Genomic DNA, 121,896 nt, shown 5'->3' with positions numbered 1-121,896 from the left:
AGGTCGACTCAGCCTCAAATGAGTAACCCGGTGCGATGTGTAAACATCGGCACTGCGGGGTAAGACAAAGGCGGCCGAGCGTGGTGCTGGGCACCCACCCCCTTCGTGCGCCGTGCCGGCCTTCATAGGTGCTACTCGCTAACAGCACTTTCCCCTACAGTCTGTTAAGGCTATACGGGGGATCTTTGCATTTGGAAGGGTAGCGTACTGTATAGCTATTGAGGGAAGCGCTGTCAGCGAGTAGCACTTATGAAGGCCGGAAGGGCACACGAGGAGGTGGGTGGCCAGCACCACCCCCGGCCGCCTTTGTCTCCCCTAGTGGCGATGTTTACTACACACCGCACCAGGTACTCATTTGAGGCTGAGTTGGGAGCGGTTAGCGCGCTGCGTTACGAACCCAGACGGCCCGAGTTCGATTCCCGCTCACGACCAATAACAGTGAAAAATATTAAAAACCGGTCCTGGGTCTCCCCACGGTTGACTCAGCACCCTCTTAATGTTGTCTATAGCCATTAATTTACCAATTAAAACGTTATGTAATACCACGTTATTATTACTGTATTGTTCTTATCACACAGGAAAGCCTCCCTAAGTCTCGGGACACTTGCTGAGGAGGGTCCTGCCACGTGTTCACGGGAGTGATCATTGCCACATGTAATGCGAATTTGGTAATGTGCAGGTAGTTCCCACACCCACCCCCCCTATTCTCTTTCCAACATTGAGGATGTTCCGGCCATACACTCATTTCCATAGTCGTTGTTATTTATTTCTTTTAGTTTTCCAGACTTTTGGTTGAGAAACAGTTGTCCCGTTTGCTGTCAGTGAAGCTTAACGTCTCGGTGCCATCTGTTTTCTCCTAACCTTCTAACCCTGTACGCACCGCTTTTAGCCCTAACCCTAACAAATATTAATGCCACTATGGAAAGCATATTCATCAGGGGATAGAGATATTCACAAAATATTTGTTCCCTGGCGGGGGGAGGGGGTTAACAAAAAATAAAAAATCCCCCAAACATATTTGTGGGAATCGATATCTGTTGACACCCCAGACTCAAAGACATTCCCTTCTTCGCCTCGAGGTGCGACAGGAATGCCCCGTCTGGCTTCTACGCTCTTCCGCGGTCGTTTGTGACCAACGTAGTCCAACAAGCTTTCCGTAATTTCGAATACATTTACGTAATCAAATTAGCTGCATTCACACGGCCGCATTGGACGCTTCGGCAAACTCAGGCACGTCTCAGGCATTTGGAAGGGCACCCCCCCCCCCACCGGCGGCAGCTATCCCTGGGCGGCAACACGGTGACCCAGCGCCGGCTTTGCCAGGGAGAATCAGTCGGCCGGGAGGAGGCGATGGTCACAATGGAGTCAATCTGGCAGGGACGGTTAAACGGTTTTTTTTTTTACCCGGTACAGATACAACGGGAGGCTGATCAAGTGCTTGTGGCTGCTGCCGACAGATTGCTCCCTACCGATCACCTACATTGTTGCGTATCGTGCATGCTGCTCAATCGGTTGGAGTTGGTGACCCTGCTGCTGCTGCTGTGTGGAGCTTGCCGTGAAGAGGCTGGGCCAGACCGTGAGCCACAACAACAACAATAACAACAACAAACCCCCCCCCTACCTGCGCACGAAAGATTTGCGTCGCGGAATCCTGCTACCCATTTAAATTCCCAATGAGTAAACGCGGTGGCGGTTGTGGAAAGGGTGGAGGAATTGCCATACCTGGGGCAGTGCGCTCATGACCAGCGCAGGTTTGGCATTCCGGACAGGGTACTCTGTGTCATGTGCATGTTTGTATGTTGACGTTCTTTCGCATCGTGCATAGCCAACCGTGCTGATCGGGAAGGGCAACAAACTAAGGACAAAAAGCAGTTTAAAAAAAATGCGTTTTCAAACTTGATTATTGACAAGTGCGTCGCTCCCGGTGGCTTCCCAATATCGGAGGGAGGAGCGTTCCAGACGGCCGCAGAAGCGTGCGATGCGGTGGCCATCCTCTTTGTTCGATGGGCAGCCAAAAAGTAATATTAAAACACATTTGTTTTTAAAACACGCTTTCATGAAATGTACCCTACCAGTAATGGCAGAACTCGAGGAAGTGGCCCCGAAGCTTGGCCATAACGTACGGGGCCGTGGCCAATTACAGCCAACGTCAGTTGAGCGTGGACAATTAGACCCAAGGCGAAACATAACATATACAAAATAATGTTTAAAAATATATTTTTTTATGATAGAATATAGTATTGTCATCAGTATGACATACGTATACCAAGTTTGCAGTCGATACCACATTGGGAAGTGGGTTAAAATTGAGTTACAAGATTTGAGGATACAACAACAACAGACAGAGTGAGTTAAATGAAAGCGTGTAATAAAAAATCCGCCGCTGGTGCGCGGATGATGACCTTAGTTGGTCGTGACTGTAAACGATGGCCATCGTGGTTGAACGCTCGTGGGGAATTCGACCCAAGTCACCTGGAATGTGCCCCGGGGGCTTTCGGCCAATCTCGGCAGCAACGCAGGCGGTGGACCCTTGAACAGAGGTTGGATGGGCGACTGCCAGCCTCACGGCATCTCGCTGTGAAGCGACAAACTACGTTGTGACATTCTTCGCTTCCCTTGCTCGCCGGCTCTACCCCATCCAGCAGTGGATTGCGAGTGGGGCTGTAAATAATTACATTATTATTCATTGCTTTTTTTGGGGGGGGGGGAGGGGGGGACGGGAGGGTGGGTGGATGTGTGGGCAGAGGAGAGGAGGAGGGTGGGGGGGGGTGATAGACGCAGCCTGTCACTTACGACCCACGCTGTCTGTGCCCGGCCCATGTGGGAGCAGGGAGCATGGGCGTTGTTAATCTTGGTGTCCCGCCTGCTTCCTGGGGCTTCACAGCGACCTCCAGGGCAACCCGGACTACAGATCCCCATTGTGTCTGCGTGCGTGCGTGCGCGCGTGCGCGTGTGTGTCGGTCTGTCTACACTACCCGGGAGACAAAGGCGGCCGGGCGTGGTGCTGGCCACTGACGCCCGTCGTGTGTCGTGCCCGGCCGTTATCGATGCTCGCTAACGGCACTTGCCCCAAAAGTCTGTTGAGGCTATACGGGGGGGGTGGGCGGGGGTTTCTTTGTCTTTACCAGCAGCAAGTCCTTTACAGTTAAGCACAGAGTTCCGTACAGGCTGGTCCAGATGTCTTGTGACTGACCATTACATTTTGTAAGTTTGAACAAACATTTTTCAAAATAAAATGTATTTCAAATAAACGTGAATGTGAAAACGGCAAAAAATATGTTAGGGGTCAATTAATTGGGGGGGGGGGGGAGGGGGTCACAAGACCGCCCTGTACAGGGCTATAGTGCAGCTGCTACGCAGTCCAACTCCTCCATGGCGTGCTGATGTTACAGGCATGGTGGTACAGAGGCAGTACAATTGGTATTATCCACTTGCCGCATTTACTTTCCTTCTTTTATCCAGGCCCCTTTACAGAGGTCGCCGCATCCACAAACTTCAGCAGTCCTCCCACCCCCCCCCCCCCCCCCCCCCGACGTTGAGCCAACGTTGGCATGTAGTTGCAACCGTTGAACCAACGTTGGCCCAACGTTTCACGTTTACTGGGCCTCCTCTGTTGTTGGCGGCGATCATCATCATCACCGTTGGGTTGATTTTGTTTAACCAGAGTGACTGACCTGGATCACCGTCTGTTTCTGACGTGATCGTTTTATATCCTCGGTCCACATTGTTCTAATTCGTCTTCTGACACCGATGCCATTCAAACTCGCCTTCCCATCGCTCTTGCTGCATTCATGTGCGCTGGAATGCTCCTGACATTTTTGTTGGCGGCGTTTGATGGGCGAACGAATCCACATTTCTCAATGCGGAAAAATGCGGGTAACAGGAAATCTTTTAAGCACTTCCAAGAGACCCACTTGTGGATTAATTCACCAAAGTAAAGAAATGAACACGACCTTCGTCAGTGAACCGAGCAATTTGCCTCCCGAGGAGTGTGATGCCCCCCCCCCCAAAAAAAAAAAACGAGGAACATCTTACGAGTAAACTAGACGTCTCTATCAATCGTCTAAACTACACTCCTGTAGTAAAATTGATTAATACACGTCGGCTAACCTTTTGAGCGAAGTACCTCGTTTCAGAGAAGAAATCAATCGTTAAGCAGGAATATCCATCAAAATGCTCTAAGATGTCACGGAGAATTGGCGAGTCACGGGTAGGGGATCAGATTCGAGGATGTCAACGCACGGGGAAGGCAAAAGAAACGGGAAAAAGATGAGAGAAGAGACAAAGAGTGTGGGACATAAGAGAAAATGGATGGGAAAGGGACAAAAGGCGGCAGCAGAGGGGTCAGGCGCACGATGAGGACAGAATCAGAATGCGGATCATCGATTATCCGGCGCACGAGTATTCGGCTTTCAACATTGCCCGGCGGTCCCCGGCCGATCCGGCGAAACCGTTCCAAAGGCTGTAACCAGTCCGGCGATCGTCAAACACATGGCAGTTGAAACAAGATCGTAGACTGTACGTAGTACATCACCCCATGCTGAGTCTTTGAGATCGGAGTGGTAAGTACGGTGGAGCAAATACGGTAAACTTTTACAGTAGGATATTTTTTGTCTATTTGTATGCTTATTTATGCCAATTTCAGAGAGCAAACACATTTCAAACCCTAAAAACAAACACAGAACGCCTAAAACATGTTATGCAAGAATGTGCAAAAATTTCATAATTAAGTTGACGGATAAACGGAACGCCGGGATTTTATAATAGATGGATGTGCTTACCTTATCATGGTTTATGTGCATGTATTAAGCTGTCCTGTGTTGCCACCGTGTGTGAATGTGTGGTTACTATATCCTCGCAAATATGGTTCTATTCAGCTTTGCTTCTACCGTTTGTTTACTTATCTTTTGTAACACAAAATATATATTTATGATATACGGCCATACACAACGATTACCAACTTCTTTGGTTCCTTCGGTAAAGTCACATAGAATGAGAATAAAATGATAAATTGATAAAATAAAATAACACAATAATATTCTCACGACGTTTCGGCCACAACACAAGCGGCCTTCATCAGGTGAAGGGACGAGACTGTCCCTTCCTCCAGACAGTCTCGTCCCTTCACCTGATGAAGGCCGCTTGTGTTGTGGCCGAAACGTCGTGAGAATATTATTGTGTTATTTTATTTTATCAATTTATCATTTTATTCTCATTCTACGTGACTTTACCGAAAGAACCAAAGAAGATGAATCCTTGCAGTCACGAAAGCTTTAAATCGAAACGATTACCAAATTAAATGTAATATTATGTTGATTTAAAAATATATTTGAAATGGTGGCTCAATCATAATGGTCAACATCAGCTATGAAAAGTCCACTGCTGGATGAAGGCCTCCCCAAGACGTCGCCATCTCTCCGACTAACCTGAGATGTAATAACTTCACCCTCACACCTGTTCTACAAAGGAGCTGATTTAATTGCTTCATCTTCAAGGTGGGCACCCTCTGTGGATCACTGCAGGCCATCTGGAATATAACTTCAATTGCCATTTTAGTTTCTAGTTAAACTAGCAACGCCCACATCATGTGGACGTCACTTTCCGTCCCTTCCTCCAGCCACCAAAACTTAATAAAATATTCAGATGTGTGAAAGTCCACTTCTGCAGGAAATGATCATATGGGCCAGTGGCGCAATGGATAACGCGTCTGACTACGGATCAGAAGATTGTAGGTTCGACTCCTGCCTGGCTCGATGTTATTATTTTATTTTTATTTTATTTTTTCACCTACGTGACTTTACCGAAAGAACAAAAGAATATGGATCCTTGCAGTCACGAAAACTTCAAATCTAGAATCGATGTTATTTTACGCGAAACTATTAGGTAAATACAATCTAGATAAATCGTCGAGCGAGGAAAAGTCATTGAATGATTTGGATTTAGAATTTGCCTTCGCGGTTTCTGCGCATGTGTATCCATCTGTCTTTTGCTGTCACCCAATGTTGATTTGAAGTAATTTTCATTCGGAATTACAGAAACGTTTACATTTATTTGTCTGTGCATGTTCACGTATTTGTAGTGATTTCCATTTAAAATTACAGAAACATTTACATGTAATTGCCTGCACATGTTTATAATGAAATGGCAGTTATGGGTATTATTATGTTTTAGTCCTGTGCTGTAATACGTACCTCGGTTTAAGAAAACAAAAGCTTTGTGTGTGAGTATAGTGCACTCTACTGGATTAAAATAAACATTTCAGCCATTGAAGCAGAATAATGTGGGATCGGGAGTGCATTACCGTATATTATATTTGCACTGTTAAATTCCGAACACTGTTAATGTTATATTCTTGGTGTGAAAACCACGTGATGATGACTGCTTGTGTTGCAGTCGAAACGTCGTGAGAATTTTATTGTTTTATATTTGTATTATTTTATTGTTTCCCTTCTACGTGACTTTACCGAAAGAACCAAGAATATGAATCCCTGCAGTCACGAAAGCTTTAAATCACTGTTCATGTTTGCAATAGTGAAGTTTCGAAAAGCAGTATTTTGTATTGGGTTGAAGCCCAACTTTGCAATTGTATTTGTTAAGCTATGAACTGACCGTTGGTATGACGAGGCCGTTAGAAATTCGGAGATGGTCTCATAGGTACTTAAACAATTATGTAAAAGTGGTTATGATCAAAATGCAAACCTACCCAGCTGGAAAAAAAACACATCAGAATAAATAACTGCATACTTTTCCACCCAGTAAACATAGAACATTGTCACCACCGTTGGGGCAACGTAGCACTGAAGGGCTATTGCCTAAAACGTCGGATATTTTTGTTATTTACTTTTAAAGCCACAATGTTATTGTTGACGAATGTGTTCAGTGATTTGTTAATTGCGAACCACTAATTAGTAAGTTAAATGTTGATGACGGTTGGTATTATATTCAGGACGACGAGTGATGGTTGTACTGTTTGTATCTAGATTTGAAGTTTTCGTGACTGCAGGGATCCATACTCTTTGGTTCTTTCGGTAAAGTCACGTAGTAGGTAGAAAATAAAATAAATCACGACGTTTCGGGCGCAACACAAGCGCTCCACGTGGCAGCACCCCCCACCCCCTACCCCACACCCCTACCCCACACCCCCTACCCCCCCACCCCACACCCTCCTACCACACACCCCAGACCCCCCTACCCCACACCCTCCTACCACACACCCCACACCCCTACCCCACACCCCCCTACCCCACACCCCCCTACCCCACACCCCTACCCCACACCCCCCTACCCCACACCCCCCTACCCCACACCCCTACCCCACACCCCCCTACCCCACACCCCCCTACCCCACACCCCCCTACCCCACACCCCCCTACCACACACCCCCCTACCACACACCCCCCTACCCCACACCCCCCTACCACACACCCCCCTACCCCACACCCCCCTACCACACACCCCCCTATCCCACACCCCCTTACCCCACACCCCCTACCCCCCTACCCCACACCCCCTCTCTATCTCTTCTCCCTAGCTCCTCCCCCCTCTCTTACCTATATGGCCTCTTGCTACAGCAGCTCTTTTGCCCACTTCAGCAATTGTCTCTTGCTGTGGTTGTCTCACCTGATGACGAAACGTCGTGATTTAATTTATTATATTTTATACCTACGTGACTTTACCTGAAAGAACCAAAGAGTATGTACCGTTTGTAATTAAGTGACCGTCATCTAAAGGTGGGGAGCGGTGGTGCAGCGGTTAGCGCGCTGCGCTACAAACCCTACCCAACCCAAGTTTGATTCCCGCTCACGGCCACCAACAACCGGTGACGATTATCTATACCGGTCCTGGCCCTCCCCGAGGTCGACTCAGCCTCGAACGGGTAACCTGGTGCGGTGTGTAACCACCGCCACTGTGGGAGACAAAGGCGGCCGGGCGTGGTGCTGGCTACCCACCCGCCCTCGTATGCCACATTGCCGGCCTTCGTAGAGTGCTACTCGCTCACAGCACTTGCCCCAAAGAGTCTGTTGCAGGCTACACGGGGGATCTTTGTCTTTGTCATCTCCCGCACGGAAACATCACAGTGGCATATCAATTTAACGAAACAGTCGTGCGTTATCGATCTTCGTGGCCCGCGAATGTTAATAAACCGGTATCGATCGATCGACGCTTCGTTGAAACGAATTAATAATAAAATGTAGGCGGGAGTGTTATATTTATTTAAATGTAAAAATATAGAAACCCAAGAATAAAATTAACTTTATTTGTTTTAATAAAAAAATATCGAAACCGAGGAATTTAATGTATCGATTTTATTCATTTATTAAAATTAAAATATCGAAACCCAATAATTCCCTTTATCATTTTATTTAAATCTAAAATAACTAAACCCAAGAGTTTAATTTATCCATTTGATTTATTTTACTTAAAATATCCAAACCCAAGATTTTTATTTATCCATTTTATTTATTTAAACCACAATATCTAAACCCAAAAGTGACATTTATCAATTTAATTTACTTATTTAAATAACAATCTCGAAACCCAAGAGTGGCATTTATTTATTTATTAACGATCGAAACCCGATAATGAACTGTATAAAGTTTAAATTGACTTATTTACCTGTTTACATCTAAAATATCGAAACGCAATCGTTAAATTAACCGAACTTATTTATTAAAATCTAAAAATCGTTGAAACCCAAGAAATCGGCGCGCGCCGCGGTGACGTCACCACCCGGAAGTTGCCGACCCGCCGCCGGCCCCGCACCTGCGGGAGGGGCGACTCCGCGTTAAATAATTAATTAAGAGGAGAATTAAAAGTTTCTATTTATTTTATTTTTTTAAAAAAAACTTTATATCGCGTGAATAAAATAACATCCTCCTCCCCCATCCACCACCACCACACGCACACCCTTCTTCGTAAGCTGGCGATTCGCTCACGTTAAAGTAACAGACGCGATCGACAAAACTTTTTTTTTGTGTTCACAGCACAAGAGGTGAGCGGGGCGGGGGGGATGGGGGGTGGTACAGTGCGCGGGTGTGCACTGTACGCGCAGCTGTTTTTGGTGTACAGTAAAGCCGTACAGTGAGTTATTGCTAAAAGGGACGCGGCTCCCGTCTCTCTTTTTTTTTACACTTGCGACGTGGCGATTTCACGTGGGAACACGGTGCGTAGCCGTTTTACTTACACCATCACCACCACCACCCTGCCCCCGTGTTGTTATTGTTGGTGTTATTGTTGGACGTTAAAACTCGCGCGCGGTTTTCCCCTCAAAACGTTTAAAACACACGCGCGCACACACACACACCAACACACAAAAAAAAGTTGTAACCCTTCCGATCGCGCGCCTCAATTCGATTTTGCAACTCGTCTCGACGGTTCGGCGCCATTTGTGAGGGCAAACAACGCAAACAATTTAATCGATGTCAAGTTGTTGTCAACTTGACGTTCGATCTTGCGACGCCAGCTATACTCGGCGAGGCGCAATCCTGGATCGATCGAGCGATTGGCGGCGCGGATGTTTACGGACGCTCCCGAGCGCGAAGCGGGTTGCAAATCGCTGCCGAAACGTCGGACTCGAATTTGCAACAATAAAAAACCGCGGGGTTTTCATCCGCCAAGCACCACGCAAATTGGCCGTGTCGCAAATTGGCACGCTTTGTTTCTCGAGGCAAAAACCCCCGCTAATTGGCTGCGTCGGGTGGTGGCGGGATTAACGACACATTTATGTGTACGCGATCTAACCCAAAGAGAGAGAGGAAAAAATAATGTTAATTATGCATACATTTGCCTATACTGTAATGTACATTCCTTTGTAAATCCGTTGCTGGGTGGGGGGGGGGTCCTTACAAACCTTACCGCCTGGAGTGGCGGTCGCCCATCCAAGCACAATTCGGTTCGTAGCGTAATAGAATACACAATAGTGGAATACATTTGACATGTATGTGTGTATCATCATCATCAAGTCATAATCTTTCTGTGTCTCACGCATGCTCGCAATGCAACCATCAACTTTCCGTGCTTGGCGAAACTTGTTCCATCATTCCCCATCTCCGCACAGCGGTCGCGGGCGCACTCTCGGATAGATGTTTGTTGTGATCTTTCGTTTAGGCGGATGCATCGATCGATCCCAAATGTTGGTATCGAGAAATCCATCCAAGATGTATGAGAACTCCGCCGCCATTCGGCCAAGCGAACAAACAAACAAAATAAAAGCTACGTCTGAAGCGAGTTGGATTCGCCCGCTCGCGACCGAGAAATATTGGTGAATATTTCGGACCGGTCCCCTGGGTCTCCCTAACCCCTAACCCTTGTAATATTGCGTGACAGAGCCATCAAGATTGCATTATACAGCCCTGGAGAGTTCTGTATCCCTATGTAACTTCAACGTAAACCCTCGCACTTCCGGTTAGGAAACGAAACTAAATGTGAGGAGCGGAAGAGAGGGAGAGAGAGAGGGAGAGTAAAACGTGTTTTGAATATCGACTAAATGGTAATGTTTCCTTCTGACCAAAGCCTACTTTACTTTTCGTAACGGTCACAACATGATGTGTTTTTATTATCTTGTACGTGTGCCTCTAATCCACGTGCTCATCTTTCTCTTAACTGCAATCCCGAGCGCGTAAAAACGTTTTCGTTTTGTTTCAATTGTCAATGTCCGTCCGTGTGTGTTTTTTTTTTAAACCGTGTCATTGCAGGGTCATACGCAGCGTTTAAACAACCCTTTAAGCACATTGGCATAATTGTTCATACATAAGTCCATACAGTATATACTTGGGGGAAGGTGTGCTCATTTGCAGAGCTCACAGATTCCGTAGTTTGAGGTTAGAAATGGTGCCCCTTTTTTATGCTACCTTGTTCACCAAAAAAAAACCCCTCCCAGCGTAACAGGAAGTTATGTAGCGATTAGAATGCAGCGATTAGAATGTACTCTCGGTAAAAGGAAAGCCTGGAGCTGTGTGGCATGGCTCCATTACTCAACCTCGATTGATTATTCAATTATACTTTTCAGCTAAGGGGCCGTCCATAAATGACGTCACGCACCTAGGGGGTGGGGGGCGGAGGGGTCAGACATTTGTGACGATGTGTGACGAGTGGGGGGGGGGGTTTGAGACATTTTGAGCAACTTTAAATAAATATAGACAACACGTTCTACTTAATGAAATATACTTTTTTTAAATAAATGTTTTCTCCTGCAACATCAGAGTGCAGCGCCACATTAAATGCGCACTATGACAATAGTTTAAAGCGATTTGAAGCATTTTTTGGGGGGGGGGGGAGAGAGGGGGTCAGAGCTTTGTGACGTCATATTTGAGGGGGGTCTGACTTTGTGACGAAGGGGGGGGGGTCAAAAATAGTCTAAAATCGCGTGACGTCATTTATGGACGGCCTCTAAGGGTGGCAAGCGTTAATGCCTCGGACGCCACACTGGTGAGACGTTAACTACTTCGCCTGGTATCCCATGAGGTGTGAGTTCGATCCCGACCCTGACGCCTCCTGCTGTATATTTGGAGTTTTGCTTGTGTCTCGAGCTCTCCCCGTGGTCGAGTGGATTTTTTTTCAGTATTTCCGGGTACCTCCGAATTTTTTCCCTCCGCATTTAGAGTCAACGTCACGCGTTTTGAAGTATTTGGCTGCTATACATTCCCAGGTGATGATAACCCACGTCGTTGAGCCATCACTTGTGATAGCCAGGTCGCTTCTAAAATAAATAATATTAAAAAAAAACCTTTTTTTTTAAACACGCTTTAATTAAATGTACCGTACGAGTAATGGAAGAACTCCACGACTCCAGGAAGTGGCCCCCGGTGCTGTGTGTAAACTTCACCACTAGGGAGACAAAGGCGGCCGGGCGCGGTGCTGGCCACTCACCCCCTCGTGTGCCGTTTCGTCCTTCATAAGTGCTCGCTAACAGCACTTGCCCCAACAGTTGGGTAAGGCTATACGGGGAAACTTTGTCTTACGCCTCTATGCAGAATGCTATTTATACGTACGTTTTTTTTGTTATTTTCCAGATTTCTACAACGGAATGAGGATCATTTAACAATGGTGAGTCTTTTCAATGATGTATTTCAGATATGCCTGTTAGTGTGGAATTTGATGCATGTGTAGTGTTCGATTTCACTCGGACAACTTCTGTCTTTCTTCGAACACCGCTTTATTTACAAATTAAGCAACCATTGGAAATATGGTCTAAATCGAACCAAACATTAAACTAATTTTCAATGGTACAGTATATTTTTCAAGTAGTGGTACCCCAAACTTTCGCAGCTCTTAAAAATTCCCTTTTCACACCATCAATAGGTAAACTCCCCCTCCCCCCCCGCGCCAACCGGCATGTCCACCCGCATGTACACCACCTCTACACCGTTCATCATGCTAAGTCGGCCAATCAAATGCTAATTTTTATGCTAATTCCTTTGTCAAGGCACCTTGTTTCCTCGCACACAGCTTAAAGGTCCGCGGTCTGAGCGTGGCTGTGTTTCACTCCAGCGCTGTCCTCGAGACAGCCTGATCCCTTCACCTGATGAAGGCCGCTTGTGTTGTGGCCGAAACGTCGTGATTTTTGTTGTTTTATTTTTTACCTACGTGACTTTACCGAATAGAACCAAAGAGTATGGATCCTTGCAGTCACGAAAGCTTTAAATCTATAACTCTCAGCACGTCCTCCACATTCCACAGTATCCAGGTCGCCACGGCTCGCTCGCCGTGCTTCACTCGACTCGCTCGCCACCTTTGTCTCTCCACTCCCCACGATCACTTCGCTTGCTCCGCACTCAGCGACTCCGCACTCAGCAACTCTGCACTCGGCAATTCCGCACACAGCGTCTTCGCACACAGCGACTTTGCACGCAGCAACTCCGCACACAGCGTCTTCGCACACAGCGACTTTGCACGCAGCAACTCCGCACACAGTGACTTCGCACACAGCGACTTTGCACACAGCTACTTCGCACACAGCGTCTTCAGCTCCGCTATCGTTACGCTCTCTCCACTGCTAGCTGCTTCTCTTCTTCAGCTTAGCTCCACACTCTTGTTTCCAAACTCCGTCTCCAACTCTGTCTCCAAACTCTGTTTCCAATTCTGTCTCCAAACTCTCCTCCAAACTCCACGTCTTGCCTCGTCCAGCTCCCAACTCCAACTCCCACTTCTCTTCTTCAGCTTAGCTATCGTTATGCTCTCCCTACTGCTAGCTGGTCTCTTCTTCAGCTTCGCTCCACACTCTTGTTTCCAAACTCCGTCTCCAACTCTGTCTCCAAACTCTGTTTCCAATTCTGTCTCCAAACTCTTGTTTCCAATTCTGTCTCCAAACTCTCCTCCAAACTCCACGTCTTGCCTCGTCCAGCTCCCAACTCCAACTCCCGCTCCAATTGCCGACCCCCCAATTTATCCCCTGATCCGTACACCTGTTTCTCGCCAGACTTCAAGACGCCTCTCCAGCCCCGGCACCAGCCCCAACCAATCACAGTCGTCCTTGGCTCTCCCAGCTTAATTGCCCCAACGTAACCTGCACTGTATTTGCCTTCGTTACAGGCTAACCCAACATAACCCGCACTGTCTCTGTTTCCATGCAATACGCACCTTTCTACTCCACTACACGTATATCTATGAGTTAGTATTATTCTCTGTCTGTGAGTGTTAATAAATGCATGTCTGAGTACTTTTCAGTATCTACGTCTGTGAGTGTAATTTCGATTTGTAGATATCCGTGTTTCTGTCCATTGGTGTAATTCAATGTACATGTCTATGAGTGAGTGTTATCCTAAGTGTCTTGTTTGGGTGTTGTTTAACATGTCTGTGAGTGTTATCCAGTGTCTGTCTATGAATGTAATTTTACGTGTCTTTCTGTGGGTGTTATTTGATGTGCATGTATGTCAGTCTGTCTTTGCTGTTCAGTGTTTGTGTTTCTGTCCGAGTGTTATTCTCAGTGTCTCTGTGAATGTTGTTAAGTATTTCTCTGTATGCGAGTGCTTCCCCCGCACCTCCGATTAGCACGGTTGGCTACGTACGGTGCGAAAGAAGTTCAACATACATGCAGTGCTATTTGACATGCATGTTTAATGGACGTCATTCCATGCGTTCGGTCTACAATCGTTACTCTGCGCATGTCATTCCCATCTGAACGGTAAGCGTGCTATTTCCACGGCCGCGATTGGCGGCCTTTCACGGACGCGACGGTTTGTGGAAACCTTCATCCAGCATTGGATAGACCATGTTTGGCAGCAGCCCATGGAGTTGTGGAGTGGTATTGCAAACGCCTTTTGTGATACCAATGCCAAGTATGAAACTGGTTGCCTTCGTTGATAGCGCCACCTAAAGGAGGCATTCAGAATCCAGCAATTATCTTCTCCATATATATAAAAGGCAAAGTTGTGAATGTGTGTCCAAAATTTTTAGCGTACATGCAACAAACTTGAAATTTGCCAGTCGGGTATTTTCCAGACTGTACACCATGCAAAAATTATAAAAATACACTTTTTTTTTAGGGGGGGGGGAGCTCAATAATACATATATTTTTTTCACGGCAACTGAGCTGTGACGTCAAATCTGTCACGTGACCCTCGCATGTGGAAGCATAACGCATTGTAGTGTAGCCGTTAGTGCGCCACGCTACGAACCTGGCCACCCGAGTTCCATTCCCGCTCACGGCCACCACCGGTGACGATGATTTGAACCGGTCCTGGGCCTCCCCTAGGTCGACTCAGCCTCAAACGAGTAACTGTTGTGGTGTGTGAACATCGCCACTGGCGAGACAAAGGCGTGGTGAATCCAAGTCCCGGGCGAAGCCAGGTAGTACAGCTAGTTACAGTTATAAAATGGGACCTTTTTGCCAGTATCAAAGTATGAAAAAATAAGGATAGGTTTTACCCTTTCTGGAAATAAAGCTGGTGTTAAGATGTTCAAACACCAAATGGAAAGGTGCATTTTTGTAGCTGATCACCACGAGCTAAAAATGCTCTGATAGTGGCATTGTCTTTGTACCGTTCGCCTTTTGGCGTTCTCTGGTCTGACACTGGTGAGACAAGACCTTCAAGAAGGCTGTCCCTGGTGTAGGCCAATCGGTTTCAAAGACAATGCATTTATTATTATCAGAACATGTTTGTTTTCATGTTCACCGCAAGCACGTGTGTTTAATGCAGAAATTAGTACTATTATGCTTTTTTGCCAAAAAGAGCATCGCTTTGTTTTATGACTTTTTTTCATGAGGGTCCTGCCAAGTCTTTGTTTGCTGTATTGAGCGATGTTTAATATGCATAATCCGAATGGATACATTTGTGGGTAATTATTTTCAAATTTGCCAAAAATTTGCACCGTGATGCCGATACACAATGTACGCTCCGACGGTTTTTGCTCCACACCTTCACCAGCCCATCCCGAAACAGTGTGGTGAAGTATGGTCAAATAACTGTCACGACCCCGTCCGGTGTGGGCAGGCCCTCATCCAGAAGTGCATTGGCAGTTGTGTGCATTTAATGTGTCTCCAAGTCTGAAACACGAAGAATCTAGAGTATTTGGAACTTTCAGAGAGTAGTGCGTTGCGGTGTGTTTGAGAATGGCTGCCATACAGAAGCAGATATCAGAGAACTTCCGTTGAATTGCTGGCTGTGGGTGAGCAGGCGAGGCGGCAGTTATGAATAATTATATTTATAGTGCTTAATGCTTTGTCAATAACTGCACTTAGAAAGGCAGACATCAGAATGACATTGGGTATTAAAGTAGACCCAGACTGACAGTTAATGGTTTTTCATTAATATTATATATTTTCTTAATCCAGAGAAGCAAACTGCTTTTGAACGTTAAATTTCATGAGGTTCTTGTTTAGGATTTTTGCTTAATTTATATTTTTTTAAATATACTTTTGTTGCTGCAAAATTATATGAACATTAGTCGTAGTTTGAAGTAGTTCTGTGTTATTTGCTTCTGTGGACTATTCTCTTTAACATGAAGGGTTGCATTGCTCTGCGAGATATTTCAGTGTCACATGACACTGATAGCACAATCATGATACAATTTGGGAAATGGACAATGTTTGTTTCTCTCATAGTGCTTTTGCCAACAATATCTGGAAAATCGGCAGTAATTATTTAACAAGGCTGACTGCTGATGAGATCCATGAAGTCAAAAACCCGCTCACCGTTATCCTCTTTAAACAAATTTTACTCTAAACAATGCTTCGAAAGAGGTTGATGGAATGGAAAAAATAAAACATTTTATTAAGGTTCTGCGGCGAAACGGAAGGAAGCGGCTCATTTGTTTGTACACGCTGCGGCAAATCATTCTCACGACCCTGCTCTCGCACGCGCACATTGTACGTCGCCGAGTCCTGCCACGGTCTCTCTGGCGTAACCGGGGGGGCGGGGGGAGCCCTACGGTTCAACGCCCTCGCCACTTGAATGCCGTCTCTGTGCGAAGGGGGTTAAAGGGTGTGAGGTCACGGCGTTGAGCCAATAACCCCGGCAACTCGCGGAAGTTTGCCGTGGTGTGAGAAGCAGTGCTCGACTGGTGAATGCCCTTCCACGGTTAGACAGACATGTGCTCGACCAGTGGCTCAGCAAGGCCGTGGGAATTGGTCTGGAACTTTTTTTAGACGCCGTTCTACGATTTAGAGTAAGCTTTAAGTAAAAAAAAAGGAAATGCTATTCGTGTATGTATGTTGAACTTTTTTCGCATCGTATGCAGCCAACCGTGTTTATCGGAGGTGCGGTGGTCGGCGCAAATTTTTTTTGTGGCTTGGCGATGGTGCCATGGGTCCAGAGATTTTTGGAGGGGGCAGGTGGGGGGCGCTGTTTTTTTTTGGGGGGGGGGGGTGGTGCCCGCTGGGTTGGACTGTGAGGCATTGAAGGAAGAAGCAAAAGGTTTACGTGACATTTCTGTTACCGGCCTAGAGCTGGTTGCGTGCATGTGCTGCCCTTTTTCTAATGCGCTGCTGGATGATTAGACACTACAGTTGGCTGGAAGCCAGACTTGGAACCAGAGAAAACCTAGTTAGCTTCCGTGGTCGGGTGCATTCCATATGAATGGCTTGTTGCATCCATAGTAATAATCACAGGTACAGCTGTTGGATTTTTTTATTTTCACAATTTGTGGTGGATTTTTTCAAATTGGCCGTTTCAGCTTCGGTGATTCGCAGACACAGTGCCCTGCTCTTGTAAACATCGCATCACAGGGTTTCTTATGTTCACGGTAATAATTTAATAAGAGCTCACGAATTATATATATATTTTTAATTACCAGCGGCCAGTGTCGGATTTGAACCGGCCACTTTGGCAAATCCTGGCCAGGGAGGCGAAACGCTCTTCCCGCTTGGCCGTTCTTTCCTGCTCCAAAAGACATCGTCTATATTCTGTGCATCAGGCGGAGAGCTATTGATCAATCAATTAACTTGTGTTGCTGAAACACCGGACATGAACCCTCAAAGGTGGGCGGCGCGGTGGGGGTGGGGGGGGGCTCCCGCTGCGTAAGTGTTCTCATTTGTTCATATGCTCTGCGTTCGTACGCTCTGTGTCAAGAGAGAAGGTTTTATTTTAGCTGCTTTCTTGCAGCTGCCGAAGTGGTCTTGTCACGAACGCAGACATTTTGTCCAATGTGTATTTTTCGGGTCGTTTCCACGCGTCGATCGGCTCGTTGCCCGACGTTTCGCTCCGCGTGCTGGCGGGATCTTCAGGGACTGAATGGAGCTGCTCGCATTAGTACTGCTGACGGCTGGTGTGTAGTGGCAATGCACTAGTTATATAGAGTAGTGGTAATTTCAACTTTTGATCTGTGACCATGCACAAAAAGAGACCAAATAAACAAAACATCCCCTGCTATAGCCGTGCATACTGTTGGGGAAAGTGTCGTTAGCAAGCGCCTATTGGGGCCAGAACCGAGTACGATGGGGTCGTGTGGTCAACACTATGCCTGGCCACCAATATCTCTCAGTGCTGATGTTTTACACGTTGCAGCAGGTACTCATTTGTATGCATGTATGTTGAACTTTTTTTTCCCACCGTACGTAGCCAACCAACCGTGCTAAGCGGAGGTGCGATTAACACCTCCGAATTTATCTAGGCGGGAAGGTTCAGTACAGGTGGTGGGTGGCCGGCACCACCACGCCCAGATGCCTTTGTCTCCACAATCCTGATATTCACACATCACACTAGGTATTAACTTAAGGCTGAGGTGACCTAGGGAAGGCCCAGGGCCAGTTCATATATTCGCCAAATACAAAGACAAAAATCCCCCGGTATAGCCTTAACAGGCTGTTGAGGCAAGTGCTGTTAGTGAGCACTTATGAAGGCCGGAACGGCACACGAGCGGGTGGGTGGCCAGTGCCACGCCGGGCCACCTTTGTCCCCCCTGTTTACACAGGTACTCATTTGAGGCTGAGTCGGCCTAGGGGAGGCTCATGACCGGTTCAGATGATTGTCGCTGGTGCTGGCCTTGAACGGGAATCTAATTCGGGTCGCCGGGTTTATAGCGCAGCGCACCAACCGCTCCACTACCGCCACAATAATACAAAGACACACACACACTACCTATCTTATCTATTCATTGCGCATTTAATGAATGCATTTGCAGTGCTATTTTTAAATTCCTCTCCACTCCCCGCACTCGGTTGGCCATAGCACAGTGTTATCGACAGTGCGACACGATGTGAAGGAAGACATCATCCTTTGTGGAACTCTTCCCGCCCGTCGCCCCCCCCCCCGCCGCTCCACCCCCCACCTGCCCCCCCTCCCCACGCAGACCGGGGAGTCTCAAATCACATTGTGCAACAAATGCCGGAAGCGACTAATGTGATTGCCCGCACATATAGATGATTAGATCGAGTGTTCCATTGTCGCGTAACTTGAGTGTTCAACAGTTTTAGGGGGGCTTTTGGTTGGAATGTGACGCGCGTGTGTGTGTTGTGTGGGTCTGTGTGGGTTTGAGCCTCGTGGAGTGTGAGAGAGGGTGGCGTAGATTTACTTGTAATGCTGAGGTGGAGGGTCCGGCCTGAAAGCCATTTAGCGACGCAGGAACATTTCACATTGAGGAGTGAATACTCAATTAAGAGAACAAAAATTATGCAGCCTCATGGATTCTGTGACGCTTTCCCAGTGAGCGTTTTTTGTCCCCTTGGGAGTGTTTTCGTTGGCGATCCTAGCGGTACGAGGTGACAACGCGCAATTTGCGATGTTGATAGACCCCTGGGTGATGATAACAACGGTGAGATTGTCATTTTAATTAATCATTTTGGTTGAAAGCAAGTACAGTATAAGTAGAACTCCGTTCTCTGCCGCCGCATATACTGCACGCACAAATATGTTTTAGTCCGTCAGCCTATCGGCTTTCCAGGCCATTGCTATCAATCAAGCAAACCCTCGACCTGTTTCGACCTTGTGGGTCTCATCACCAGTCAGGATCGTTAAGCAAGTGGCCCTGGATTTCCGGATATTATTGGCGAGAGCACTCCATATAAACTATGGCACCCGCAATTCAACCCAAAAATCAATTCCGTGTACGCGAACTCGTGTTGCCTTGCCGTGGAGCATTGTGAGCAAAAATAAAATACAAAAATACAACGATATTTTAAAGTTCCGTTCTTTCCAGATCCGTATTATTCGGCAGCATTTACTTTCGCGAGCGAACTCCGACCCGGTTTTCAGCGTCTTCAACCTCACCGGCAGAGCCGTCAGCCCATTGACCAAACCATTTGGGTAATGCAATGATGGCGCAAGCTCCGCTCGTCATTTCGCGAGCGGAGGGAGGGCTGCTGCGAGCGATACGAGGCTGCTGGGTCGTGTTTTGTATTTGCTCTGCAGTTGCCCCAGCGCTGTAAGAAACCCTAGCTGCCGGAAGGAAGCATGAGCAGAGTGTAAATATGCCCCCCCCCCCCCCTGGAAGAGAGTGGGGGGGAGCGAGAGAAAGGGAGAGCGAGAGGGAGAGAGAGAGAGCAAGAGAGGGCGAGGACAGTCGGTCAACGTGGCAGCCACTTGCTATTCACTGTGCCGCTGTGAAACGCCGTGGCGAATGTCACAGGCGCACAAGCGAGCATTTGGCAGGCCCTGGTGGGTTTAGCATGCAACAAACGAGGGAGCCGATTAGTGTGTACGTGCGTGCGCGCGCGTGTGTGTGTGTGTGTAGCGGTTGAACGGTAGTGCAGTGGTTGGCAATAACAGTGGTGAATATTTCAACCGGTCCTGGGCCTCTGCTAGATCGACTCAGTCTTAACTGGGTGCATGGCACAGTGTGTAAACATCAGCACTGGGGAGACAAAGGTGGGCGGGTGTCGTGCTGGCCACCCACTGCCTTCGTGCTGGCCACCCACTGCCTTCGTGTGCCGTGTCGGCCTTCATTCGGTGCTCGCTAATGGCACTTGCCCCAAAAGTCCTTTAAAGCTATACGGGGGATCTTTGTCTTTGTGTCTGTGTGTGCATGCAATCGTGTAACACGGGCAGTCACTCAACCGTGAGCATATTTTTGGAATTGCATAATAAAAAAAGTTAATCGTTAATGACGGATGAATGTACACGTGAAAATAATTAGATGTTCTATACTGCGATGTCTTTGATCCAGTGCTGGGTGACGGCCTCCCCTGGGGTTTGTTTGACCATACTTCAGTACACTTGCCAGTACGTGTCGGTGAAGATGCGAGCTAACCACTGCGCCACCTGCTCCGTGCCTTATTATTGATATAAAAAAATGCGATGCTTGGATTGTCATTTCCACTTGTTATTGATGTTAGCCCCGGCTGGGTAATTCAACTAAATTCTCCGGATTTGTAGCGCGGTGCGTACACCTTTTAAGGCACTGCCGCAGCCCCACAAATACATGTGATAAAAAAAAAAACATCGATTCCAACACACGGCATTGCATGCATGTATCCCTTGTTTAAGAATTCCCGATGGTAATCTACGATGGGAAGCTACACTGTATTTTTCAATCAAGAGGTCGCTGGTTAGAGATTTCCCTGCATTGCAGCTGACACAACGGGTGCAAGTTTTCTTAAATCACCGCCTCTGTCCACCCAGCGGTCTCAATGTGTTGATCCATGGGAAGTCGATCAGGAGGTTGCATGCGGTGGGGTAAAGTGTGGGTACTCCCACCTCTTCCCGAGAAGTCTGGCCTGCGTGAAGGAGGAGGTCAAAATGCCCTCTCTCTCTCTCGAGGGGGGGGGGGGCTCCAGAGCCCCCATCTGGTGGAGGCCCTTGTGCCAGCAGTGGCGTGAGCAAGGCACTTTCAGGGCTGCACCTTTACCTTTTGCGAGCCGATGCGCCTTTACATCCTTGTTGTTTGTAACGGTACGATGCAAATGCAGCGGTTGGGGGTCGTGGTGGGTGGGGGGGGGGATGAAGAGAAAAACAGAAAGCTGCGTTGTTCCTAAATAATAATAAAAATCAAGGGACATATGTGCTGAAAAGTAAAAACCGAAGAAAAAAATATATATCACAAATCCACCCCCAGCCCCTTCAATCCCAAAGCAAAGGGGGGGGGGGGGGAACAACCGGCAGAAACACACAGTGCCTTTGTGTCGGCCATGGCGAGAGAACGATGCAGCGGATGTAAAGATTTTGTGAAGAAGGCGGCAGCGGGGTTTGTGCGTGCGGTGCTGGCCCGGGTGGAATGATGGCCGGTGGGTGGAGGGGGGGGGTGGTTGGCGGTGGTGGTGGTGGCCGGGAAAGCTGGGGGGTTGGGCGCGCAGAGGGAGGTGTGAGGGGGGTGGTTGCGTGGGGGGCGGGGTGCAGGTTGGGGTGGCGGCTTCCCATCGTGTTGAACGTTGTTGCGCCGCTGGGAGGGCAGGATGACGGGGAGGCGCGGAGACATCCTGGCCGTCCGTGAACTCGGGTTTTACTTACTCGAGCCGCGGCGGTGGTGGGGGAGGAAACTACTCCTGAATGATCCCATTGTGGTGGATGCAGAGGGCAGGAGTGGAGAAATGGAGGCTGATCCTGGTGCCTACCCGGAAGAGAGAGGTGGTGGCAACTGAGAGTGAGCAACGAAGGTGTTTGGCGGAGAGAGGGGCGAGTGAGCGTGGAGTGGTGCGAGGAGTTGTGGCCAGGGTGGGTGAGGTGGTTGCCGGCTAGGATAGGGTGTGGGGGTTGGGTGGGGGGATTGGTGGGGGGGGAGAAGAGGAGGAGACCCAGGGCTTGGGTTGGGTTTTTTGTCGGAGCGGAGTGCGAGAGGACAGGAGAGGGAGGTGGGGGGGTGAATATTGTGCGAGTCTTTCTCTCAGCGAGTGTGGGCATGCGTGGGCCAAGGGGGAGAGTGAGCGAGTGACGGGAGCGCGAGCGGGCGGGCGGGCGGGCGAGCGTGTGAGATAGACGGAGCGAAAGGGAGAGCAGAAACAAGAACAAGGGCCAGAGGAGGAGCGGCAAACGGAGCTCGAGGGTGGGTGGGGGGAGGAGGCGCTGGGCAAGAGTGCAAAGAAGAGAAAAGCTACAGGGAAGGAGAGAGAGGAGAGGGAGGAGGGAGATTGAGGGAGAGAGAAACCGAGAGAGAGTAAGTGGAAAGCAGCAGAGAGAACGGAAGCAATTTACTCCTTCCATTAAGACCTCTCGGGGACTGTTTCGTGGTACAGCGCTCCTTTAAAAAAAAAACGCATCCGTCGCTCTGGCCTTTATATTTTTTTTTGCGCTCGACTTATTTGCACCCACCGGCTGTGTGGAGCAGCGGAGGAATATTTTTACTCCTCGAAAACACATGGGGTGTTATTGGGACGGCTGCAACAAGAGAGAGAGAGAGATGGGCGAAATAATTCATCATCGTCGTCCATCAAGCCCGCATCAACACGCCGCCGACCACAAAAACGCTGAGTGAGCGCGCGGGAGTTGAATCGAGCTTCTACGCGGAAATTTGCAGGTATCAGGCGGTTTGTAAATCTGAATAATCGTGCAACGGGGTGGGGGGCGGGGGGGAACACAATAGAAACTCTGTTTTGCCGTCTTCTAAGGACTTAGTAAAAGTCGCTCCTTTAAACAGGACGCTCGTTAAAAAAAAAAAATCGGCTGCGTTCAGTGCTTTTCGATTGAAGGCTGTTAGCCGCCCTTGGGAGAGAAAAACTAAACGGGAACACTAATGAAGCGCGATGGCAATTGTTAGGAGAGAAGCGTTGACTTGGGCTGTCCTGCCCAGCTTGACGCGCAACACAGACTCATGCCGGTAAACAAAATAAAAGTACGAATTAGTTTTGTTCCGCCGAGAACGCTTGTAAAAACCCGTAACGTTGGTGGAACATTGAAGCTCTTCCAGTTCCATCAAGTTGAGGAAAATCCATGAAACCTGTCGTTGCACTTCCAAGCGGGGGTACGAAGCTGTAGACCTGGGACTCGGGCCGTCTCGGACCTAGGGACAAATAAGGTGTTTGTGGTTTTCTGTCGAGTAGAACGGTGGGGAAAACGCCAGCAGCGAACATCCGAAGCCAAACAGACCATCCTGGCACGGGACACCGGCAAGGAAATGGCGACCTCCCGACCACCGTCCCGTTTCGCCGGCACGCCCCGCGCTGGATCCGTTCTGAATTCAGGGGCCTTCAGGACATGAGGGCGACCGTCACAGCAATAGCGACGGCGGCAGAGGTGGCGGCGGTGACGGTGCCGGGAGCAACGGTAGCAGCGGTAAAACCCTCGGTCAACGCTCACAGGGCGACCCGCCGGGCGGCATGATCTCCCGACCCAAGTACATGCGCATACGCGAGTCGGACTCGGGTGACGCCTCGCCAGAACCCGCGCCGGAGTATCCGGCGCGCGCCACCGCTGGCAGCCCACCACCGGACGACGCGGACAGGTGGTCGGCGCGATCGTGCGACCGGCTGCTGCCGCCGCCCTCGCCGGCGGAGCTGCCTCCTCCGGCGCCGAGCAGGACCGACTCGGACGGGACCCCGCGATTGCGGAGGCGACAACGTCGGCGCCATCTCTCGGACTCTGACTCGGACTCCCGGCTCGTGTTCGCTGCCACCACGCCGGGCGGCGACACGCCGCCCGGCGCCGTCAGTGGCGGCTTCGGCGACGGAGAGGACGAAGAGGAGGATGACGATGGCAGCGAGGACAACGACCCGGAGGGGGACGAGGACCGAGATGCCGAGAGGCGGCAGGAAGAAGAGGAGGAGACCACGACGCTCTGCGCGTTCCTGCCGCGGATGCGAGGGCTTAGCCGCGGCCGCCTGGGCCTGCGCTCGCTGGTGCGAGAGTTGGCCACCATCTCCCGGATGAGCTGTGAGGGCCCCGCGAGGGACGGCTGCGCGTCGCCGTCGCGCGCGCCCGTGCCTCCGGCCCCTTCCTCGGGCGCCGGCGGTGGCGCCGGCAGCGGCGGTGGATGCGCCAGCAAGGTGACACCCCCCCCCCTTGGCAATGAGAGTCACGCACTGCGCCGAGAGACGTCTAGTAACGTTCCGAGCGCTTTGCAACCGTTTTTTTTAATCGGAATGAGAATGTTTATTTAGACTGGAGGAGGAGGAGGAGTCTGATGAGCCTATGGAAGCTCTTTTTGCACAGATATCCAGTAGGGAGGGACACGGGGTCAGCAAGTTACAAACGATACTACACAACAATAGGAGTGCAAAGTAGAGAGAAAGGTAAGCAATTCACTCTAAATAAGTAAATCACAACAAATAATGTCAATACAAATTGCTTAAGTACATTCATCCCTGCTGATTGTTCTCCACTAATTGCAAGGCCTGGTGGCAAGGCAGCAAAACAACAACAACAGTCCCAGACCACGGCAAGACAATAAGCGTGTTTTGGCCGTTGTGGGATGACATGGTCGTCTTGTGGCCCCACTCACCCTTCGTTGTGAGCTCTCCACACTTCTTTGTATGTTGAACTTCTTTCGCACCGTACGTAGCGAACCGTGCTAATCGGAGGTGCGGGATGTTTTGACGGACAGGCTTGACAAGGTGGTCCCTGGTCGCAACCGGTAAGTGGAGGATTGGGCCTGCAGCCCTCTTTCTTGTCTCCAGCATGTTCTGCCTCCTCGGTTCTAACGCCCACCAGGAAACCGAGAGGCCTTTGGGACCAAACCTCCACTCGGGGTCTTGCACCAGAGACATCTTGTCAAGCCTGTCCATCGAAAGGTTATGCGAGGGCAAACCACGAGGTTGGAAGAGCTCGCAGCAAAGGGTGCAAGGGGTCACACTCGTGCATTACTCCTAGGGCGAGAAGGCACATGTAAAGTTGTCGAAGTTCTTTGTTATTGTACAATTTTGACCGTCTTAAAGGTTAGCTGGTGCGTTGCGTGTTTATTCTCTCAAGCATTTGCAACGCTGCTGCTGCGGGTATCGGCCGGAGCATGACATGGGATTCCTCAACTCCAAACTCCTCACCTCGGCGAAAATAGCGGCGAATTTTTTACACCGTGACGATGTTTGTGCAGCGTCAATTCCAAATTTTACTTAGGCTGCTTAAATTGTATAAGGAACATTTGCGATATTTTATCGCCTCCAGAAAGAGTCCTTCAATGTGAAAATGCAATCAGTGTGCACTGACCTTACATAAAATTGACAGGAAGTGACTAAAGCCATTTTAATGTTCATGGAGTGGTGAGATTTGTTTGTGCGCCTGTACTAGGTGGATTATTGCATTGATTATTACATCTGTCATCTTTCTTGTCATTTCGGTCAGTTGACCCATAACCCCTGAGTGTCTTGTGACTTCCTGCCAGCAGCGAGCCTTCCACACTTCACGTGATGGTGCACAAAGTGCACCTAGCCTGGCACAAGCCATCGTGACATCACGGCTACTTTGTGGCGAATGGGGGCTTTTGTTATTATTACACGGCAGCACCGTTGAGAGTGGATTGATCATAGCTGATGATGATGACAATAAAAATAAAAATGTACTAAAAACCAAATCAAATACACAGGTAATAACCCAACATTCCAACCTAATAAGAGTGGTGTGAAACATTCTTGTGCAGTGCTTTCACCCTTTGACCTGGTAAAGCATGAGCCAACATTAAAAAAAATGTTGGCCCTTGGCATTAAAGCGGCACAGGTCTCCCCACCCCCTTTTTGTGGCCGTGTGGGTTGCCGCCGTCGGCTCCTGAAGACGCCGAGCAGTAGTGCGCGGCGAAAGACGGAGGGAAGAGGTGTGTAGCGGAACCCGGCCATGCTCTCGCCGCACTGCGATTTACAAACGGCCGAGAAAACCTCTTCGATAAATTGTCATCGTGCTCGTTTGAGGAAGCGGCCCACCCTACCTCCCCACTGCTTCCCACGTCCGCGGCGCCTTCCTCTCAACTCGCATTGGAAGTCTGAAAGTGATTGCAAAATGTTTTCAAGCCATTGTCGGCAAAACTACCGACGCTGGCAGGTTTTTGCTGCTGCTGCTACTTGCTGTCCTTGATTTGAGATTTGCGGTCGCTCAGTGGCGTGGCTGTTGAGTGTGCGAGCGGTGTAGCCGCACAAGCGCCCACGGGACCAGAGGGACCCATGCCCAAAATGCTCTACGGCTGAGACAGGTACACTTGCGTAGAGACCCACGGAATCACGCCGAGAGGCCCACGGACTCGCCCAGAGGCCCACATACTCGCGTAGAGACCCATGGTCTCACGTAGAGGCCCGCGGACTCGCGACGAGACCGGCAGATTCGCCTGGAAACCCACGGAATTGCACAGAGACCCACAGTTGAGATGGGTTTTTTTTTCGATGAATAGTTTGCGTTGCTTCATGACACAAAAGAGACTTGTTTAGCGAGAGCTACTGTTAAGACAGATTTTCCACTGCTGGAGTTGATAGCGTCGGGCGAGTGTGAGTCGTGAGTTGATACCTTTTGCGGTGCTGGCCTTGCGTAGAGGGACTCGCTCAACTCGGGTCAGTCGCCTCCCTATCACTCTTCTATAGTTACTGCCGTGGTTATTGTTCACGCACGCACACACTTTCGTGTCATCCACACCGCAATCAAACACCGTGCCGCAGGTGACGACGCTTCTCTTTCTGCTTCTTCCCACTTCTCGCACTGCTCCACTTCTTCCCCACCCCGTAATCTCATTGCCCAGCCTCCTCATAACTTCTCAATTCCAGACACGTAGTCAACTCTCTGTCTCTCTTGTACCATTGGTCGTGCCGTCTGTTGCTGGCCACTCGGCGTCTTGGACCTCTGCTCTGCGAACGTGATTATTAAAAAAAACACGAGGCCTTGGGGGGACCCCCCCCCCCCCTCCACTGCATCAGCAGTCCACAGTGCCAGGATCTTGACAGATGGAATTGGGGTTTACATTTTTTTGAACTTCTTTTTTTCGGTGAGACTTGGCTTGTCCTGGAGTGACCTTGTGTTTAAAAAAAATCCAATGTCCCCATGAGGACAGGTGGTCGAAGTTATGCGTTTCAATGTTTTGCCCTCAAATTTCGATTTAAAGCTTTCGTGACTGCAGGGATTCATATTTTTGGTTCTTTCGGTAAAGTCACGTAGAAGGGAAATAATAAAATAATACAAATAAAACAATAAAATTGGTTTAATTATTGTTTTATTTGTATTTTATTATTTCCCTTCTACGTGACTTCACCGAAAGAACCAACAATATGTTTTGCCCTTCGTTGAATCGTTAGCCGTTTAGAAGGACACAGTTACAGTGTCCATGATGATGACATTGTTGACAACATACAGCTGGCTGGGTTATCTGATCAAGTCCAAAGATAAAAAGATGTCCCCCAGTGTAGCCTTTCACAGACTGGGCACCTATTATGGCAGGTACTTCACACACGTGCGTACATTGGTGCTGTCATCACTGGCTCTTGCGAGACATGGTCATCGTAGTCATCAACAGTGGCGAGCGATACCTGAACCAGGTTCTCGGGTGCCCCCCCCCCCCCCCACACCGCCCTTCACCATCCTGAGCTAAAAAGCATGGTGAAGTATGGTCAAACATCAGGTACACCCTGGTGTCATCTGTTCCCTGAGTGGCATAAAATGGTACCCAGCACCAGCCTGCAAGTGGACATTAGGCTGTCAGTAGGGGGCGACGTTGCTTATGGTGAAAACCAATAGGTGGTGAAAACCAATGGCAACAGCAGCACTTTTGCTTTGCACCGCTATAGAGAGAAGTTTTTCTTGGTATGATAGTCAACCAGAAATGTAAAATTCTTAGAGCTGGAGTATTGCCCGAAACCAAATTTAACGTGATATTTTTTTTTTTGGTCTTCCAGTAAATGGGCTATTGGTTTAAAAGCAACAGCAACCGAATTGTTAGTTTTGCGAGTTGAGCAAATCTTAGAATTTCGCAAAATGTGTGTCGCCACCACCGCAGGACTCGAGTCGCTACACGAGCGGGCGAGCGGGGAGGGGCGACCCCGGCGACGAGTGGAGGAGCAACGGCAACTTCATCAGCAAGCCAACACGCGGATGGATCCATGGTGACGATCAGATCATGGGCTCTGGCGTGGCCTATACCGTGCGGGTGAGGCACGCGCGCGCGTACACACACACACGAGCACAAAAGACAAAGATCCCCCGTTTGGCCTAAACGGACTGTTGGGGCAAGTGCTGTTAGCGAGCACCTATGAAGGCTGGCACGGCACACGAGGAGGTGGGTGGCCAGCACCACGCCCGACCGCCTTTGTATCCCCAGTAGCGATGCCTACATCGTACCCCAGATACTCATTTGAGGCTTGAGTTGACCTAGGGGATGCCCAGATAATTGTCACTGGTGTTAGCTGTGCGTATGTATGCACACACGCACCGTGCGGGCGAGACACGCACGGGGACGCCACGCGTCTTGCTCCGATTGACGTCATCTCGTGCGGGCTCGGAACCTGCGCGAAATTTTTGGAACCACTTCGAAGTTTTGTCTCTTGGCCATATTGCATTCTGCCATCTTTGTCCTCATGTTAACTGACTGTTAAAGTTTAAGTGTGAATGTAATTTTACAACGAAAATTGCTCTTTGTATAACGATTTTTTTGCATCTTTTATTTGTGAACTGATTTTATGTTGCCTGGCAGCCGAGTCACCCTTGGGAAAAAGAGCTTCTTAGCTCGATGGGGTTTACTCGGTGGGAAACAAACTTCCGATTGTTAACCTACGTCATCATCACCAGTTAATTGCATCCGAGGACAGATGCGTTTTGGAACTGCGTTGTGGGATCCGTGCCGCGTTTGGACGATTTTCCCCCACCTGCTTTTTATTTTGTTCATCGGCGTTGTTCAAATCGCTCGAGTGCCCATTGAGGCTACTTGTCTGTTTGCAATCGAAGCTAACACGGTGCAGCAGCTATCCGCTTCTCTTGATCGGTCAAGAAGTCATCTTCCTGCACCCTTCCTAAGTTCGTCTCTCTACTGACGGCCGGGGCGTGGTGCTGGCCACCCACCCCCTCGTGTACTGTACCGGCCTGCATAGGTGTTACTCGCTAACACCCCTTTCCCCAACAGTCTGTTAAGGCTATACGGGGGATCTTTGTCTTTGTTATGGGGCTGTTGCAGAATTGGGGGGGGGGGACACGGATTTCAGGATTCATGTGTTTTTGTAATGCAGATTTTTAGGTGGTGGGTATTTTTAGTTTCACCCGTATGAATTGGGGATGATGGTGATGAGCATCTACATTTTTTCCCCCACCATAAGCTAAGAGCACCCATTATTCCTTGAATGCACAGCATCTTGAGATGCATTCATATCGAGGCTTTTCATATACTTTCAAATTATAGGAAAATATATATGTATTCTTGGTTCTTTCGGTAAAGTCACATAGAAGGGAAACAATAAAATAATAAAAATATAAAACAAAATTTTCACGACGTTTCGACTGCAACACAAGCAATCATCATCAGGTGTGAAAACCACGGCAAGTAGAAGGGAAACAATAAAATAATAAAAGTATAAAACAATACAATTTTCACGACGTTTCGACTGCAACACAAGCAATCGTCATCAGGTGTGAAAACCACAGCAGTCGAAACGTCGTGAGAATTTTGTTGTTTTATATTTTTATTATTTTATTGTTTCCCTTCTACGTGACTTTACCGAAAGAACCAAGAATATGAATCCCTGCATTCACGAAAGCTTTAAATCAAAATATATATGTAATTCAAATTTCATCCCGATTTGTATTCTCAGTGTCGTGCCACGAGACGTTTAGAACTCTGGCGGAGCAGTGTGACTCCTGGTGTTGCGTGAGAGCGTCCCGCTGAAGTGGATATCGCAGAACAACTTTTGAAATCCCTTCAAGTGACCTCTAATGCACAACAGTTTGGGAACACCACTGCTGCTTTCCACTGCTACAGAGAGATGTTTGTCTTGGTATGACAGTCAAACCGATATTTAAAATTCTCAGAGCTGGAATATTGCAGAACCAATTTTAATGTGGTGATGTTTTTTTGTTTTTTTGGTCTTCCAGTACATGGGCTGTGTTGAGGTTCTCAAGTCAATGCGGTCTCTGGATTTCAACACTCGGACTCTTGTGACCAGGTAAGAATCCACTCGTAGAATCTCATCCCCTTTTAGTCAAAGAATCGATGATGGTCCGAATCTGTTGTGCGTCTATTGAGCAGGGCACGGTGCCTCATTAGCCGTTGGAACAATGGACCATCGCCGTGCAGGAAGTCGACCATAATTAACTAACCTAGATACTGCTTCCTGCTTGCGCTGTGAACCCCTGCGACTTGTGTTTGATTTCCGGCCACGGGAAATATCTGTGTCGAGCGATATCTGAACCAGGCCTAAGGACCGCTGTGCCCACCCCCCCCCCCCCCCCACCTCTGTGTTTGTATGTTGAACTTCTTTTGCACCATTTGCAGGCAACCGTGCTAATCTCTCCCCAATCGCTAACCTGCACTGACCAGTAGCATGATGGAGTATGGTCAAACACTGACCCCCCCCCCCCCCACCACGATGAACCCTGCTTCAGAAGGGCTTCATCCAGCAGTGGATTAACAAAGGTGTGGTGTGGAGTTAGGATGGTCAAACCTTGGCCACTCGTTTTTCAGCCGCTGATGTTAGCCATGGCCAGAAATGTGCTAACGACTGCGCCACCCCTCCAGCCTGGTTTCGTGGTGTCACGTGACTCCCGCAGCCACTGGACGCGCTATATTCTAGGGCACGTGACTCCCACAGCCACTGGACGCGCTGTATTCCAGAGCACGTGACTCCCACAGCCACTGGACGCGCTGTATTCTAGAGCAGGGGTGGCCAGCCTGTAACAGACCAAGAGCCAAAAAGTAGCCATGATTTCTGCAGAGAGCCATGTGTATATATGTGTGTATGTATATTGACAGTTTTCGACAGCATGGGAGACATTCATTTTTCTTTGCTACTGTGATAGTGTGTCCTATATTCTTAGCTCTTTCGGTAAAGTCACGTTGAAGGGAAACAAAATAATAAAATATATATAAAACAATAAAAATTGTCACGACGTTTCGACCATAACACAAACGGTCATCATCACACATCTAGAGCACGTGACTCCCACAGCCACTGGACGCGCTATTTTCTGATGATGACCGTTTGTGTTATGGTCGAAACGTCGTGAGAATTTTTATTATTTCATATATATTTTATTATTTTATTGTTTCCCTTCAACGTGACTTTACCGAAAGAGCTAAGAATATGAATTACTGCAGTCACGAAAGCTTTAAATCAAAAGTGTGTCCTATGTTACGCCCCCTTCGATAGAGTCACATGTGGTGGATTAAAGAGCTGCGTGAGGCTCAGGAGATGCCAGTTCGCCACCGCTATTCTAGAGGCATGTGGAGGCTGGGCAGGCATAAGTCTTCACTTCTTCATTGAATTTCTGCGGGGAGACACTTTGACAAGACGACTTTTGACAGTGGCAATCGCCTTCCTGTCCGGTTTTTGGAGTTGTGTAGGCCTGTGCGTGCGTACGCGCGGTGGGCCAGCAAAACCTCTGTCGCAAGAGGCAGCGGTGGTTGGTAGCGGAGGCGGTGGTGGTAGTGGAGGTGGCAGTGGAATTGGTAGTTGGCGGTGGTGGTAGCTGATGCGGCTCTGGCGGTAGTGGAGATGGAGGTGGTAGTGGTGGTGGTAGCGGCTGTGGTGGTAGTGGAGGCGATGGTGGTAGTGGAGGTGGCGGTGGAAGCGGTGGTGGTAGCAGTGGCGGCTGTGGTTGTAGTGGAGATGGAGGCAGAGGTGGTGTGGTAGTGGTAGCAGCTCTGACAGTAGTGAAGGCGGAGGCGGTGGTAGCGGTCGTGGTGGTGGTGGCGGTAGCGAAGGCGGAGGCGGTGGCGTAGCATGAATAATTTAACGGGGCGAGCAGCAGACGGCCGGATGGCTTTACCGCTTGTAAATGCATTATTGATTTTTTTGCCGAGGCAAGCGGATGCGAGGCGAGAGACGCCGGGGTTTGCAACCGGCCGAAGCCGTGGGCCTGCGCATTATTTATTTGTTTATGACCGGATGAATTAATGAATAAATTAGCGGGTGATTCAAATGGACTAATGGGTAGACGAATGGGTGGGTGAGTGAGCAGGGGTGTGCGTTCGAACCGGACGAAGGCTGCGGTCCTCTTAATTTAATGAACGGATGAATGGATGGACAAATGAATACATATATACACGGATGAATGAATTCATATATATGGATGGACAGATAAATTAATAGATAGATGGGCGAATGGATGAATAAATGAATGGATTGGTGGTTGAATAAATAGATGAATGGATGAACAGATGGTTGGACGTATAGATTAATAGATCGACTGATGGATGGATCGATGATCACAGGGATTAATGAATGGATGGATGAATGGGTGGTTGGTTAGTTGGTTGAATGAATGGTTGGATGAGAGAGTAAGCAGCGAGCCAGTGAGCAGGTGAGTGAACGTGTGTGTCGTCATCGATTCCCGCAGGGAGGCGATTGGCAGGGTGTGCGAGGCTGTGCCGGGCTCAAATGGATCTTTCCGACGACGAAAGGTAAACCTGACCTCTCAACCGTGCTGCCGCCACCATCATGAAATGCGCGCTGTTATTTGTTGATTCGTGTTCCCCCATTTGTCTGCTTCTGTAGATTGTAACACCGTATTCTGTGAATTATAAGTCCCTCTGGAAAATAAGACTCACCCGCCCCCAACTGTTTTGTTTTAGATGCATGGGGGGAAGAAGGGAATCTTGCAATCTGGAGAATGCGGTATTAATAATGACGATATTTTTTATTTAAACAATGTAACTACTCTTTTTGAGTTGCACGCCTTTTGGCGTCATCTGGTCCAACACCAGTGGAGACTAGGCTCTAAGAAAAGGCGTCTCGGGTGTGGACCAATCAATTTCAAGGACAGTGCATATCATTATCAGAGTTGTCTCTTTTTGTTTACATTTTGACTGCTTGTGTTGTGGTTATTGCAAACATGATCCCTTGTATAAAGGTGTCAGCTTTTGGTGCCAGATAAAAGGGTAAAAACTTATTACTAATGCAACTACTGTTGGCCACAATTCTCAGTGCTGAAGAATTACATGGAAATTACTCAATTGGGATCAGACACAGCAACATCACCCCTGACTGTGAAAACTTGGCAGGACCCGTCCTGAAACAGAGTCACGAGACTCATTGAAGCTCTCCTGGGTTAACAAGCATAAATATAACTCTGATGTGAAAATAAGAAGGTTGTATTATTTTAGACGAATGGCTCTCCCTCGTATTTTTTTGATCGTGCCTTCTGCTGAGCGGAAGTGATCCCCACTGCGTGTGTTCTCCGGCACCGCCAGGGCCCCAGCCAGACGCTGGGCGACGTCCTGGGCAAGAGCAACCTGCAGTTCGCCGGTCTCGACATCATCCTCACCATCTCCATCTCCAGCCTCAACCTCATGACGCCCGAGACCAAACAGGTGCGCGTGTGCGTTCATGTGCATTCTTATACGCATGTGTGTGTTTGCGTGTGTACGTAACGTGTGCATTTATGTGGCTCGCGAATTGCCCCAACAGTTTAAAGCTTTCGTGACTGCAAGGATTCATCTTCTTTGGTTCTTTCGGTAAAGTCACGTAGAATGAGAATAAAATAATAAATTGATAAAATAAAATAACACAATAATATTCTCACGACGTTTCGGCCACAACACAAGCAGCCTTCATCGAGACTGTCTGGAGTACCTCCAGCGCTGTCCTACCAGACAGACAGTCTCGTCCCTTCACCTGATGAAGGCCGCTTGTGTTGTGGCCGAAACGTCGTGAGAATATTATTGTGTTATTTTATTTTATCAATTTATTATTTTATTCTCATTCTACGTGACTTTACCGAAAGAACCAAAGAAGATGCCCCAACAGTGTTTAGGCTGTATGGGGGATCTTTGTCTGCTTATGTGTGTATACGTGTGTGTGTGTGTGTGTACGTGTGGGGAGCGGTAGTGTAGCGGGTTAGTGCGCTGCGCGACAAACCTGGCGACCGGGGTTCGATTCCCGCTCACGGCCAACATCAGTGACGATTATCTGAATCGGTCCTAGGCCTCCCCTAGGTCAACTCAGCCTCAAATGAGTACCTGGTGCGATGTGTAAACATCGCCACTAGGGAGACAAAGGCGGCCGGGCGTGGTGTTGGCCACCCACCCCCTCGTGTGCCGTGCCGGCCTTTATAGGTGCTCGCTAACAGCACTTGCCCCAACAGTCTGATAAGGCTAGACGGGGGGGATCTTTGTTTTTGTACGTGGGGACGCGGATTTCAAGATTCGTGGAATTTTGGAATGCGGATTTTTTTTAGTGGCGGATATTTAGAGTTTCACTGCACAGATATTGGGGATGATGGTGATCATCGTGTCTTCTAGAATTAGAATCTTTGTTTAGACTGGAGGAATCCAATGAGCTTGTAGAGCTCTTATTCACAGATGTCCTTTTTGCCCGTCCCACAGATCATTGCCAACCACCACATGCAGTCCATATCCTTTGCTTCAGGTGGAGACCAGGTATGGCATTTGTCTGTCGTCTCTCCATTAACTTATTGTTGTGCACTCTCTCAGCCCCCATGTTACCATCACGGTGGCTCAAATGAGCACTACTTTGTGGGGAACTTAACAGCGGTTCTCCTTTGGATAAACTCGCCCCCTGCCAAACGAATGTGGAATGTCCACCGCTGGCTCTACGGGGGCTGTAAACAGAAGTTGAACACCAATGCCTCGGCGCTCTTTAGAAATGGAAATCACTTTGACTTTTGACTTGTGCAAAATATATTTTATCGTTAACATACCTGCAACGTTTTAACAAACAATCTCAATGCATTCATCAATAACACTGCCTGGATACACTGCCTATTTTATACTTTTCCAAATATTTGCATTGAATGTTATTTGCTATGAAGAAGGTCCATTTTCCAGTACTTCGCCTCTATTCAAGGCCATGTACGCCGAGCTGTTCTTGATGTACGCGTTGAATTTTAATGTTAACTCTGCTCGTGCGCCACTGCCAACGTAGCAGCATGGGCAGATATATAATTCCATCTTGTTTTATATCTTTGTGTTTTTTTTGCAACATAGGAAACGACAGATTACGTTGCATATGTGGCCAAAGATCCTGTGAATCAGAGAGGTGAGCCAACGCAGTTAATGTTTCACTCGGCTATTCACTTGGCACGCATCCATTCGCTCTTCTTCACCCATTCACCATTCGCTCATTCGTGCATCCGTTACCTGTAAAACGGAGTGTGCAGTACTTATAGTGGTAAACTACACGAATTGGATGTTATTTACAGCTTGTGTTTGTTCTTTCATAACGTATTTCTTTGGTCCGGAAATAAAATTACGAAAGTTTTAAATTGGCAAACGAATCTCACGGAATCTCAACATTTGTGAAATGGACGTTACAAAGTTAGGAAGTCAGAATCGTATTTCCCGAGTTCATTGAGATAAGAAGTTATTTTTCAAGGGCGACTCAGCCAGCAGACAACATCTGATAGAGAGACTCGCCCCTAACCTTAGGAATGTGGAATTTCCACCAGTGGCTCAGGGCTGTAAATAGGAGATGAGTGCCAATGTCTCGACTCAAATCAAATTAACGAATCATACATAACATTTTGATTTAAAGCTTTCGTGACTGCAGTAATTCATATTCTGAGCTCTTTCGGTAAAGTCACGTTGAAGGGAAACAATAAAATAATAAAATATATAATATTATAATATAGAAAAAATATATATTTTATTATTTTGTTGTTTCCCTTCAACGTGACTTTACCGAAAGAGCTAAGAATATACATACGTAACATGTTATCCGTGAAGACCTACTTGCCTGTCTGGCATCGGCATGTCGCTGTCGCCCACAACACGCGCTCTCTCTCTCTCCCGGCAGCGTGCCACGTGCTCGAGTGTCTGGAAGGGCTTGCGCAGGACGTGATCTGTACCATCGGGCAGGCCTTCGAGCAGAGGTTCAAGCAGTACCTCAAGAGCCCCGCACGGCCCGCGGCTGTTGCTGCCACCACCAACGCCGCCGCCGCCGCCATCCCACACTCCAGGTAACCACAGCTCAGCACCTCCCTAACCACACCTCGGCACCTCCGATTAGCACGGCTGGCTATGTAGGGTGGGAAAGAAGTTAATTGTACATCCATGCATACCTCAACCACGAGGTGCAGCCTCCCACGTGCAGCGAAGCCTGCCTCCAACCTTGGTTTTGGATTCTGGTTGTTGTTGTTGTTGTTTTTTGTTATGATGCCTTGTCCAAAACAAATGTTTTTTTGGCATCCTCTAAGTAGACTAGGCCTCAAATGAGTACCTGGCGCGATGTGTAAACATCGCCACTGGGGAGACAAAGGCAGCCGGGCGTGGTGCTGGCCACCCACCCCCTCATGTGCTGTTTCGGCCTTCATAGGCACTACACGCTATAACAGCACTTGCCCCAACAGTCTGCTAAGGCTACACGGGGGTCGGGGGGATCTTTGTCTTTGCGTTTTGTTGCCTCTCGTCAGGCCGGAGGGCGGCGATGGTGCGACGGAGAGAGAGGAGGACGAGGAGGAGGAGGAGGTGTCCCGAGCCACGGGGCGTGACCACGAGTACTACAATGATCTCCCCTCCAAGGAGCCCCCCCCTGGGGGGCTGGTGGACGCACGCACGCTGGAGGGGGCCGGAGGGGGCGGGGCAGGAGCGGGGGGCGCTGGGTGGGCCGGGGCGCGACCACAGCGGCCTCCGCAATCGTCCATGGTCAGCGGCTGTGCGGTGTGCGTGTGGTGTGCGTGTGGTGTGTGCGGTGTGCGGTGTGCGTGTGCGGGTAGCGGTAGTACACCAGTTAACGCTCTGTTAACGCGAACCGAGTTGGATTCCTGCTCACGGCCAAAACCAGTAACCATTATCTGAACCGGTCCTGGGCCTCCCCTAGGTCGACTCGGCCTAAAATGAGTAAATGTTGCAGTGTGCAAATATTGCCACTGGGCAGACAAAGGCGGCCGGGCGTGTACGCATTGTGAGCCTAAGAATATTTGAATGAACTCATCCTTTTGCGCTGTGGCGGATTGCGCTGACCCTTCGCGCGTACGTGTGCATGTGCGTTTGTGCGCGCAGGCAACAAGAGGCGAGAACGGGACGGTGGCGGGGAAGTCTGTGTACGACAGCAGCGCGAGCTACCAGAGGCAGTCATCGAGTGCAGCCGGTAGTGCACACAGCGAGCACTCTGCATAAGGCTCATGGCCATCGCTTGCTTGCCCGGCAAAGCCTCCACCGAGTCTCAAAACTCCTTTGCAGGAGGGTCTTGCCAAGCTTTCGCAGTTGGGAGGAAGGGCGGAGGGGGGGTGACGGTTGCGATGCGTTTTTTGCGGTGTAATTTTTCAGATTCGGCACGATTTGACCGTGAACGCCACGGGCACGCAATATTGCCTGCCCGCCTCTTTGAGTGACATCGCGGCATCTATAGCGGCCACTGTGGAGCGGTACGATGCGTGTGCGCGCGTGCGAGGCGCATGCTGGAATTACATTCCGAGATGAGGAAGAGGAACACGTGGATTAGGGAACGCACGCTTTAGAGACACCGTTCGCCACATTGGCAAGATGTTGCGTACCTCGCCTGGTATACAGGAGCGCGTGGGTTCGATCCTGACCCTGACGATGTTTGTATTTATTCTCATTCTACGTCACTTTACCGAAAGAACCAAAGAAGATGAATCCTTGCAGACACGAAAGCTTTACATCGAAAGATGTTTGTATATTTGGAGTTTTCATGCTCTCCCCCGTGGTCGCTTGTACTTTTCTCCGCGTCCTCCGGTTTTTCCCTCCACATTTGGCTGCCATGAATTTCCACGTGATGATAAGCCACGTTTTTTGTTGAGCTATCATTTGTGGCCAGGTCGCTTCTGAAAAAAAGAGCTATGTAACTCAGCTGGCTTTGCCGGGTATTCTCTGATTGTTAAGTGGCGACGTAAATGGGCTTGGGGAGGGCACGCGCTACGGCTCAAACAGATGGCGACCGAGACTAACGAAAATAACCGTGTAACCAGGCATGACCTCACAGGAGCGACCGATTGCATGCGAACTAGATGTTAACCCTTACAATGCATTTCTTTTTTCCTTCAGACGGCAGTGGAGGGATGCGGCCTGGGGCCCGCGTGGAGGCCACAGAGGACCCGAGCTATGTTAACACGAGCGACATGGACGGAGGTAACGGGGATTCGTTGTTCAACGGGGCCTGTGCGTTCGCGACGAGTGCCGCGTAAAGCCAAGTACCACTTGATGAATGCGCATTACAGGGCGTACATGAATAAACACAAACAATGCTACTTTTGAATCCCATTTGCACTCGAACATTAGCCTGCAGTCATCCCGCGGCGGAGCGGAGAATTGAGATGAGGGACAGTCGCCCCGCGCTGTATCCTTCTGCGTACCGTATCATTCCGCTCAAGCCGAGCAGCCCAAGAAAGTAGTTAGTCATCGACCACTCAGAAACCGCGTTATAACGGGGTGCGCGAGTTCCGCTTTATAATGGGGGGCGCGTTATAACGGGGTGCGCGAGTTCCGCTTTATAATGAGGCGTGCGTTATAACGGGGTGTGCGAGTTCCGCTTTATAATGAGGCGTGCGTTATAACGGGGTGCGCGAGTTCCGCTTTATAATGAGGCGTGCGTTATAACGGGGTGCGCGAGTTCCGCTTTATAATGAGGCGTGCGTTATAACGGGGTGTGCGAGTTCCGCTTTATAATGGGGGGCGCGTTATAACAGGGTGCGCGAGTTCCGCTTTATAATGGGGGGCGCGTTATAACAGGGTGCGCGAGTTCCGCTTTATAATGGGGGGCGCGTTATAACGGGGTGCGCGAGTTCCGCTTTATAATGGGGGGCGCGTTATAACGGTGTGCGCGAGTTCCGCTTTATAATGGGGGGCGCGTTATAACGGGGTGCGCGAGTTCCGCTTTATAATGGGGGGCGCATTATAACGGGGTGCGTGAGTTCCGCGTTCTAACGGGGCACGCATTCCGCGATGTAAGAAAAGTGTTCCGTTTTGGAAGAACCGCGCCGTAGCGAAAACGCGTTCATGGTGCGAACACCGCCAGCCAAGCGAGGGCTCGCCGCTCGTCCAACCCCAGTGTGAAAACAATAATGGCGGCACGGACGCGCTTCGTAACGCGCAAAACGTCATCGTCGCACCCCCCCCCCCCCCATCATCGTCTCGCTACCCCCCGGCCAGGGGGGCTGTCCTCGGAGCGGCTGCGTGGAGAGCCGTGGTTCCACGGCCGCGTGAGCCGCGGCGATGCCGAGAAGCTGCTGGGCCGCGATGGCGACTTCCTGGTGCGGGAGAGCGGCTCCACGCCGGGCCAGTACGTCCTGACCGGCATGCAGGGCGGCCGGCCCAAGCACCTGCTGCTCGTCGACCCCGAGGGCGTGGTGAGCGGCGCGGCGCGGCGTGGCGTGGTGCATCGTCTGTGCCACGCAGTTGTGGCAAGGTGTTACGTGCATGCGTGCAGTCTCTTCTCTTATGATGCGGTAGTCGCGTTACGTCCAATTCGCATGATGAAAACACGTTGCGTTGTAGATGAACAGAAACGATATGTTGAACGTCTTTAGCACCGTACGAAGCAACCGTTGTCTCTGTGACACTGTTGGACGATTGAACCAGAGCCGGCGTCTTGTGTCCACGTCGCACGGTGTGTTGCAAAGGCGCTACGCATTGTGTCGCAGAGACGCAATGGTGTGCCGCAGACACGCACCGTGCCTTGGGCCACGCGGTGTCACGTCACCGTTTGGGCGATCATGCCAGAGCCGCGCACACTGCCGTCCGCTACGCATTGTGCCGTGGCTGGTGTGTGCCACAAGCTTGCGTTGCGCTACGGACGGCCACACCCTGCGACACAGCGATGCAGCGTGCCAAGGCTACACGCCGTGCTGTGTGCTATACATTCCGCCACGGCTGCCCCGTACCTTTCCACGGCTGTGCACTCTGCCCGTGGTAACCTGACACCGTGCCACAACCGCTGCACTGTGCCGTGGCCACAGACCGAGTGGTGACCGGTACGGTGTTCAGCGGTGGCACAGTGTGCAGTCGCCACACACACTAACCCTAACTCCTACCTTAAACTACTAAAACCCCTAGTACCTAACCCAACGCGAACGCTAAACCTGACCCTGAACATAAACCCTAACTCTAACCCAAATCCTAATCCAATCACAAAACCACAACCTTAACTCAAAGCAAAAACGCAAGCATAACCCAAACCTTAACTCACTCTAACATAAAACCAAAACTCTAACCATAACCCCAAGCTACTAACAACTAAGTCAACCAAAACCCCAACCTTAACCCGCTCTAACCTCTAAACCCTTCTCCCGCTATCCGCAGGTGCGCACCAAGGACCGCAAGTTCGACAGCGTCAATCATCTCATCAGCTTCCACCGCGACAACCAGCTGCCCATCATCTCAGCCGGCTCGGAGCTCTGCCTCAAGCAGCCAGTGCATCGCAAGCTCTGAGCCAGCGACCGGCGGCGATTGCGACGATGGTGGCGACGAAGATGATGGCGATAATGACGACAGCGGAAGCGGTGATGGGAGGAGGAGCAGGAGGCGAATTCGGGTCATGGAGGATGGGGGGGGAGTGGTGGGCGGCGGGGGAACAAAATCTCGTGGATGCTCGCTTATCGCTCGCACTCGTTTCAGGCCAAGCGCAGTGACGATTGGTGTGCCACGTGTCCTCAAAATAGCGGTGGACGGATGTGTGCGCCGCCACCTCCTTTGCGAAAACCCACGTTACGCTCACAAAGGCCAAATTTAGGCAGTTTACAGCGTGCGGTGTTATTTGCGTGGCCTTTTTGCTATTATAAAAGTAAGAATACTGTAGCTTTATAAATGAAAGTAAAAACAAACAAACCCACCATTGACAACCACCACTTCCGGAATACACAATCCAACACGACGGCAGACATTGCGCAGGACAGTCACGGAAGTGGGGACGGCGCTGGCGCGTAACGTTTCAGCGCCGCGTCGGGACACGGCTAGATGACAAGACTGACTTGGTCGCACTCCCGAGCTTTGGGAGTACAAAATTCGAATTTAGTTTCTTACAAACTTTTTTTTCCCATTTATAGAGATCCTTCCCGATCGACGCTGTTATATGCGGGACACCACGCTTTATCCACCAGAGTTATTTCGAGGACACACAGCAATGCGGGGGGGGGGGGGGGGTGATGTCTCTTGTTGGTTGGGATCTCGAGTGAGTTGGAGAGTGAGTGAGCATGTGAGCGAGCGAGTTTCGGGCTCGTCGTTTAAACGTCGGAAGATAGTGGTGGTGGGGTGGCGGCGGGGGTGGTGAGAGCGTCGTTGCTGGTAGCGGTGGGCAGCGGCACGGCGCGTCGATTTTCCGATTTGAAATCGATTCGTTTATACGATCACGGCGTAATGCGTGTGCGCGACTTGGCTGTTTCCGACGTGTGTGCACTGCTGGGATTCGGCGGTCTGCCGGGGACACGTTCGCTGCAGGTTGGGCAAAAAGGAAAAGAGGAGTTCTTGCTCGGACGGGGGGGGGGGGGGGGGTCGTAAATAATTGGGCAGTCCCACAAATTCGGCAGCCTCGCGGTCCAAATGTACTAAATCGCCCTCAGGGTAAATTGTGCCTGTAGAATACATGACCCGTGGAATAAGTCGACGGTTTACGAACGAAAAAGTTAATTTGTGCAAGTACGTCCGGCACCGCGTAAATTCGCGAACGTCTTTACCTTTGACAAGAAAGGTGGACGAATTATTTCTACATGGATTTTCAGCCCTAATTGGTTCGCGTCCTTTGTCCAAATAGAAGGCCGCCACCGTGAGAATATGTTAACGATTGCCCACAAATCTCAAATTTGCGTCTTAAAAATTTGCGGAGCTGCCCAACAGATTCTTACGCGAACAGCCCACACCGCACGCATGGTGCTCACAATCGATTTCAGTCGATGAATCATTACATTTTTACTGTTTTTTTTTGTTTCGCTTGAGTTGAATTAAAATTATTTCTTGTGGGTTTTCAAACAAAATGATAATTTCAGTATATATTGTTTTTTCGCTTAAAAAAGAACTTGGCGCATTCGCTAAAGCATGACCTCTGATGTCAAGTTACGTTTGGTACCGTTTTGTTATGATGCAACATAGCTTCTGAGTAGACCACACATGTATACACACACACGAGTACACACGGGTGCACGCACACACACGTACACGCGCTTATGCCTTTTTTTTTTCCAGGGGTGGAGGGAACACACGGCCCATGGGCCGGATGGGTCCCGATACTTAATTTCAAACGGCCTAGGGCAACAGGAGCCGCTTGGAAATGGCCCAGCGGGTGGAGGAGGGTCTCCAAAAATACGGACTTGCCTGGTAGAGCAGGTGGCAGCACTAACTAGAACGGAGGGTGAAAGTCATTTAAAAATCGGGAAACGGATGGGGCATGACGACGATCGCCAACCGCAGAGGACCGCTGCTGCTGCTGCTCCTGCTGCTGCTGCTGCCAGGCGTTAGCGACGCCAGCGGTGTCGGTAAAGCGGGCGGACAGGAAGAGAGAAGGAGGAGGAGGAGAGCATGCGTCCTAGAGGTGCACTAATTGGATGCTAGAGGGGAGAATGTTTCGAATGACCTTGGCAAACACTTGTTTCTCATTTTTTTAGCGCGCTCGGTCACTTCTGTCACTGCAAGGATGTGTTGCGGCAACCAGAAGGAGATGATCGCCGTTGGCGCGCGCGCCCGTTAAAGTGCGGCCCGGCCCACGTACCCAGAACACACTAACCCCGTCCCGGTGTCGCCTGCTAGAGGAGCCGAGCATAGATGATGGTGGGTTTTCATTACCGATGCTGTGTGCGCGCACATGCGCGCGCCTGGTCCTTTGCCCACCGCGAATGGTCATTGTTGATGTAGGTCGGTTTTGGTGGACATGAAATGGAACGAATGTGCGTCCCGTGCTCAAGGTATTTCAAATCCCCCATTCCCCGCTCTATCCAAATGCAGCGTATTGCCTTGAGTTTATTCAGCAAGGGGAGAGAGAGCGAGCGTGTGGTGGCTTTTTGCAACAAAAAATAATCCCGTGAATGTTCAGAAAAATATTGGATTAATTGTCTGCCTTATCTACCCTTCAGTGATGTAGACGTTACAAATAATTGAAGCATTTAATGTTACTATCGCAAGCGCATTCAATGCCCCTCCCCCACCCACCTGTTTGCAGATTATGGTTACCATGTGACGTATAGTCGCAGTGGTATAGGAGCTTAGGTTGGCCTGGGGCCCTGTTGCAACGAATTAAATGCCCTCTATCAAATCTCTCTCCACCTCCCCCACCTTCAAAGGGCCCGTGAGCCCTTGTGCAGCAGTCGCACCGCCCGCACACAAGATAGCCTCGCCACTGGAGCCAATTCACGTTGGCCTATGGTTCCCTATGCTAACGCTCTCGATATATATAGGTTCAGTATGAGATTGTGGTCCTGGTGGCATAGGGTGGTTGGCATAGGCCCTGGTGCAAAGGAATTCAATCGCCCGATCCATTGTTAAACATCCTTTGCCCGAGGAGGCCAAGTAGAGGGTATTCGTTTCACGAGGTGAGAACTATTATTTGTGCCGTGTCAAGAGTTGCACGCACGGCGGCGTGTCCATCGGCGTTAGTGGAATGCAGTTCAAAAGAACCCAACGCGAAAGAGCCCTGGGTTTGATCTTCCACGAAGCTCGCGGTCCACCCGAAGCCGCCATCCACTGCGAAAACCATGGCGGATGCGGACACCCGATGCACAAATGGGAAAATTAAAAAACTCTCCAGTGCGCGACTGTGGTCATCTACAACAGACCATATAAGATATAACGACGCAACTCCCGATCCACAAACACGAAAGGGAGACATCACTGCACTCCGCTGCGCCTGACGCGCTTTGTCCGTCTTGACCACCTGAGTGTGACGTTGTAGTTGTTGCTCTGCAACTACATCAGCGTCCGTGCGACCAGAAAGAAAAGCGTGGCTGGCGTAAACCCCAGTGCGAGGAATTCGTCCCCCATCCTTCCCAGCATCGCAGTTCAGAGCACGTGGTCGGGTCCTCTTGTGTCCCGTGGGTCTCGGTGCGGTTGCACTCGGTAGCGACGACGCCGCCGCTCGTGTTTGGAGCTGACCCCGGAGCTGCCCGGCACGACCTCACCGACCGACGATGATTTTTGTTCCTCCCCTCGGTCCAATAACGAGTTGCCATTGATCAAATCACCCCCCCCCCCTCTCCTCCCCCACCCGGCATGCACCGGATCTCGGAAGCTAAGCGGGGTTGAGCCTGGACAATGCTTGGATGAGCGTCCAAACGTACACACCAAGTTGTCACGAGTGGCTGTGGGGCTCTGCTAGGACGGTCGCAACGAAATCACATGTACTATATACTTAAGTGTGCTCGCACACACACACGTGCGTGCCTCCCTGCCTTCAACACGCGCTGTGATCAGCGTGGAGAAGCAATGTGAGGCAATATCTACGGCCCCGCACGGCGTAGGGAGGCGCTTGTCCAGCAGTGGATTGAAAAACTGGCCGGTCAAGTGTGGGTTGGTTAAGGTGGGGGAGCATAGACATGGGAGCATATAAGTACAGTACAACATGTTTGCCTGTGCAAAGATGTGGCAGCAACTGTCATTAAGCCCGCTTGTGTGTAAAATGCTCAAATCGGTTAACATATCTCATTGTACTGTCGCACGCCTCCATTATTATTTGTATTTAATTGATTTTTTTTATGTTCCTGACTGGAATAACTGGAATGTGAGTGGATCCAGGGATTGTTTTATGTTAGAACAAGCCTATAAAAGTTGTAAAATCATAAGGATATCTCTTCCCGAGGGTCTCCTAACACGCACCTGGGTCATTTCCATTATTCAAATGTGAGCACGTCTCTTTAAATCCCTGGGTTGCATTTTATTGCAAATGAGTGGATTGTGCGCGTCCCCTCGATCTCCCGTGTAATTCCAAGCAAGCGCCTCTCCATGCTTAATTTGCCCACCTTTTCAGAAATTTCGTTGTCATCAAAGAGTAATGGAGAGAGAGAGAGCGAGCGAGGTGTTAGAGCCCCTGCTTGGAATTACACACAGAGACACGAAGAGGAACACACGTGGGATTAGATAGACGAAATTTTGCGACATTTACGAATTAAGAAGAGTTAAGTGGGTTCGGGCAGTTACGCGGGCTCGCTCGAAGTGGGGGGAGTTGTGTGTGTGTGTGTGGGGGGGTGATGGACACCTGTGGTCGAGACTAACGACGGAACGGCAGCCAAAGGAGAGAGCTCGCTCGCCTAGGAGGGATGGAGGGGAGGACGTTTACTTTGGCAATGGAAGTAAATGAAATAGACTCGTGTTGTCGGAGCCGGGTGGATGCGTTTGAAATTGCAAAAAAACCCGTGGTAAATGTCGACCGTTTGAGGAGGCCATTATTCAGCAGTGGATAAATGATGGTCGGTGATGCCGACGGTGTTTGGCACGTTATGACATTGCACTTGTGTGTTTGTTACCTGTCGTCTTGGGTCTTCACTCGCTAACATACCAACCAGCTCTTGTCACCAAGAGCAATGACTCAACCGGGGGCGGCCCCTTTCGCAAATTAGTTTTAACGTAGAATTAATTTTGAGTTGCTGTTGGGAGTCAGTGTTTTTTTTCTTAGCGGCCTTTAAGACGCTACGCGCGCCCTTCTTTGCTTTTGTCGCCAATGATGAAGATTAATTGGCAGGCTTTGAATTGTGTACGTCCGTCCGGTGTCGTGGGCGGCACGCTGATAATTGTTTTTTTTTAAAGATTGCTCAAGTGCATGAGTAAAATAAAATTTTATACTAGCGATACGAGACTATTGCTCGATTATATTTTATAAATAAGAAAATGTTCAAAATAAATCGTGCTTTGGTTATTTAATTAAAAAAAAGATGCATTTCCTCTCAATGTATGCTGCACCGGTCTCAGTCTGCTTTCTCTTGGTCGAGGGTCGCGGCGGCAGCGTGTTGAGTAGTGGCGGTCCACACCACCCTTTCCCGTCTGAGACCATCCTTTTCCCTGCCAGACTGGCATCGAACCGGCCCCTTCACGCTTCGTCCTTTCGGATGGTGGGGCCCACAGGACGGCGCCACGTAGCGGGCCCGACCGGGCTACGTGGGGGGTCACCCGGGATCACCCGGGGTCACCCGGGGTCACCCGGCCACCAGGCGCTTGGCGGCGAACACCAAGCCCCAGGCCTTTCTCCGGGGGGGGGGGGGTGTTCCGCTATACCTTGTTCGGTCGTGGTTCTCTTGATTTTTTTTTAACCATCCGTGAGTGGCTTTTTTTCGACCGTTATTTGTCTGGAAACTCCCCCCCCCAGACCTGTTCGCCAAGGGAGACAGTACCAGGAGTGCAAGACTCCAAGCGACATCGTTCTGAGGGTCATTGGAACACAAAACCCCCACCAGAGGACGCCTCTGGTCGAACACCGTTTGAGACGAGGCTCAAAAGAAAGCTGTCTCTGGTGTGGACCAATCAGTTTCAAAGACAATACATATATTATCAGTGGGTTTTTTTGTTGTTGCATTTTGACCACAATATACTTGTGGTTAATGCAGACATGATTCTTTGAAAAAGGTTTCAGTTTGGTGTTTTAATAACTTAACACCTGTTTTGATATTCTTAGCTCTTTCGGTAAAGTCAATAAAATCACACCTGATGACGACCGTTTGTGTTATGGTCGAAACGTCGTGAGAATTTTTATTGTTTTATATATATTTTATTATTTTATTGTTTCCCTTCAACGTGACTTTACCGAAAGAGCTAAGAATATGAATTACTGCAGTCACGAAAGCTTTAAATCAAAACCTGTTTTGTTGCCAGATAAAAGGGGAAAAACCTATTCACATATTTTGGTACTGGCAAAGGAGGTCCCATGAAACTGCTATTTGCGTTTAGTTTGTTGTCATTCCCCCGCGCCTCCGATTAGCACGATTGGCTACGTACGATGCGAAATAAGTTCTACCCATACATGCATTACCCTTGGTAGCAAAGTGATTGTGGAAGTGCTACCCTCTATTGTATGTGGAGCAGAGGTCACGGGCAGTTCTCGGAGGTAGCTCTGTCTTATCTGCTTCCGTGGGCCATTCTGTATAGCACGAAGGGTCGCACTGATCTGCAAGAGATCCTTCTTTTGACGTAGAACAATCCGGATAATTTTGGGCGGAAATAGTGTAAACGTTTTAACTTTATTGTTGATCATTTTCACAGCGAAACACCATTATTTGCAATAAAGTATTAAAGCTTTCGTGACTGCATAAAATTACTCATTGTTTTTTCGGTAAAGTCACGTATGTAGAAATACAATAAAATTATATTAAAACAAAAACCAATCACGACGTTTCGATCACAACGCAAGCGATCTTCATCAGGTGTTAAGAACAAATCACGGAGGTAAATACAACAAAAAGATGAGAGACGAGAATTCAACAAACCTGAAAAAACATGTGAAGCACATCCAGTCAGGCCAACAACACAGACACTTCCTGGCGGACCACGAATTTCAGACGAGTGTTAAGTTTCGTGTTCAACCTTTGGATTGCACATACCAGCATAGATAGAATGAAAAATACGAGGTACACGGTCGGTAGAAATACAAGTCCACCAAGAGGTAAGGAGGGAGGAAAGACGGACAGGGAGGCAGAGCGGGGGGGGGATGAACAGAAGCTTAAATAGGAAATCCGGTTGGAGGGGGGGAGGGGCCAGAGCGAGAGCGGCAGCTCAAACACGCACATCTTACACATACAAAACGGCAGCTCAAAAAGGACCACCTCTTGTAAATACAAAACGGCAGCTCAAAAAAGGACCACCTCTTGTAAATACAAAACGGCAGCTCAAAAAGGGCACATCTTACACATAATTACAACGGTAACTTCCCCGTAGAAGTGTGATAAAGTATTAGTATAAAGTATTAAAGCTTTCCTGGCGGACCACGAATTTCAGAAGATTATTTGTATTCAATATTATCAATGGCTGGCCACCGTCATCAACCCACACTGACCAGCGTGATTGAGGTATTACAGAAGATCATTACAGTATTGTTCTTTGGGTCTTTAGGTAAAGCCACGTAGATATAAAAAATATATATTTTCTTTTTTATAATTTTATTGTTTTTCAATCTTATTTTTTCTTTTTTATAATTGTATTATTTTTCTATCTACGTGCCTTTACCGAAAGACCCAAAGAATATGAATTCCTGCAGTCACGAAAGCTTTAAGTCAAGATTCATTACAGTATTGTTATTCTAAACCCAGGAAAGCCTCACTGAGTCTCGTGACTGTTTCAGGAGGGTCCTGCCAAGTTTTCATAGTCGGCGGCGATTGCTGCTGCAGTGTGTTGTACAGTAATCCCTATGGCACCTTTTTGCCAGTATCCAAAATGATGCAAAAATAAGAATTGGCTTTTCCCTCTTTTTTGCAAAAAAACAGGTGTTAAGATTTTGATTTAAAGCTTTCGTGACTGCAGTAATTCATATTCTTAGTTTTTTCGGTAAAGTCACGTTGAAGAGAAACAACAAAATATATAAAACAATAAAAAAACATTCTCACGACATTTCGACCATAACTCAAACGGTCATCATCAGGTGATGACCGTTTGAGTTATGGTCGAAACGTCGTGAGAATTTTTTATTGTTTTATATATTTTGTTATTTTGTTGTTTCTCTTCAACGTGACTTTACCGAAAAAACTAAGAATATGAATAGGTGTTAAGATGTTCAAACACCAAATCAATGCATTTGCCAAGGCGTCAAATCTGCATTAACCACACGTGCTTGTGGCAAAAACTTGCAAACAAACGTGCTCTGGTAATATATGCATTGTCTTTGAAACGTATTTGGACCACCAGAGATAGCCTTGTTCTTTATGGCCTTGTCTCACCAGTGTCAGACCAGAGAACGCCAAAGATTGAACGGTACACATTAACACCTCCGGTTTTAATAGGATTTTCCCCTTTTTTCTGGAAACAAAGCTGAAACCTTTTTTTTACAAGGATTCATGTCTGCTTTAACCACAATACCTGCAGTCAAAATGCAAACAAAAAACATACTATGATAATACATGCATTGTCCTTGAAACTGATTGGTCCACACCAAGGGACGGCTTTCTTTTGAGCCTCGACCCATTGGTGCTCGACCAGATGACGCCAAAAGGTTTATTGCCAGAAAGGGGCCGTCCATAAATGACGTCACGCGATTTTGGACGATTTTTGACCCCCCCCCCCCCCTCGTCACACGGCGTCACAAAAAGTCAGACCCCCCCTCAAATATGACGTCACAAAGCTCTGCCCCCCCCAAAACCATATTTCCATTTTGAAAATAAAACATGCTTCAAATCGCTTTAAACTATTGTCATTGTAGTGCGTATTTAATGTGGCGCTGCACTATGATGTTGTAGGAGTGTTATAACAATTAGTGTTATAACAATTCTATATTTATTTAAAGTTGCGCATTTGATGTGACGTCACATTTCTCACCCCCCCCCCCCCCATGTCACACATCGTCACAAATGTCTGACCCCGCCCTAGGTGCGTGACGTCATTTATGGACGGCCCCAAAGGGGTAAACGCCTATTATTATTTGGCGAATGCATACCTGTCAACCCATACGGTTTACCCGTTATTCTTGTACAGGGGAGTTGAGTTTCCAGGTCTATGAGGTGTACAGCCGTTTCAATACGGGAAAAGAACATTTTTTTTTATTTATTTGTTTCTCCCTTGCGATGGAACTTTGTAGGATGAACGTTGAGATTTATAAGGGGCACGGGGTGGCCAATAAGGTCTGAATTGGTCTGTAATAAGATAGTCAATGATACGGGGTTGACAGGTATGTATTGGTGAGTGTACTAGTGGTGAGTGTACTAGTGGAGATTATACTCTTTGGTTCTATTGGGTAAAGTCACGTAGGTAAAAAATAAAATAACAAAAATCACTAGTGGAGATTGTCTATTTGTTTGTATTTCTCCCTTGCGATGGGACTTTGTAGGACGAACGTTTTTATTTATAAGGGGCACGGGGTGACCAATAAGGTCTGAATTGGTCTGTAATAAGGTAAGGGGCTGAGCAGCTATGCCCATATTCTTTGGGTCTTTCGGTAAAGCCACGTAGATATAAATTAAAAATATCACAGTTTCAGTTTCATTTATTAGGTATAGCCCTGTGAGCCATTCGGCTCTTGAATCGGATGCAACCGCAACAAACAAAACAACATGAACAAGAAAACATCTTAAAGTGACTACGTGCAAACAGAAAAATCACGACGTTTCGATCGTAAAAATATTAAATAAAATGTTTCGCTCCGGATGACCGCTGCAAAGTATGATCTTGTGTTTTGATTTAGTGTGCAGATCTTAAAGGTGCATTGAAAAATGTTGATACTCCTACTGATGCTCCTGTTGTTTGTGCAGTGACTCATGCAGGCAGCTGTGGCTGCAGGGTTTGGTGGTACATGTTTATGTCGTTTATTGTGATTATTTCGGTCACAGTTCCTATGATTACTGTTACATTGCTTTTATGACTTTATTTTGGTGATTTCAAAAGTTTTTTGGTTTGGCCATGTTTTTGTTTGTTGTAGTACGGAGTTAGACTGATGGCCTTAATCTAAGTTGTATTGTGGTTGTTGTTTGACTTGCATCCCACTGGGATTTTTGCACACAGCGTTGGTGTACGGTGCTATTTCAGGAATATTTTTGCTGTTTTTTTCCTGGATTTTCTGTTGGCACAGTCATAAAGTCACTTTAAGATGTTTTTCTTGTTCGTGTTTTTATTTTGTGTTTGTTGCGGTTGCACCCGATTCAAGAGCCGAATGGCTCACAGGGCTATACCAAAATAAATGCAACTGAAAACTGAAGCAACACAAGCAATCGTCATTAGGTGAAAAAAAAAATTGCCAGCTATTTTTTTATTTTATTTTTCTATCCGCTTGGCTTTTCCTGAAAGACCCAAAGAATATGAATTCCTGCATTCACGAAAGCTTTAAGTCAAGCTATGCCCCACGTGTTATTTTATTTTATCAATTTATTATTTTATTCTCATTCTACGTTACTTTACCGAAAGAACCAAAGAATATGCCCCACGTTGTTTCGCGTTTGTGTGGAAGCCTGGCCCGGAACCAAAACCTCCGTGCCGCGCGTTTCCCCCGGACGACTTCAGGGGTTGCACCCACGTTGTTGCCGTAGTAAATGTAGGAATAAGGCCGTCCTGGCAATCGTAACTTATTTCTTTCTTATCGTCGTCCAAATTAAAGACGAAGACGCCCAGCGTTCGGAACTCAACAAAACGCTCGCCCCTTTTTGCGGGTAAAGTGAGCTCTACGCATTATTCTCTCGCTGCTTAAGTTCTGCTGTGGGGTTGGGGTGGTTTGTGCTGTGTGTGCTGTATGTGCGTGGTGATGGGGAGCGGTGGTGCAGCGGTTAGCGCTACGCTGCGCTACGAACCCGGCGAACCGAGTTCGATTCCCGCTCACGGCCAACACCGGTGACGATTATCTAAATCGGTTCTGGGCCTCCCCTAGGTAGACTCAGCCTCAAACGAGTACCTGTTGCGGTGTGTAAACATCGCCACTGTGGGAGACAAAGGCGGCCGGGCGTGGTGCTGGCCACCCCCTCGTGTGCCGTGCCGGCCTTCGTAGAGTGCTGCTCGCTAACAGCACTTGCCCCAACAGTCTGTTACAGGCTACACGGGGGTCTTTATCTTTGCTGCTGCTGCTGCTGCTGCGAGCAAAATCAATTTGCTCGGCTCGGCGAGGCCTCTGCCCTCGATCGTCGCAACGCGTGGCCTGAACCCTGGAAATGCCCCTGCGCTCGCAAGTTACGCGAGTACGACTTGAACGTCGACTCAAGCCGCGTGGTGACTGTGGGAGTCTCGCCGCCGCCGTCGGGATTCAGGGGCCATTCCATTCCCCTCCTCTTCCCCAATGCCGTGCACGCCCGTGAGGGCCGCTCGACCATACTTCACCACTGGGGTCAAGTGGTGACCCCCAGCGCGTGTTGCGCCGTGCACGGGGTTTGGGAACGGCGCGCGCGCCGACCACGTGAGCCACCCGCCCCGCCTCGCGCATTAAGATTATTATATAATAGTTTATTATATAATAGTTTATTATGTATTAGTTTATTATATAATACTTTATTATGTATTTATTATGTATTAGTTTATTATATAATAATATAGGAATAATGCGCCTTCGTTTTGCCACGTGTGGGGTTTTCCTTATAAGACGGGTGGCGATAAGGGCGTCATCCAGCAGCGGATAATGATTATGTTTGTGCTGTGATGTACAGGAGAGAGTGCGTGAGCCGAACAAGCTCTTGCACAACTCTTAACTTGTAACACGACTCTTAAACCCCGACCGCACGAACCTTCATCTCTACCAAGTCATATCTCTAAACTGTAACATGCCATAAATTAAAGCTAAATACTTAGAACCATAACCACAATTACCAGCCACACTAACTATTCCTCACCTAAACCGCACGATTCACACCAAAGGTTAACATTTACGCTCAGCTGTCACCCCCCCCCCCGTGCCCATAACCCAACCATATTTTTTTTTACTATTACACGATTTTATTTAACTCACTCTGTTGTTGTATCCTCAAATCTTGTAACTCAATTTTAACCCACTTCCCAATGTGGTATCGACTGCAAACTTTGTATACGTATGTCATACTGATGACAATACTATATTCTATAATAATAAAAAAAATATCGTCTTTGGTTCTTTCGGTAAAGTCACGTAGAATGAGAATAAAATAATAAATTGATAAAATAAAATAACACAATAATATTCTCACGACGTTTCGGCCACAACACAAGCGGCCTTCATCAGGTGAAGGGAGCGAGACTGTCTGGTAGGACAGCGCTGGAGTGAGAGAGCCACGTTCAGATCACGGCTTTTAAGCTGTGTGAGAGGAACAAAGAGCCTTGACGAAGGAATTAGCATAAAATTTAGCATTGAAAAGGCTGAATGATTAGCTTGTGACTGGTCACAGAAATAGCTATGTTAAAAGTTAAAGCATACACATCCGCAGAGGCACCCATTGTTAAAAGGAATTAGCATAGAATTTAGCATTGAAATAGCTAAATTAAGGCATTCGCTTGTAACTGCTACAGAAATAGTTACGTTGAAGTCAGAGCATACACATTCACCGAGGCACTTAGTACAAATCAAAACAGGAGAATTTAGCATTGAAATAACTAGGCGAATTTAGCATTGAAATAACTGGGTGATTTGCTGGTGACTGGTCACAGAAATGACTAACCCATCTGAGCTATTCACAGTACTATATAGTGAACCAATAAAAACTAAAATATAAATTACCTTCATGTTATCAATAAACTCTATATTCTCCAATCAGCTAAGCTACCAACCATAAGTCGTTATATATCACAATGCTATATGGCGAAAAAATGGGTGGATTCTTACCCTCAAATTTCCGTACCACGGATAGCTACGGGCCCCGTTCAGATGGACGAGTTCGTCCATGGTCGGAACAGAGGAGGGGGAGAGAGACAGCTGCGAAGCCCTAGTATACTCCATGTTGTAAACCATACCATTAACCGTGGTGTGAGAGGTATTAAGAGGCAATGCTGGCGAAAGAGCTGCGGTCTGAAGGTCATCGTAAAATTACAATTAATTAAGAACAGAAATGATTTAACACATCTTTCCAGTGGTTACTAAGCCTGAATCCATCTTCTCGGTTGAAATTGTCTCTGTGCTTGTATATGTGAATGGCCTCATGAACGAATCTCTCATGGTAGCCAGTTGGTTTGCAAAGAACCTCCGTCTTGGAGAAGTCAATGTCATGTGAGCCCACTGAATTGTAACAGTGATCTGCCACGGCAGAGGAGTTCGTCTTACCGTGTTTCAAGTCTGCTTTATGTTCGCGGATGCGGTCCGAGATATGTCTTTTGGTTTCTCCAATGTAGCTACTACCACAAAGGCACTTTAGTTTGTAAACGCCCGGGTACTGTATGTCTGGAAGAGCATCTTTTACAGATGGAACTAAATCACGGATTTTGTGTACTGTGTTGAATCGGACCTGGATCTTGTGTTTATTCAGGATTTTGGAGATCTTTTTAGTGACCCCTGCAATGTAGGGTAAGGTGATGGTTTTGAGTGGCTCCACAAGAGGATCCTTCTTCATGACTGGAGTGATGGCTTTGCGGATTGTGTAGTCGGAGTAGCCATTAGCCCTGAGAGCCTGGTGTACGTGCTTGAGTTCACTGGTAATGTGTTCCTGGTCGGAAATGCATTGGGCTCTATGGTATAGAGTCTTGATGAGGCAGTTCTTCTGGGATGGATGGTGGTGGGAATCCGGTTTCAAGTAAGCATCTGTATGGGTAGCTTTCCTGTAGACAGAGTGGCTCATTGAACCATCATGTCTCCTTTTAATTAAGACATCCAGAAAGGGTAGTTTGCCATCTTTTTCGACCTCCATGGTAAATCTGATGGCTGGGTGTATGGAATTGATGTGGTCGCGGAATTGGTCTAGAGCAGGCTGGCCATGTGGCCAAATGACAAAGGTGTCATCAACGTACCTCTTCCATAAGGTCGGGCGTAGAGTGGCAGTCTGGATGGCGTCAGTTTCAAATTTTTCCATGAATACGTTGGCTACAACCGGAGAAAGGGGGGAGCCCATTGGGGTGCCCTCAGTTTGTTTGTAGAAAGTTCCATTCCAGGTGAAGTATGTGTTGGTTAAGCAATGTCTTACCAGGGGGGGTACATCAGTATGCAGTCCTTGATGAACCAGGTCTTCAATGATAGCGATGGTGTCAGGTACCGGGACTTTGGTGAACAAGGACACCACATCAAAACTGACAAGCAGGTCGTTTGGGGACAGGGAAATGTCTTTGATTGTCGATACCAGGTGAGTAGAATTTAGTACCGCAGAGGTGGTTTTTCCAGTGAAAGGTCGCAGTATATCAGCCAGAAAACGTGCCAGTTTGTAGGTGGGGGAGCTGATAGTAGAGACGATGGGACGAAGGGGTGTATCTTCTTTGTGTATCTTTGGAAGGCCATATAATCTTGGTGGTCTGGCAGCAGAGGGTTTCAACAAGAACTGTTTGTTCTCATCAATTAATGCTGTTGAATCAGAGATAATTTTGTTCGTTTTGGTGACCAGGCTGTTGGTGGGATCTCTTTTTATTTTTGTATAGCTGCCATCGTTGAGTAGTTCTTGAATTTTGTTGTTATATTCTGTTTTGTCCATGATGACAGTGGCATTGCCTTTGTCGGCTGAGAGAACGACAATATCATCCCTCTTTTTTAATTGAGATAATTCAAAACGTTCGTCTTTGCTGATGTTGCTAGGTGGCAACTTAGCGTTTTTGAGGGTTGCAGCGATTTCAGATCTTGCTACGTCTGCAGAGATGTGACTCAAGCCCTTGAGTGCAACGTCGACATGGGCAATGATATCATTAACCGGTAAGTGTCTCGGTGTGACAGCAAAGTTTAGACCTTTAGCTAAAACGGATTTCAGACCATCAGAAATGGAACTGTTACTGCGATTAATTACGACTTTGTTGACGTCTATCTTTTCGGTGTGTGGATCCGATTTTTTGCTGGAGAGGTGATTGAATTTGGAAATCAAATTGTCCCTACATTTGTTCGACATAGTGGCAGCCGAAGAGGTAGTCATATTGTCTACATGTTCCCAATCCGATGTAGACATTGTTGCTGTCAATTTTAAGTGTGATTTGTAGAGTGTCTTGTCTAACTGATCGAGTTCGGTGCGTGTAAGTCTGATTTTTTCCGAGATAAGAGCGAAGCTAGTTCTAGCTAGAATTCGTTTTGCATTGAGAGAAGTTGCAACAGCAGAGGTTAGTGTAAATGCGGTTGGTATTACCTTAGAGTCGCGGCATCTCTTCAGAAAGGTGAGAGACTCGATTAGTTGAGCCTTCTTATCCCGAAGTCTGTTGAATGATCTTAAGGATGTGTGGAATCCCTCCCCGTAGAGGCGGTTAAATTTCGATTTAAAGCTTTCGTGACTGCAATGATTCATCTTCTTTGGTTCTTTCGGTAAAGTCACGTAGAATGAGAATAAAATAATAAATTGATAAAATAAAATAACACAATAATATTCTCACGACGTTTCGGCCACAACACAAGCGGCCTTCATCAGGTGAAGGGAGCGAGACTGTCTGGTAGGACAGCGCTGGAGTGAGAGAGCCACGTTCAGATCACGGCTTTCAACCGAGAAGATGGATTCAGGCTTAGTAACCACTGGAAAGATGTGTTAAATCATTTCTGTTCTTAATTAATTGTAATTTTACGATGACCTTCAGACCGCAGCTCTTTCGCCAGCATTGCCTCTTAATACCTCTCACACCACGGTTAATGGTATGGTTTACAACATGGAGTATACTAGGGCTTCGCAGCTGTCTCTCTCCCCCTCCTCTGTTCCGACCATGGACGAACTCGTCCGTCTGAACGGGGCCCGTAGCTATCCGTGGTACGGAAATTTGAGGGTAAGAATCCACCCATTTTTTCGCCATATAGCATTGTGATATATAACGACTTATGGTTGGTAGCTTAGCTGATTGGAGAATATAGAGTTTATTGATAACATGAAGGTAATTTATATTTTAGTTTTTATTGGTTCACTATATAGTACTGTGAATAGCTCAGATGGGTTAGTCATTTCTGTGACCAGTCACCAGCAAATCACCCAGTTATTTCAATGCTAAATTCGCCTAGTTATTTCAATGCTAAATTCTCCTGTTTTGATTTGTACTAAGTGCCTCGGTGAATGTGTATGCTCTGACTTCAACGTAACTATTTCTGTAGCAGTTACAAGCGAATGCCTTAATTTAGCTATTTCAATGCTAAATTCTATGCTAATTCCTTTTAACAATGGGTGCCTCTGCGGATGTGTATGCTTTAACTTTTAACATAGCTATTTCTGTGACCAGTCACAAGCTAATCATTCAGCCTTTTCAATGCTAAATTTTATGCTAATTCCTTCGTCAAGGCTCTTTGTTCCTCTCACACAGCTTAAAAGCCGTGATCTGAACGTGGCTCTCTCACTCCAGCGCTGTCCTACCAGACAGTCTCGCTCCCTTCACCTGATGAAGGCCGCTTGTGTTGTGGCCGAAACGTCGTGAGAATATTATTGTGTTATTTTATTTTATCAATTTATTATTTTATTCTCATTCTACGTGACTTTACCGAAAGAACCAAAGAAGATGAATCATTGCAGTCACGAAAGCTTTAAATCGAAAAAAAATATATATTTTAAAACATTATTTTGTATATTCTATGTTTCGGCTTGGCTCTAATTGTCCACGGTCAACGTGACGTTGGCTGTATATGACCACGGTCCCCTGACGTTATGGCAAGCTTCGGGGCCACTTCCTGGAGTCGTGGAGTTCTTCCATTACTAGTACGGTACATTTCGTGAAAGCGTGTTTTTAAAGAAGTTTAAAAAAAAAATGACTTTTTCACTTTTCTCTCCACCCTCCGCTCTCGTCCGCACAGCAGCGTGTGGCGGCCGCGATGTACCACAGCAGCACCCAGAAGACGCACTGGACCTTTGGGACGGAGGAGGAGATTGCGGCGTTAAGGCGGGAGGCCAACGAGAAGTTCAAGACGAAGCTCAGGAAGAATGCTAAGGTGTGGGACCCGAGTTCCCTGCATCGATGATTGAATTCAGTGATGTCTGTTCGGAGGTAGGAGAAACTAAAAAACTTGTTAAGCTACGGTAGTCCCCTCGGGTTAGCGTTTTTAATCCGTTCCACGAAAACTACGGTTAACCGAAATAGCATCGAATATATACGAATTACGTGAGTCTGCAAGGGAGTGTTTTTTTACTGCCAAAACATAAAACAATGTTAACAAAGCCAGCCGAGGTCTAAACGCTCATAAATGGGCTTTGCTGATCGGCTGAGGCATGCTCAGCCCACTTTGACAGCGCTCGGATTGGCCGAAATTGGCGCCCGCGTGCGTTAGTGAAAATTTTAACAGCCGAAACCATGGGGGTCCTATGGGAGGCAAAACATAAACCAAAAAAACCTTAACCGATGTCACTTAACCGATGGACTACTTATTATACCAGTTAAGGCCCACTGAGCTATACAGCTCTTTTTCAGAAGTGACTTGGCTATCGCAAATGATAGCCCAACGAAGTGGCTTGTCATCTGTGGAAATGTATAGCAGCCAGATACTCCCAAACGCACTTTGATTCTAAATGTGAAGGGAAAAACCGGAGGACCTAGAGAAAAATCCACGTGACGTTCGGGAGAACATGCGAACTCCAAATTTACAGGCATCAGGGTCGGGATTGACACCCACAACATCCTGTATACCAGGCGAGGTGGTTAATTGAGCTGGACAGGTGACAGGTGACTGGTGACTTCAGAGGTGGGAGACGCTGAGCCATCGCCGCTGACAACCCTGTCCTTCAAATCTGGGTTTCAGCCACCTGCGATTGTGAACCGGGTTCTCAAGTGCATTGAATTCATGGGCTCGACCAGGTCACGGACAACTGCAAAAAAGTAAATCCATCCCATTAGGTTTAGTTGTGTACTTGGGTTTGGCTACATTACAAAGTGTGCACTTGAAAAGATCTTGGAGGTAAGCTCTGTTGGTGATCACTGCCATTGGTTGTTCGCGACGAAGGGTCTCGCTGCCCTCTGTGAGATATCAAAACGGATCCTTCATCTCCACGACCTGATGCCAATAACACAATTGGGGGGAAAGATCGATTTTAATTTTTTTTATTTTGTCTCTCTGGGCCCTATGCACTTCCACGGAACCCTGAGGAATCTTCAGCAATGTGTGTGCGTCCACCCCTCCCCTGCGTGTCCACCGCTCATCCACCGCTCGCTCCCAGGGCTCCGTCAACGACTCTTTGCTTCTCTCCCCGTCGGAGGAGCTCGCCCTGTGTCGTCACTACGAGCGCTGCCTCCAAGACCTGTGCACCAAGTTCAAGCCGCCCATGCCCCGCTCCACACAGGTTCGACTCCCGCTGCAGGGCTTTGCGCCCGTGACGCCTTTGGCATGATTGTAATAACATTTGGAAAAAAGACAACTGGGATAAATAAATGACGTAACTCGTGTCTCCCATGTGTGTGACTTGCAGGCTATCGCCTGCTGCTACTTTAAGAGGTTTTATCTCAACAACTCGGTGATGGAATATCATCCACGCAACATCCTGTGAGTGTTATCACATTCCATTAGTGAGGTCAGTTCTGACAGCGGTGTGACCAGTAGTTTATGCTTCAATTTTTTTAGTAAGTAGAGCATGTGCGTGAATCAGGGTAAAATGCATAATTACCTTTAAGTGATGAGTTAATTTGATGAATGCTGAACATTCATTCGTGAATACCAACGTACGGGCTATGCATTCACATCTTAAGTACAAGGTTACTGAACAAAAACTTAAAATGTGATCGTGGGCCGCATGAAATGATAAAGCCATTGGCCATGTGAAATGAACTCACGGTCCGTATGAAATTATGCCGCAAGCCATTTGAAATAAAGTCACGGACTGAATGAAATGAAATATGAAATGAAGTCGCGCGCGATAGGTTCCTCACCCCTGCACTAACCCTAGATCCTAAACCAATCCAACCGCCCTGACACGTTGCTGATGTCGGGTCGCAGTTACAAAGTCGGCGCACGGTTCAGGTGCTTGCGGCGACGGATTATAATTATCGTTCGCAGGCCGTTTCTAAAACTAAACTAAACAATTTTTATTTTACCAGCTAAGGTCCACTGAGCTATGTAACTCTTTTTCAGAAGCAATTTGGCCACAAATTATAGCTCAACCAAGTGGTTTATCACGTGGAAATTGATGGCAGTCAAACACTCGAAACGCGTGTTTCTCAATGCGGAGGGAAAAACCGGAGGACCCGGAGAAAAATCCATGCGGCCACGGGGAGAACGTGCAAACTTCAAATATGCAACGGGCGTCAGGGTCGGATCGAACCCACGGCCTCCTGTAAACCAGGCGAGGTAGTTAACGTCTCACTACTGGTGGCGACAGGCCTCACGGAGGCCGTGTGCCACGTGGAACGGAAGTCACGGCCAGTAGGTTCCCTACTGCTTCGCGTTGGAACGGTCGCACATACTCACAATTTCCTTAAACACGTTCCCACCCCCCACCACCACCACCGCCGCCGCCACCCGGCTTCCCCTCCCGCGAAAGGCTGACGGCCGCCTTCCTGGCGTGCAAGGCGGACGAGTTCAACGTGTCGAGCGCGCAGTTTGTGGGCAACCTGCAGCAGGAGGCGGAGAGCGGGCGCGAGCAGGCGCTGCAGCTGGTGCTGGCTCACGAGCTGCTGCTCACGCAGGAGCTGCGCTTCCACCTCACGGTTCACACGCCCTACCGCCCGCTGGAGGGCTTCCTCATTCACATCAAGGTGCGGGCGATGCGGTGCCACGGAGATACACGGGCGGGCGGGCGGGCGTGCGGGCGCCACGGTGGCGAGATGTTAACTGCCTCGCCCGGTATACAGGAGGTCGTGGGTTCGTTCCCCAGCCTGACGCCTGCTGTATATTTGGAGTTTGCATGCGTCTCTCTCTCTCCCCGTGGTCAACGTGGATTTTTCTCCCGGGTCCTCCGGTTTTTCCCCTCCTTATTTCGCGTATTTGCCTGCTATAAATGTCCACGTGATAAGCCACTTTTGTCAGGCTATCATTTTTTGGCCAGGTCGCTTCTGAAAAAGATCGAAAGTTCAGTGAGCCTTACCTGGTAAAATTTTAGTTATTTTATAGTTTACGGACAGACCCCTGGTGTACACACATGTTCGCCTGCCCATTTGAGGGCTCAAATATTTTTCGGCCGTGTCCAATGTATCAGCTGGTGGAGGGTGTTGTGACACGTGTTTGGCCAGACTGTTACTCGTAATAAAAGTATTTTTGGGTTGAATTGCGTACATTTAAATGCGTCGTAAACCCACCACCGCCAGACACAGCCAATCAGTAAGGATGTCTGTGACGTTACTACTTTAGCACACCAGCGTGTTGGAGAGTAAAGTCACAAACATTTACAATTTGAGTACCGTGACATTATGCCGGTAATAACAACCAGCTCCATCAGGAAAACTGTGCCGGAATTTGTTAACAGACCGTTACGTGACCAACCCAAAAAAAAAAAAACACAAATTAAACGGCGAATCGATGTTTACCCCCTTACGCTTGTGCCGTCGACGGCACCGCCAACGGCAGACGAACTTTGCTGAAGTCGCGCAGGCCGAGGCTCTGCGTAAAGGGGCCGAGGAGTTCCTGCAGCGAGCGCTGTCGACGGACGCGTGCCTCCTCGCGAGCCCCGCGCAGATCGCCCTCGCGGCCCTCCTCACCGGAGCATCGCACACCTCCGTCTCCATCGAGCGGTGAATGCCGTCCGTAAACCCCCTTTTCCCCTGCTCCGAGACGCCTGGAAGTTGCGGGGCGGCTCCCCCGGTTGACGCCGCCGAATCTAGGAACGCGCGAGCAGTTTCAGCGTTGATTTTTTTTTTTTGGAGAGGCGTAGCGCCGCTGTTTTTAAAGATATTGTACTGCGCTCACCGCAGAGAACTGTAGTGACACAACCGCGCTCTACGATAGCTGGCGCCAAACTGTGCCACGCGCCCTCCCGCGTGGCCTTTTACTTTTGATTCTGTTCGGAATCAGTTTCGTTCTGATGACGTACATGTACATAATCAGAACGGAATCGGAAGAAAAACTGATGACGTACATGTACAGAACGGGAACGGGTTAATAACTAGGCTTTCGCGGCCAATATTATCCATAATACGGGTTTTTTTAGGTTAGATCGTGTAGATAGAAATGTGTCGTTAAACCTGGCTATCGCCTGATGAAGCTGGTTGTAATCACCAGCGAAACATCGTAGTACTCGAATTGTAAATGTTGTGGTTTTACTCTCCAACACATCGGTGTGCTGAAGTGGTAACTAATTGGCGTGTTTTGTTTACGTGACAAACCTTGCTAATTGGCCGTGTCGGGTGGTGGGCCGCTTTAACGACGCACGTTTGTATTTCCGCGATCTAACCCCCCCCAAAAAAAACCCCTGCATCATTGTGGGAGGAAACTGGAGCGCCCCGAGAAAACCCACGCGGTGTTGGGGGGTCGGGTGGGCGGGGCAACACTCAGCGGCCGCGCTCGACTCCGTGACGAACCCTCTTGTCGCCACCTCCGTTTCACGCAGATACATAAAGGAGTGTCTGTGCGGTGACGAGTTCAAGGAAGACATGACCTGTCTGATGGACACCGTGCAGAGTGAGTCTCTGCTCCCGCGGGTTTTCGAGCGAACCGTGACGACGTCGCACCGCCCCCGAATTGTCCGCAGCAGTTTTATCCCGATTGGGCCTTATCGGCGTCGCGTGGCGAGGCGTGGCGGAGTCATTTCACACAGAGAGCGGTGTACTGCCACGTGTCAGAAAACGGCCACCAAAAGCAATGACGTCGCAGGGGACCTCTCTGTCTACGCGCAGGGCACGCCGCTTATCCAGCGGTTCACCGTGGTTATGACTGCGGGGTGTATTGACACAGCGGACGTTTAAAGATCACGTGACGTTGCTCGCGAGGGTCAGGCATCGTGTGCCGCCGTCGCAGTCCAAATTGGCCAAACGTGAAAATTACCTCCGCAGGTGTATCGGTTGGGATTGCACACAGCAACAACTTTTTTACACTGTGTAAGAAAGAAATCTATATATTCTTGGTTCTTTCGGTAAAGTCACGTAGAAGGGAAACAATAAATAATAATACAAAATATATATATTTTTTAAAAATATATATTTTTTGTTCCTGGGTAGTGTTATATCATAATTGCTTATGCCTCAAAAGTACAGAAAATGGCTGTTTATTCCCTACAAACTTTGCTTTTGTGACCAGGACCATGATATTTTGAAATGTACCTATTTTCAATGAGAAAACGTGGTGTGCATTTGTGTCATTCCTTCACATAAAGTCCTGGTCACAAGAGCAAAGTTTTTGGGGAATAATAGCCATTTTCTGTACTTTTGATGCATAAGCAATTAGGAACAAAAAATCTTGTTTCATCGTGTTATCGCCCCCTGCTGTGAAAACGTGGCAGGACCTTCCAGAAAAAAATATGTACGACACTCAGTGAGGCTTTCCTCGGCTAGTAAATGCCATTTTTTTACACTCCAACTCGCCACACTCGAGTTCCAGTTTCACCAGAAGCAGAACCTGTATTTATCCTGGAAAAATCCCATTACCTATAAAGCTCAAGAAGGATTGCCCATGTTTGATCCTAGGATCTCAGTTTTGCTGGTTCAGCCCATGAGCCCAAATCAGATATTTTACTTGTCAGTCTCACCTTAGGTGGCATAACTCTTAAGTGGTTCCCGTTTCTTTGTGTGGCCAATAACAGTGAATCGTGTGATAACCACTTGACATGAGTGGGTTATGAAATAATTCACTTTTATTAGTCGTATAAATAAATTGGTACCACTAAAGATTTCTACCTTGGGTTGTACCTACCAATGGACTAAGTGTCTCTGACCCAGTCTATGACCCTTGAGCCACCCACCAATCCTCTGCTGATATCATTATATTGATACAATCAATTGGTAAAATGAATGTAAAAAAAAAATAATTTCAAGAGAGTTAACGTTAAACTTTGTGTCATATTTTGATCTGTCATTGACCTTGCTGTTGTTCCTATTGCTGTTGTTGCTATTACTGATGCTGCTGCCACTGTTGCTATCACTGCTGCTGCTGCTATCGCTGTTGCTCCTGCTGCTGCTGTTGCAGACCTCCGGAAGATGGTGAAGTGTGTGGAGCTGCCAAAAGCGGAGATGGTGGTGACCATCAAGCAGCATCTGGAGCAGTGTGCCGCTCACTGCCAGGCCCTGGGTTCACCTTGTGGCCTGTACGCCATCCCACAGCTCACGTCACGCAGTGTCTCTCTGTGTCTTTTGTACGTGTGTCCGTAAGTCCCGGTGTCTCTGTGTCTTATTTTCTGAGTGTGTTATTGTCGTCGTCGTTTCCTTTGATGTTGTTTTCTTTGTCTCTCTGTGTATCTTTGTCCCTGTGTCTTTCTTCGTGTTTCTGTGACTGTAATCCCTGTGTCGATGTCTCCCTCCATGCCTCTGTGTCTCCCTTGCTGCCTTTGTCTCTACTTGTGTACGTCTCAGTGTCTCTGTTTCCGTGTGTGTCTCTCGATTTCCAAGTCTCTCTGTGTCTGACTACCCCTGTGTGCCACCACTCCCTGCTCACCTGGGATATCCTGCGGCAATGATGACGATGCTTTGTAGATACAATGAACCACCGCACTGCGGAGCTGGTGACACGCTTTCCTGCTTTCCTTCAGGAATAAGCGCAAGACCGCTCAAGATGACCACTCGGACGGAAACATGCAGAAAAAGGCCAAACTACAAAAGGTGAACTTGGTAGACCCGTTGATTTCTCTGTAAATTCACTCACATCATTGAGTACAACGTCGCATATCCGACCGCCTGTTCCACCTGTATGGGCTAGAGTGTTTCCCCCTCACATGGCTGGGTTTGTTCCGTGCACTCTGGTTTCCTCCCAAATGTATAAAGACTCATTGATTGGCTGAAAACATCTTAATGTGTAGAGGGCCACAGAGCTTGGGCAATTGGTGGCGCCAGCTTGCCGCCTGGCTACTTCGTCTCCTGCTTAACTGCAGTTCTTGCTCATCCAGAGGGAATGAATAGGGCCCATCCAACTAGTACGTACACATGGAGGGGGGAGGGGGGGTTAACCCAAATATGTTCGCTTGCGTATGGCGGGGGTCTACTGACAATGTACGCATCGGAAACGGGGGGGGGGTGAAGCCTCGATAATAATTTGTCTACATTGGCCTTCAGATGAGTTAGATAGTCCGGCGGTGGACTCTCTCTTTGCTGAAACACGTTATTATTATTATTAATCATTGATCGTTTCTGCGTGGATTAAATATCGGCCGTTCTACAGGATTCGGGGGGGGGGGTGTGCGGGGTGCGTCAGGCGAATGTACGCAGGTGGGTGGGGAGGTGTAAAAAGTACGCGTGCGTACAGGGAGGGGGGGAGGGGTCAAGTTTTGACAGATTTTTGCGGACGTACTAAATGGATTGCCCCATACCGTGTGGTGCGTTACAAGTTGAATCATTGTTTTTTTCATAATGAAACTATGATTTTCTATACATGTTCGCAAATGTGACCTTTTCACGCACGGTAATGTGTTACTAGTCGTGTGCGCATTCACTTTTAAAAAACAAATCATTTTCTAATGTTCAAAACAGTCTGCTTTATTTAGATGATACCTCGATCCCCAGCGAGTGGGATTTGGTACGTATGTACGTTCGTTAACGTACAGAGACGTGCTTGTTTATGAAGCGTGTTTATTGTTTTGTGATTTTACATTTTTGTTTGGCAGGACGACATCTCGAGCGAGGAGGAATTTGACCTGCAGTGACGCTCGGGTGATTGAGTGTCCCATTCGGTTCCCTCTCAACACGCGACTCTCTTCTCAAACAAGCCGGGAAAGATAATCGCGACTCTCCGTTTCTTTTTTTTTGTATTTTGTACCGCGTGCTCGGTTTGACGTCCCGACGTTTTCACCCCACGCGCTTCTCCAGGGATGAATTTTGCTTCGGCTCCAGAATAAGCCCCACAACTCCGAGGTAACGAAACGTCGTCGGGCACCGTGTGCCGAACCGCACGCGGTACAACTCAAAAACGCAACAACCGAGAGCCACGCGGAGGCGCAGCCGCGAAAAACCCCGCGCAGTGGAGAAACGTTGGGTGGTATTCATCGGCTGCAACGGGGGAACGTGTCCCGTCTAAGCTCCCAGCGTGAACGCTTTCCTTGGCTAGGATCACGGGCTGCGGTGAGCACGTTTTGAATGCTCGTTTCTCAGCCTGACATTTTGTACGTTTGTATTATAAATTAATGTCGTTACTCGATTTCAGGGTTGGGAAACCGTTCCCCCCTTGGGAAGGGCATTTCAAATACCTTTCGACAAAAGTTACGTGGTTACTTTTCCTTTAGCTCGGTAAACCGTTTTCAATCAAATGCATCAAAACGAGTCTTTCAGAGATGAGCGTGATTAGCAACATGTCTTAACGAGTTGTACCTGGTTTTATTGCGGATACATTTTGTTAATATTAACAGCTGCAATGGAAACGGAAACCAGAGCCAGTGTTTGAACTTGTACTTTTTTTGAGTTTGGTGGCTTGCTATCATTGGAAAGTAGAATCGTAGAAAATGCAAGGACGAAATTAGAATTCGGCACTGCCATCTGCTGCTCACAATGTCGCCGTGCATATTTTTAAACGAATGACTGTCAAGTTGAAATTAAACAATTTCAATAACAACCTAAATTGTGGTGTGATATGTCCGGTCATAATTATTTAGTCTTGACGAACGTTATCAAAGATTCCATGAATAATCACAAATCCTGATTCGATTTAAAAATAAATGTTTTTTTATTTATTGTACTTTTATATTCTGGTGAATAGAATCAGTCTGTGGTGGTGTGAACCCACAAGCCACCGCGGTGCAAACTGGCCAGGCGGCTCAGTGGTAAAGCGAGCAGAATTCAAATCCTGCTGACTCAGTCCATCATCACACCGTAGTTGATAAAATGACTACCACTTTGTGGGGATGTATAGGGTGTGTACGGGGTTTGGTAGAGCCGGGTGGATAGAGCGGGATGATAGCCCATCGACCCTCGAGGGCCGATAAATGAACTACTACTTTGCAGTTGTTCAATGGATGGACTTTACCCCGCCATCGGAACGTGGAATTTCCACCAGCTCAGAGCAATATTCCTGTTTGTTTCGGTAAAATCACGTAGAAGGGAAACAAAATAATACAAATATAAAACAATAAAATTCTCACGACGTTTCGACTGCAACACAAGCAATCATCAGGTATGAAAACCACAGCAAGAAAATTTGAAAAAAGTGGCGGTTATTTTTAACAGCACCACGGAGAGCGATTTGGCAGTTTGTTCAGATGGACGAGTCCATCTATGTTCGGAAAAGAGGAGGGGGGAGACGAAAATAATGGATGGGGTCTGAAAGCCACCGTAAGCGTGAACAATCAAGACCCGAAATGGTTTATCAAATCCTTCCAATGATTGCTAAGCCAGAATCCATCTTCTCGGTTGAAATTGTCTCTGTGTTTGTATATGTGGATAGCCTCATGAACGAATCTCTCATGGTAGCCAGATGGCTTGCAGAGAACCTCTGTCTTGGAGAAGTCAATGTCATGTGAGCCTACTGAATTATAACAGTGATCTGCCACGGCCGAGGTGTTGGTCCTACCGTGTTTAAGGTCTGCTTTGTGTTCACGAATGCGGTCCGAGACATGTCGTTTGGTTTCTCCAATGTAAATACTACCACAGAGGCAACTTAGTTTGTAGATGCCTCTGTGGTAGTAGTTACATTGTAAAAACCAATCGACATGTCTCAGACCACATTCGTGAACACAAAGCAGACCTAAAACACGGTAGGACCAACACCTCGGCCGTGGCAGATCACTGTTATAATTCAGTAGGCTCACATGACATTGACTTCTCCAAGACAGAGGTTCTTTGCAAGCCATCTGTCTCCCATGAGAGATTCGTTCATGAGGCTATCCACATATATAAACACAGAGACAATTTCAACCGAGAAGATGGATTCTGGCTTAGCAATCATTGGAAGGATTTGATAAACCATTTCGGGTCTTAATTGATTGTTCACGCTTACGGTGGCTTTCATTATTTTCGTCTCCCCCCTCCTCTTTTCCGAACATAGATGGACTGGCCCATCTGAATAACTGTCAAATCGCTCTCCGTGGTGCTGACGTTAAAAAACTAATTTTCTTGTTGTGGTTTTCACACCTGATGATGATTGCTTGTGTTGCAGTCGAAACGTCGTGAGAATTTTATTGTTTTATATTTTATTGTTTCCCTTCTACGTGACTTTACCGAAAGAACTAAGAATATGAATCCCTGCAGTCACGAAAGCTTTAAATCTAAATTCAGCACAGAGCTGTCAAAAAACAGTCTCAATACAGGAATCGATTCTCGATTCTTACGCGATTCCGATATCGCTTCCCGTTTTGCGAGTTTCGGAGTCGATCGCGTTTAGAATCGATACGTGTACTTCAACACAGGCTCGCGATTAACGGGTACCAAGGTGGAATCGTAAATGTAAGAATCGATTGCTGAAAGTTTCTGAACCCGGGGCGAGAGAGTAAAACAGCCAGCAACAAACAGCACTATCAACGTTGTTGGAACAGGTACTACCACAGGTCCAATAAACAGGCATGGGTGTGACCAAGAGGAATCGACAACATTCGACTCCGCAATAGTTTCAAAGGAGCGCCAATTTGTGAATCGATACACGTACTGTACACACACAGTCTCTTCCTGACGCCTGTGGGAGCCTCACGGGAGCCTGGGGGAGCCTCACGCCCAGGGGGAGCCTCACGCCCAGGGGGAGCCTCACGCCCGGGGGGAGCCTCACCCCTCGCGGGAGCCTCACGGGAGCCTCACGCCTCGCGTGAGCCTCACGCCCGGGGGGAGCCTCACGCCTCGCGGGAGCCTCACGGGAGCCTCACGCCCGGGGGGAGCCTCACGGGAGCCTCACGCCCGGGGGAGCCTCACGGGAGCCTCACGCCCGGGGGGAGCCTCACGCCTCACGGGAGCCTCACGCCCGGGGGGAGCCTCACGCCTCGCGGGAGCCTCACGGGAGCCTCACGCCCGGGGGAGCCTCACGGGAGCCTCACGCCCGGGGGAGCCTCACGGGAGCCTCACGCCTCACGGGAGCCTCACGGGAGCCTCACGCCCGGGGGAGCCTCACGCCTCGCGGGAGCCTCACGGGAGCCTCACGCCCGGGGGAGCCTCACGGGAGCCTCACGCCTCACGGGAGCCTCACGCCTCACGGGAGCCTCACGCCCGGGGGGAGCCTCACGCCTCGCGGGAGCCTCACGGGAGCCTCACGCCCGGGGGAGCCTCACGGGAGCCTCACGCCTCACGGGAGCCTCACGCCTCACGGGAGCCTCACGCCCCGCGCTGTTACCATGGCCGGTAACAGCAGCAGTCAGGAGGGGCAGCGGTTCAGGATCGCGGGGGTGAACGCGGTGCTCGTGATCGCGTACGGAGCCCTGGTGAGTAACGGGGTGAGGATAGGTGAGGGTTAGGGTTTAGTTTGGCCGAGGGTATAGAGGTAAGGGTTTGTAGGGAGAGAGAGAGAGGCGAGCTTTGGTGAGGGTGAGTTGGTTGAGCTTGAGTGACGGCAAGAGAGGTGAGGGTGGGTGAATATTTACCTTGCCTGCGAGTGAGGTGCGTCGCTTGGGTGAACGTGAGAGATGGGGGTTTTGGATCTTGAAACTCGGCTTTACCTAGTGTGTAGTGTGTGTGTGAGGTGGCGAGTGGTAGGGGGTGAGGGTGAGTTGTCCAATCCTTGCTAACCAGTTCAATTACGTGCGGCAGAAATCTGGATTCGAACCCTGGCCCTGAGCAGTGCCAGGCAAAGCGCGCTGAACCTCTTGAGCCACCCCATCCACTCCCAGAACTTTGACGTTTAAAGTTCATTCCTTGAATCGGCGGTCTTCATTGCAGTGCCCGCTGGGCCACTGACGACCCCTGGTGGGCCTTTAGTGCGGCCCCAGACGATACACAACGTGTGAGGTCACGCCCATCATCATCACTGCTGTCAAACCCTCACACTGATGATGTCTTAATTTTTCTATGGTTCTTTCGGTAAAGTCACGTCGATAGAAAAGAAAAAAATAATAAAAATGAAAAAAATTACAATACAAATATTTAAAACTGTATGTTTTATTTTCCATCTACGTGACTTTACCGAAAGTGCCGTAGAATATGAATTCCTGCAGTCGCGAAAAGTTTTAAGTCGGGTGTATTCATTATCGGCGAAAGCTGGCCTCCCTTGTGAAAATTAGTGAAGAGCGACGTCTGGAGAATCTCTCCAGCGGTTCGTGTGCCAAGTCCCACTAAGGGCTTGTACCCTTTAGCCGCTGCTCAGGTACACGTTGTGTGTGCGCACGCAAAAAGACGACGTCGAATGCGACGGCTGAGCCGTCTTTGTCTCTCTTCCTGCGGCCCCAGGTCTTCGTGCTGCTCTTCATCTTCGCCAAGCGGCAGATCATGCGCTTCACCATGCGAAGTCACAGGGGCCCGCATGTGGCCGTGGGTCACAACGCACCCAAGGTAAAGAGGGATTTTCTAAACGTACAGATACATACCTTTGTATTTTCAGCGCAATGATGTGCGGACGTTTTTTTTTGTGGAAATCAATCCAGGAAGCGCTTAACCCTAATGTGTTGCTAAGAGTAATTTGCTAAAGTTCGCTTTTAGGCTTCATTTAAATTCGCGATTTTAGGCGCCGCGGTAGTGAGAATGTTAGCTCCCTCGCCCGGTATACAGGAGGTCGTGGGTTTGATCCCTGCCCTGACGCCTGCGTGTCTCTTTCCCCGTGGTCGCGTGGATTTTACTCCTCCGGTTTTTCCCTCCACATTTAGAATCAACGTTCGTTTAAGAGTGTTTGACTGCTATACGTTGTCAATCTTGATTTGAAGCCTTCGTTACTGGCGGAATCCATACTCTCTGGTTCTTTCGGTAAAGTCACGTAGGTAGAAAAAATAATAATAGATCACGATGTAACGTTTCGATCGCAACGCAAGCGACCGTCATCCGTCGTCCGCCTGATGACGGTCGCGATCGAAACGTCGTGATCTGTTATATTTTCTACCTACGTGACTTTACTGAAAGAACCAAAGAGTGCGCTGTAAATTTCCTCGTGATAAGCGACTTTGTTGAGCTATCTTTTGTGATAGCCAGGTCGCTTCTGAAAAAGAGCGGTATAGCTACGTGGGCCTTACCTGATCAAATAAAATAGAAAATAGTTTAGTTCATAGATTTCCCGTGCTCACCATGACCTCCGTGTGCTCCGTTCCGAATGGTAGCCTTCCTCGTGACATCTCGACGCATTCGTCAATGACACTGGCCAGAAAAGTAAAAAAATATGTACAACAGGTAGTATTTTGGCCCTTATTCACGTTTTGGTGAGCCCATTGATGCGTAAAGAAGACGTGACTTTGCCCTTAACGTCGGCTATTCAATATTTGTTTCCTTTTAAGGACACACGGCGTTGTTGACGGATGTCTTGAGTGTTTTGTTATTTCGACTTGTTTACCACTGCCAGCACCAAATAGTTTGTTTAATTCTCAAGACCTCTGGAGCTCTGGCTCTAAGAGCGTGGTGTTTGTGGGTGTGTGTGTGTGTCCATGTGCGTTTCTACAGGGGAGTGGCAGTGTATTGGTTAGTGCACCCAGCGTCCTGAATTAGATTCCCGCTCGCGACCAATATCTAAACCAGTCCTGGGCCTCCCCTAGCTGGACTCAGTCTTAAACGAGTACCTGGTGCGGGTTTGTAAACATGGGGAGGGAAACGGAGGCCGGTCATGGTGCTGGCCACCCACCCACCGCCCTCGTGTGCCGTGCCGGCCTTCATAGGTACTACGGTAAAACCTTGGATTGCGAGCATAATTCGTTCCGGTAACGTGTTTGTAATCCAAAGCACTCGTATATCAAAGCACTCGTATATCAGTTGTGATCACGTGACGCTCGGCAGACAAAGCGTATATGTACTACTCGTATTGCAAGACCTCGCTCGTTTATCAAATTCATATTTAACAATTTTGCTCATCTATCAAAACGCTCTCAGACCAAGTTACTCGCAATTCAAGGTTTTACTGTACTGCTCGCTAACAACACTTATCCCACCAACAGTGTATGTATGTATGTTGAACTTCTTTCGCACCATATGAAGCCAACCGTGCAAATCGGAGGTGCGGGGGAAGGACAACAAACTAAACAAAAAAATGCGGTTCGAAAGAAGTAAGTTTTCAATCTTGATTTGAAAGCACATAGCTCCAATGGCTTCCTAACATCGGAAGGAAGGGCGTTCCAAACGGCCGCAGAAAGCACATCTGGAGCGCGCGATGCAGTGACCATCTTTGTGCGATGGTTAGCCAAAAGCTGCTGCGACGATGACTGGAGTTCGCGTGATGGTTTATACTCCTCGACGAGATCAGCGTGGTATTGTGGTTCATTTGTGGAAAGCACTTGGTAATGAGTCGTTCAGAAACCGGAAGCCAATGCAGTGCGGTAAGGACTATACGGGGGCGGGGGGGGGGATGTTTGTCTTTGTGCGTCTCCAGGATCTCAGGGAGGAGATAGAGAGGCGGCTGAGTCGTATCCAGGAGCTGTCGTGGGCGCCCAAATTCCTGACGGAGTCCGACCCACGCCTTCAGCAGCTGCAGGAGCTCGGGCCAAATTGTGCGTAAACTTCCCTTGTGGCGCATTCCCACAGCCAGATGTAGCGCCCACAATAACAATACAGTACATGGGTATGCGTGTTGAACTTCTCTCGCGCCGTACGTAGCCAACCGTGCTAATCGGAGGTGCGGGGGAAGGATGACGAACTAAACGCAAAAGGCAGTTGTAAAGAAAGGAATTTTCAATCTAATCCGATCTCTAAATCGTACAGGAACCAGAACCGCCTGAATTTAGCGCGTGATAAACTTGGATCAATCGATCGATTGAGCGCGCATTCACGCCAACTCTGCAAAATCGATCAAAAATATCTGCTGCCAGACTCTTCATGCCATGAACAAAACCCTAGAAATGAGACGAGGGAGGGAAATATTATCGCGGACGCGAGGTACCTCACTCCAGGAAGCGCCTTGTTGATTTCTTCAAATTAAACTAAATCTCTTCTTTATACGCGATATTTTATTTGAAGGAATTTTTTTTTATTTGAAGGACAAGTTTACCTATCGTACTATGCACCCAGATAGATGGCGTTTAAGCACTGGATTTAAATTGCAAAAATTCTCTCCTCGGAAATGGATCTAACGGTGTTGTAAATGATATCTTGATTGTATACTGAAACAGTGTCCCAGATAACATGATGAGAATCACTGACAATCATCAATGTTTGAATTCGTTTTTATTTTAATTCTCCTTCAGAGTATATTTGTTTTTACTTGTGCGTTAAATATAAGTTATCGTTGTTTTAGCGGTGAGTCTCTGCTCTCCGGCTTCCCGAATGAAAAGTGAGCAACGTCTCTTGCCCAACCCTGGCCCAGCCCGCTCACAACTTAATGGAATAACACGAAGGAGATGAATAGACACTAAAAACCAACTCGCCACTTGAATCGGATCGCGATGCCGAGTCGCGAAAGGTCACCCGACCGCCTGTGGTGGGGATCGTTCCTACCCCACCCGTGGGCGCGTGACGTTGGCTTCTTGTTTACCTACTTTAATATCCTTTGCACATCCGCAACATCAAATGCACCGTGACTTTCAAGGAACATCTGAAGGCCTCAATCCGTTTGGGTCAGGCTTTCGAGCGGCCCTGAGCTTGCCTCCGCGCCTCTTGAGTTGTTGAATTGTCCGCAAAATGTGGCGCGCTACGAAATGTCATCATCGTTAATAGTAGCGGCCTCCCCGATGGGTTTGAGCGAGACGCGACGCTAGAAGAGACCACCGGTTGAGACTCGACGACCGAAGTGGCAGCCAACGGAGGGGACAACACCTGAGAAGACGTCCACCATGGACTCGGGGAGAGAGCGACGGAATCGGGGCTTGTTCGTGCGGACAGCCACGTGGATCGCCGCGAGAGCCGAGCGAGACGGAATCGGAATCTTTGTTTATATTGGAGGAATTTGATGAGCCTCGAAGCTCTATTTCACAGATGTCCAGTCAGGGGCACGGGGTCAGAACGTTACAACAACAAACAGTACAGAAACACGGTACGAGTGTAAAGTATAGCAAAGGTAAACACATCACTTAAAAAAAATATACAAATAAATCTAAACTGTTTTTTTTTTATCTTACCAGGTGAAGCACACTGAACTATTAGCTTTTTTTAGAAGCGACCTGGCTACAAATGATAGCTCAGTGAAGTGGCTTATCACGTGCAAGTTTCTAGCAACTTGGTGCGGTACGGTGGGGGAGGACTACAACATCCAACAGTGGATAGATCACGACCTGTTGACGGTGTGCCTGTGGGTTGTGTTGCAGGTGGATATAACTACTTGTACAGAATGAAAGCGCTTGATGCTGTTGACCAGCTGGGTGAGTTGAACATGTGCTGCGTTGTCTGAGGTTTGAGTCGAACATTCTGGGTTCCACCAAAGACAAAGATCCCCCCGTGTAGCCTTTAACAAACTGTAGGGGCAAGTGCTGTTAGCGAGCACCTATGAAGGCCGACACGGCACACGAGGTGGTGGGTGGCCAGCACCACGCCCGGCCGCCTTTGTCTCCCTAGTAGCGATGTTGACACACCGCACCAGGCACTCATTTGAGGCTGAGTCGATCTAGCGGAGGCCCAGGACCGGTTCAGATATTTGTCACTGGTGTTGTTGGCCGTGAGCGGGAATCGAACCTGGGTCGCCGGGCTCGTAGCGCGGCGCGCTAACCGCTACACCACCACCATACACACAAAGACAAAGATCGCCCGTATAGCCTTTAACAGACTGTTGGGCAAGAGCTAGCACGGTGCACGAGGGGGCGGCGTGACACCGGCACCACGCCGGTCCGGCCACGTTCGTCACTCGACATGAAACCCCCCCACCCGCCCCCTCGACTTAAGCTGCCTTTTTCTCCAAACTAAACAATTTTTTTTATTTTACCAGATAAGACCCACTGAGCTACACGGCTGTTTTTTCAGAAGCGACCTGGCCACAAGTGATAGCTCAACGGAGTTGCTTATCATCGCGTTGAAAAGTATAACCGCCAAATACTAAAGAAACGCGTTGCGTTGAATCTAAACGTGGTGAAAACCAGAGGGCCCGGAGAAAAATCCAGGCGACCACGGGAAGGTAGAACACGCAAATTCCAAATATACAGCAGACATCAGCGTCGACATCGAACCCGAGCTCCTGTATACCAGCTGAGGTAGTTAACGTCTCGCCACCGCGGGGCCCTAACGCCTGACACAACACGGTGTGGGTGGCACAGACGAGCGGCTGCAAGAGCTGGAGCCGCTGATGCGCTGCCACGCGCGAAACCTCCGCGTCCACCTTCTCGACCTGCTGAGGACCCACCCGGGGGAGCTGACGGTGTGCGACAGCACCGTGCACGCGTTCGCGGACGCCTACGATCACGCCCGCTACGGCACGCAGGCGAGTAGAGGGAGGCGTGGTGGGAGTGGGTGGGGAGGCCTCTTTTACTCGCCCTAAGACGGGTTCACTAACCCACTTAGGGGTGCCGCGGTGGCTAGGAGATGTTAACTACCTCGCCTGGTATGCAGGAGGTCGTGGGTTCGATCCCGACCCGGACGCCTCCCCTCCAGGTCCTCCGGTTTTTCCCTCCACATTTCAGATCATTCGTTTAGAGCTTTGGTTCTTAACGTGGGGTACGCTCACCCCCTGGGGGTGCGAGATTCCCTTTCTGAGAAGCAGAGGGTTGCAGGCTGCAGTAAAGGTTAACAACCACCGGGTTTAGAATATTTGGCTGCTATCAATTTCCGCACGATGATGAGCTACTTCGTTGAGCTATGATTTGTCTCCAGGTCGCTTCTGAAAAGGAGCAACATAGCTCAGTGGGCCTGACCTGGTAAAAATAAAAAATAAAAGTTTCTCCTGGCAACTTCGCAGTGCAGTGGGTTTGGAGTTTTTCACAAATCTTCGTGATTCACCAACCTTGGCCTTCACGGTTCTGTATCTGCAAAGTCCAGCTCTGGTTGTGTGTTTAAGGAAACCCCGTACCGGATTTACAGTTAGACGGTACTCAGATCAGAAGGGCTATAAGGAACGTCCTGTGATTAATGTAACATCCGTGTCCTGATTGTCCATCCCAGGAGTTTGGAGAGGTGGAATTTGAGAAGTACATGGATCTCCTGAATGAGCTCATGAATGGGTAAGCAAGCGGGTGAAAAAATGTACAATGCAATAATATTCCAATGAATGTGTAACTTAATGTCTTGTATTGTCCCAGCCAAGCCAGCACGGTTAGGGGTGCTTTCCCGCTGACTATTTGCCGAGCCGAGCCGGTAACAAACCCGTGATACACTGGCGTCATGAGACATCTTGGTCTAGCTCGGGGCCAAGCAGGGCCAGGGGGCGGCAGTAAATTATTTTTGGCGTACGTTGCGTTGGCCGGCAACGCCATCAGAAGGCGACGGCTTCGGACGTGGCCTTCAGTAAACGGCAAACAAACTAAACTAAAAACTAAACTGATTTTTATTTCACCAGGTAAGGCCCACTGAGCTATATAGGTATTTTTCAGAAGCCACCTAGCCGCAATTGATAGCTGCACGAGAAGCGGCTTATCACACGGACATTTAAAGCGGCCAAATATTCTGAACGCGTGATGTCGATGCTAAATGTGGGGGGAATAACCGGAGGACCCGGAGAAAAATCCGCACGACCACGGGGAGAGAGACGCGCAAAAACTCCCAAATATACGGCAGGCGTCGGGGTCCGGATCAAACCCACGGCGTCCTGTGTACCAGGCGGCGGAGTTAACATCTCACCACCGCTGCGCCCAGCTGACTCTTGCCGCTCCTCTGGTGTTGACGAAACCCCCCGCAGCGTGCAGTCGCAGGCGATCGCTCAGCAACAGCAGCACCGGGCAGCTGCCCGCGAACTCGGCTTCCCCGGCGGCGGCGGCGGCGGCGGCGGTTCGTCAACGAGCGGCGACACCAACTCGCCTCCCTCGGACGGGCGGCACGGCACCTCCGGCCCGCGGGGAGCCGCGGGCAACTCGACCTCGTCGCCCGCCTCCCCGACGTCTCCGTCGTCGTCGACGTGCACCGCCAACGCCCCTTCCTCGTCGTCCTCGTCCGCCGCGGCCGCGGCGGCCTCCGCCACCTCCGCCGCAGCCGCCACCGTGCAGGTCACGTACCTGCCGGCGGCGGGGCCCCGCACGCGGAGACCCAAACACTTCCTGGAGCTCAAGGGCAAGGACAGCTACCGCACACTCGAGAGCACCATGTGAACCTGCTGAGGATTTTTCTTTAAAAAAAAAAAAAAAAACCCCATCCGTCACACCGTTTACCCCTCGTTACGTTTACTACGTCAACTGTTTGGTTGTTGTCGATGTTGTTGTTGTTGGTGCCCTGTGAGGTGGTCAGGGAGGAGGGGGAGAGGGTTGCCTGATGAAGCTGATTGTAATCACCGGCGAAACGTCACAGTACTCGAATTGTAAATGCTGCGAGCTTACTCTCCAACACACAACCCAACCGGTGTGCCGAAGTAGTAACGAATTTCGATTTGAAGCTTTCGTGACTGCAAGGATTCATCTTCTTTGGTTCTTTCGGTAAAGTCACGTAGAATGAGAATACAATTTTACTGTGTTATTTTATTATTTTATTCCCATTCTACGTGACTTTACCGAAAGAACCAAAGAAGATAGTAACGAATTTGCCGCGTTCTGTTTACGTGACGAACCTTACTAATTGGCCGTGTCGGGTGGTGGGCCGCTTTAACGACGCACATTTATACTTACGCGATCTAACCCCAAAAAAAAAAACAACTCTTATTGCGGATGTTAAGATCCTGGATTTGAACCCGGGCGTCGGCGGCTACTCGACCGTGACGTAAGTGCGGGGGGGGGCGGGGGGGGGGGTCTCCAGTGTGGATAGAGGCAGTGGGTTACGGTCAGCACGGTCGCTCAACGTTCACCCATCGACAAAGATCGTCGCTTTGAATTCGTTTTTTTTTTTTGTGTCCCCGCGAAGTGACGGCTCGGTAGCTCGGAGGTCATAGGCGCAGAGCCAGCCACCGATGAGATCATTTTTGTGTTTGTACCCCACTTGTTTGGCCAGGAGAGAGGCTCACCAAGTCTCATGCCTTTTTTTCCCCAGGAGGATCCTGCCAAGTGGAGAGAGCCAACGACCGCACGCCAAACGGTCGCGTTATACATTTGGTTCGGCAATTTATTTTGGAAGCAAAAAAAAATCCTTCCCTCGGAATCGAACGTTGGCTTTTGATGTGTGATGAACATTTTTCCTCTGCAGCAGAGCGCATGGGAATGCGTTGACCCCTCTGGTGTGTGTGGATAAAGTCACTCGGAGCGATGGTGAAAGTCGTTCTGTAAAGTCTGCTTCTCAACCACGTTCCATTAAAGGTGAAAAAAGCCGACGGATATCAATAATTGCCTGATATAGCTCTCTTTTGCAGTCACCGCTTCAAATCCCCTCGGCTGCTGCGAGGTGGCCAGGAGATGGCGGTACAGCGAGGCTTTTTGTGTGCACCCATCTGTGTGTCGCTTTGAGTCTGACCCACTCGCAGTTGTGTATTCATACTTCTGTCGAGAGCATTGTCTCATGCCCCGGGGGGAGGTTGCCTTGAAACTCATTGTGCTGCCCTAAGGGCTTGTGAGTGAATGGGTGCCAGTGTCTCGTGGATGCTTAGGGACTCGTTTGGTCCTGCCCTGGCTGCCCCAGGGGCTCATCATCGTTGTTGTCACAGTGGTGGTGTCGGGGTCTGGTTGCTTGGTCCCAGGCTGTGCTGCAGCGTTTCCCTCTCTCTCTCTCCTGTGTGTTTCCCTTCTCTGACTATTACCACCCCACCCCACCGCCACACCCCCCCCCCCCCCGCGTATCCGTATGTATATATTCAGCGTGCTTCAAAAAATGTTAACAGTTCCGAGAATTTGGTAAAATACCATGTGACATGTGCTGCTGCCTCCGGGCTCTGGAGACCACCTGGAGAAGATTCCAGGCCACGTGTTGACAACGATGACGAACACGTGGGAGACTCCTTGACTTTTTGAAGCTATTAACATTACATTTGTTTTCATTTTGATTTAAAGCTTTCGTGACTGCAGGGATTCATATTCTTGGTTCTTTCGGTAAAGTCACGTAGAAGAGAAACAATAAAATGACAAAAATAAAAATATATTGTTTCCCTTCTACGTGACTTTACCGAAAGAACCAAGAATATCTTCGTTATCATGTTACAGTGTAGTATTATCCGTTCTTTTTTCATTAAAAACGATAGTCCCGTAAAAAGTGTTAACATTTTTGTAAGCACCCTGTATTTGGAGTTTGCGTGTCTCTCTCTCCCCGTGGCCGCGTGGATTTTTCTCCGGGGCCTCCGGTTTTTCCCTCCGCAATGTATCATCGACGTCACGCGTTTAAAGTATTTGGTTGCGACACATTTCCACACGATGTACAATTCCTTTAGATGCAGTTTCATGCAGTGGCTGTATAAATCGTGGGGAGGTGGGGGGGGTGGGTGTTGGTGGGGATGTGGGGACATTGGCACAGTGGTTCACTCAGCGCAGCCACAAAGCAACTGAGATGTTCCGGCCACGGCCGACGACAGCGGCATCTGAGCCGTCCATAACACATCAATGTATTGACAACTCTTTATTAATCCGCTGCCGGATGAAGGCTTTCCCACTGCTTGTGTCGGTCATGGGGGGGGGGGGGGGTGGATTGACCACATTTTATTACTGGTAAGCGTGGAGTTTGTGAAGAGGTTGTCCAGGACCGGTTGAGGTATCACTCCCCACGAATGTCAAGCCATGAATGGCAATCAAACGAGGGTCTTTGGGTTCACAGTGCGGTGCTCTAACCGCTGTGCGTACAATACGGGGGGGGGGGGGGGGTGGGGGGTGTCGCTGTCCCAACGAATCCTTGAAGAGGCCCCAGTCTAGACGCCTTCTGTTTGTGCACCGGCCCTTTCGGCCGAGTGTCTGAGCTTCCACAATGGCACGGGGTCAGTCGTGGCATTTGACCTCTGACCAACGTGACCCTAAAACCCCAGCTTTACTGGTCCCAGCCACAGATTGGCTGTCGGTCCGAGCATTGTCAGCTGTTCTCTAACGCGACAGCACGAGCGTTGGCTTATTGTTCATTATTATTACTACAGTCTGTTCTCCTCTAGCGCGGTAGTTGCGTTCCTGAAGAACACCGCGTTGTGGAAAAATCGCGTTACAGTGAATAATGTAGGGGAAAGCGCAGTCCGCGATAACAGGTGAGATGCGTACGCAGGCTTTAACAAAAGCCGAGGCTCGTGGGTAGCATCTAGAAGCATCCAGCAGCATCCCGCCTTCCTGTGATGCTACGCCGAGGCAGCCGTCTCTACCGCTTATTCTCACTCGCGCGACGTAATTCTGTTCGCTCGATCGCGTTATATCCGATTCGCATCCGCGTTATATGAAAAAAAAATATCTTCCCGAATACATTCATTGCGTTCTGTCCCAATTCGCATTTTGAAAACGTGCAGCGTTGTAGTAGTACAGACTGTGTTATTATAGTTATTGTTGTAATGTTGCCGGAGCATGGAGAGGTAGGTACACGCTCGGAGTTACACCGAGAGACAGACGAGAGGTGAGGGGATTAAAAAAACAACTCAATATTTCAAGAGCCCACGATGCACTGCGTGGTAAACACGAGGTCACGTGGTGAACACGAGGTCACGTGGTGGGGCCCTTGATGAGCCGCATGTTGCCAACGCCTGGGATAGATCATCGGCTGATTATGAATCGTGATTTTTGTTGGAGTACAGCAAGTAGGTGGTTCTGCCCATTGTACGTGCGGCTTTTCTCCATGCACCGTTTTTTTTTACACCAGTAATGATGTTGCACTTAAAAAATATATATATAAAGTCATTGGCTAAACATTGCAATCGGGACTGCTAAAAAAAATACTCTCTAACTCTTTGGGGCTTTGGTGAAGGCGTGTAATTGTTCATTTATGAGCATACATTGATTTGCGCGTCAAATGTATGATTGTAACGCGTCAATAAACCCTGATGATTGTCCTTGCGAATTATCTGCACCTTTTGCGAAGTTGGGCCGATTGCATTTGCCCTGCATCGAGACGGAGCAACAGACCAGACGCTGGAGACGAGTCAATAATACTCGCCAGCCATCACTGACATTACCCAGTAAAATCTTATGAAATATATTGTTTTATATGTATTTTATTGTTTCCCTTCAACGTGACTTTACCGAAAGAGCTAAGAATATGAATTACTGCAGTCACGAAAGCTTTAAATCAGTAAAATAATATTTTAAAAATATATATAATAGGTTGACGTTTCAGGCAATGACTCTTCAGAAAACAGAGATGGGGCAGAGAGGCTGGCTGACGAGAAGTTCGCACTTGAAACTGTGGCACCCTGAGAAAAATGAGATTTTTGTTTGTTAAGTTGACTTTTGATTTGACATGAAACAGTTTTGTATTGGCGGACCTTGGAAATTCAAAGAGGACCCATGTGCAGATGGTACAGGCCTAGTGCCAATCCACTGTTGGATAATGTCTGGCCTCCCGTCATCGTGGAGGGCGGTTTATTTGACCATACTTCACCGGAACGGCTTGGTGGATGACCGGGTAGCCGAGCACAGCAATGGATTCTGTTGCACTAAACTACACCACCACCACCGTGTAAGTCAAAATGTAGACACCGTATGTGTGTGCCCTGGAATTAAAAAAAAAGTAACATGATGAAAATTTGAATTGGGAGGCATGGGGGGGGAGGGTGCTGCATTGAGGTGGAAAGAGTTATGTGTGCGCTTCACCCATTGTGAAAGAGCTGTGTACAGAGTGAAGTCATGCCTGGCCGAAGCGCATTAGCATATGACTGGATTCCAAGTCTCCAAAAGGAATCGAGGGTTGAATGGTATAGAAATAATCAGACAATACACAGCCTCTTTCCCATATCTGCCCCCTCCTCCTCCGCCGCATAAATAAATAACCTTTTTTTTACCCTCTCACATCACATCGCCCACCACGGCCGCCTTCTAGCAGTGAATTATTTCAGCCGCATTTGTTTTTTTTAAACATTCAGTTGTCTCATCAGCAGGGGCATTCTATCTTCGAGCAGTGCTGGTGGACTGCTCGAATGTGTTCAATGTTTGAGAGGCAGAAAAGATTCGATTCCTGGAGGAGAGGGGAATCAATGCTCGCCCATGTGATGATCATCACAGCTTTGGTCAATGAACTGCTGGCTAAGGTCACCTCCCCAGCCATGTCGGTCACGAGTGTTGTTCGACCATACTTCACCATGCTGGTCACTGCAGGTTGAAGGGAGACCCAGCATTCGCCACCGTCTGGTAGCCGTGGCCTAGGAGATAACCTGGGTCGCCCGGTCTTGTCTTGTCCATGCAGGTTCCAAAACATTGATGTATCGAAAGCAGAACATCGATGTGACCGGTGTACCGTACCTATATTTTTTGCCCATTCCTACTCCATACACACGACCCGGACTCCACCACTCGCACACATTCCTACAATTACAAAGACCCCCCCGTATAGCCTTAACAGACTTTTGTGGAAAGTGCAGTTAGCGAGTCGCACTGATGAAGGCCGGAACAGTACACGAGGGGGTGGTTGGCCAGCACCACGCCCGGCTGCCTTTGTCTCACCAGTGACGATGTTTACAGATCGTACCAGGTACTCATTTGAGGCTGAGTCGACACGCAACTTTAACGCCTCCATACATAGCACACACACACACTTGTATGGATACGAGAGCCCGCACATCGCACGGGACGGAGCCACACTCGGTTTGATTCCTGGCCGCGGTGGAGGACTTCTAAGCATTCTGGGAATTCCTGGGACCGCGGAGTCTCGGCACACCCGGTTGGACTCTGGGTAGAATTCGCCACCTGAGTTCGAGTCCAGGTGGTTGCCTCAGCCGCTCAGTGGAGGCCAAGGGGCGACTTGGGAGTTTGGGGGTCTGCCAGGACCGCTCCGTCATTGCGGAGAAGATTAGAATCAGAGTATTTATTTATCCTGGAGAAATCCGATGAGCTATGAAGCTCTTTTTCACAGGTGTCCAGTAGGGGTGGGTCAGGATGATGGAGTTGAGGGGCTGCCGGGCACACCTGGGCCACCCTGGGACCTCGCACTCGGGCAACCTGGGGACCCTGCACCTGGGAAACCTGGGGACCCTGCACCTGGGAAACCTGGGGACCCTGCACCTGGACAACCTGGGGACCCTGCACCTGGACAACCTGGGGACCCTGCACCTGGGCCACCCTGGGACCCTGCACCTGGGCCACCTGGGGACCCTGCACCTGGGCCACCCTGGGACCCTGCACCTGGGCCACCTGGGGACCCTGCACCTGGACAACCTGGGGACCCTGCACCTGGGCCACCTGGGGACCCTGCACCTGGGCCACCTGGGGACCCTGCACCTGGGCCACCTGGGGACCCTGCACCTGGGCCACCTGGGGACCCTGCACCTGGGCCACCTGGGGACCCTGCACCTGGGAAACCTGGGGACCCTGCACCTGGGTAACCTGGGGACCCTGCACCTGGGCAACCTGGGGACCCTGCACCTGGGCCACCTGGGGACCCTGCACCTGGGCCACCTGGGGACCCTGCACCTGGGCCACCTGGGGACCCTGCACCTGGGCCACCTGGGGACCCTGCACCTGGGCCACCTGGGGACCCTGCACCTGGGCCACCTGGGGACCCTGCACCTGGGAAACCTGGGGACCCTGCACCTGGGTAACCTGGGGACCCTGCACCTGGGCAACCTGGGGACCCTGCACCTGGGCCACCTGGGGACCCTGCACCTGGGTAACCTGGGGACCCTGCACCAGGGAAACCTGGGGCCATGGGCAACCTGGGGACCCTGCACCTGTAGCCGGGGACCGTGAGGTGAGCGCGACCTGTGTTCTGTGTTGCTTCACGTCTCGTGCTAAACACTCCCCATCATCAGCCAACCGAGCGATGTGCCTGCTGCCCCGTCACGAGTCCTGTAGGGTGTGAATCAACGTGCATTTACATTTACACACGGTGATAAAGACACTTCCATTGAGTTTGTCCGCTGGTGTGCTGTTGCTTCTGACGACATTTTGCCTTTAAAAGCGATCGTTTTCAAGAAAATAGATCGATTATCCAACATGTTTGAGGTGTAAGCCATACGTTTTACGTGAAATGAAAGTTAATCTAAGCACTGAGGCATTTTTATTTCGTAAACGTACGTTTTATTTTTTTGTAAATTTCTGTAAAAAAACTTATTGTCCAAATAAGCATTTTGAACTTGATATTAGCGCCCCTAAGTGAGGAAATTCTCCAATTCGCCATTCTCAGGGTGCTATTTATGGTTCGGCGCTTCGTTTCATGTTGATATTTGCATGGCATCTCGCTTTCGGCTTAAATGTGTCGGGAATCCAGCGGAAATCGCTATTTATGCTTGAAAAGGAGCGTTTGTAAGGTAACTTGTAATGGAACAGCGCCCCCTAGTGGCGGAGCAGCGCCCCCTAGTGGACAAAAGATTTTTATATTCTTGGTTCTTTCGGTAAAGTCACGTAGGAAGGGAAACAAAACAAAATATTGTTTTATATTTTACAACCAAGAATTTGAATACCTGCAGTCACGAAAGCTTTAAATCGAAAGTTTTTTTAGTTCCAAGAAAGGTTTTCACTTCCCCCCCCCTCCCTTTCCCCTCCCCATCTGCTTCTCTCCGCTTCCTCCATCTTCTTCCAGGTTACATCCTCCCCTCCAGCGTGGTCCTCTCCATCATCCTCCTGCACGCACCGCAGCACCTGACATTCGTACAGAGACACACGTTAACCAATCAATCCCACGTACGCACTTTATTCGTTAACGAATCACGCACCTCTCCGTTCGAAGTGCGGCGTCTCCGTACCGTGTTAATCCACGGGTTATTGTTCGTGGGTGCGTTTCGAACCCAGGCTCACTCCACGTTGCCGGCCTCTCGCTCAGCGTGCTGCACCACCGCAGCTCCCACAGTCAGAAGGGGGGGGGGAGGCTTGAGCCGGCTGTCGTGATTGCACTTGGACGTGGCTCTACGGTGGAGTACGATTGACGACATGATCGTGCAAGTGGCATATTTAACAACAACACCAACAACTTAAATTTTGATTTAAAGCTTTCGTGACTGCAGGGATTCATATTCTTGGTTCTTTCGGTAAAGTCACGTAGAAGGGAAACAATAAAATAATGAAAAAATATAAAACAATAAAATTCTCACGACGTTTCGACTGCAACACAAGCAATCATCATCAGGTGTGAAACCCACAGCAAGAAAATTTGAAAGAAAAAAAAACGCCACTTTTTTCAAATTTTCTTGCTGTGGTTTTCACACCTGATGATGATTGCTTGTGTTGCAGTCGAAACGTCGTGAGAATTTTATTGTTTTATATTTTTATAATTTTATTGTTTCCCTTCTACGTGACTTTACCGAAAGAACCAAGAATAACAAAAACTTAGTTGGATTTGAACATAGGTCGTCAGAGTCGCGGGGCTGGTAGCGTTACCGCTACGCGAAGTGAGATTGTGATTGATTTTCCCACATTCTGATTATTAAGTCATTTAAAACAACGATGTTGAACGTTCCCGTATGTTTACAATACGAACATTAAATAGCGGGTGTTGTTAATTGCAAATTTCAGGGCATATGATTTCAACTTAGTTTAAAACAAAATTTCTGGCAACCCGAAGGTCTTAGAGACGTGACCGTTCGTCTGTTTCTCCAACCAGCCAGTCAGCAAAACTATTTCTTTTAAATGTCGCACCATTGTAAAAAAAGATAAGCAGTTATTTAGTTGGATTTGAACCCACCTCCCTATGACTCGCAAGCCCGGCGAGGTACCACTGGGGCCACCCTCTCGTTGCCATAGCAGCCGGGAGAGGAGGGATGGGGACATTGAAATAAAAACGTCGATCTATCGAACCACCACCAGCGGCTTTAATGAAAACATCGACGTTCAGTGAAATTAAACAAATTATTTATAGGCGCTGCGTTGGTAGCGGTGAACACGCACTTTTAACAACGACAACAAAACTGAACGCGTTTGTCAATATCACTATGTGTTCTTAAAAGGAAAACATCTATATAATAGGCGACGTTCCGGGCAATGGCCCTTCTTCGTAGCACATGTCACAACACAAAACATTGGGACGAATGTATTTTTTTAAAAATGCTCAACGTTTTGTTAAATTAAATTGACAATTCACAAGAGGAATGCACACATTCAAAAACCAAGTTTTTTTTTAATGAGGAAGAATATGAATGATAACATTAAAACCCTAACCCTCCAGCAGTTGATAGACCACGGTCACCGCGCAATACCGCGCACTGCCACCGCGCGGCGACAGCGCTTCACGAGGAGCGCGCGCAGGGAGGGCGAGATGACTCCGAAAGCCATCCAGAGCTACGCGGACCCGAATCTAAGAGCGACAGAGGGAGTCCTTCCTTCAGCAGCGTGATGGGCGTGTGGGGGGCCAGGGGGTGCCTTGCCCCCCCCCCCCCACCAACCTCTCCCCTCCCCCTGGTGGCCAAAGCGACGAGTTGGGGGCCCACTTGACAAGCACCAGAAGAAAAAAAAACCCCATCTTATTTAAAACTGGAGTGCCCCTACAGCGTCAAATGTTCGAGACCGTGCACGTGGTTAAGTGATTGGGCAGGAGGAGCAGCGGCATAGAAAAGCGTCTAGGTGCGACCGTGCGAGACGAATCAAATCGTTGGTTTCACCAATTTGACCGACTGCCGCAGCCAGCCCTGATCTCATGCTGTCGTTACTACGCCACTGCCTTGTCTGTAAACATCAGCATTGGGTTCAGGCGAGCCTTGCTGTGCTGCTGATGAGACACTCAATGTCGAAACCGGTCTTTGTCTATAAACATCTGGGGCAGTTCATCAGCATTGGGTTCAGGCGAGCCTGGCTGTGCTGCTGATGAGACACTCAATGTCGAAACCGGTCTTTGTCTATAAACATCTGGGGCAGTTCATCAGCATTGGGTTCAGGCGAGCCTGGCTGTGCTGCTGATGAGACACTCAATGTCGAAACCGGTCTTTGTCTATAAACATCTGGGGCAGTTCATCAGCATTGGGTTCAGGCGAGCCTGGCTCTGCTGCTGATGAGACACTCAATGTCGAAACATGTCCATAACACAGTCGTGTGCTTGTGTTGAACCAACGATGATTGAATACAGTATGCACTCCCCGAAAGCTGCGTGTCTGATGTGATGCGTACAAAAACGTGTTTTATGTGAAGGGACCGATATGACAGAGTCGTATTTGTCTGTACAGTTGTTTTGTTACTTTTAACGGTTGCCGCGATAACAGAATATGTTTTTACTGGAGGAATCCGATGAGTTATAAAGCTATTTTTCGCAGATTCACAGCAAGTGGCAACTGTACGATATAAGGGCGATGGTAATCGTATTGTCCCTTTTGCCAAATATTGTCTCATGAACTTAATATTTTTTTCTTCATATTATGGTCCCGAAATTTAAAAGCTATTTAAATCGGGCCCTATATTAATAAAAACTAAATTTGTGTAAAAATAAAAAAAAATCACTGTCAATAAATACACATGCTCTGGGTCTTGAATTCGCCACTGTGATCGGCTGATCAACTGAAACGTCTAATATATAATATATGGAGGTATTAAAGAACTTGGCTTTGCTCATATTAACACAATAAGTTAAACACACAATGTGTCATTTATGTATCCGTGTCTCTGCATACAAAATCTAATGACTTTTCTCTCCACATAACTCATCGGATTTCATCATTTCAGCAGCTTCGATTCAATCCAAGCAAACCCGCGCCTGGCTTCTTATTGTGTGGCCCATGAGCCAAACAACCCCGTCCCGACGGCGGCTCACGCTGCTGTGTGTCCAAGCAGCTTAGGATGTTTACACAGCGGGAGACAAAAGGGGGGAGTTGTGTGGTTGGTTGGTTGGTGGTGGTGGGTGGTGGGTGGTCGGGCGGTCGGGCGGGCGGGCGTGCGTGCGACGTAATGTGGTTAGCGCGCACTTAAACAAACAGGGGGACCCACTCGAGTACAACGAGTGTGGATTTGCGTCCCGTCCGCGGGGTGCGTAGTCGCCCACGCCCACCCAACCACCCCACCGAGACACAACAAGGCGCCCCTACAAAACTTTATTGAGACCTATAAAGTGGTCCTTAATGGACCCTTGCCCGGTGCGCAATGTGCGATGTGTGTGTGTGTTGTGTGTTTTTTTTTTGGGGGGGGGCTGGGCATTGTCTGAGAATGCACGAACTACCGTCGGGAAGGATACGTGACAGATTAGCGGCTTTGAGAGGCTCTCAGCCAACGGCGGATCGAGCATGGCTGAGCTGATGAGCGGTGGTGAAACGGTTAGCGCACTGCAACCATGCTGCCAGACACGATCTAAGCGAGTTTGATTCCCGACCAAGGCTGACGTCACCTATGGCGAGGTATATCAGAACCGACTGGATCACATTTGTAACGTGACGTGGGTATACAATTCTGTATATTATATTTAAAACTTAACTAGACTGAAAGTAAACTTTTTTTTTACTTTACCAGGTAATGATCACTGAGCTATATATCGCTTTTTCAGAAGCGATTTGGCCACAAATGATCGCTCAACGAGCTATAATTTGTGCGGTAATGCATAGCACCCAGACCGCTCTAAACGCATGTTTCTAAACGCGGAGGGGAAAGCCCCGAGGAGAGAGACGTGGTCAAGTCCAAGGACACACCAGGCGTCGCGCGGGGGTCGGGATCGAACCTGCGATCTCCTTGCATACCAGGCGAGGTAGTTAACATCTCCTAGACACCGAGTCTCGAGGGTTCATTATCAGGAGGGTGCAGCCACATTGGAACGTTTGCCCGTGAATCACGTTGTTCACGAGAGGGGGTTTAGGAGGAGACCGGAGAACCCGGAGACAACCCAGCACCGCGCTGACTCCATACGGGGGAGAGACACTGGGGACTATCACCACCTGACCACAGCCCCATGCCTACAACACCTGGCAGCAAGGTGGTCGCCGGTTGTTGTTGTGGGGGAGCAACGATTATCTGAGCCGGTTCTGGGCCTCCCCTAGGTGGACTCGGCCTCAAATGAGTACCTGGTGCGGGTGTGTAAAGACATCGCCACTGTGGGGAGATAAAGGCGGCCGGGCGTGGTTGCTGGCCACCCACTCCCTCGTGTACCGTGCCGGCCTTCATAGGTGCTCGCTAACAGCGCTTGCCCCTACAGTTCTTTAGGCGATACGGGGAATCTTTGTTGTTGTTGTTGTCACCCATCCACGTGTGAAAACCAGGCGAGATGCGACGCGTCCAAGGCCACTTCGGTCACGTGGCAGGGCGAGCGGACGGCCGGAGTGGGGAGGTGGCGGTGCAACGTTGGAAACATTTTAGGTCAATTTCAAAACCCCAGTCGTGTCCGCGTCGCCGGCGACCACTTTGTATCCAACACACACTGCTCTCTTTCTCTCTGTCTCTCTCTCTCTCTTCTCACCTGGACCCAAAAGAAAACTTTTTTTTAAAGAAACCGATTGCAAACTTTGTTCTGCCTGGTTCCACGGGCGGCCGTTTTGTTCCCTCCACGTGGAACGCGGGCGGGCAAGGGAGGAATTCCATTGAATGGTGACGGCGGTGGCGGCGATGATCGTGCCTGGGATTCTCAGGCGCGCGTGCGTGTTTTTGTTGTTGTTGTAAAGACTCGCTTAGGTATGCACATCACGACGGGCAGACCCCAGCGAGTGCGAGCAGTAAGGGGAGAGCCTTGGGGGGAGGGGTGGGGGGGTGAGCGTGAGGGATTGTTTTGGAGAGTTTGGGGAGAGGGGCGGTGGGTGATGATGGGAGTAGAGAGAGAGAGAAAGTGGGTAGAGGAGGGTGCGGGGCTGATGACCAGCGACTCGCAGCCTGTGGTTTGGCTTAAGGACGCTCAGAGGCTGGGTTTGTATTCCCAGAGCTAAATTGAGCTGAAAAGGGCCCATTGTGAACGCCTTTCTTGCGCGTCTTCTATGGGACTCCGAGTTTTTTTTTTTATGTCTTTTCAATATAAAATGGGCTGTGGTTCGGGATTCGCTTGGGAGAGAAACGCGCACGTTGAAGACGCATAGTGGGACCGTAAAAAAAAAACCCACACAACACCCACGTACGTATTTAGATGCGCGCACACACACACACATATCTATGCGTAGAGTACACATAGAGACACACGGTTAAAAAAAATATTAACAGCCACCTTTCTCAACGGATTATCAGTGATGTCACCACGGCGCTTGTGCCAAGCTAGGTGCACTTTGAGGTCACGTTGACGCGTCCAAAGCTCGCTGCTGGCAGGAGATCACAGGACAGACCCAGGTGCCATGGGTTGACTTAACTTGGGTGACCGGCACATACTCCACCTGTGCTCCCCACTGCGCAAAGTTGCTGCGTTTCAGCCGCCCGGCGTTCCATCCCCCGTTGCTGTTGGGAGGGCGACTGCCTCCAAACTGCCCAGCAGCGTCCTTCACGAGCCTCCTCAACAGAGGCTGACCTTAACACCGCTGGTGCCGGTCATTGGCAAGTCCGCTCAGCTCCACGTCCTTCTGTGCCACATCAGCTCCGTCTCTTTTTTTTCCAGCCCGTGTCGCGCCCGTTTAGACCCCCCCCCCCTCAATCCGGCCAAACAGAAGCTGCTTGGGCGTGGGGTGGCCGGGCGTGCGGTGGCTGGGCACGCGGGCTAGGCGACACCGACCGATGCAGCCTCGCCTGCCGGAGGAGCTCACTGATCATTATGGAACTGTGTCCAGATCTTAAAAAAATGTATCTGCGACTGCCCCACACGATACAGTCTGGTTGACCCAGGAAGGATCGGAGGCTGGAGCAGCCTGGACGTTCCAAACGGGCGCAAGTGTTCTTATCAAAAGGTGTTCGAGGGGTTTGCAAGCGGTGGTGGGCGGTCGTGCTTAGGGTGGTGAGCAGAGTGGAGTGAGCGGTGGTGCAGTGGTTAGCGCTACGCTGCGCTAAGGAATCCGCTGACCAGAGTTCAATTCCCGCTCACGGCCACCAACAACGGTGACGATTATATGAACCGGTCCTGGGCCTCTCCCCTAGGTCGACTCAGCCTCGAATGAGTAACCTGGTGCGGTGTGTAGTAAACATCGCCACTGTGGGGAGACAAAGGCGGTCGGGCGTGGTGTTGGCCACGCACCCCGTCGTGTGCCGTGCCGGCCTTCATAGGTGCTCGCTAACAGCACTTGCCCCAACAGTCTGTCAAGGTTATATGGAAGGCCAATCCTCGTTTGGTCTGGACACACAATCAAGGCTGGTGTGGGAGTGTGTGTGTGTTTTATTTATTTTAATGTGTGTGTGTGTTTTATTCAAATGCTGATCCGCGTTCACGAACGGCATTCAATTAGGGGTGGCCAAACCGTGTGTGGGAGTTGGTGTGTGTGGGTGTTGGTGTGCGTGGGTGTTGGTGTGTGTGGGTGTTGGTGTGTGTGGGTGTTGGTGGGTGTTGGTGTGTGTGGGTGTTGATGTGTGTTGGTGTGTGTGGGTGTTGGTGTGTCTGGGTGTTGGTGTGTCTGGGTGTCTCTGGGTATTGGTGTGTGTGGGTGTTGGTGTGTCTGGGTATTGGTGTGTGTGAGTGTTGGTGTGTATGTTGGTGTGTGTGTTGGTGTGTGTGGGTGTTGGTGTGTGTGGTGTTGGTGTGTGTGGGTGTTGGTGTGTGTGGGTGTTGATGTGTCTGGGTATTGGTGTGTCTGGGTGTTGGTGTGTCTGGGTGTTGGTGTGCGTGGGTGTTGGGGTGTCTGGGTGTTGGTGTGTGTTGGTGTGTGTGGGTGTTGGTGTGTGTGGGTGGGTGTTGGTGTGTGTGGGTGTTGGTGTGTCTGGGTATTGGTGTGTGTGGGTGTTGGTGTGCGTTGGTGTGTCTGGGTGTTGGTGTGTGTTGGTGTGTGTGGGTGTTGGTGTGTCAGGGTGTTGGTGTGTGTATGGGTGTTGGTGTGTGTGGGTGTTGGTTTGTCTGGGTGTTGGTGTGTCTGGGTGTTGGTGTGTGTGAGTGTTGGTGTGTGTGTTGGTGTGTGTGTTGGTGTGTGTGGGTATTGGTGTGTCTGGGTGTTGGTGTGTCTGGGTGTTGGTGTGCGTGGGTGTTGGTGTGTCTGGGTGTTGGTGTGTCTGGGTGTTGGTGTGTGTGAGTGTTGGTGTGTGTGTTGGTGTGTGTGTTGGTGTGTGTGGGTGTTGGTGTGTGTGGTGTTGGTGTGTGTGTTGGTTTGTGTGGGTGTTGATGTGTCTGTGTATTGGTGTGTCTGGGTGTTGGTGTGTCTGGGTGTTGGTGTGCGTGGGTGTTGGTGTGTCTGGGTGTTGGTGTGTGTGGGTGTTGGTGTGTGTGGGTGGGTGTTGGTGTGTGTGGGTGGGTGTTGGTGTGTGTGGGTGTTGGTGTGTCTGGGTATTGGTGTGTGTGGGTGTTGGTGTGCGTTGGTTTGTCTGGGTGGTGGTGTGTGTTGGTGTGTGTGGGTGTTGGTGTGTCAGGGTGTTGGTGTGTGTGTGGGTGTTGGTGTGTGTGGGTGTTGGTGTGTGTGGGTGTTGGTGTGTCTGTGTGTTGGTGTGTCGGGGTGTGTCTGGGTTTTGGTGTGTGTGGGTGTTGGTGTGTGTGAGTGTTGGTGTGTGTGTTGGTGGGTGTGTTTACTACACACCGCACTGTGCGTGCGGCGCTACGCAAGAGTTGTGAACCACCTCGCCGGGCATGCGAGGAGGCCGTGGCGGGGTACGTGACTCGGATTCCTGAATCAATCTGTGCGGAGCCTTTGTCCGTGGTTACTCCACCGCCCTCCACCATCGTGTGCGTGGCGTTCTTTAGCCACGTTCCACACGACGACGAACGTTTAATCGTGGCATCGTGAGGGCTTAAATATATATAAAAAAAAATTCAGACAGAATGGGGTTTATTAGCCCTCTCTTACACGAAAGGTCACCGTGACGATGAACTCGAACCGCACGAGGTGAGGCAGCACAACAAGTCCACACTGTCGGCGACGTTCTCGTTTTGATGTGGGGGGGGGGGTAAAAATACATTTAACTTTAACGACGACGACGACGAAAAAAAATGCTCAAAGTGTTTGGTCGAGCGTCAATTTATTCACGGCGCCGCGTGCAAGTTGGACGTCGTCGTAATTATGACTGGCCACGCTTGCGTGAGGAGGAGGACGACAGAGAGAGAAAGAGATAGATATATAAAGGTCGTCAGTGAGGGTGGATAATTTTATTTGAAACAAAACAAATTTCTGGCATCGACAAAATAAAAAAACCGCGCGAGGCCCTCAGAGCCGCCTCGCTGGCGGTTGTCGCGCGATTTGCATAAATCTGCATGACGTCACCATGGCAACCGCCTGGCACGTCACGTGACTATCGGGGTTGCAAGGGCGGTTGGTTGTGGTTGATGGTGGTGGTTGTGTTGATGGTGGTTGTGTTGATGGTGGTTGCGGTGGTGGTTGTGTTGATGTCTGGTTGCGGTGGTGGTTGTTGTTGGTGGTGGTTGTGTTGATGGTGGTTGTGTTGATGGTGGTTGTTGGTTGTGTTGATGGTGGTTGTGTTGGTGGTGGTTGTGTTGATGGTTGTTGTTGGTGGTGGTTGTGTTGATGGTGGTTGTTGGTGGTGGTTGTGTTGATGGTGGTTGCGGTGGTGGTGGTTGATGGTAATTGTGATGGTGATTGTGGCGATGATGATGGTGGTTGTGATAATGATAGTGGTTGATGGTGGTTGTGATGATGGTGGTTGTGATCATGATAGTGGTTGATGTTGGTTGTGTTGATGGTGGTTGCGGTGGTGGTTGTTGATTGTAATTGTGATGGTGATGGTGGTTGTGGCGACGATGGTGGTTGTGATAATGATAGTGGATGATGGTGGTTGTGATAATGATAGTGGTTGATGGTGGTTGTGATGATGGTGGTTGTGATAATGATAGTGGTTGATGGTGGTTGTGATGATGGTGGTTGTGGTAATGATAGTGGTTGATGGTGGTTGTGGTGATGGTGGTTGTGGTGATAATGCTGGTTGTGGTGATTGATGGTGGTCATGGATGATGGTGGTTGTGGTTGATGGTGGCTGTGATTATGATGGTGGTTGTGGTGGATGATGGTTGTTGATGGGGGTGATGGTGGTTGTGGTTCATGATGGTGGTGGTGGTGATGGTGGTTGTGGTTGATGGTGGCTGTAGTTGATGGTGATTGTAGTGATTGGTGGCGATTGTAGTGATGATGGTGATTGTGGTTCAAGTTGATTGTGGTTGATGGTGGTTGTGGTGATAGTGGTTTTGGTTGATGGTGGGGCGTGGTGGTGTAGCAGCTAGGGCCCTGCGCTACGAACCCGGCCACGCTTATCTGAATCACTCCTCAGACCCCCCCTAGGTCGACGCAGCCTCAAATGATCACCTGGTGTGGGGTGTAGACATCGCTACTAGGGAGACAAAGGCGGCCGGGTGCGATGCTGGCACGTCCACACCCTCGTGTACCGTGCCGGGTTTCATAGGTGCTCGCTAACAGCACTTGCCCCCAACAGTCTGTTAAGGGGCCGTCCATAAATGACGTCACGCGATTTTGGACGATTTTTGACCCCCCCCCCCCACCTCGTCACACGGCGTCACAAAAGTCTGACCCCCCCCTCAAATATGACGTCACAAAGCTCTGTCCCCCCCCCCCCCCCCCAATTTTTTTTTAAACATTCTTCAAATCGCTTTAAACTATTGTCATTGTAGTGCGTATTTAATGAGGCGCTACACTCTGATGTTGTAGGAGAAAACCTTTATTAAAATGTATAATTAATTTAGTAGGACGTGTTGTCTATATTTATTTAAAGTTGCGCATTTTGATGTGACGTCACATTTCTCAAACCCCCCCCCTCGTCACAAATGTCTGACCCCCCCCCCCAGGTGCGTGACGTCATTTATGGACGGCCCCTTAGGCTACACGGGGGGAGGTCTTTGATGATGGTGGGAGGGTTGCAGGGGCGATGGAGGGAAGATGATGATGATGGTAGTGGTTGTGGTCGTGTTGGTGGAGGTGGGATCATGGTGGAGCAATGAGATGTGATGATGATGGTGGTGGTGGTGGGGAGATGAGGGAGCAGTGGTGTTGGTTGTGGATGGGTGGTGGTAGTTGGATCAGGGCATGGGGATAGGAAACTGGGTTGGTTGTGGTTGGTTGGTGGTTGTGGTAGTGAGCGGATGGATGGCAGAAGCATTGAGAGTTGAGCCATAATAAAGATTTATTTTTGAGGGTTTGACCTCGTAAATATTAAATGCGTCGTTATACTCACCACCACCCGACACAGCCAATTAGCAAGGTTTGTCACGTGAACAAAACGTGTCAATTAGTTACTACTTCAGCACACCGGTGTGTTTGGAGAATAAACCCACAACATTTATCGATGGCATTAATCGCGAAAGCCTCCGTGTTTAAACAAAACAAAAACCTGAGGAGCGTTGAGATTGTTGGTGTCGGTGGTGGTTAGTTAGTGGTGGTGTTGACGCAGCGGAGGGAGGATGATGAGATCGAGGATTCAGTTTCATTTATTTGGTACAGCCCCGTGAGCCATTCGGCTCTTGAATCGGGTGCAACCGCAACAAACAAACAAAACATGAACAAGAAAACATCTTAAAGTGACTGTGTGTGACTGTGCAAACAGAAAATCCAGGAAAAAAACTGCAAAATATTCCAGAAAAAGCACCGTACACCAACGCTGCGTGCAAAAATCCCAGTGGGATGCAAGTCAAACAACAACAACAACTACAAAACAACTAAGATTAAGGCCATCAGTCTAACTCCGTACTACAACAAAACAAACACATGGCCAAACCAAAAAAAACGTTTTCGAAATCACCAAAAAATAAAGCCATAAAAGCAATGTAACAGTGATCATAGGAACTGTGACCGAATTTTCACAATAAAAGGATGAGGTAGTGGTGGAAGAGGTGGTGGTGGTGGAAGAGGTTGGCGGTGAGGCTGGGCTCTTGGAAGATCTCAACTTTCAGGCCATGATCATTCTGGGTCTCTCGATGAGATTTGGAACCCTCCCCCACCCAACCCCCCACGTCTCTGTGAACGTGCGTGGAGCGTACGCGTCATGGATGGTGGGGGGGGGAGGTCGGAGGGGATGGCCATGCGGGATTGTTTATTTATGTCGTTGTTTGTTTGTTACACTTGGCCGTGAACGCACTTTAAATACACGTGCGCATTTGTTAGCCGCGTTAACGGCAGCGTCCTCGGTGCCAGCGTACAAAATCACCAGCGTCGCATGCAGCACGACGCGAACGCGCTCCTATATTACACTGGCACGGACGAATTATTCCGCTGCTGGATGGACTCGCTTGACCATACTTCACCACGCTGGGTTGGGGTATTGGCCCAGAACGGGTTTGAGTTTAGATATCACTCGCCACTTGGTGTTTAGCCGTGGCCGGGAATCGAACTCGGGTTTGCCGCGTTCATATATCGCATAGACAAAGATTCCTCCGTTTAGCCTTCACAGACTGTTGGGGAAAGTGCTGTTAATGAGCAACCCGCACGAGGGGGGGGGGGGGGGGTGGCCAGCACCACGTCCGAACCGCCTTTGTATCCCCCAGTGACGACGTTTACACGACGCGCCAGGTTACTCACTTGAGGCCGAGTCGACCTAGGGGAGGCCCAGGACCGGTTCAGATTGCGGCCACTGGCTGTTGGCCGTGAGCGGGACTCGAACTCGGGTTGCCCGAGTTCGTAGCGCAGCGTAGCGCTAACATCTACCCAGACGAACAGAGACTATGACAGGCACACACACAGGGTAAAAGTGAAGCCCTGAATTCACTGAATTCACTCACGCCACTGCTAGCGGATGGGTGTTCTTGAGAGGGACCTCCTCCGGAGATAGGTCTTGGACGAAGTGTGCATATGTATGCGTACGTATGGTACACACACACACACGTAGCATACGTACGTGTATGTACACCCTGATTACGCGTATGTACACCCTGAGTACGCGTATGTACACCCTGAGTACGTGTATGTACACCCTGAGTACGTGTATGTATACTCTGAGTACGCGTATGTACACCATGAGTACGTGTATGTACACCCTGAGTACGTGTATGTACACCCTGAGTACGTGTATGTACACCCTGAGTACGTGTATGTATACCCTGATTACGTGTATGTACACCCTGAGTACGTGTATGTATACCCTGAGTACGTGTATGCGAACCCGGCGTCTCGAGTTCGATTCCCGTCCACGGCCAACACCGGTGACGATTATCTGAACCGGTCCTGGGCCTCCCCTAGGTCGGCTCAGCCTCAAATGAGTAACCTGTTGCGGTGTGCAGTAAACATCGCCACTGGGGAGACAAAGGCGGCCGGGCGTGGTGTTGGCCACCCACCCCCTCGTGTGCCGTGCCGGCCTTCATAGGTGCTACTCGCTAACAGCACTTGCCCCGGAATTTGACAGGTTATGTGGGTGATCTTGACTTGTGTATGTATACATATGAATGTATGTAGCATGTGTATTTGTCAATCATCAATGCACATTCACTATAAATATATCCGTATAATACGTAAAATAAAACAATTATTTTATACACACACTCACGCACTTGGACAAATATATATGTAAAGGTATTTAGTATTTTACAAACTGCAGTTTTATTTGCCAAAAAGAAAAGCCTGATGAGGGCAAACGCCCGAAACGTCGCCTATTATGTATTTATTTTAAAGTCAGTGTTATGGACGAATGTGTTGTGTTTTTAAATCATTGCTATGATACATATAAACGTACGTATCCATATCCCTATGTATATACTACAAATACATCAAATCATATATGTACACATATGCTGTACACATACGTGCTTGTATATATATACATAAACAAAAAACGTATATGTATCATGGATATAAACAATTTTGACAAATATATTACACATACGCAAACCCACATATACATGCACATATTGTAATGCATGCACGGTGCTGTAGATAAGCCACGCAAAAAAAAACAAAGCACTGGGGATTCATTAGAAAATATATACGTGCTTGTTACATTTGTCTGTGAGAATTATTCTTCGACTTAAGCAGTGATAATTGGGAGCATGGACTCGTGAAACGTGTTTTTATTTGTTTGTACATTACGGGTTGGTGGAGGGTCTTACAAGACAACATTTTGGCTATAAAACCACGTCACCTAACACGACACTCAATTATAAATCGGCTATTATATTTATTTAAAATTTAGTAATTACAGAAATATTTTTGCCCCCGAAATAATATCTTTCAGAAAATGTAAAACATAAGATACGATAATTGTGGGGGGTGTGGATGGCCAGCACCACGCCCGGCCGCCTTTGTCTCCCCAGTGGCGATGTTTACACAATGCACCAGCTACTCATTTGAGGCTGAGTCGACCTAGGGGAGGCCCAGGACCGGTTCAGGCAATCGTCACTGCCGTTGGTCGTGAATCGAACTCGTGTCGCCGGGTTCCTAGGGGCAGCGCGCTAACCTCTCTGCACACCGGCATGCAATTGTTATGAACGTATACAACACGTGTACTATTCACAGACATATACATACATCCATAATAAAAACCGGCGTGCTGAAGTGGTAACTAACTGAAGTAGTAAATGATTTAAGTAGTAACTAACTGAAGTAACTAACTGTAGTAACTAACTGAAGTAGTAACTAACTGAAGTAGTAACTAACTTAAGTAGTAACTAACTTAAGTAACTAATTGAAGTAGTAACTAATTGAAGTAGTAACTAACTGAAGTAACTAATTGAAGTAGTAACTAACTGAAGTAATAACTAACTGAAGTAGTAACTAACTGAAGTAGTAACTAACTGAAGTAACTAATTGAAGTAGTAACTAACTGAAGTAGTAACTAACTGAAGTAGTAACTAACTGAAGTAACTAATTGAAGTAGTAACTAATTGAAGTAGTAACTAATTGAAGTAGTAACTAACTGAAGTAACTAATTGAAGTAGTAACTAATTGAAGTAGTAACTAACTGAAGTAATAACTAACTGAAGTAGTAACTAACTGAAGTAGTAACTAACTGAAGTAATAACTAACTGAAGTAACTAATTGAAGTAGTAACTAATTGAAGTAGTAACTAACTGAAGTAACTAATTGAAGTAGTAACTAATTGAAGTAGTAACTAACTGAAGTAATAACTAACTGAAGTAGTAACTAACTGAAGTAGTAACTAACTGAAGTAACTAATTGAAGTAGTAACTAATTGAAGTAGTAACCAACTGAAGTAATAACTAACTGAAGTAGTAACTAATTGAAGTAGTAACTAACTGAAGTAGTAACTAACTGAAGTAACTAATTGAAGTAGTAACTAATTGAAGTAGTAACTAATTGAAGTAGTAACTAACTGAAGTAATAACTAAGTGAAGTAGTAACTAACTGAAGTAGTAACTAACTGAAGTAACTAATCGAAGTAGTAACTAATTGAAGTAGTAACTAACTGAAGTAGTAACTAACTGAAGTAGTAACTAATTGAAATAGTAAATAATTGAAATAGTAACTAACTGAAGTAGTCACTAATTGAAGAAGTAACTAATTGAAGTAGTAACTAACTGAAGTAATAACTAACTGAAGTAGTAACTAACTGAAGTAGTAACTAACTGAAGTAATAACTAACTGAAGTAACTAATTGAAGTAGTAACTAATTGAAGTAGTAACTAACTGAAGTAACTAATTGAAGTAGTAACTAATTGAAGTAGTAACCAACTGAAGTAATAACTAACTGAAGTAGTAACTAATTTAAGTAGTAACTAACTGAAGTAGTAACTAACTGAAGTAACTAATTGAAGTAGTAACTAATTGAAGTAGTAACTAATTGAAGTAGTAACTAACTGAAGTAATAACTAACTGAAGTAACTAATTGAAGTAGTAACTAACTGAAGTAGTAACTAACTGAAGTAGTAACTAACTGAAGTAACTAATTGAACTAGTAACTAACTGAAGTAGTAACTAACTGAAGTAACTAATTGAAGTAGTAACTAACTGAAGTAGTAACTAACTGAAGTAGTCACTAATTGAAGTAGTAACTAACTGAAGTAGTAACTAACTGAAGTAACTAACTGAAGTAGTAACTCACTGAAGTAGTAACTAACTGAAGTAGTAACTAACTGAAGTAACTAATTGAAGTAGTAACTAACTGAAGTAGTAACTAATTTAAGTAGTAACTAACTGAAGTAGTAACTAATTGAAGTAATAACTAACTGAAGTAGTAACTTACTGAAGTAGTAACTTACTGAAGTAGTAACTTACTGAAGTAGTAAATGATTTAAGTAGTAATTAATTGAAGTAGTAACTAACTGAAGTAGTCACTAATTGAAGAAGTAGTAACTAATTGAAGTAGTAACTAATTGAAGTAGTAACTAATTGAAGTAACTAACTGAAGTAGTATCTAACTGAAGTAGTAACTAACTGAAGTAACTAACTGAAGTAGTAACTAACTGAAGTAGTAACTAACTGAAGTAACTAACTGAAGTAGTAACTAACTGAAGTAGTACCTAACTGAAGTAGTAACTATTTGAAGTAATAACTAACTGAAGTAGTAACTAACTGAAGTAGTAAATGATTTATGTAGTAATTAATTGAAGTAGTAACTAACTGAAGTAGTCACTAATTGAAGAAGTAGTAACTAATTGAAGTAGTAAGTAATTGAGTAACTAACTGAAGTAGTAACTAACTGAAGTAGTAACTAACTGAAGTAACTAACTGAAGTAACTAACTGAAGTAGTAACTAACTGAAGTAACTAATTGAAGTAGTAACTAACTGAAGTAGTAACTAACTGAAGTAGTAACTGTAGTAGTAACTAACTGAAGTAGTAACTAACTTAAGTAGTAACTAACTGAAGTAACTAATTGAAGTAGTAACTAATTGAAGTAGTAACTAACTGAAGTAGTCACTAATTGAAGTAGTAACTAACTGAAGTAGTAACTAATTGAAGTATTTACTAATTGAAGTAGTAACTAACTTAAGTAGTAACTAACTGAAGTAACTAATTGAAGTAGTAACTAATTGAAGTAGTAACTAACTGAAGTAGTCACTAATTGAAGTAGTAACTAACTGAAGTAGTAACTAATTGAAGTATTCACTAATTGAAGTAGTAACTAACTGAAGTAGTAACTAACTAAATTAACTAATTGAAGTATTCACTAATTGAAGTAGTAACTAAATGAAGTAGTAACTAACTAAATTAACTAATTGAAGTAGTAAATAACTGAAGTAGTAACTAACTAAATTAACTAATTGAAGTATTCACTAATTGAAGTAGTAACCAATTGAAGTAGTAACTAACTAAATTAACTAATTGAAGTAGTAACTAATTAAAGTAGTGACTAATTGAAGTAGTAACTAATTGGCACGTTTAGTTCACGTGTTACTGCTTTTGGGTTAACGACACATATATTGACGCGTTCCGACCCAAAACAAAACACCTTTATCATAGCTTCTTATCCTATAGACTCGCCCTCCGCCATAGCAATGTGGAATTGCCACCACTTGGCTCAGGATTGTAAAGCAGATGAGCAACTATACTTCAATGTAACAGTGTTCCTATGATCACTGTTACATTGCATTTATGGCTTTATTTTGGTGATTTCTAAAAGTTTTTTGGTTTGGCCATGTTTTTGTTTATTGTAGTACAGAGTTAGACTGATGGCGTTAATCTTAGTTTTCTTGTTGTTGTTGTTTGACTTGCATCCCACTGGGATATTTGCACACAGCGTTGGTGTACGGTGCTATTTCAGGAATATTTTGATGTTTTTTTCCTGGATTTTCTGTTTGCACATGCACAAAGTCACTTTAAGATGTTTTCTTGTTCATGTTTTTTTGTTTGTTCCGGTTGCACCCGATTCAAGAACCAAATGGCTCACAGGGCTATACCAAATCAATGAAACTATGAAACTAAACTATGCTTCAATTATTAAGTTGAGAAATAGTTCACGTTGGCAATGCTTGCATATTCAAACGTGAATAGTGCTGCTGGTTACTGGCTGCTTGGCGCGTTGACCTGTTGCTCGGTAACTGTGGTCAAAACTAATAATAAGTAAGAAATTTTAAAAAACTTATTTTTTAAAACACGCTTTAATTAAATGTACCTTACTAGTAATGGAAGAACTCCACGACTCCAGGAAGTGGCCCCGAAGCTTGGCCATAACGTACGGGGCCGTGACCAATCACGGCCAACGTCAGTTGAGCGTGGACAATTAGAGCCAAGCCGAAACATAACATAAAAACAATAATGTTTATATATTTTTACATTTTTAATGATATAATATCGTATTGTCATCAGTATGACATACGTCTACCAAGTTTGCAGTCGATGCCACATTGGAATTGCGTTACAAGATTTGACGATACAACAGACGGAGCGAGTTAATAAAAAGCGTGTAATAATAATAATCATAATAAAAGGTGCAGCATTCACGTGAACAGTACGACAGATCTACTCGACCGCACGCTATGCCAAACCCCATTAAGGTCCCTTTAACAGACTTGCGGCGAGTGCTGTTGGTGGTGACGGTCGGCACGGCACCCGGGTGGTCGAGGTGGCCAGCACCACGCCCGACCGCTTTTGTCTCCCCAGAAAGGGGTGTGTACACCCCCCCCCCCCCCAGGTACTCATTTGAGGCTGAGTCGACAAGTCAAACCACTGCCAAGGACAAAGATCCCCCGTATAGCCTGAACAGACTGTTGGGACAAGTGCCGTTAGCGAGCACCTATCAAGGCCGACACGGTACACTGGAGGGGGGGAGGGGGTGGCTAGCACCACGCCCGACCGCCTTTGTCTCCCTGATCGTGATGTTTTTACACACCGCACCAGGTACTCGTTTGAGGCCGAGTCTACCTAGGGGAGGACCGGTATCGAATAATCGTCACCGGTGTTGGCCGTGAGCGGGAATGGAACTCGGATCGCAGTGCGCTCACTGCTCCACCACACACGCACTGCTCGGAGGCCAGTCGAGTTGACTTCGAGGCCGGTAGGTCGGAGTCTATTAACCATCCCTGGGTTAAGAGATTGCAAATGAAGCCATCTTCACACGGTGAGCGAAGTCACAGTTTGGCCTCACAACCATCTTTCGTTCTTTCGGTTAAAGTCACGTAGGTAGAAAAATAAAATAAAATGAAGAATATACCTTTGATTTAAAGCTTTCGTGACTGCAGGGATTCATATTCTTGGTTCTTTCGGTAAAGTCACGTAGAAGGGAAACAATAAAATAATAAAAATATAAAACAATAACATTCTCACGACGTTTCGACTGCGACACAAGCAATCATCATCAGGTATGAAAACCACAGCAAGAAATTTTGAAAAAAGTGGCGGTTTTTTTCAACGTTAGCACCACGGAGAGCGAACGTTAAAAACCGCCACTTTTTTCAAATTTCCTTGCTGTGGTTTTCACACCTGATGATGATTGCTTGTGTTGCAGTCGAAACGTCGTGAGAATTGTATTGTTTCATATATATTTTATTTTCTTTGGTTCTTTCGGTAAAGTCTCGTATTCTCATTCTACGTGACTTTACCGAAAGAACCAAAGAAGATGAATCCTTGCAGTCACGAACGCTTTAAATCGAAATATATTTACTTATTTTATTGTTTCCCTTCTACGTGACTTTACCAAAAGAACCAAGAATATACTCTTCGATTCTTTCGGTAAACCAAAGAGTATATTATTTTAATGTTTTATTTTGTTTCTGCCCACGTGACTTTACCGAAAGAACGGAAGAGTGTGGATTCCTGCAGTCACGAAAGCTTCAAATCAAGATTGAACCATCAGAAGCTCTAAGCGGTTGGGAGCCTGGGCAATGTTTCAGATGAGCGGGCAGCAGAGGGCAGTGAAGCAAAATCCACGAACAAAAATGTTTTTCACAACTCGTAGAGTACTCCACTGCTATTGCTCTCACGCGTTGGCTTCGTGAATGCATTGAACGCGTGTTCAATGCATTCACGAAGCCCCACGCGATGCACCATCATCACGGGCACTCCGATCATCCTGGCGGCTTTTGGCTGAGCCGTCGAACAAAGACAGCGGAGGTCACCGCTTTCAGATGCGCCTCTGCGGCCGTCTGGAACGCTCCTCCTTTCCGATATTACGAAGGCGCTGGAGCTTACGCACTTTTACACCGAGGTTTAAAACTCATCGCTTTCGGACTGATTTTTTTTGTGTGCGTGTGTTTAGTTTGTTGCCCTTTCTCCCGCACCTCCGATTAGCACGGTCGGCTACGTACGGTGCGAACGAAGTTCAACGTACACACATAAAGTACGGTCATCTGTGAAAAAAAGAGCTTCATCGCTCATCGGATTCCTCCAGTCTAAATAGAGATTCTGCTTCTGCAATAGCGCTCAGTGCGGGCTGTGTGGTGTCACTAGGGGGCAACAGTGGGGTGATGGGATAGATTTGACAAGGGGGTGGTGGCGATGATGGGAGTGATAAGTTGATTTTGTTTAACCAGGTGAGAGAGAACTCAAGAGACTATCAAACAAGTCTCATTTTGCGTTCTTCTGTCAGTAGGCGCCGTTGATTGCCGATGCTGCTGCGTGTGGGGAGCGGTGGTGTAGCGGTTAGCGCGGCGGTGTAGCGGTTAGCGCGGCGGTGTAGCGGTTAGCGCGGCGGTGTAGCGGTTAGCGCGGAGGTGTAGCGGTTAGCGCGGTGGTGTAGCGGTTAGCGCGGTGGTGTAGCGGTTAGCGCGGCGGTGTAGCGGTTAGCGCGGTGGTGTAGCGGTTAGCGCGGTGGTGTAGCGGTTAGCGCGGTGGTGTAGCGGTTAGCGCGGTGGTGTAGCGGTTAGCGCGGCGGTGTAGCGGTTAGCGCGGCGGTGTAGCGGTTAGCGCGGTGGTGTAGCGGTTAGCGCGGTGGTGTAGCGGTTAGCGCGGCGGTGTAGCGGTTAGCGCGGTGGTGTAGCGGTTAGCGCGGTGGTGTGGCGGTTAGCGCGGTGGTGTGGCGGTTAGCGCGGTGGTGTAGCGGTTAGCGCGTTGCGCTACGAACCCAGCAACACGGGTTCGATTCCCGCTCACGGCCAACACCGGTGAAAATTATATGAACCGGGCCTGGGCCTCCCCTAGGTCGACTGAGCCTCAAATGATGACCTGGTGTGGTGTGTAAAAACATCGCCACTGGGGGAGACAAATGCGGCCGGGCGTCATGCCGGTCACCTACCCCCTGGTGTGCCGTTTCAGCCTTCATTAGGTACTCGCTAACAGCGCTTGCCCCAACAGCCTGTTAAGGCTACGGGGGGGGATCTTTGTCTTTGTGTAATCCAAATTGAGTCATTCGCAATGCGAGTTTTTCTAATATGGCAAAATTTGGACCCTGCCGGCACACGATGATGGCAGGGCACTACTACTCTTTTTCAATAACGTCACGGGATCTTTAACGTCCGCTGTGGAGCAGACGGGCTGCTATACACCCCGCAGAAATGATGAAGGCGGTGGTGCGTATGTACGTTGAACTTCTTTCGCACCGTACGCCGCCAACCGTGCTTAATACGGAGTTGCGGGGGAAATTGATATCGCTAAAGGGGAAGTGGATATCGCAGGGGCTACCTACCTCTGAGGTTCGTCACGTAGCTGTCAACTCGATGTTTGAAATTCTCAGAGCTGATTTGAGATGAGGCCGCAATCTCGCGACAACCCGGGAGCCAGGGTTTGATCACGGGCAGTGGCTGAATCCCGGATTCGAATCCAGCATCTCGGCTTCGCCGGTTCGACGGCCTGATCTATCGAATCGACATCATGCGCGTTCAGAAAATTCGGCTGCGGCTGTACATTTCCAGCGATGATAAGCCACTTCTTGAGCCAAGGCCGTAGCCATGGAGTCAACATTGGTGGGGGGGACCAAATCTTCCAGGGTGTCTGGGGGTCCCAACCCAGAAAAATATCTACATTTGAAAACTCAATTTCCTGCCTAAAATATTTCAAAATTCACTAACATGGGGATGGACTTTTAATTATTTTTTTTACAATAATGTCTAATAGTGTTATTGTAGTACATTGCTCTGTTTTTACTTTTAACCTTTTATTGTTTCATTGTATGTAATGGCAGAGATTAGGGATTAATAAACTACAACCATAACCACAATCATATAAACAGAAATCTATGCATTGATTTATATGAAGACAATTTCAGATATTGTGGCCAAGGTTTAGCAAATTGTTGTTTTTATTTACATAGCATCGCAATTATTATTTATAGCAATATATTGGGGGGGGGGGCATTTTGAGCATATTTGAATATTGGGAGGGATGTGTCCCCCCAATATTCAAATGTCTCCCCCCCAATATATATTATATATAAAATATATTATATATAACATATTATATATAATATATAACATATATATTATATACAAAATATATAATAATATATTATATATAATATATTATTATAATTATGGTATTGTCTTGAGCTATCATTTGTGGTCAGGTCGCTTCTGTAAAAGAGCTGTAGCTCAGTGGGCTTCATCTAGTAAAATAAAAATATGAAGTTTAGTTTTTTTTATTAATTTATCCATTACATCTTGTTTCACAACACTGTATATGGCTGCTGTACTTTGTGTAGGGTAAAGGAAGTAGCGTGCGTTGAAATTGTTCATGAAATGCACGTTGGTGTTTTGAACTTCTTTCGTACGGCACGTAGCCAACCGCGCCAATAGGGGCTCGCTAACAGCACTTGCCCCAACACAGTCTGTTGTATCGCTCCGTGTGTCTACGTATCTCACGGTTACACGCATCGCTATGTGTGTATGCATTTCAATGTATATGTATCTGCGTGTGCATGCACTCTGAATAACGACGTGTCTCCCTGCGCGTATTACGCCTCGATGTGTGTATGTCTCTATGTGTGCACGTATCCCTACGTGTGCATGCATCTCTCTTAAGTGTCGGTTTCCGCGTGTATCTCGAGGTGTGTACGTATCTCTCTGTGTGCACGAATATTTGTGTGCGGATGTATGGGGGTGGCAGTGTGGCGGTGAGCGCTGCGCTTACGAACCCGGCAAAGCCGAGTTCGATTCCCCGCTCACGGCCAACAGCAGTGACGATTATCTGAACCGGTCCTGGGGTCTCTCTTCTAGGTTGACTCAGCCTAAAATGAGTACTCGGTGCGGTGTGTAAAAACATCGGCACTGGGGAGACAAAGGCGGTCGGGCGTGGTGTTGACCACCCACCCCCTCGTGTGCCGTGCCGGTTTTACATCGGCGCTCGCTCACATCACTTGCCCCAACAGTATATAAAGGCTATACGGGGGATCTTTGTCTTTGTGTATGTATGTATTTGTGTGTATCTGTACATGTGTATGCATCTCTCTGTTTGCGTGTATGCATCTCTGCGCGGATGTCTGTGTTTGTATCTGTGTGTGTGTGAATGTGCGATCATTGGGGGGCGGTCGCGGGGCGGTTAGCGCTACGCTGCGCTACGAACCCGGCGGACCCCAGGTCACCAACACCGGTGACTATTATCTAAACCGGTCCTGGGCCTCCCCTAGGTCGACTCAGCCTCGAATAATTACCTGGTGCGGTGTGTAAACATCGGCACCGGTGAGACAAAGGCGGCCGGGCGTTGCGCTGGCCGCAATCCACCTTCTCGTGCGCCACAGTGCCGGTGACGTTTCATAGGTGTTCGCTAGTCGCTACTAACAGCACTTGCCCCAACAGTCCGTCGAAGGCTATACGGGCTGTGGGGCCAGAGGCGTGGGGGGAACCTTTATCTTTGTGAATGCACTATCATGAATACGGAGACGCACTTGGGACGCGTTCAATGCGAACACTGGTGGGAAAAACCACAGCTCCCGTGATCCCACCCCGGCATACAGACATAAATCCCGCATGCTGTGGGGGTGGTGGTGGTGGGGGTCATTGTATAGCCCCCCCCCTCCCTACCACCACCTCCCCCATCCCTCCTCCACCCACGTCTCCCCCCTCTCTCCCCTCCACGTCACCCCACCCACTGGGTGTATAATGGATTATTTGTGGGGAGCGGGCTTGCGTCTCTCACTCTACCCTCCATCCCCTAAATCTACCTCCCCCCACCCACCATCCCACCCCCCACAGTCTACCCTCTTACCCCCCCCCTCCCTCCCCCCTCTAAACCCACCCCTCCAACTCTACCGTATATCCTCTACCCAGGTCTCTAACTCTCTCGTTCCCTCTCTCTCTATCGCGCTCTCTCTCTCCATCTCACACTGACTCACTTACTCTCTCCATCTCACACTGACTCACTCTCTCTCTCCATCTCACACTGACTCACTCACTCTCTCAATCTCACACTGACTCACTCTCTCTATCTCGCACACTCTCTCCATATCACACTGACTCACTCACTCACTCTATCTCACACTGACTAACTCACTCTCTCTGTCTCACACTGACTCACTCACACTCTCAATCTCACACTGACTCACTCTCTCTCTATCTAACACTGACTCACTCACTCTCTCTATCTCACACTGACTCACTCTCTCTCTACCTCACACTGACTCACTCTCTCTAACTCCCACTCTCTCTCCATATCACACTGACTCACTCACTCACTCTATCTCACACTGACTCACTCACCCTCTCCATCTCACACTGACTCACGCTCTCAATCTCGCACTCCCTCTCTAACTCACACTAACTCACTTACTCTCTCAACTCGCACTCGCTCTCCATCTCACACTGACTCACTCACTCTCTCTCTCACACTCTCTCTCTATCTCACACTGACTCACTCACTCTCTAAATCTCACACTGACTCACTCACTCACTCTCTCTATCTCGCACTCTCTTTCCATCTCACACTGACTCACTCACTCACTCTATCTCACTCTCTCCATCTCACACTGACTCACTCACTCTCTCTCTCTCACACTGACTCACTCTCTCTCTCCATCTCACACTGACTCACTCACTCTCTTCATCTCACACTGACTCACTCACTCTCTCGATCTCACACTGACTCACACTCTCTATCTCACACTGACTCACTCACTCACTCTATCTCACTCTCTCTATCTCACACTGACTCACTCACTCTCTCAATCTCACACTGACTCACTCTCTCTCTATCTAACACTGACTCACTCACTCTCTCTATCTCACACTGACTCACTCTCTCTCTATCTCACACTGACTCACTCACTCTCTCTATCTCACACTGACTCACTCTCTCTCTATCTCACACTGACTCACTCACTCTCTCTATCTCACACTGACTCACTCTCTCTCTATCTCACACTGACTCACTCACTCTCTCTATCTCGCACTCTCTCTCCATATAACACTGACTCACTCACTCACTCTATCTCACTCTCTCTCTATCTCACACTGACTCACTCACTCTCTCTATCTCACACTGACTCACTCACTCTCTCCATCTCACACTGACTCACGCTCTCCATCTCGCACTCTATCTCACACTAACTCACTTACTCTCTCTATCTCACACTGACTCACTCACTCTCTCTATCTCACACTGACTCACTCTCTCTCTCTTTATCTCACACTGACTCACTTACTCTCTCTAACTCACACTGACTCATTCACTCTCTCTATCTCGCACACTCTCTCCATCTCACACTGACTCTCACTCTCTCTCTCTATCTCACACTGACTCACTCACTCTCTATCTCACACTGACTCACTCACTCTCTATCTCGCACTCTCTCTGTACTCTCTATCCCCTCTCTTCCTACTCCATGTCGCTCTCTCTCGCTCACTCTCTCTCGCTCTCTCTCCCGCTCTCTCGCTCGCTGTTTTTCGTTTTAACTACGACAAGTGCTGCATCTGCACGCAGCCCTTCCCACAGTCAAACGGCCTCCGACGGGTAGCTTATATCTGCATGCAGAGCTCTCTACCGTCATCTGCCACCGAGCACACAGCCTCTTCCAGCGCCCACTGCTCCTTGAAGGCCGGCACGGCGTGGGTCAGCCGCGCATGGCGGAACTCCAGCCACACCCTGGCTCCGACCAGAGCGCGGAAGATGCCCAGGCTGCTGGCTGGACGTTGCCCCTCCAGGGCCACCTTCCTCGCCCTGTATATGGCGAGCTTGGCGTAGCCGAAGAGCACGTTGACCAGCCCCTGAAGATGTTGGGGTCCATCGCCCTTCGGGTATCCAAAGATGAGGACCGTCGGGGAGAAATGGAGACTGAACCTTAGGAGGATGTTTCTCAGGACCTTGAACAGCGAGTCCAGGCTCTTGCACTCCACGTATTGATGCGCCACCGTCTCCACTTTACCGCAGAACCGGCACTCCGGGGACGTGTCGGTGAAGCGCGCCAGGGAGGCGTTGGTGGTGACGGTGCCGTGGGCGATGCTCTAGCTGAGGTCGCCGATGCGGTTGTACGTCGGGCTGGAGTAGAGTTGCCTCCAGCGAGGCCTCTCCGGAGAGACGCAGGGCAGGGCTCTCCTCCAGGCATGGTCCTTGTGGCTCCTCAGGGTGTCCTGTTGGTGGAACCGGACCATGTAGGAGTAGAGCACCTTCCTCTTTACATTTGCGAAGGCCACCTCCGGCAGGTCTTCCGGCCGGCACAGGTTGTGATCCGCCTTTGTCGGCATTGTCGATGCAGTGGCACGACTGAGAGCTCCAGTGGAGGGGGACTGAGAGGGGCCTCATCATCCCCAACGCCGATGGGGGGCGTTCTCCCCGCTGCCGCCAGGATCCGGGCAGCCACCCGGAGCGACTGCAGCCCTGTCTTTGCGGCCATGTCTGCTGGTCCGAGCCACCGGCCCCGTGGTTCAGGCTCCACCAGATCTCCCATCCTGGTGAGCCGCGCATTGGCGAGGCGCCTCTCCATGCCTGGGTGGCGGTGGTGGATGGCAGCTTTGTCTGTAGGTTCCTGAGGATCGGTTCGAAGACCAGATCCTCGGCCGATCGCGGCTGGTTCAGCCTCCTGACGGCGAGGGAGCTCCATGTCTGCAGGATGCTCCTGTAGAAAGGTGGCAGCTGTCCCAGTGGGAGGCCCTGCAGGTCCATGTAGAATAGTTGTTTGGAGCACTGCAGACCCCCCCAGCTGTTTCTCACTCTCTCTATCTCGCACTCTCTCTCACACACTCACTCACTCTCTCTATCTCGCACCCTCTCTCCATCTCACACTGACTCACTCACTCTCTCTATCTCGCACTCTCTCTCTCCATCTCACCAACCAGAGCATGGTATAATTCTGCTGCGTTGGTGGTTCTGGCGTCAATTCCAGACAGGAATGAATTATCTCACTATCTCTGTCATTCTCACTCGTGTCGCTCACTTTCTCACACTCTCACACATTCACTCACACACTCTCTCACACTCTCACACACGCTCATGCACACACTCACTCTCTCACACTCTCAACAACAACCGTCATTCGCCACTAAGTGGCGGTGACGTCACAACGACGCTTGTGCCAGGCCATGTGCACCTTGAGGCCACGTAAAGTGTCGAACGCATGCTGGCAGGAGGTCACGGGGCAGACAATACAGGTGCCACGGGTCGTCTGACTGAGATGACTGAGATGACTGGCTGATGCACCACCTGTGCCCCCTACTGTGCCAACTCTCACACACTCTCACACACTCTCTCACTCTCTCACACTCTCACACACTATCACACACACTCACTCTCTCACACACTCTCTCACATTCTCACCCACTCTCTGACTCTCACACACTCTCACACTCTCACACACACACACTCACTCTCACACTCTCACACACTCTCTCACTCTCACACACACAAACACTCTCTCACTCTCACACGCTCTCACACACTCTCTCGCTCTCTCACACTCTCTCACTCTCACACACACTCGCTCCCTCACACTCTCACACTCTCACACACTCTCTCACACTCTCACACTCTCACACACACTTTCACACACTCTCACACTCTCACACTCTCACACACACTCGCTCCCTCACACTCTCACACACTCTCACACAGTCTCTCACACTCTCTCACACACACATATTCACTCTTTCACACTCTCACACACTCTCTGACACTCTCTCACACTCTCACACACTCTCTCTCACTCTCTCTCACTCTCTCACACTCTCTCACACTCTCACACACTCTCTCACACTCACACACTCTCTCACACTCTCACACTCACTCTCTCACACTCTCTCGCTCTCTCACACTCTCTCACACACACTCGCTCCCTCACACTCTTCACCCCCCACCGCCACCACCCCTAACCCCGCACCTCTCTCTCCCTCTCCGTGTCTATGGATGTAGTTTCCACGCGGGTTGGCAGATGAAATAGTTTAGCATCACAATGGAGATCAGCGGCAAGGGGCTGAGAAGCGGCAAGGGAACGTGACCCAGTGCAAGACACGCGCGCGCACAGCCACCAACACCATCACTACCATAGAACTCAAGTCAACGTTTCGGATAATGGCCCTTCTTCGTAGCACAGACAGAGAGATGTCTGAGAGGTATATCACTACACCGGGATAATCACCGCCACCATAATTACGATCATTAATATTATCACCACCATCACCACCACCACCATCATCATCACCCATATCACTCTAATCCTCATCATAATCATCAAACAGCCACTATCACTGCCATCATATTAGCCTCAACGTGCAACCAACATCTCTGTTGTTCAATACAGAAACAAGATTTATCTTGTAGCAACGATTTAACTTATTAATGAGTCGATTAATTGTCGCGAGTCTTAGTCACGAATCGATTGTTATTAATATTAAGACTATCCCTGGCCTCTCTCTGTGCTGTGAAGATGGGCCATTGTCCCGAAACGTCGCCTATTATAAAATTTATTTATTTTCAAGGGCACAGGGTTGTTGGTGACGAATGTGTTGAGTTGTTGTTGTTGACGAATGTGTTGAGTTGTTGTTGTTGACTGTGGTTATGCACCACTGCCAACACAGCATCACCAACATAATACGTTTATTATGATGTATTGTCTGTCTCGTTTCGATTAGCAACGTTTTACATTCTGCCACAAACAAAAAGCTCCTAAGCAGTTAAACAACGCACGCGCCTGATGATTGCTAAACACGCGTGTTTGTCCTGAAGTGCACGGCAGGACCCTCCTGAACATGATGGCGTGAGACTCGCTGTGGGCCTTCCTGGCTCCACCAAGGGCACTGCCACGATTATTACGAATACAATGCACACCACTCACAACCACTATCATCACAACCACAACAACCACCACCACTAACCACATCTCCACATTCCCCGACCTTTCCCAGCCGACCACCCCCCATCCACTACCACAAATCCAGTCGCGCCCCCCCCCCTCGTGTCCCCCCCCCCGTGTCCCCCCACCGTGTCCCCCCCCCCGTGTCCCCCCCCCTCGTGTCCCCCCCCTCGTGTCCCCCCCCCTCGTGTCCCCCCCTGCCGTGTCCCCCCTCCCCCCATCCCATCCACCACCACAAATGCAGTCTTCCTCTCCTCCCACGTGCCCCTCCCCCGTGCCCCCCCCCCCCACGTGGGGTGTGAGCGCGACTCAACGCGCGGTGCCAATGGGTCACGCAGATGCGGTCACGGGTAAGGCTCTATCAGCGCGACTCTCCACTCTCTCGCCCCCCATCCTCCCCTCTCTCTCCCCGTATGTCTCTCTCCCTCCCCGCGTCTCCCTCTCTCTCCCGCCCCCTCCCCGCGTCTCTCTCCCTCCCTCCCTCCACCCCTTTCCTCGTTACGCGTCTCCCTGCCTCTCTCTCTCTCACCCTCCCTCACTCGCTGCCCACCCCCCTCTCTCTCTCGATCTGTGCCGCTCTCCTTTCCGCTGCATCTCCTCCACCTCTCCTCTCTCTCCCGCCCCCTCCCTCTCCCCGCGTCTCTCTCCCTCTCCCTCCACCCCTTTACCCGTCTCGCGTCTCCCTCTCTGTTTTTTTTTACGATCAGAGAGGAAACAAGAAGATGCTCGGTGTAGTCGGCACTTTGCTTCGTTCATCATTTCGGTTTTTTTATCAATGCTTTGCTTTATGTGCCCCTCCCCCCCCCCCCCCTTTTAAATGAAAGATTTCACAAAAGATTTCGCACTCTCTCATCTCTCATCTCCTCTCTCTCCTCTCCCGACTCTCATCTCTCGTTTTCCTTTCCGCTGCATCTCCTCCATCTCTCCCTCTCCCCTCTCTCCCCGTTATCTCTTCTCCTCTCCTCTATGTTATCCTATCTCCCCCCCCCCCCCCCCTTTCTCTTATTCCCTCGCCGCTGCTCCTCTCTCGCGTCTCCCTCAATCCCCTTCGTCTCCCCATCTTCTTCTCTCCTCCCTCCCTGCTTCGCTTGATCCAAATCAATACGATGTCCTTTATTTAACCAGGCGAGAGCCCAATTGATAGTCCTTAGTATATCTTGTGACTGACGGCATTTAATTAACCAGGTTGAGGACCGACTGAGATCCATGCATTGTCTCATGCGACTATCGTCCTCGATTTTACCAGGTGAGAAGCCATTTGAGATTCGTTACATTCTGCGATGGGCGTACCTGTTTTTTTGGATTACCAGGTGAGGCCAATCTGAGATCAATTATCTCTCGTGACTGACTGTCCCTTTTACTTAACCATTTAGATTCATTTGTCGCGAATAAAGCAAAGGCAGTTATAATCGTGATCACCCTTGCCCGTCCACGTTACAAATTTCACCCGGGCTCACACAGACACACACAACGACAAAGGTCCCCCGTGTAGCCTGTAACAGACTGTTGGGGCAAGTGCTGTAAGCGAGCACCTATGAAGGCCAGAACGGCACACGAGGGGGTGGGTGGCCAACACCACGCCCGGCCACCTTTGTCTCCCTAGTGGCGATGTTTACACATCGCACCAGGTACTCATTTTAGGCTGAGTCGACCTAGGGAACGCCCAGAACCGGTTCAAATAATCGTCACTGGTGTTGGCCGTGACCGGTAATCGAACTGGGGTCGCCGGGTTCGTAGCGCAGCACTTCCACTCCCCACAGTATATACACACACTAATACACCGTCTCTCTCTCACACACACAAACATACACAATCATTCACAAAGTGACACAAACACAACCGGCCACGTGGCTCAGGTGTCGAGAGAGCGAGCGGCTCCCAATCGAAAGATTCCGAGTTCAGATCCTGGTTGTGGGGATTGGACTCAGCCAATCATCGCTCCAGAGTCGATACAATAGGTAGCTACTTTGTGGGGAGAAGGCAGGTGAACAATGGTTTTCCAATGAATAAACGTGCCCCCTCCACCCGCCATATGAATGTGGAATTTCCACCACTGGTGCAGGGCTGCGTGTGGGGGAGATTAGTGCCAGTGCATCAGTGCGATTCGTTTGAAATCACACGGTGATGTAATCTCACCGTTAATTTAAAAAATATATTAAATAGCCCAAACCACAAAACATCCATCAATACCACTGTGTCTTTAAAGTAGAGGGTGGTCCAGATATCTTGTGACCCCCCCTGCTCCTTTAATTCTTCAAAACGCAATATATATGGTTTTTAAAGTAAAGTTTATTTGTAATAGAAATTAATATGCAAAGGAATTTTTTTAGGGGTCATTTAATTTGGGGTCACGTGACATTTGGACCACCCCGTAACCCACAAATATACAATGTGGCGACGTTTCGGGCAATGGCTCTTTCTCGTGGCACATCGTTGTTAGCCAGGAGCGTCTCACCGAGTCGCATGGCTCTGTTTAAAGGAGGTTCCTGTCGCTGCTGGCGAAGCTGCCTCTACTGGAGGGAACAGTGGGGGTAGCGGGATATTTGGTCAACCAGTCGTGTTAGAAAAACTAAAAACTACGGTAGTTTATATTTATTTGACCAGGTAAGGCCCCACTGAGCTTTGAAGCTATTTTTTTTCAGAAGCGACCTGGCTCTCACAAATTGAGAGCAGGCAGCCAAAGACTGTAAAGGAGGGTCAGACATTTGTGACGATGTGTGACGAGGAGGAGGGGGTGGGTGGGGTCAGACATTTGTGACGATGTGTGACGAGGAGGAGGGGGTGGGTGGGGTCAGACATTTGTGACGATGTGTGACGAGGAGGAGGGGGTGGGTGGGGTCAGACATTTGTGACGATGTGTGACGAGGAGGAGGGGGTGGGTGGGGTCAGACATTTGTGACGATGTGTGACGAGGAGGAGGGGGTGGGTGGGGTCAGACATTTGTGACGATGTGTGACGAGGAGGAGGGGGTGGGTGGGGTCAGACATTTGTGACGATGTGTGACGAGGAGGGGGGGGTGGGTGGGGTTAGACATTTGTGACGATGTGTGACGAGGAGGAGGGGGTGGGTGGGGTCAGACATTTTTGACGATGTGTGACGAGGAGGAGGGGGTGGGTGGGGTCAGACATTTGTGACGATGTGTGACGAGGAGGGGGGGGGTGAGAAATGTGACGTCACATCAAAATGTGCAACTTTAAATAAATATAGACAACACGTTCTACTGAATGAAATATACTTTTTAATAAATGCTTTCTCCTACAACATCAGAGTGCAGCGCCACATTAAATACGCACTACAATGACAATAGTTTAAAGCGATTTGAAGCATGTCTTTTTTTGGGGGGGGGGGCAGAGCTTTGTGACGTCATATTCGAGGGGGGTGTCTGACTTTTTGTGACGCCGTGTGACGAGGGGGGGGGGTCAAAAATCGTCCAAAATCGCGTGACGTCATTTATGGACGGCTCCTTACCCCACTGCACGCGACCTCCCTATCGACTAACCGTGGTATACCCGGCCTTAATTGGGTGTACTGCACCTGGTGCGGTGTATAAATATCAGTTCTGAGAGACAAAGGCGGACGGGCGTGGGTTCTGGCATCACCGCCGATTCGTGCGCCGTGCCGGCCTTAATAGGTGCTCGCGAACAGCACTTGCCCCAAGTCTGTTCAGGCTACACGGGGGGGATCATTTTCATTGTCTCCCGCTTGTGTGTCAGCAACTCATTTCAGCCAACCCACAGCACTAGGATCGGTCCAGCGAGCTGCCAGTAACGATCCCCCTCTGCGCTCCGCGTGATGGCCTCGAGGTGCACCTAGCCTGGCACAATCTCTTTGTACGGAGCGTTGTTACAATAGTTTGCGCACCGCCCTGCGGCCCTATCCACCTCGGTTCCATTTCTGGCGACGGTCTCTGAACGTGGTCGGCATTAAATGAGCACTCATTTGTTTCTTGATATTGACCACTCGGATCTTAATTAGTCCTCGATAACACAAGTTGTCCCTATAGCCCTAGCAGTGCCTGGCCGTGTAGCTAAGTGTACGTTGGTTTTTTTGTACTTTTTTTATCAATTTGCTGGCTGGCTGAAGGCCTCCGTCCCCCCCTACGTCGTATCTGTCATGGGGTTTGACTGTACTTCAGCACGCTGGTCAGCGCTGGGTGGTGAATGACGAATGTGGATGGTTTACAATTCGGACCGGTTCACATATATATACACACACACACACTTCATATCACTCGACACCGATTTTATCCGTGGTCGGGAATCGAACCCTGTGGAGGTGATAGCGCAGTGCGCTAACAACGTGATGTTTATTTACATAAATAATCTAAATAACCTGGCCACTGGATGAGTATTTGGATTGGCGACTACCATGCATATCAGGTGCTATAGGCTACAGGCTGCGGGCCTGCATTGTGTGCAACGCAGAGCTGAGCGGCGAGTTCAGTCCAGTAGTAGTTGTACTGCACTGACATCTATGCTCCACCGCCCTACACCAACCCGATACTGACCAGCGTGGTGAAGTATGCTCGAAACCCCCCCCCCCCGCCCTCCACTAGCCAAAATCCCGCAAGGCCATGAATCCAGAGGCCTTCATCCAGCAGTGGATTGGCCACTCTTTCGTTGCCTTCAAACATCTTGAAGAAAAGAAACGAAAGAACCCCCCCCCCCATGTAGGAGCGTCCTGCAGAAAACATGACTCGGTGCGATTTCCCTGAACAAGTCAAATATTTTCCAAGTCTCATCTTCTTTGGCGACTCACCACCACCACCACCTCCTCCTCCTCTTCCATCTCTCGCGGGCTGTTCTCCGGTCAGCGTAGGCGAGTGAAGGGGGAGTGGCGAGGAGGAGGAGGGTGGGGGTGCAGGAGGAGTGATCCGAAGCGCGCGTTTTTGATGCTCACGGAATAAGACGGGGGGGGGGCGATCCATTTACAGACACCGCGTTGAATGCAAAACGGAGTCGCTGGATCTCCTCCACCTCTTCGTGGCTATTAAACAAGATATTACATTCAAATTGTAACCGAGAATAATAGGTGACGTTTCGGTTCACGGGCCCCCTTCTTCTGACGCGTGCCGTCAATTGCGGCAGTCGCTGAGCGAGCGGTTGCAGCGCTGCGCCTTTGCCCGTGCATGCGGCGTCGGTAGACGCGCGAGGAAAGAGAACTCGGAACACAAAAATTATGCAACAGACGAGCGGAGCCCCCCCTTCTCTCCCCCCCCCCCCGCGGCTGGCTCGATTGAGTAATTCGAGGCGTACTCTATGAATGAATGGCTCGTGATTATAAGATTGGCAGGCCCCAGTGTGTAATTGTGTATTTCGGTGCAGTCTGTTAAGACCGAACGGCCTCGCGTAACCCCAACAAAGACAAATGCCCCCCCCCCCCCATATAGCCTCAAATATACTTTTGGGGCAAGTGCTGCTAGCGAATAGACGTATATGAAAGCCGGCACGGCACACGAGGGGGTGGGATGGCCAACACCGTGCCCCGGGCGCCTTTGTCTCCCCCAGTGCTACACACTGCAGCAGGTACTGGTTTAAGGCTGAGTCGACCTCGGGGGGAGGCCCAGGACCGGTAGAGATATTCACCACTGATATTGGTCGTGAGCGGGAGCCGAACGTCGGGTTCGTAGCGCGGTGCGCTAACCAATAGCGCCACCGCTTCCCACGCACACACGCACACACAACCACGCCCTGCAATTGCCCAGGTGACAGGTGAAACCAATTATGTTAATGAGCTCAAATGTACACGTATATTAAATATATGACATGAAGTACTATGGATGTTTTTTCCCCCCCGTGGTGTAATGGTAATCACACGACAATAGCAGCCGGTTTGACCTCCAGGCGCGGCAGTGCAGGCAATGGCCAGGATCTTTCAATCCAACTTGCTGTACTGCCCAGTATCAGCCTGAACCTCACAGCAGCTTACTTAGCATTGGGTTCAGGAGTTTCAAATACAAATCTTTATGTGTTCCACCAATCCTTGCTTCCAAAGCGCTGGACGACACGCGTAGGCGCGTGTGTGTGTTTGTGTGTGTGTGTGGGGAGCGGTGGTGCAGCGGTTGACGCGCTGCGTTACGATCCCGGCGACCCCGAGTTCGATTCCCGCTCACGGTCAACGCCAGTGACGATTATCTGAACCGGTCCTGGCCCTCCTCCCCCCCGAGGTTGACTCGGCCTCGGCTGAGTACCTGGTGCGTGCGGTGTGTAAACATCGTCACTGGGGAGACAAATGCGGCCGGGTGTCGTTTCTGGCCACCTCCTGTGCATTCCCGGCCTTCATCGGTGCTGCTCGCTAACATCGCCTGCCCCAACAGTCTGTTAAAGGCTATGCGGTGGCGGTGGTGGTGGTGGTGATGGGGTATTCGTTGTCACGCGCATCTCACCATCGCCGTCGGCCACGATCGATCCGCTGCTGGTGGACGAGAGGCTTCAGCTCAAGCCAACGCTACCCCTGGCGGTGTGAGGGAACCAGCCGAGAATTTGAGCCGAGTCCGGGCGCGTTCCCTTCACCCCTCCCGTCGACTTCCACTCCGTTGCAGCTCTCGCACCAACAGACCGTCACGTGTCCTCTCATCCCTCGACCTCTCCGTGGTGGTTCCACGCAGCGCTCCGTCTTCCCGCCCCCCTTCCACCACCACCACCACCGCCACCACCACCACCACCACCGCCACCACCACCACCGCCACCACCACGCTTCTTTAGCGCACTCCATGTCCCCCCCCCCCCAACCCCCCTTGTCCAAATGTCCACGCGGTCGATTCCGCGCGTCGTAGGGAGGTGAGCGCGCAACCGATTGAAAATTCTCTCCTCTTTGAGCGCATTGTTGAATGCGTCTCTCTCTCTCTAAATATATATTCAACATCAATAGAAAACCATGTATGGGTTTTAACCATGGGCGGAGGTTGCGGGGGGGGGGGGCACGAGGGGGGGCAATGCCTCGCCCGAAATGGACACCTTTTTTTAACACGTGTTAGGGCTTCCGCGATCAATATGATCCATAAAACAGTTTTTTTTTAGGTCAGACCGCGTAAATATAAATGTGTCGTTAAACCCGCCACCACCCGACACAGCCAAATTAGTAAGGTTTGTCACGCAAACGGAACGTGCCAATTCGTTACTAGCACAGCACAACCGGTTGTGTGCTAGAGAGTAAACCCACAACACATTTACAATTCGAGTGCGACGTTCCGCCCGGTAATTACAGCCAGCATAATCGGGCGACAGGCGACAACCTGATGATGCTGGTTGTAATTACCGGCGGAACGTCGCACTCGAATTGTAAATGTGTTGTGGGTTTACTCTCCCAGCACACAACCAGGTGTGCTGTGCTAGTAACGAATTGGCACGTTCCGTTTACGTGACAAGCCTTACTAATGTGGCCGTGTCGGGTGGTGGCGGTTTTAACGACACATTTATATTTACGTGGTCTAATCTAAACATCTCTTATGGATGGGCACATTTTTCAATGTATTTTCAGTAGTTAACAATAAATATTGAATTCATAAATAATTATGCCCCTCCCCCCCCCTCCCATAAATATAGAAGTCAAATTCCACATCATTAGACCTCCTTTGTCAGTACCAAAATATAATAATAGGGTTTTTCCCTTTTTTCTGGCAACAAAACTGAAACCTTTTTACAAGGATTAATGTCTGCATTAACCACAATACCTGCAGTCAAAATGCAAACAAAAAACATACTATGATAATATATGCATTGTCCTTGAAACTGATTGGTCCACACCAAGGGACGGCTTTGGGTCGAGGCTCAAAAGAAAGCCGTCCCTTGGTGTGGACCAATCAGTTTCAAGGACAATGCATATATTATCGTAGTATGTTTTTTGTTTGCATTTTGACTGCAGGTATTGTGGTTAATGCAGACATGAATCCTTGTACAAATGTTTCAGTTTTGTTGCCAGAAAAAAAGGGGAAAAACCCTATTATTAAGTCAAATTCCGCCTATGGTTTTAACAAATATTAAATATGGGCGATGCTGCTGCTGCGTTGGCAGTGGTGCACAAATTATCGATACAACTTTTACCACATTCGTCATTAGCAACAGTATGTGCGTGGCCTTACAATGAAACACTTATGTGGTAGGCGACGTTTCGGGCAATGCCACTTCTTCATAGCACTTCTATTATTATTATGATGATGATGATGATGAAAAAGCTGAGCAGGTGTGCAAGATGATTTGTGAAATCGTGGGACCGCCGCAATGGATTTGACTGCGTAGTGCGGACGACATCCAGCAGTGGATCGACCATGATTCATGATGATACCACCACCACAACATTTGACTGGCAAACAAACAAAGATCCCCCGTGTAACCTTAACAGACTGTAGGGGCAAGTGCTGTTAGCGGGTAGCACCTATGAAGGCCGGGCACGGCATACGATGGGGTGGGGGGCCAGCACCACGCCCGGCCGCCTTTGTCTCCCCTAGTGGCGACGTTTACATACCGCACCAGGTACTCATTTGAGGCTGAATTAACCTCGTCGATATTAGACTGGCACGCATAACATACACACAATATAGATTTTTGTATTATATACACAAATACAAACACACATATATATGTATCCATTTCGCGCACACACACAAACACACACCAACGAATACATAATGCATGCATACACATTAACAGTTACACAGTACATTTTACAAAGAGAGATACATATATATACACAAAGACAACCTCACGGACACGTAAATATACCCATATATAATATTAATATTATACAGATGTACACATACACACAGGAGCATACACCATCGCACACATACACACTACACGTATAAACACAAATACACAATATAA

The 121,896-nt window shown here is 48.7% G+C and overlaps 3 protein-coding genes and 1 non-coding gene across 7 annotated transcripts; all 4 read left to right on the top strand.

The window, feature by feature from the left end:
- The first annotated feature begins 5,680 nt into the window (after positions 1–5,680).
- On the top strand, positions 5,681–5,753 carry TRNAR-ACG (transfer RNA arginine (anticodon ACG)). Its single transcript has one exon. It is a non-coding gene; the product is annotated as a tRNA-Arg (tRNA).
- A 16,438-nt stretch (positions 5,754–22,191) lies between these two features.
- On the top strand, positions 22,192–46,194 carry LOC116953603 (SHC-transforming protein 1). The gene is made up of 14 exons (XM_032973947.2): positions 22,192–22,821; positions 23,345–24,286; positions 28,201–28,350; positions 30,282–30,352; positions 32,745–32,808; positions 33,598–33,717; positions 34,732–34,785; positions 35,353–35,404; positions 36,161–36,323; positions 36,777–37,008; positions 37,366–37,453; positions 38,371–38,454; positions 39,475–39,671; positions 40,624–46,194. Exons 2-14 carry the CDS (start codon positions 23,621–23,623, stop codon positions 40,750–40,752), a joined length of 2,070 nt encoding a protein of 689 aa, XP_032829838.2. The 5' UTR covers positions 22,192–22,821; positions 23,345–23,620; the 3' UTR covers positions 40,753–46,194.
- A 5,199-nt stretch (positions 46,195–51,393) lies between these two features.
- Positions 51,394–66,562, top strand: CCNH (cyclin H). 4 transcript variants are annotated; one of them, XM_032973968.2, is made up of 10 exons: positions 51,394–51,572; positions 57,755–57,886; positions 59,106–59,228; positions 59,355–59,428; positions 60,423–60,636; positions 61,445–61,608; positions 62,424–62,494; positions 63,995–64,112; positions 64,554–64,623; positions 65,622–66,562. In XM_032973968.2, exons 2-10 carry the CDS (start codon positions 57,770–57,772, stop codon positions 65,658–65,660), a joined length of 990 nt encoding a protein of 329 aa, XP_032829859.2. In that variant the 5' UTR covers positions 51,394–51,572; positions 57,755–57,769; the 3' UTR covers positions 65,661–66,562. The 4 variants fall into 4 exon arrangements, with proteins under 4 accessions (XP_032829859.2, XP_032829860.2, XP_032829858.2 ...); XM_032973969.2 differs by having other exon boundaries at positions 57,752–57,886; positions 61,469–61,608; XM_032973967.2 differs by having other exon boundaries at positions 51,395–51,572; positions 57,752–57,886.
- A 1,819-nt stretch (positions 66,563–68,381) lies between these two features.
- On the top strand, positions 68,382–80,983 carry LTAP1 (lipid transport auxiliary protein 1). Its single transcript, XM_032973971.2, has 7 exons — positions 68,382–69,347; positions 70,309–70,410; positions 72,422–72,539; positions 74,289–74,342; positions 75,228–75,391; positions 76,069–76,127; positions 76,802–80,983. Exons 1-7 carry the CDS (start codon positions 69,261–69,263, stop codon positions 77,205–77,207), a joined length of 990 nt encoding a protein of 329 aa, XP_032829862.2. The 5' UTR covers positions 68,382–69,260; the 3' UTR covers positions 77,208–80,983.
- Positions 80,984–121,896: the final 40,913 nt, after the last annotated feature.

The sequence above is a fragment of the Petromyzon marinus genome, chromosome 52 (assembly GCF_048934315.1).
Source record: "Petromyzon marinus isolate PM22_M1 ecotype Great Lakes invasive population chromosome 52, UKy_Petmar_22M1.pri1.0, whole genome shotgun sequence".
Classification (NCBI taxonomy): Eukaryota; Metazoa; Chordata; class Hyperoartia; order Petromyzontiformes; family Petromyzontidae; genus Petromyzon; species Petromyzon marinus.
Note: the sequence above shows the minus strand (reverse complement) of the source record. Positions and strands in the feature narration are given on the sequence as shown.

Bases quoted from the DNA above. Each gene is read 5' to 3' on its own strand.
- LTAP1 (XM_032973971.2), top strand. From the start codon at position 69,261: ATGGCCGGTAACAGCAGCAGTCAGGAGGGGCAGCGGTTCAGGATCGCG. The intron at 72,540-74,288 runs GTGCGTAAACTT...GTTGTGTTGCAG, and splicing joins GCAGGAGCTCGGGCCAAATT to GTGGATATAACTACTTGTAC. The intron at 76,128-76,801 runs GTAAGCAAGCGG...AACCCCCCGCAG, and splicing joins CTGAATGAGCTCATGAATGG to CGTGCAGTCGCAGGCGATCG.
- CCNH (XM_032973968.2), top strand. From the start codon at position 57,770: ATGTACCACAGCAGCACCCAGAAGACGCACTGGACCTTTGGGACGGAG. The intron at 59,429-60,422 runs GTGAGTGTTATC...CTCCCGCGAAAG, and splicing joins TATCATCCACGCAACATCCT to GCTGACGGCCGCCTTCCTGG. The intron at 62,495-63,994 runs GTGAGTCTCTGC...CTGCTGTTGCAG, and splicing joins TCTGATGGACACCGTGCAGA to ACCTCCGGAAGATGGTGAAG.
- LOC116953603 (XM_032973947.2), top strand. From the start codon at position 23,621: ATGATCTCCCGACCCAAGTACATGCGCATACGCGAGTCGGACTCGGGT. The intron at 33,718-34,731 runs GTGCGCGTGTGC...CCCGTCCCACAG, and splicing joins TGACGCCCGAGACCAAACAG to ATCATTGCCAACCACCACAT. The intron at 35,405-36,160 runs GTGAGCCAACGC...CTCTCCCGGCAG, and splicing joins AGATCCTGTGAATCAGAGAG to CGTGCCACGTGCTCGAGTGT.